Source organism: Bos taurus, chromosome 18 (genome assembly GCF_002263795.3).
Source record: "Bos taurus isolate L1 Dominette 01449 registration number 42190680 breed Hereford chromosome 18, ARS-UCD2.0, whole genome shotgun sequence".
NCBI classification, from domain to species: domain Eukaryota; kingdom Metazoa; phylum Chordata; class Mammalia; order Artiodactyla; family Bovidae; genus Bos; species Bos taurus.
Window position 1 is genome coordinate 14,872,355 of NC_037345.1, and position 107,792 is coordinate 14,980,146.

At 40.5% G+C, this 107,792-nt stretch overlaps 2 protein-coding genes and 1 pseudogene across 3 annotated transcripts; 1 reads left to right on the plus strand and 2 right to left on the minus strand.

Moving 5' to 3' along the window:
- Window positions 1–9,514: 9,514 nt before the first annotated feature.
- Window positions 9,515–46,785, minus strand: SHCBP1 (SHC binding and spindle associated 1). 2 transcript variants are annotated; one of them, XM_059876756.1, is made up of 14 exons: window positions 46,653–46,772; window positions 42,317–42,432; window positions 42,014–42,181; window positions 41,727–41,842; window positions 40,136–40,344; window positions 35,181–35,273; window positions 30,263–30,496; window positions 30,003–30,171; window positions 29,595–29,715; window positions 26,305–26,436; window positions 25,524–25,642; window positions 13,221–13,307; window positions 12,687–12,828; window positions 9,723–10,259 (listed from the first exon to the last, which is right to left on the minus strand). In XM_059876756.1, exons 3-14 carry the CDS (start codon window positions 42,075–42,077, stop codon window positions 9,934–9,936), a joined length of 1,812 nt encoding a protein of 603 aa, XP_059732739.1. In that variant the 5' UTR covers window positions 42,078–42,181; window positions 42,317–42,432; window positions 46,653–46,772; the 3' UTR covers window positions 9,723–9,933. The 2 variants fall into 2 exon arrangements, with proteins under 2 accessions (NP_001179508.1, XP_059732739.1); NM_001192579.1 differs by lacking the exon at window positions 42,317–42,432 and having other exon boundaries at window positions 9,515–10,259; window positions 46,653–46,785.
- Window positions 46,786–57,165: 10,380 nt separating this feature from the next.
- LOC101904595 (kxDL motif-containing protein 1-like) lies at window positions 57,166–58,504 on the plus strand. Its single transcript, XM_059877407.1, has one exon. It carries the CDS (start codon window positions 57,218–57,220, stop codon window positions 57,746–57,748), a length of 531 nt encoding a protein of 176 aa, XP_059733390.1. The 5' UTR covers window positions 57,166–57,217; the 3' UTR covers window positions 57,749–58,504.
- A 34,356-nt stretch (window positions 58,505–92,860) lies between these two features.
- LOC112442395 (small ribosomal subunit protein uS14-like) lies at window positions 92,861–93,028 on the minus strand (annotated as a pseudogene).
- Between the last annotated feature and the right edge of the window lie 14,764 nt (window positions 93,029–107,792).

Genomic DNA, 107,792 nt, shown 5'->3' on the forward strand with positions numbered 1-107,792 from the left:
GAGACTTGGCTCAACAAAACGATTACTTAAAAGAACAGAAAACTGAATTTAGAGGGAAACTCTGTGACCAAGACAATATGACTTTCTTAAAACAAGAAGTTTGAAATCTGTTAACCTTTCTAAATCCAGAAAATTGAAAGACCCCAGGGAACTGTAAACTAACCTAATATCAATACTATGTTGAAAAGTCAAAATGTTAATTTCCTCAAGCACTGGAGAGGATTTGTCTCACTAGCAAATTTTAGATATAAATACCAAGTCAAAAATAATTCTCCAATGACTCTGAGCATGTTACCAATGACAACAGATTTGAAATGCATTTTAGAAGCAATGAAAGGGAATTAAATAGATTTCCAGTGCTATAAAGCTTAATATTACTTTAGAAAGTGTTGAACTCTCTTTCTCATCTTCCTTGCAACTCATTTGGTGCCTTGTAAGCATTGAAGTCGGACACGACTAAGCGACTTCACTTTCACTTTTGACTTTCATGCATTGGAGAAGGAAATGGCAACCCACTCCAGTGTTCTTGCCTGGAGAATCCCAGGGACGGGGAGCCTGGTGGGCTGCCATCTATGGGGTCGCACAGAGTTGGACATGACTGAAGCGACTTAGCAGCAGCAGCAGCAGCAAGCATTGAAGAAAAGCTAAGTGCAGGAGCACTTTATTAATGCACCAAAAGCCACATCAATGTTAATATGCTAACACCTTCAGAAAGTTTTTGAGATCTAAAACAAAACAGTATGTGGATTCCTAAAAGCCTTGACGGAAAAACATCACTAGTTATCACCTAGGAGAGCTGCCTTTAGCGCAAGGACCAACTATAAGTTAGGGATACTTGATTTTGCAAGAATATTCACAAGTTAACTGCAATGCATTATGCTTCCCATGAAAATAATGCAAAGATGTGAATTAGTTTTTAGTTGCTTGCTAAATTGGTCCAATTTTACTCAAAACGGCCTTTAAAGGGCTATACACCAAGATTATTTCAGTGAGAAAGTTGTCAGCCAACCTGGCCTTCAGGCAATAAAAGCTGAACTCAGAAGCATGCATGCATGGTAAACTCCTACTTTTGGATGCGAGCAAACCAAATTAGAGTTGGTTAAGATTCTAGAATGTGATGTGCTCAATTCAGAGTTAATGCCCTGTGACACCACCCCACCAATACTTGCTTTTATTTAAATGCTCCAAAAATGTTTTTATAGTCAAATACCAACCATTCTAGTAAATATTTCAACAGAAATAAGCTACAGAGAAACTCAGGAACTTGACCTAGTTACTAATTGGCTATCACAGAGTATCCTAACATAGAGAGACTCCATAACATAGTCTCCTAACTTCTCTCTCTACTAACATAGAGTCACCCATTTCTTTTGGAAATGGTTCTGATCTCAGAAGGAGAGTGGTCCTGAAGAGAGCTCTCAGTTCCCTTCCCAGGAATGGAATCTGGGTAACCTGTTTGAAAACCAGGAATCCTAGCCACTAGACCATCAGAGGCTAGAGGCTAGAAGCGAAGTGGCCCTGGCTCTTTCCGTTTGAAAACAAAAATGTTTCAAGGAGGCAAAAACCGTAAGAACAGGCACAAAGTTTATTATTAGAGACAGTACAATGTGTGGGAGAGCACACAGGAAAACAGTCTAAAATCAGAAGCTAGGCAGAAATACACCCCAGAGAGAAAGGGTATGGGCATCCTCTTTGATGAGGGGCCCAGTAAGGTGATTTCAATCACTTATATAGGACAGTCCTTTCAGGTCTTTGCTTACATTTGACCAATTATCTTGTTTCTTTCTTCACATCTCGGACCTTCCCCAAGATGCATGTGCGGCTTTTTCCTAAGATGGATTCTACCACAGGCCTATGGGTGCATGTCCTCACTTGTTATGGAGTGGAGCGCTCTCCCTTTTCAACCCCCAAGAAGGCTTCCTGCACATTTGCACACAGGAAAGTCTTCCTTGACCTCAAGAACGGGCACCTTATTGCTTTACTTTGGCAGAGCTCAACTTTTGCCACTAGCTTTGCCCTTGGAGTGTCTGGGTGAGAACAAAGCTTGAATCTCACTCCACTCAAAAAACACTAGGTGGGCAGCCCAGAGGCCCACTGTCTTTTACCTCAGTTCCAACCTGGAGGATTAAAGACGACTTCCACTTTCAGTGAAGACTGAGTAACAAGTTTCAGATTTACCCTCCTGCCTTAAATAACTATACAACTGGACAAAACATATGAGACAATGGTTTTCCATACATCAGACAACAGATAACACAGGACTGTGATACCTGAGACGGGAAATAAAATTATACCAGCCTTCTGCCTGGAGGCAGTTTCCAGGCCTCAACACAGGGACAGGGAGCAGAGCACAGCTGATTCACTAAGGCTAGGAAACAGAAATCAAGAGTTTAGAGGCCAAGGCACCCAGAATTTGCAAGGCAAACTATTAGAGAAAGGAAATGTACAGGAGAGCTTCAGAAACCTGCAGTGGGTCCCCTTGAGTATGGGTTGAGTACCAACCGCATGTGTGTGAAGAAAGGTACCCAAGGCTGGGGAAAGGGTCACCAGAAAAGAATGAGCAGAAAAGACTTCACTTCTACCAGCCAAAGTGAAAAGATCTCATAATATATGGGGCACCAGATAGAGTTCTGGAAAAGCAAAGAAAGGTGTAAATTGACCAGACTATAAGCTGCTCTGAACCTACCCAAACAGAGCTTAAAAGCAAACATTGAAAGAATTCAACTGATTCCAAGTAACTGCATTCCAGGAAAAAAAACAAAGCCAACACTATAAAGGACTAAAACAAACTATACGTTAGCAGAAAATTCATGATGCCTAGCATCCAATCAGAAATAAGCAAGCAGCAAAGAAACAGGAAAATATGACCCATAACCAAGAGTGAAACCAATCAATAGAAACAGACCCAGAAGCAACAGAGATGATAAAGCTATCAAATAAGGATACTAATAGCTATAATAAATATGTCCTATATGATCAAGAAACTAGAAAATATAATCATGTTAAAGAGCAAAAGGAAAGATGTTATAGTCACCCTGAAAAACCATCTTGGGATTAAAAAATACATAATATCTGAAATGGGTGAGATTGATAGAAGTTTAAATTATTTGGAAGAAAATTTTAGTAAACTTGAAGACATACTAATAGAAACTATCCAGAGTGAAACACAAATGAATAATGTATCAGTGACCTTAGGAACAAAATAAAACAGAGAAACATGTATGTAATTAGAATTAAGGAAATAGAGATGAGAGAGAGAGCAGGACAGAAAAAATATCTGAAAAAAAACTCACACAATGAAGAAGTACAATGAACTCCATGCAGGATAAATAAAAATAAAACAAAATCAACACAAAGATATAGGATAATGAAACTGCTGACTGACAACTAGTGATTGAATAGTCTGCTTGCCAGAAACTATGAAAGTGAAATGATAGTGAAGGACATCTTTAAACACTGAGATACACTGTCAATTTAGAATTCTCTAAGCAGCAAAAAAGATGTCCTTTTCATTATAGGGGACTGGAATGCAAAAGTAGGAAGTCAAGAAACACCAGGAGTAACAGGAAAATTTGGCCTTGGAATACGGAATGAAGCAGGGCAAAGGCTAATAGAGTTTTGCCAAGAAAATGCACTGGTCATAACAAACACCGTCTTCCAACAACACAAGAGAAGACTCTATACATGGACACCACCAGATGGTCAACACAGAAATCAGATTGATTATATTCTTTGCAGCCAAAGATGGAGAAGCTCTATACAGTCAGCAAAAACAAGACCAGCAGCTGACTGTGGCTCAGATCATGAACTCCTTATTGCCAAATTCAGACTTAAATTGAAGAAAGTAGGGAAAACCACTAGACCATTCAGGTATGACCTAAATCAACTCCCTTATGATTATACAGTGGAAGTGAGAAATAGATTTAAGGGCCTAGATCTGATAGATAGAGTGCCTGATGAACTATGGACTGAGGTTCGTGACACTGTACAGGAGACAGGGATCAAGACCATCCCCATGGAAAAGAAATGCAAAAAAGCAAAATGGCTGTCTGGGGAGGCCTTACAAATAGCTGTGAAAAGAAGAGAAGCAAAAAGCAAAGGAGAAAAGGAAAGATATAAACATCTGAATGCAGAGTTCCAAAGAATAGCAAGAAGAGATAAGAAAGCCTTCTTCAGTGATCAATGCAAAGAAATAGAGGAAAACAACAGAATGGGAAAGACTAGGGATCTCTTCAAGAAAATCAGAGATACCAAGGGAACATTTCATGCAAAGATGGACTTGATAAAGGACAGAAATGGTATGGACCTAACAGAAGCAGAAGATATTAAGAAGAGATGGCAAGAATACACAGAAGAACTGTACAAAAAAGATCTTCACGACCCAGATAATCACGATGGTGTGATCACTCACCTAGAGCCAGACATCCTGGAATGTGAAGTCAAGTGGGCCTTAGAAAGCATCACTACGAACAAAGCTAGTGGAGGTGATGGAATTCCAGTTCAGCTATTCCAAAACCTGAAAGATGATGCTGTGAAAGTGCTGCACTCAATATGCCAGCAAATTCAGAAAACTCAGCAGTGGCCACAGGACTGGAAAATGTCAGTTTTCATTCCAATCCCAAAGAAAGGCAATGCCAAAGAATGCTCAAACGACTGCACAATTGCACTCATCTCACACGCTAGTAAAGTAATGCTCAAAATTCTCCAAGCCAGGCTTCAGCAATACATGAACCGTGAACTTCCTGATGTTCAAGCTGGTTTTAGAAAAGGCAGAGGAACCAGAGATCAAATTGCCAACATCCACTAGATCATAGAAAAAGCAAGAGAGTTCCAGAAAAACATCTATTTCTGCTTTATTGACTATGCCAAAGCCTTTGACTGTGTGGATCACAATAAACTGTGGAAACTTCTGAAAGAGATGGGAATACCAGACCACCTGATCTGCCTCTTGAGAAATTTGTATGCAGGTCAGAAAGCAACAGTTAGAACTGGACATGGAACAACAGACTGGTTCCAAATAGGAAAAGGAGTTCATCAAGGCTGTATATTGTCACCCTGTTTATTTAACTTATATGCAGAGTACATCATGAGAAACACTGGACTACAAGAAACACAAGCTGGAATCAAGATTGCCGGGAGAAATATCAATAACCTCAGATATGCAGTTGACACCACCCTTATGGCATAAAGTGAAGAGGAACTAAAAAGCCTCTTGATGAAAGTGAAAGTGGAGAATGAAAAAGTTGACTTAAAGCTCAACATTCAGAAAACGAACATCATGGCATCTGGTCCCATCACTTCATGGGAAATAGATGGGGAAACAGTGGAAACAGTGGCTGACTTTATTTTTTGGGGCTCCAAAATCACTGCAGATGGTGACTGCAGCCATGAAATTAAAAGACGCTTACTCCTTGGAAGGAAAGTTATGACCAACCTAGATAGCATATTCAAAAGCAGAGACATTACTTTGCCAACAAAGGTTCGTCTAGTCAAGGCTATGGTTTTTCCAGTGGTCATGTATGGCTGTGAGAGTTGGACTGTGAAGAAAGCTGAGCGCCGAAGAATTGATGCTTTCGAACTGTGGTGTTGGAAAAGACTCTTGAGAGTCCCTTGGACTGCAAGGAGATCCAACCAGTCCATTCTGAACATCAGCCCTGGGATTTCTTTGGAAGGAATGATGCTAAAGCTGAAACTCCAGTACTTTGGCCACATCATGGGAAGAGTTGACTCATTGAAAAAGACTCTGATGCTGGGAGGGATTGGAGGCAGGAGGAGAAGGGGACGAGAGAGGATGAGATGGCTGGATGGCATCACTGACTCGATGAACGTGAGTCTGGGTGAACTCTGGGAGTTGGTGATGGACAGGGAGTCCTGGCGTGCTGTGATTCATGGGGTTGCAAAGAGTCGGACACGACTGAGCAACTGATCTGATCTGATCTGAAGCAGCAAAAAGTCATCTTTCAAAATTAATGACAAAATAAAGGCATTTTCAGACAAATGAAATCTAGAAGAATTCAGTGTCAGCAGACCTATACCAAAAGAAATGATAAAGAATATTATTCAGGTAGAATATGATACCAAATAGAAAACTGGATCTATATAATGAAGAATGAAAAGTGCCAGAAATAGTCCATACATTAACAAATATAAAAGACACATTTTTCAATCTTCCTGACAGCTAATAGGTTAAAACAAAAATGATAGCAAAATATCGAGGGGCTTATAAACCTGTGTAAGGGTAAAGTGTTTGACAACAATAGCACGAGGCAAAGAAGGGAAAATGGACTTTACACATAAGGTGAGAAGACAGTTTCTGTCTATTGTAAACTGTAGAGCAAGGGTCAGCAAATTCAGGCCATAGGACAGATTCATCTTGCTACTTATTTTTGTTCCGAAGCTAAGAATGTTTTATACATTTTGGAAGCGGGTGGGTAGAAGGAGATATAAGACCATGTATTTACTATCTGGTTCTTTACAGAAAAAGTTGCTGAGGACTGCCTGGAGCAGGAGCTTTTCTTGGTACAACTGACATTTTTGGCCAAAATGTCATTCCACAGTGTGAGGGTACAGGTACACTGTTAGGTTCAGATGTTTACTGGCATCCCTGGCCTCTACCTATACACACCATGAGCACTCCACTCTAAGTTGTGACAACCAAAAACGTCTCCAGACTTTGGCACATGTCCTTTTGGGGTAGAGGTAAGGGGCCAAACTTGCCTCTGATTGAGAACTACTGCCCTGAAGCAAAACTATCAAATATATATTTAACGCGTGTATAATAAGCCAATGGTAGAGATAAAATGGATCCATTTTTTAAGTTAAAAAAAAACAACCCAAAAGAAGGTAAGTGAAAGTCACTCAGTCATGTCCGACTCTTTGTGACCCGGTGGACTATACAGTCCATGGAATTCTCCAGGCCAGAATACTGGAATGGGTAGCCTTTCCCTCTCCAGGGGATCTTCCCAACCCAGGGATTGAACCCAGGTCTCTCATATTGTAGGTGGATTCTTTACCACTGAGCCACAAGGGAAGCCCAAAAAGAAGGTAGGAAAAGAGAAAAAAAGGTTTCCAGAGAAGGCATAAACTGGTACTATTAAGAAAATTAAAGCCCACACCACAGGCAGAAAGGAAATATTTGCAAAACATATATTTGATTAAAAATTTGCATCCAGAATTAAAAAACACAAACCGTACAACTCAATAAGACAACCTGATTGGGGGGAATAAAATAAGCAAAAGACGTGAATAGACACTTCACCAAAGATATAGAAATGGCAAGTAAGCATATGAAAAGATGCTAAACACCATTAATCATAAAGTAAATGCAAATTAAAAACACAATGAGCTATCACTGGACATCCGTTAGAATACTTAAAATTTAAAAGAATGGCAATTACCAAGTGTTAGCAAAAATGTAGAGCAACTAGAACTCGCATAGACTGCTGGTAGGATATTCAACAGCTACACAATGGAAAACTATGCAGCCATAAAAACGAAATACAGACACATGAAACGATATAGATGTACTTTAAGAGCATTATGCTAAGCTTAAGAAGATGGACACAAAGACTATATGCTGAGTCTTTCTTTATTATACACAATTCTAGGAACAAGCAAAACTATGGTGACTGACAGCAGATAAGAGGTTGCCAGGACCCAACAGGAGGCAGAGGGGATTGACTGCAAAGAAAAATGAGGGAACTTTTATTAAAGATGATGGGGACTTTCAATATTATGGTTGTAGTAGTAGTTACATAACTACATATTTGTCAAGACTCAAAAGGAGTTGTAGATTTAAAATTGATGATTTTTTATTATATCAAAGAAAGAGATAAATGTTAATTTTCAAGAAGGTTTTGAAGGTTTTCAAAAGAGTAAGTGAGGCTATATTTTCCTCTGGTGACTAAGAGGAGAAATAACTTGCTACAATGCAGGATGGCTAGAAAATACTTCTATTCAAATTTGATTGAGTGCTAGTGATGTAGATTCTTGTAACAGAATATACACTTAACTAGAGATTATCAGACAGTAGTTTTTAAGCCAGAGGGTCAACTATAGGCAAACATGGGAATTTAGCATGATTCCAGTTAAGTGGGGAAGATGAACTAGTCAACAGGCACTATCAAGGGAACCTGCTAACCACTGAGAGAAAACCAGTTCTACATCATAACATCCACAAAACCAAATTACAGGTGGATTAGAAGTGTAAACTGAAATAAGCCTACTTGTACTAGAAGATAATATAAAATACTTTTATAAGCTTGTAATGGACAAGCCCTATGTAAACAAGTCACAAGACTCAGAAGAGTAGATTTGACTATATATTAATACTTAATCTCAAGTAAAAACTTTTTCCATGTCAGTATTTTTACTTCAACTGTCAAATCCCTCGAGGGCTCTCTCTATACTCCCTGAACTAAGTTATCTGAGATGCTCAATCCTCCCCAATAAGCAAAATGGACTCTATGTAACTTAAATAAGAATATACTTGTCTATTCACTAACTCATCATTTGAACAAAAATTAATATATAGTAAGGTTAGATTTAAACTGAGATAGAAATGAAATCTGAAAAACCATCATCCTATAATAAGGAACAAAGAAGGTATTAACTTTACTTACCTGGTCATTCTCCTGACACTCTATCTAGTAAGTTACAAGAGAAAATAAACAAAATCTAAACTCTAAGATAAAACAGAAATTTAATCCGAAAACCAATTTGATCTTTTTAAGTTGAATAAATGGTTTTCAAAAAAGAATTTAGCTCAAGTGACACAGAATTAATTAGTATTACTTTTGGAATAGGATTTAAAGAGTAAAAGAAAAATGCCTTGCAATGGTCAAACGAAAAGTCTAACACAAATCCTTCCACACTTTTTAGCATCTGAAAAATAAAATTACAACTTATTCAAATTTAAGAAACAATTTCTCTGAGAAAACATTTTAATAGTCTTTCTGAAACACTAAAATGATGTCAAAATACTGTATGTACTTCAAAGGATCACACGTGCACACGTGCACTATGGCCCATAATGCATTTGAAAAAATATCACAAGATTCAATTTCTTATTTTCATCATTGTAATTTTAATCAGTAGGAACATTAATGTCACATATACTTTCTTATAAATATTTTAAAAAGCTGTACTTTACAATAAGATATCAAGAACATAGAGCTGATATGTTTATAGGTAATCATTTTGCCTATGTAAGAAATCTGATCAGAGTACTTTTATGGTGAAAGAAAAGTACCTTCTTTTTAATCATTCATATTCAGCAACAGGGAAAATGCTCTATGTACACACTGGCTCTGAAGAACACGTCTCATTCCTGTTTCAAACCTGCTATGCCATTATTGCTTTGATGATTACATAGTTCAGCATAAAAAGGCATTTCTTCTCAAGATTCTCAATATGTCTGATAAGGCAGGTCACGTCCCAATCATAAAAGCTTTAATGCAAATATTACAAGCTTTATGCAAATATTACAAGTATTATGCAAATAAAGCATGGCTATCAGACTCACTGTAACTGGGATTAAAAAGACAACTATAAGAATACTGCATCTTGATACACTACGTTTTTGTGCACGCACCTGGCATTCTCTGCCTTTCTTCCTCATCTTTGAAGTGCTAAAGTATATTTATACTAGAAAGTTATTAATAGACTTAATGTGGGAACTATGTATTTGAGAAAGCAAGACTTTCTGGATACGAATCTCCAAATGTTTTCTATTTTGTTTTATGACTTTATTAAACAGAGAGAGAGTGTTTTACGTGCAACACTTGCCGAGAGAAATAAAGCTACATTTCACTCAAATCCAACTGAATATATCAGATACAAAATATAGACATGAAGCAAAGTATGATAGCAGCAGTGATTCTTGGGGGCAACGTGCAAAATTCAATATTTTGCTATCTATTTACATCACAGTGGTCAGAAAAGAAATGTGCCAAAACTCCCTTTCCCATTCCACTTGAACTGGTTCCCCACAATTGAAACAAACATCTCCTGTGACATTAAGTTGTCATCAGCTTGTGTGATCCCCAGTTCACTCAACCTTTTCTTCTTCATCTGGCCTTTTTGTGTGGAGGCAGCAACTAGTTCATTTACAATTTCACAATTGCCTTCAACTTGCTCAGAAAGCTCAGCTCTCGCATAAAGCTCCATTTTACCAGTTGCACATTGAATCAGCTCTTCCAGATCCACTCTTTCAGCTACATCTGCCTCTCCACTTGTCTGAACTTTAAGTGCTTTATTTTCTGGAAAAAAAAAATTATAAAAATTGAGTTAAATATACAAACCACCCCAACTAAAACATGTATTTCTACAGTCTATCACAGCTTTCAAGTTTTTTCTGTCAAGGGGTCCTGTGTCATTTGACTGGACTTTCCAAACTCTCTGCCATAGTGTCTCAACAAGCAGTTGTATTAATTGTCAAGCTTTCCTGACTCTCATACAGGATTACCAACTTCGAATTTTCTCTTTTTATCCTAGATCTCATTCATTCAACAGACCTCTCCTGGATATTTACAAGCACTGTATTAGAAGCTAGATACAAAGATAAACAGAACAGTACTAGTACTTTAGTTTCCCTAAAGGAACTCCCAATTTAGCAGCTTTATAAGTGATTGCCTGTGATAGGCAGAATTCTAGATGGCCCTGTGATGCCTGCCCCTTGTTACTTTTACGACTGTTAAATGGTAAAAGGACCTTGCAGATAAGGTTACTTATCAGACCTTAAGAAAAGGATATAACTCAGGTATTCCTAACCTAATCATATGAATCCTTTAACAGCAAGGCTTTCCCTGGCTAGATGATGAAGAAGAAAGCATAAAGAGATTTAAAGCGTGAGAAAGATTTGAAGCGTGAGAGATTTGCTCTGAGGGAGGTCCTCTGTTGCTGAAATGGAGGGGGTCATGGGGCAATAACCCAAGAGTGATCCCTAAGAGCTGAGAGCAACCCCTAGCCAACAGCTGGCAACAACAATTAAAAAAAAGAGATCTCTGTCCTACAACCTCAAGGAAATTGATTCTGCCAACACATAAGGAATTTGGAAGCAGATTCTCTCCCAGAGATTTCAGATAAGGGCCCTGTCCAGCTGATACTTCACTTTCACCCTTGTGAGACCCTAAGCAGATAACCCAGCCAAGCTCACCTTAACTTCTGACCTATAGAACTATGAGGAGAAAAACAACAGATAGAGTGGACCTTGAAGGATGAGAAGGACTACTCATCATCCTTTAAATGTTCCTCACCCATGCCAAGGCATAATCCTGCATGGCTGAGATTTCATAGTGATCTGGGTCATGGCTTGGAATTCAAGAATTTCCTGCAAATCAAAACCACAATGAGGTACCATCTCACGCTGGTCAGAATGGCTGCTATCAAAAAGTCTACAAACAATAAATGCTGGAGAGGGTGCAGAGAAAAGGGAACCCTCTTACACTGTTGATGGGAGTGCAAACTAGTACAGCCACTATGGAGAACAGTGTGGAGATTCCTTAAAAAACTGGAAACAGAACTGCCACACGACCCAGCAGACCCACTGCTGGGCATACAGACCGAGGAAACCAGAATTGAAACAGACATGTGTACCCCAATGTTCATCACAGCACTGTTTACAATAGCCAGGACATGGAAGCAACCTAGATGTCTATCGGCAGAGGAAAGGATAAGAAAGCTGTGGTACATATACACAATGGAATATTACTCAGCTATTAAAAAGAATGCATTTGAATAAGTTCTAATGAGGTGGATGAAACTGGAGCCTATTATACAGAGTGAAGTAAGTCAGAAAGAAAAACACCAATATAGTATATTAATGCATACATATGGAATTTAGAAAGATGGTAACGATGACCCTATATATGAGACAGCAAAAGAGATACAGATGTAAAGAACAGTCTTTTGGACTCTGGGAGAAGGCGAGGGTGGGATGATTTGAGAGAATAGCATTGAAACATGTATATTATATGTGAAATAGATCGCCAGTCCAGGTTTGATGCATGAGACAGGGTGCTCAGGGCTGGTGCACTGGGATGATGACCCTGAGGGATGGGATGGGGAGGGAGGTGGGAGGGGGGTTCAGGATGGGGAACACATGTACACCCATGGCTGATTCATGTGAATGTATGGCAAAAACCACCACAATAATGTAAAGTAATTAGCCTCCAATTAAAATAAATAAATAAATGAAAAAAAAAATTCAAGAATTTCCAACTGAGTTAGCTCAGCTTTGCTGCCAAGAAAGACAGCTGTCAGGGAGACATTTACTTTTACAAATAAAAAATAGAGGCAAACTCTATGATCCCCTCCAGTCAAATGCAGTTTTCAACCTGGAATGTTCATTTTCCTGCCTCCAACCTTAAATGCTAACAGGATTTGTTAGCAATAGCCTCCATTGCTAGTGTATGCCCATCCTTATTTTATAAATTTAGAGAAAACCGAACATGAGAAGGGAACTACAGGACTACAGAAACCACACATCAAGGCTTTGACCAGCTGACTTTGAAAGTTTCTTTCACACCTAGACTCCATATTATAGCTTTACCAAGTTCTCTATCTCTGTGCCTAAGTGTATGCTAGTTATCTTTTTTTAAGTAGAAGATTTCTATCTTTAATCAGAGCTTAATGCTGAAATAAACTAGGTCGAGATTTTATTTAGAAAATTACTAAATATACCATACCTTCAGTTTCATCTTGGGCATCTTCTTGCAGATCAGAGAAAATTGTAGGTTTCACCAAGACAACACCATAACCTTCATTATTATGTATGACATTATTCACCATGGATATTTTGGGAATGTCATAATGTTCATCTAAGAAGTCCTGTGACATTGAAAAAAATGTTTCAAGGAACCGTCACATTCAACACTGCCTGCTTTAAAAACCTCACTTTTTTCAGGCTATTCTAAAAGTAAAATAGAAAGCTATGCTTATTAAAATGTGGTAGCACAATCTGAGCTGTGAATGACACAGCATTCCTCTGCTCTTTTTGCAGAGCTATGGGGCAGCAAAGTATTCATAAGAGACTTTCAACCACCAACTATTGATATCATTAAAATTTATACACTGTTTATGCTTTTTAAAACAGAAAACAGAAATAACATGGGAATTTCATAAAACATAACTGTTTCTTAGGTAAAACCTAAATTCTAAATTTAAAATTCTAAAACCTAAATTCTACCCTTTCGAAAGAGGGTGTCTCAGCAGGGGCTCACCTTAATGAGGATCCCTTCCTTGCAGTGATGGATCCCGTTATCACTCAGAGTGCACTTACTCCCAGGATATATTTCTATACCAGCACCCTACAAATTACATTTTAATCACAGTCAGTTTTAAATAGGCAGGACTATAAAAGAAGGCTTATCACTTCTTAGACTTTTAATGTAGCACAAATATAAAGTGTATTATAGAAAGTTTTATTAAGTATTTTTAATCAACATTTCCATTTGCTTAATTTCCAGCAAGTTGTCTATCATTTATCATATTCAGATACCATACAGACACACACACATACACACACACACACACACAAGACAATGGCTAAGAGTTTCAACACTTGATTACTATTTCACTCTTTCCTTCTGGACAAATCAGTTTTCTGATTCTGCCCAAAAAATGTCAGTTAACAATTACACTGAAAGAAGCACATATTAAAAATAACCATTCTTTTATATATAATCAATTAGTTGGAGAACAGTGTTCAAATCTAGTAAAATATTGTTAAACTGTAGATAGAAATAAGGCTCTATATTTTGAAAAGCACACCAGTTCAAGAATATCCCAACATAACTTGAAAATCATTTCTGTGAATTAAAATAACTAATGCTCCCCACTACTACACATGTTAAATTAGTAGCTAATTCAAATGTCCTATTTATACCCTAACAGTAACCAGAATAATCCATGCACAGCCCAGTTCTCTCATATTGTCCCTTGGCACCAAATGGTACCAACAAAACAAAGTAACAGTAATGGAATAATTTATTTCTTGACACTATGCTAGGTATTCTAGTAAGTAAAAATGTTCACTCAAACCTCTATGATTATTTAAAAATTCACTTTTAGAATAATTTCATACACAATATCCTAGAAGAAGAGTTGCAATTAACCATTTATGGCACATCTATTGAGTGTATGTTGAGCTGTTTCCCTAGGAATGGTAGTGTACCATGAGAAAATAGTTATTATTACTTCCCCCTTTAGAGATTACGGATATGTAAGGGCATGGTCACTACACACCAATCTAACTCTCTGTAGAAATTGTAAGATCTGTGAAATGGGCCTTCAGCTAAGACTTTCAGTTTGTAGCTATATACAGAAATAGATTTATGGGCAATAACATTAAAAATACATACACAATAAAACAGTTTAAATATCAAATTATCAGGAATCATATAAAACCTGAAAAGAACAACTTAAGCCAGCAGTCACCTAGTAACTGGGACAATCATTTTCAAAATATATTATGAAACTGAACAGATATTTAATAACTATAAAGAAACTGAAAAGGCTGCCTCTTCTAAGATGATGGTACAAGTAAAAATCACGGACATTATATATAAAACAAACATAATACGATTGAAAAGTGGAATAAAGGAGCCAGACCACCTAGGCACTTCAACCCCTGAGAAATGACACCAACCTAGTTAGACTGGGTTTTCTTTTTGCCTCACATTTCCAGACATGAAACTAAAGAAGCTGGCAATCTATAAACATCAGACACAGACCAGAAAAGCCTCCCCCAAATCCCACTCTCTCTACCCAAAGGACTAGGCCAGCCTCAAAGGACAGAAAACTTCATCCATGCTGGCAAGTGCCAAGGGAGAGCCTAGACTTCTACCCTCTCAAGGCTGTGACTAGGTACCCCAATACTCACACAGAGGTAGTATCACTTAAAGCCAAAGATTTTCATCCCCACTAGCTGGTAACAAGTCCCTCACCCTCGTGGAGACTCCATATAGGGCCTGGACTCATGCCGTCAACTGATAACAAGATGTTGCACCCATTCCCTACTGGAGTGGGGTCAGAGCAGGCCCAGTGGGGGGGTCTAGATTTTCATCATTGCCAGTGGTAATAAGCCCACTGCCATGTGCCAGAGTGTCAGTGGAGACATGTAAGAAACTAGAATTCTTACACCCGCCCACCAGTAACAAGGAGCTTTCTCACTTAACTTGGATACCAATGGAGGCCAAATGGGGAACTTAGAGACCTGGTAGTAATAACGCAGTAGCCTTTACCCCATTCCCTCCTGTAGTAGTGTAAGAGAAGCCTACCTAAGACAGAAGATGTAGATTCTAATAATATAATACAAAACATCCAGGTTTCAGTTGAAAATCACTTGTCATATCAAGTGCCAAGAAGATGTCAGCTTAATAAAAGGTAATCAATACAAACTAAAACCAAGATGTCAGAGATGATGGAATTAGCTGATAAGGGTTTTAAAGTAGCCAATTATTTCAGTGAGCAATTAAATACTTAAATGAAAAACAGAAGACTGAATAAGAAAATAGAAAGTCTCGTCAAAGAAATAGAAGATATAAAGAACCAAATGGAAATTTCAGAACTGAGAAATACTATAACTGAAATAAAAAGCTCAGTGGATGGGCACAGGAAAAGAATAGAGGAATAGAGGAAATAGAGGGATAGAGGAAAGAATCAGTGAAATGGAAGACAGAACAATAGAAATCATCTAGTCTGATAGAGAGGAAACAATCTGAAAAAGGAAAAAAGAATGGAACCTTAGGGACCTATAGGACAATAACAAAGGATCTAAAATTTTTGTTATCAGTCATAGAAGAGAAGGAGGGTGAAGCTAAAAAAAGAAAAATCAAAGAATAAAATAGCTAAAACTTCCCAAATTTGGCAAGAGACATTAAATTTACAGATTTGAAAATCTGAGAAAACAGGATAAACTCAAAGAAATCCATTTCAAGGTACATCATAATTAAACTTACAAAAGCTTAAGGCCAAAAGGAAAGGGAAGAAAGGAAAAGTTATCCTGAAAGCAGTCAAAGAAAAATAATGTCTTATCAATTAGAGAAAAAATTCAAGTAAAGAGGATTTCTCATCAGGAACCATGGAGGCCAGAAGAGAGTGGCACAGTATTGTTCAAAAGAGCTAGCAGAAAAGAGTTGTCAATTGAGAATCCTATACCCAGTGAAAATATTCATTAGGAATAAAGAGAAATTAAGACATTCTAAGATGAAAGAAAGTGAATAGCATTTGACAAAAGCCAACACTTCAACATCAGTCCTTCCAATGAACACCCAGGACTGATCTCCTTTAGGATGGCCTGGTTGGAGCTCCTTGCAGTCCAAGGGACTCTCAAGAGTCTTCTCCAACACCACAATTCAAAAGCATCAATTCTTTGGTGCTCAGCTTTCTTTATAGTCCAATTCTCACATCCGTACATGACCACTGGAAAAACCATAGCCTTGACTAGACGAACCTTTGTTGGCAAAGTGATGTCTCTGCTTTTTAATATGCTGTCTAGGTTGGTCATAACTTTCCTTCCAAGGAGTAAGCGTCTTTTAATTTCATGGCTGCAGTCACCATCTGCAGTGATTTTGGAGTCCAGAAAAATAAAGTCAGCCACTGTTTCCACTGTTTCCCCATCTATTGGCCATGAAGTGATGGGACCAGATGCCATGATCTTAGTTTTCTGAATATTGAGCTTTAGGCCAACTTTTTCACTCTCCTTTTTCACTTTCATCAAGAGGCTCTTTAGTTCTTCACTTTCTGCCATAAGGGTGGTGTCATCTGCATATCTAAGGTTATTGATATTTCTCCCAGCAATCTTGATTCCAGCTTGTGCTTCCTCCAGCCCAGTGTTTCTCATGATGTACCCTGCATATAAGTTAAATAAGCAGAGTGACAATATACAGCCTTGACATACTCCTTTTCCTATTTGGAACCAGTCTGTTGTTCCATGTCCAGTTCTAACTGCTGCTTCCTGACCTGCATACAGATTTCTCAAGAGGCAGGTCAGGTGATCTGGTATTCCCATCTCTTTGCTATGGTTTTTCCAGTGGTCATGTATGAATGTGAGAGTTGGACTATAAAGAAAGCTGAGCACCGAAGAATTGATGCTTTTGAACTGTGGTGTTGGAGAAGACTCTTGAGAGTCCCTTGGACAGCAAGGAGATCCAATCAGCCCATCCTAAAGGAGATCAGCCCTGGGTATTCATTCGAAGGACTGATGAGAAGCTGAAACTCCAATACTTTGGCCACCTCATGTGAAGAGCTGACTCATTGGAAAAGACCCTGATGCTGGGAAAGATTGAGGGCAGGAGGAGAAGGGGACAACAGAGGACGAGATGGTTGGATGGCATCACCAACTCAATGGACATGGGTTTGGGTGGACTCCGAGAGTTGGTGATGGACAGGGAGGCCTGGCGTTCATGGGGTTGCAGAGTCAGACATGACTGAGCAACTGAACTGACTGAACACAAATTCACTATGAAAATTCTCAGAAAACAGAAATAGAGGACAACTTCTTTAATTTGATAAAGAATATTTACAAAAAAGCCCTATAGTTAGACTGGTGGCAAAGATGGTGAAGTGGGAAGACCCTGAGCGCCTCCCCCAAGAGGCACACCAAAAATAAACTATTTATCAAAGGGACTACCAATGAGAACAACTTGGTAACTAGCAGAAAATATTTCCCACTATTAAAGTTACAAAGAAGGAACCGCAAAGAGACAAATAGAAAGGGTGGAGACCCAGTACAGTCAAGGTCCACCAAGGTAGACAACCCACAAACAAGAATTAGGCAAAATGAGGTGCAGAGGAACATGTTCCAAAAAAAGAAACAAGACAAAAATCCCATAGGCAATCTACCTGATAAAGAGTTCAAGGTAGTGATCAAAATATGATCGAAGAACTCTGGAGAAAACTGGATGAATACAATGAATTTAACAAGGACTTAGAACTTATAAAAAAGAACCAATGGAGAAGGGAATGGCAACCCACTCCAGTATTCTTGCCTGGAAAATCCCATGGACATGGAGCCTAATGCGCTGTAGTGCATGGGGTCACAAAAGAGTTGGCCATGACTTAGCTGTCCCTACAACCCTCCTCCCAAATGGTCATCCCGCTGCTTGAGTTTGTTTGCTGGCAGAGTGCTCTCTCATGGGTGACTCTAACATTCTACTGATAGCGAAGGGCTTCCCTCCTAGCTCAGTTGGTAAAGAATCTGCCTGCAACGCAGGGGAGCAGGGTTCGATTCCTGGGTCAGGAAGGTCCTCTGGAGAAGGAAATGGCAATCCACTCCAGTATTCTTGCCTGGAGAATCCCATGGACAGAGGAGCCTGGCAGGCTACAGTGCACAGAGTTGCACGAGTCGAACTCGACTGAGCAACTAAACCACCATGAAGAATCAAATTTGCCTCCTTGTAAATTGCAACTGTTGATTTCAGCGCTGCCTCCTGGAGCTTCCCCCACTGCAAATTAAACTCCTCTTCTACACCAACAGCCCTTCAGACACTTGAAAATGGCTCTCATGCTCTTCTGAAGACCTCTGTTCTTCAGAATATGCTATACTAGGGACTTCCCTGGTGGTCCAACGGCTAAGACTCCATGCTCCCAACGCAGAAGGCCCGGGTTCCACCCTAGGTCAGGGAACTAGAGTCCACATGCCAAAACTAAGAGTTTGCAAGTCACGACTAAAGATCCCACATGTTGCAATAAAGATAGAAGATCCTACATGCCACAACCAAGAGCTGGCACAGCCAAATAAATAAATAAAAACAAATTAAAAAAAAAAAAAGAACCAAACAGAGATTAAATGCAATAACTGAAATGAAAAATACACTAGAAGAAATCAATAGTAGATTAAATGATGCAGAGAAACAAATCACAATATGGAAAAGAGATAGAAATCGCTGAGGCTGAACAGAAAAAAAGAATGAAAAGAAATGAAGACAGCTTAAGTGGCTTGTGGGAGAACATTCACATTGTTAAGGATCCAGGAGAACACCAAGAGAAAGGGGCAGAGAACACACTTAAGGACATAAAAGCTGAAAACTGCCCTAATCAAAGAAACAAAAATCTAGGTCCAGGAAACAGAGAGAGTCCCAAATAGGATCAAACCAAAGAGGACCATATCAACACATATTATAATTAAAATGGCAAAATTAAAGAAAGAATATTAAGAGTAGCAAGGGAGGACTCTCTGGTGGTTCAGTGGTTAGGAATCCGCCCGCCAATGAAGGAGACACAGGTTTGATCCCTGGTCCAGGAAGATCCCACGTGCTGTGGAGCAACTAAGCCCATGTACCACAACTACTGAGCCCGTCTGCTGCAACCACTGACGTCCAAGTGCTTAAGGCCTGTGCTCTGCAATAGAGAAGGCGCTGCAATGAGAAGCCCGCAGACCATAATGAAGAGCAGCCCTCACTCGCCATAACTAGAGAAAGTCTGTCAGCAGCAACAAAGATCCAGCACAACCAAAAAATAAATACAATTTTAAAACAGAAAAAAGCAGCAAGGGAAAAGCATCAAGTTATATATAACAGAACTCCCATAGGCTATCAGCTGACTTTCCAGCAGAAACTCTGAAAGCCAGAGGGCACAATATATTTAAAGTGATAAAAGGGAAAAAACTAAAATCAAGAATACTATCTGTGAAAATAATCTGAAAAATATATATATATACATATATATGTTGTAACAGAATCATTTTGCTGTATACCTGAGACTAACCCAATATTGTAATATATCAACTATGCTTGAATAAACAAACAAAAAAGAAATCCCCATATTGGACACCAGCTGATAAAAAGGCCAGCATACTTCATGGTCCGCCCAAAAGAGAAAGGCAACAGGGATGGCCAGGGACAGATCAAGACACTCCTGGCCTGAAATGTGGTGGGAAGGAAGATACCCTGCAGGGACAGTGAAGTTAAGAGGGGGTTAAGGAGAAAACTGGAGCCCAAAGGAGGCATCCCACCATCCTGGCTGCATCACTCCCTTTTTACTGAGATACAACTCACATACCATGCAATTTACCCAGTTAAGTTTAATGTACCATTCAATAGTTTTTAGTATATTCACAGAGTTGCTCAACCATTACCAGAATCAACGTTAAAACACTTTCATCATCTTAGTACAAGACCCTGTACCCTTCAGCTATTACTCTAATCCCCTCTTCCCCACTCTAAGCCCAGCCCTAGGCAACCACTACTTTACTTTTAATGCATATAGATGTGGCTATCCTGGACATTTCACATAGAATGAATTATATACTATGTTGAAAAAAGAGAGAATACTTTATCCAGCAAGGCTTTCATTCAGATTTGATGGAGAGATCAAAAGTAAAGCAAAAACTAAAAGCATTCAGTACCACAGAACCAGCTTTGCAAGAAATCTCAAATGGAATTCTCTAAGCAAACAAGAAAAGGTCACAACTAGAAACATGAAAATTATGAAAGGAAAAGCTCATTGATTGATAAAAGCAGCTATACAGTAAAAGTAGTAAATCAACCATGTACAAAGCTCACAGGAAGATTAAAAGATATAGTAAAATCATCTATATGTACAATAAGTAGTTAAGGGATATACAAAAGGATGTAAAATAAAATGTCAAAAAACAGTAACTGTAGGGGCAGGGGAGTAAAATTGCAGGGTTGTTAAAAAATATATTTGAAATTGAGATTCAGTTCAGTTCAGTCGCTCAGTCGTGTCCGACTCTTTGCGACCCCGTGAATCGCAGCATGCCAGGCCTTCCTGTCCATCACCAACTCCCAGAGTTCACTCAGACTCATGTCCATCAAGTCAGTGATGCCATCCAGCCATCTCATCCTCTGTCGTCCCCTTCTCCTCCTGCCCCCAATCCCTCCCAGCATCAGAGTCTTTTCCAATGAGTCAGCTCTTCGCATGAGGTGGCCAAAGTATTGGAGTTTCAGCTTTAGCATCATTCCTTCCAAAGAAATCCCAGGGCTGACTTAAAATAATCACATATACATAAAAGTTGATATATATATATAAATCTCACTGTAACAACGAATCAAAAATCTATAATAGACACACAAAAAGAGAAAGGAATCCAAACAGCAAAGACAGTCATCAAATCATAAGGGAAGAGAACAAAAGGAACGAAAGGAACAATAAAGAACTACAAAAACAACCCCCAAACGATGAACAAAATGATAATAAATATATCTGTATCAATACTTTCAGTGTAAATGGACTCAGTTCAGTTCAGTCGCTCAGTCGTGTCCGACTCTTTGTGACCCCGTGAATCGCAGCATGCCAGGCCTCCCTGTCCATCACCAACTCCCAGAGTTCACCCAGACTCACGTCCATTGAGTCAGTGATGCCATCCAGCCATCTCATCCTCTGTCGTCCCCTTCTCCTCCTGCCCCCAATCCCTCCCAGCATCAGAGTCTTTTCCAATGAGTCAACCCTTTGCATGAGGTGGCCAAAGTACTGGAGCTTCAGCTTCAGCATCAGTCCTTCCAATGAACTAAATACTCAATTAAGACACAGAGTAGCTGAATGGATATAAAATAAGACCCATGTATACATACTGTCTACAAGAAACTACTTCAGATCTAAAGACACACAAACTGAAAATGAACGACTGAAAAATGGTACTCCATGCAAATGAAAAGAAAACTGGGATAGCAATACTTATACCAAACAAAATAGACTTGAACACAGAAACTGTAACAAGAGATAACAAAGGAAATGACATAAATATAAAGGAGTAGACCCAACAAGAAGATATATCAATTGTAAATATGTATGCACTTACACAGGAGAATATAATGAAACTGACAGTAATACAATAATAGTAGACTACTTAACACCTCCTCAATGGATACAACATCTAGAGAGAAAATCAATAAGGAAACACTGGCCAGATGGACTTAATAAATACCATTCCATCAAAAGAAGACGACATCCTTTACAAGTGCTTATGGCAATTCTACAGCCAGAAAACAAATCTCAAAATTCTAGAAAACTGAAATCCTATCAAGCACCTTTTCTGATCACAACGGTATAAGACTAGAAATCAACTACAAGAAAAAAGACTGCAAAAAACACAAACATGTACAAGCTAAACAGCATGATACTAAACAAACAATGGGTCACTGAAGAAATAAAAATATACCTGGAGACAGAAGAAAACAGAAATGATCCAAAACACAATGATGAAAATAAAAACACAATGATCCAAAATCTATGGAATGCAGCAAAAGCAGTTCTAAGGGACAAGTTTACAGTGAAACAAGCCTACCTCAGAAAACAAGAAAGATCTCAAATAAACAACATAATGTTAAAGGAACTAGAAAAAGAACAAAGAAACTCCAAAGTCAGGATAAGGAGATAAATAACAAAGATCAGAGTATAAATAAATGAAGTAGAGACTGAAAAATAATAGAAAAGTTCAATGAACTCAAGAGCTGGTTCTTTGACAATATAAACAAAATTGATGAACCTTGAGCCAGACTCACAAAGAAAAAAGAGAGAGGGCCCAAATAAAACCAGAAATGAAAGAGGACAAGTTACAACTGATACCACAGAAATACAAAGGACCATTTAAGACTACAAGGAACAATTATATGCCAATAAAACGGACAACCAAGAAGTAATAGATAAATCTCTAGAAATGTACAATCTTTAAAGACCAAATCAGGAATAAATAGAAAATATGAACAGATCAATTACCAGTAATGAAATTGAATCAGTAATTTAAAAAGCTCTCAGCAAACAAATGTCCAGGACCAGACATCTTCACAGGCGAATTCTACCAAACATACAAAGAAGAGTTTACATCTATCCTTCTTAAATTATCCTCCAAAATTGAAGAGGTACATTCCCAAACTCATCCATGAGGCCACCATCACCCTGATATCAAAACCAGAAACAGACAACACACACACACAAATCACAGGCCAATATTCTTGAAAAAATCCTCAACAAAATATTAGCAGATAGAATCTAACAATACATTAAAAGGATCATATGCTATGATCAAGTGGGATTAACCTAGAGATACAGAGATAGTTCAATATCTGCAAATCAATCAACATGACACAACATATTAACAAATGAAAGAATAAAAAAACCATTTGATCATCTCAGTTCCTGCAAAGAAAATTTTGGACAGAATTCAATATCCATTTATGGATTCTCAACAAAGTGTCCATTAATGGAATATATATCAATATAATGAATGATTTACAGCCAATACCATACTCAATGGTGAGAAGCTGAAAGTATTTTCTCTAACATCAGGAAAACATGACAAGGATGCCCATTCTTGTCATTATTATTGAATGTGGTACTGAAAGTCTAACCACAGCAATCAGACAAAAGATAAAAGAAATTCAAATAGGAAAGAAGTAAAACCATCACTGTTTTCAGATGACATGAAACTATCCATCAAAAATCCTAAAGACATCACCAAAATCCTATTAGAACTCATCATGAATTTGGTAAAATTGCAGAATACAAAATTAACATACAGAAATCTGTTACCTTTCCATACACTAATTATCAGAAAGAGGAATTTAAAAAACTATCCAATTTACAATCACATCAAAAAGAATACCTAGGACTAAATCTAATTAAGGAGGTAAAAAGCCTGTATATTTAACAAGACTTCCTTGGTAGTCCAGTGGTGAAGACTCTGCACTCACTGTAGGGTGTGTGGGGTCAATCCCTGGACAGGGAACTAAGATCCCATATGATGTGTGGCATGGCCAAGAAAAAAAACAAAGCTGCACTCAGAAAATGTAAGAAACTGATGAAAGAAATCAAAGATGACACAAATAGATGGAAAGATATACTGTGCTAGTGGACTGGAAGAATACTGTTAAAATGACCATACCACTCCACACAATCTACATATTCAAAGCAATTCCTATCAAAACACCAATGGCATTTTCCACAGAACTAGAATAATTCTAAAATTTGTATGGAAACACAAAAGACCCCAAATAGCCAAAACAATCTTGAGAAAGAACAACAAAACAAGAGGTCCCAGGTTCCCTCTTCTCAAGCTATACTACAAAGGTACAATAATCAAAACAGTATGGTACTGGCACAAAAACAGGAGAGATCTTCGCACCCTAGGGCTAGACAAAGAGTTCTTAACACCTAAAAGGAAAAAGTGATAAACTGGGCTTCATCACATTTTAAAACTTTGCTCTGTCTGTAAAACCCTCATGAAAACAATGAAAAAACAAGCTACACACTAGCACATCTGTAAATGATGTACCCAACTGAGGATTCATATCTAGAATTTATAAAGAACTCTCAAAGCTCTATAGTAAAAAAAAAAAAGGACATAAGTCATGAATTTTTCACTGAAGGTAAGGATGGCAAAAAAGCATATGAAAAAATGTTCATCATCATCAACCACTAGGGAAATACAAATTAAAACACACCTATCAAAATAGCTAAAATTAAGAAGTAGTGAAAATACCAAATACGGATCATTGGATCCATAATACCAAACCAAAAATTGGATCCAATACAAAAAATTGCATCAAAAATACCAAACTGGATCATTCAGATTTTGTTAGTGGGAATGTAAAATGGTACAACTAATCTGGAAAACAGTTTGGCAGTTTCTTAAAAAAAGTAAGCACACAACTAACCACACGTCCTGCAACTATACTCCTAGGCATCTACCCCAGAGAAATGAGAATGATGTTCACACAAAAACCTGTACACCAATGTGTACAGTAGCTTTACTTACAAAATCCCCAAACTAGAGACAACAGATGTTCTTCAACAAGTGAACAGTTAAAAGTGTGGAACAATCATACATGGAATACCACTTAGCAATAAAAAAAGAACCTATTGGTAAATGCAACAACCTTATACAGATCCAGAGAACTGTGCTGAATGAAAAAAGCCAATTCCAAAAGGGTATATACTGTATGATTCTATTTATATAACATATTTGAAATGATGAAATACCAGAAATGGAGAACATATTAGCATTTGCCTGTGATTAAGGAGAAGGTCAGAAGGAGAGGCACATAGACAGCTTTAAAGAGCAACATGAAGGATCCCTGTAGTGATGGAAATATTCAACTTAACTGAATTTTATCCTGGTTGTGATGCTGTACTATAGTTTTGGAAGACGTTACAATTAGAGGAAACTGGTAAAAGGTACACGTATAGGCTATTTCTGTAGTATTTCTTACTACAGAATGTGAATCTACAATTATCTCAAAATAGAAATTTGATTTAAAAATAGCAAACAAGCCTCAATTACTACATCACTTACAAAGTTACAACTTAAAAAGTCTAACCTCTTTTTTAAAGGTATGACAGAGAAACTGTGAGATGCATTACTGTCTTCCTAATAATCTGTTTTGAAAATGCTAAATAAGAAGAACATTATATAGTTGAGTCTGGCCAACTTAATGCATGTAAGTATCTAAAGTTCTCTGAAGAAAGAGAACAGAAGTATGCATATACATCTTGTCCTACATTTTATTTATCTATTTAGAACTTAAACCTAAGCTACTCCCCAAAAGGCTAAGAGATGATCATACCTTAGCACCATATAAATCTGAGTTCTTCATTAAAAACTCTGCTGAAGTTCGTACTGTGACTCCTGTGGTTTCACACTGCAGTACACAGTTTTCCAATGTCGTCTTGCCACGGTGAATGACTGTGATGAAAACATGCGATCAAATGCTTTAAGAAGTAATGTATCTTTTACAGTAGTAGAAATGGCCTAGAGTTGATATTAGATACAGTCTAAATAATTCTCATTTAAACTTTGTTACTGAATTTATGAATTCTTATTTTATAAAAACAATGATTATTTTGAGCTATTTTCTAAACTCTAAAAGCGCTATTTTTAAAAAAGAATAACTTGACCTCAGAAATGCAAAATCATGTCAAAAATCACTTCTCATTACAAAAAAAAATTATGAAAGTAACTTTCATAACTGTCTTACAAGAGAGAAGAAAAGGAGGCCCAATTCAAAATAGGGGATACAAGTCCCAGGAAACAAATACTGTCACAATGTGAAGATAGCTGGTTTGAGTCCAGGACTAAATCAAATACAAAGAACACAGACCACATATTGGAATGTTCTAGTAGAAAAAAATGACCACTCAGAAACAAATATTAAACTAACAAATTTTCAAGAATACATTGAACTATTTTTCACTTTAGAATAAGCTTCCTAAATTGTCTAGCTACATAATTAACCAGCTTTTCATACTACTCAAAAGTAGTATTTCATTAAATTATATCTTCCAGGTGAAATAAAGCTTTTCTTCAAAGCCAGGAACAAATAATAAATGAAATATTCAGATATTTACTCAAGATTCCTTCTACGGCATCATGCTGAACAAATTTCATGCTTGAGATTTTAATATCCGCACCCGTACAATCCACAAAAGTGTCTCCTTTGCCTTTCTTTTCTATCACAATATCATCTGGTAGACCATATCCTAAGGAAGAGAGCAAGAACATTTAGGATGGGGGAGGGGAAATGTCTAAACACAAAATTTCTATGACACATTTCTTCATTTCAAATGACTCCAAATGATATTTGAGACCAGTCAACCCAGTTACCTGTAACTAAAATCGAGGGACTTTCCTGGGGGTTCCATGGTTAAGACTTTGCCTTAACTGAGCGACTGAACTGAACTGAACTCCAAAGCAGGGGGTGCAAGTCAGATCCCTGGTTGGGCAGCTAAGATCCCACGTGCCTCATGGTCAAACCAAAACATAAAACAAGCAATATTCCAACCAATTCAATAAAGACTTTTTTTTTTTAAAAAGGTCCACATCAAAAAAAGAAAAATCTTTTAAAAAAATTAATAAAATCTATTTCTCCACGTATCTAGCTTGAGTTTTACCAAGGTATACAATTTGTTAACAACTGCCTGCATATCAGGAAGACTACCCCCTATCAGTCATCTCATACCAGTTTCGGCAGTAAACTCACTTATAAAACTGCTACTAAAAAATAACAATAATCTTAAGTACTCACAGCTGGGTCAGCAGGCTTTCATGCATTTAGCCTTTATAAGTTTTTACTTCCCAACCCAAAGATTCTATTATTCTAATGCAATTAGGTTTGAAAAAGCATAAGCATTTCTCAAGATTTTCTCATTTTTATATTCTCTTAACCAGATAGACCTAAAATCTGACAAACTGGCTTAGAACAGTTTTAACTATTGGAAAAATAGGTCTACCTTGTTAACCAATAAAAAACATTGTTCTCTACAAATCTTAATCAAACTAATAATGCAGGTAGACCTCTGAGTGGGCTTATGAAAAACCGGGGTATCAAAAACTAGAAAACTTTGCCTGACTATCATAAACCAGAATTATACAGACAAAGCTTTAAGAATTAACTCTCATTTCCTAACGTCAAAGACTCGTTGAGTCTTTGCTTGAGGAAATGAAAGTAGTAAAACATTAAACAGGCAAAATCTCTGAAGTTTTCTATATTTGAAGAGGGTGGGGGCACTAGAGAATGCAAGAGGGCTCCACCCATGGGAATGCTACTAATGCTGTATTCTGGATGACTAGATTGTAGATTTTTTCCCCTGATTCTTTTTATGTGTCTATGTGTACTTTGCACATTTTTAAAAATAATAACTTTTTATCATCAGAAAATTAAAAATATAAAAAGAATGGCCATGTTACATTATATAAACAAGTTACATAATCCTAGCAGTTTAAAACACAAAGCCTTCACCTAAGTGAAAGGATTTTCTAAACAAGAAAAATCTTATTACAAGTACTATTAATATCATGCAAATAGTGGGTACTCAATATATATCACTTGTTATAAGTGTTAGCTATAGATCAGATAAGCTATCATATAAGCTTTAATCTACCTCATGAACAATTACTCCATATAGTCACACCAGAGATACCAGCTGATTCCCCAGATTCTCAGAAATGCCCTATGTTCACAGATTTATAGCCATTCTTACACTTAACTATCAGAATTCTATATGGTTATTCATGTGCTTAGTTGCTCAGTTGTGTCCGACTCTTTGTGACCCCATGGACTGTTGCCTGCCAGGCTCCTCTGCCCGTGGACTTTTCCAGGCAAGCGTACTGGAGTGGGGTGCCATTTCCTACACCAGAGGATCTTTCTGACCCAAGGATTGAACTCTCATCTCTTGCATCTCCTGCAACGGCAGGTGGATTCTTTACCACGAGCACCACCTGGGAAAGTGAAAGTCGCTCAGTCGTCTCCAACTCTTTGCGACCCCATGGACTATACAGTCCACGGAATTCTCCAGGCCAGAATACTGGAGTGGGTAGCCTTTCCCTTCTCCAGGGGATCTTCCCAACCCAGGGATCCAAACCCAGGTTTCCCGCATTGCAGGCAGATTCTTTACCAGCTGAGCCACAAGGGAAGTCCAAGAATACTGGAGTGGGTAGCCTATCCTTCTCCAGGGGATCTTTCTGACCCAGAAATCGATCCGGGGTCTCTTGCATTGCAGGTGGATTCTTTACCAACTGAGCTATCAGGGAAGCCTTGTTTATTTGTGGCACATTGGCACAATTACATTATAATTTCTTCACCAATCTAGGAAGAATGCTTATCCACCATATAATCTATAATATCAATGCTGTTTGCACTATGCCAAAAAAATTAAGTGCTTTTATTGCTGTGATTTATTCTGCAGATGTGTTATTTATAAAACACACATCTGTTATATACCAAATGTTGGAGAGGAAACAGAACAAAAATTACATACATAAAATAAAAACAGGGGTGAGGTGATGTATTGGTGAACAGCAGGATATTAAACTCCCAGCCTAGCTTCTATTAAGAAGTTTTGACAAGATAAAGAACAAAGCTTAAGCAGTTTGTGAACAGCTGCACCAATCCCAAAATGATATATGATTTTTTGCATTACAAGTTTTATTGCTGACTTGAAGTTGTTTTGATAAATAGTTGAACAGGTGCCTTTAAATTTGACAAGCTATGGAAATACAAAAGACCAAGGTGAACTACTGTAAAGCAACCTAAATTTAGGAATCACTCTAAATGTACAGTAAGATTATAACAGCTAAAAGCTATTTTTAATAGACTCTTTCAACACTAATATTCTCAAAAGTACACTGTAGAAGTTGTGATATTCAGAAGTTCTTAAAATAATTAAGATGAAGATTTTCAGTCTACTTTCAAGTTGGACCTATATCTCTCACAAAAATAAGCTAAATTTAAAACAAAAACCGTGCACCAATATATCTACAACATACATGAAGTAAGAGGAAACAACAAATTAAAAAATAGTAAACTTTAAAAAAAATATTGCTGGGAATTTTTTTTATTCTAGAAATTAATTCATTTTCATCAAGCACCTATAGTCTGGAATTATGTTTCTCCCTAGTGGTTGTTCCTCTATATTTTTGTCTTCCCAACATTTATAATGTCGTAAAGACTCATACTTCATGCTGTTCAAACACTGAGTCAATAACCTATACACTTCAAAAACCCTTAATGTTTCCAGACAACTCATTTGAAATTAATTGGGTTGAAATAAAATTCTTAGAGCTTCAACAAGATCAGTGATTTCCTGTTTCTTAAGTGTCTCATGCAGGAGAGTTTGGTTGTATCATCTTCCATACTCACCTTCCAGCTCAATGGAGTCAGCAATGGAGAAGGCACCGTGTACCACATAATGGCCAGGACAGACAATCACAGTGTCACCCTCATAGGAGGCATTTATAGCAGACAACGGGTCACTATGGAACTAGAAAACAACAGCATATTGCAAATACACACCCCTCAAATGCAACCTGAGTATTACTCCAGGTGCCTTCATGTTTCATTTTGAAAAGGGAGCCAAAACTGTATATTTATCTACCGAGCCCAGTACGTGACTGATGACTAATGCTGTGGAAAGGCAGTACTCTCACTACTTCCCACTCCACAGAAAATCAGCTCAGGGAAACACCTATAAACTTCCTGTAGAATTCAGGAAAGCCTAGGGTGAATCAGATGGGAAAAAGCAACTGGAAGAAGAAACTCTCCTTTTACCTGAATTTCTATTTCTTCCTTACAAGGCTCTGGGCAAAGCCTATCCCTGAGCAGGGACTGCAGCAGACCAGTCATCATGGTGGAGGAGACCACATGGGTGATCTTCCGGCCATTTGGACGGATGCCTTTTGCTTGTATATTAGAATTCTTCTGATAACCAAATACATATCTTAAAGAAACCAAACAGACCTGTCAGTTCTCAGTAAGACAGCTGGTTAGAAAAGATGCTGACTAGTTGAGAATAACAAAAATACACATACCTCAACAAAGGATTCTCAATGAGTTTTAGCTTTTGTTTCAACTGTTCAATCTCTGAATACAACTTTAACCCTTCCACCATGGAGATGTTTTCCTGCTCAGAATCAGAGTTACAATTTGACAAACTGCTTCTCAAATTTAAAAATTTCCTGTAACTCTCCTCACATTGAGTCAACAGATTTTGGTAGTCAACAATAAGTCCTGAAGGAACTCGGTCTTCAAGAATGTCATAATGCCTGAAAGTTTAAAAACAAATTGAAACCCATTGCCTTTCAGACACATTTCCCCATCACTGAGACAACCATTTAGTCCTCAAAGACCCCGTTAGAAAAGTGTCTCAGAGTATGCAACTCAGCAGCAACATGTTCAGTTCAGTTGCTCAGTCATGTCCGACTCTTTGCGACCCCATTAATCGCAGCACGCCAGGCCTCCCTGTCCATCACCAACTCCCGGAGTTCACTCAGACTCACGTCCATCAAGTCAGTGATGCCATCCAGCCATCTCATCCTCTGTTGTCCCCTTCTCCTCCTGCCCCCAATCCCTCCCAGCATCAGAGTCTTTTCCAATGAGTCAACTCTTCGCATGAGGTGGCCAAAGTACTGGAGCTTCAGCTGTAGCATCATTCCCTCCAAAGAACACCCAGGACTGATCTCCGTGAAGTCCAAGGGACTCTCAGGAGTCTTTTCCAACCCCACAGTTCAAAAGCATCAATTCTTTGGCGCTCAGCTTTCTTCACAGTCCAACTCTCACATCCATACATGACCACTGGAAAAACCACAGCCTTGACTAGACGGACCTTTGTTGACAAAGTAATGTCTCTGCTTTTCAATATGCTATCTAGTTAAGTCTCACTAAATAGGTGGATGTTATTGAAAGTTTTAAGGGCCACTTCATTAAGGCCACTAATTTTTCTTTTGAGGAGTTGCTATTTTTTTCCCCCTTAGATCCAAGCATTTGTGTTCTTGAAGCACTGAAAGCTTATGTTGCACAATTTGTAATTATCATTTAATAAGAAATTATTTTCTCATATATTAAATTCAAAATCTTAATAAGTGGGTGGCAGTGGACAATCTGGAGATGGGGTGGGGAGAAAAGCATCCCAAATAGTTCATAACAATGTTTAAGATTACCACATTTATAGGATTAAAAATTTTAAATAATTCAAATCATCTAGTCCTTTCCTGCATTTTAAGCACTATGGAGCAGAATATGCCGAATATTTCTTCAGGAAGATTACTAGAGTATTTAAAAAATACAAGCCTTTGAGATTCTGAGAAAAAAAATAAAGCTGTTATTACTAAACTGCTGCTGCTACTGCTAAGTCGCTTCAGTCATGTCCGACTCTGTGCGACCCCAGAGACGGCAGCCCACCAGGCTCCCCCGTCCCTGGGACTCTCCAGGCAAGAACACTGGAGTGGGTTGCCATTTCCTTCTCCAATGCATGAAAGTGAAAAGTGAAAGGGAAGTCGCTCAGTCGTGTCCGACTCTTAGCGACCCCATGGACTGCAGCCCACCAGCCTCCTCCGTCCATGGGATTTTCCAGGCAAGAGTACTGGAGTGGGGTGCCATTGCCTTCTCTGTATTACTAGAGAGTGATTAAAACAAAATAACCTTGTATTTTGTATTGGACAACACTGTTGGCACTTAAAGTTTATTATTAATTTATATACCTTCTCAAATATATAAACACAACAAAAAGTTCTTCTAGATGCAATAATTTATAAATGTGCAATTAAGTTAATGGATATGAAATGGATTTGAAAATAAATTATAATATTATTTCATTACCTATAGTTTTAAAATAATTGCTTTATTTCTCAAGTATATTGACTTAGGCCAGAGCTTATTTTTTTTTTAATTAATTTATTCATTTAAATTGGAGGGTAATTTCTTTATAATATTGTGGTGGTTTTTGCCACATTGACATGAATCAGCCACGGGTGTACACGTATCCCCCTCACCCCATCCCAAACCCCCTTCTACCTCCCTCCCTATCCCATCCCTCTGGGTTGTCCCAGTGCACCACAGGCTTTGAGTGCCCTGCTTCATGCATCAAACTTGGACTGGTCATCTGTTTCACATGTGGTAATATACATGTTTCAATGCTATTCTCTCAAATCATCCCACCCTCACCTTCTCCCAGAGTCCAAAAGTCTGTTCTTTACATCTGTGTCTCTTTTGCTGTCTTACATATAGGGTCGTCGTCACCATCTTTCTAAATTCCATATATATGTGTTAATACACTGTACTGGTGTTTTTCTTTCTGTCTTACTTCACTCTGTATAATAGGCTCCAGTTTTATCCACCTCTGAAGAACTGACTCAAATGTGTTCTTTTTTATAGCTGAGTAATATTCCATTGTGTATAAGTACCAGAACTTTCTTATCCATTCGTCTGCCGATAGACATCTAGGTTGCTTCCACATCCTAGCTATTGTAAACAGTGCTGTGATGAACATTGGGGTACACGTGTCTCTTTCAATTCTGGTTTCCTTGGTGTGTAGGCCCAGCAGTTGGTTTGCTGGGTTGTGTAGGCCAGAGCTTTTTAACCTTGGCTGCTTATTAGAATCACTGGGGAACTTTTAAAAATACAGATACTCAGGTCCCCATCCAGACCAATTAAATTAGTCTCTAGAAGCAGAGGAGTATTTTTTTTTTTTAATTCCCTGGAGATTCTAATGTGCAGCCAAGGTTGTGCACTATTGCCTTAATGTCTTAACTTTGTCATGCTCTAAATAAGATAGGAGGACAAAAAAAGAAAACCACATCCTAAACAAATTTACATCAAATTACAGCGAGCATTTAAATAGTATTTAAGATGAATAAAAAATACTTTTTCCACTTTTCAAGTAAATGAATTAGGTGAAGCCTGAAAAGCAAGGATTTTGTCTGCTTTGGTTAATCCATACTCATTTAAAAATATTCTAAAAATCCATTTTGCAAACAAGAAACTGGGGAACCCAACCACTGACTGCTTGATCAGGTCTATTAAGTTATGGAGATTAAGACTCAAATTTTAAAATAAATTTCTTAGCACTTCCAATATCCATGCCATTCAGCTTATTTCTTCTCATTATAATGATGCTTCATAGTCTGAAAGTAATGAACCAATACCTGTGTCTCAGACCCATAACCTTTGAAGCAGAATGTTTTGAATTAGATAGGAAAAATATTTACTTCACAATGCAAAATCAAGACAATATAGTTTGGTTCCCTTTAGCTCTTGCCTGTGAATAGCTCTACTCCTGTCTTAGCCCAGGGACTTTTTAAAGAGTCTGTCTATATTTGATAACATTCTGGTTTCCCCATCAAGTCCCATAGTTTCTTCTCCGTAACTGAAAACAATTCCTCCCTTATGCTTTTCCATCTGCCAGTGAAGTATAAGATATGTATGTAAATAATTGCTTATTGTTTGAACATGTAAAGCTGTCAAATCAGAATATAGTATTTTCCAAATAAAGATCAAATTTGCCAGATACATGATATTCATCCACCATTATATTTCCCTTCAATCAAAACCAATCACTGCTCTTTAAGAACAAGTGTATCAAAACTAGAAAGTATGCAAGATTATTGAAAGTCTGGATTTTATTGACTACATTATGGAAAACTGGGAAATGAACAATGGAAAAATTGGAAAGGCTAAACAAAAATCATAGCCAATTTATGAAAATCTGAAATTAGACATTCATAATTCTAAACCAAGTAGAACTAACCTTAACCAAACTTCTCAGATATTTTTTACTTATGACTTACTATTTAAACCAAGGGAAACTTACTAAATCAAATCAGTTCTGCAGAAATGTAAAGAGTACTGCCTTATCTTATGTAACCACATCATCTTTTACACAGAGAAAAAAATTACCTTCTGCAATTTATTTTTGTCATGCAAGGTCTAATTTTATTCTTATTGCAGCACTGCCTATTAAATTACAGTGCACAAATATTAAAAAATTATCTGGTCTTATAGCACCATCTAGTGGAAACAACATTTAACAAAGTCCGTGCAGGACAATTACTCCGGTCGCATGGTTAATTCGGGGTATTTTTATAATGGAAGGGTTTTTCCCTACCAAAACATGATATATCAGAAGAATGTGTTTAGGTATTTTGTTTACTTCAGTATGTGTTATGTTTGTTTAGCTATTTTGGAAACTTTTATTCACCATCAATATTAACTATGCAGTATTTTTATCTGTAAAATAAGATTTAAGGAAAAGAACTTGATAAAATATCCTGAGGTAAATCTGTTTAGCTTAGTATGTTTTACTTAGAGTAAACCCCTGTCTTTAATTTCACTGTTTTTCAAACAATTATCTTTGAATTTGGTTCTTTTTAATATATGCTCAACTGAATTTTACTTAAATTCAAAAACGAGTAAGCTGTTAACTTACATGTTCTTGAATTCTCTGCTTTTAGATTCTAAAAACACTACAGGTAGGTTTATAAACACAAAGTAGGTTTCTCTGCACTTACACAAATTTCATTTAATAACTTGTCAATGGGTTATTAGAGAAGGCAATGGCACCCCACTCCAGTACTCTTGCTTGGAAAATCCCATGGGTGGAGGAGCCTGGTGGGCTGAAGTCCATGGGGTCGCTAAGAGTCAGACACGACTGAGCAACTTCACTTTCACTTTTCACTTTCATGCATTGGAGAAGGAAATGGCAACCCACTCCAGTGTTCTTGCCTGGGAATCCCAGGGATGGGGGGGGGGCGCCTCGTGGGCTGCCGTCTATGGGGTCGCACAGAGTCGGACACGACTGAAGCGACTTAGCAGCAGGAGCAACAATGGGTTATACTATTTGTCTCTGTCTGTAGGCCCCTGGAGTATATATACAGTATACACAAAACACGGGTTAAATTAAACTATAAATAGCTATTTTTTCCAACATGTTCAAGGCCACTAATAAATACTTACAATCTCAATCGAGGTTCAACACATCTGACAAAATAATCATATTCATCCTCCTCTTCTTCATCCCAACTCCTCCAAATGTTCTGATAGAAAAACCTGAAAAGTAAATCAGTATCACTCAATCACTGGCTCAAAATGTTAGAGGCGTAAGAGTAAATCAAACAAGTTTACCAAGTATGGTAGAGAAGAATGCATATTTGCTAATTTGACAATTGTGAGTCCCACAAGAACTTCTTTGGATTGGCTAAAGAAGTTTTTCTACAATATTGGTTCTGTTACGACCTTCTTTTTATCAGAAGAACTATTTGTTGACCATCTGAAACTTGGTGGAAAGTAGTGCCATTTGTCGGAGAAGGCAATGGCACCCCACTCCAGTACTCTTGCCTGGAAAATCCCATGAACAGAGGAGCCTGGTAGGCTGCAGTCCATGGGGTCGCTGGGAGTCGGACACGACTGAGCGACTTCACTTTCACTTTTCAGTCTCATGCATTGGAGAAGGAAATGGCAACCCACTCCAGTGTTCTTGCCTGGAGAATCCCAGGGACGGCGGAGCCTGGTGGGCTGCCGTCTCTGGGGTCGCACAGAGTCGGACACGACTGAAGCGACTTAGCAGCAGCAACAGTGCCATTTGTTTAGAAAAGACTGGGAGAGAAACAAGTTTGGGGCTAAAAATAAAGAGTTCTGTTTTCACTATGTTCAGGTTGAGATGCCTATTTGAACTCCAAGTGGATGACATCAAGAGTGCAGATGAATATACAGGACCTGAGCTCAAGAAAAAGGTCAAGGCTAGAGACATAAATCTGGAAGTTGTCAGCATATAGATGGCATTAAAGCAATAGATGAGATCATCCAGAGAATAAAGCAGGAGCTCTCAACTCTGGCTGCACGTTGGAGTCCCCTGGGAAGCCTTTAAAAATTGATTTGCAGCCCTATCCCAGACCAATAAATCAGAATCTCTTGGGTGGGAGACAGGAGAGAGAGTGTGCAGGATCCACATTTTTTTAAAGTATGTATCCATGATCCAGCTCTGACAATGCCAACTCCTGGCAATCTCATTTTGCCTCTGCTCTACCCACTTACTTCTCTGCTCTCCTGCACCCACTATACTGACACTGGATTATTTTAAAGCAAAATTCTGACATATCACTCATAAGTGTTTACTTTGTGCCTCTGAGATAAATCTTTATACAAAAAAGTTTTAATTACTTAATAACCAAGTATCCCCAGTGTTTCCTTTTCCTTAATTATCTCTTTCTTTCATTGTTGCTGCTGCTGTTTTATTTGGCTAATTCAAATCAAGATCCGAACAAAGGTCAGCCATTAAATTTAATTAAGTCACTTTTACTCTATAGACTATCCATCCTTCTTTTTCACCTTGCAATTTATTTAATAGTTTCCCATACTCTGAATTTTACTGATTGCACCCCCATGGGGTCATTTAACATGTTCTGTTTCCTTTATTTCTAGTAAACTGATAGTAAGAACTAGAGACTTGATCATCTTTAGGAAAGACTTTTTGGCAAGAATGCTTCAAGGGATATAATGTACTTTCATCACAAAGCACATGATACCTGGCCATCTCTATTTTATTATGGGTTGCAAACACTGATACTCTCATCATTCTTTCTTCATGTGCCAGATGGAATACTCCTATGAAGAAAAGTCCCAGGAGATTCTAATGTGTTTCCAAAGCTGATTAGAGAGAGATAAGAGTAGACAGCCTAGCCCTAAGCCCTGGGCTCTAATTTGAGTATGAGAGGAAGGACCAGCCAGGCCAAGATTACTTAAAAAAAAAGCAAGCCTGTGACATACCATCATAAGGTGGTGTCCCAGAAGCTGGGAGGAGAGGATATTAAGAAGATGAGAATGATCAAATAATTAGAATGTGACCAAGAGGTCAAGGCAAGATGAGATCAGAGGAGTGATGACTAGACATGAGAATATAGGTGACCTTAAGCACAATTTCAATACTGTAGAAGTAGAGGCGTGAGTGGAAAGCCAGTAAGTACAGACTGTATAACTGTCAAAAAGTTGAAAAGGAGGGAGCAGTGAAAATGAAGCTATCTTTGGATTCATGTTGATGTTTGACAGAAAACAACAAAGTTCTAGAAAGCAATTATCTTTCAATTAGAAAATAAAAATTTTTTTTAAATGAAGCCATTCTTTGAATTCTTATAGATTGGACTGCTAGTCTCTTCACCCTCTGGAGTCTATCTCTTAAAAACAAACAAAAAAAAAAATAAAACAAACCTGAGCGTGCCTTTGTGTGTGTGCACGCTAAGTCGCTTCAGTTGTGTCCGAGATTCTCCAGGCGAGAATACTGGAGTAGGTTGCCATGCCCTCCTCCAGGAGATCTTCCCGACCCAGGAATCGAATCCACATCTATTACGTCTCCTGCATTGGCTGGCGGGTTCTTTACCACAAGCACCAGCTGGGAAACCTGAGCATGCCTTTACTCAACCAAAAAACTCTTCTGGCTCCTTGTTGTCCTCAAAACAAAGTCCAAATTCCTGAAATTGGTGATATTAGATGGACTTACAGTCCACTTCTAGAGCACCTGTCTTGCCTTGGAGCCCCTATATGCAAACTTCCAATTTCACAAGCTCTTTCAAACCCGCTGTGACATGCTGGTCAGGCTGCCTTCCACTTTTTCCACCTGGTGAGCTTATATTTGGGCTTCCCTGGTGGCTCAGACGGTAAAAGAATCTGCCTTCAAGGCAAGAGACCTGGTTTCAACCCCTGGGTCAGGAAGATTCCCTGGAGAACGGAATGGCAACCCACTCCAGTATTCTTGCCTGGAGAATTCTATGGGCAGAGGAGCCTGGCAAGCTACAGTCCATGGGGCTGCAAAGAGTCAGACACAACTGAGCGACTAACACACAAGCTTATATTTACCCTTCATGACCCAGCTCAAATATCATCCTCACCAGCTCAGAACTGGGCAGTCACCTTTCATTCACATCTGCACTTCCACCAGTGTTTATCCTCTCGAGACAGAAACTTGGGAGTCATCCTTGCTTTCTCCCATATCCATTCCACCATCAAGTCTTAGCCATCCTACTTTCTCAATAAGCCTAATCGGTATTTGCTGTATCTCCACTCTAGTCCACTCTGTCTCTTAACTGGTCTCTCTACCTGTTCCCCCTCCATTTACTTTCTACACAGCAGCCAGAACGAAACTTTTAAATAAAAAGCTGATCACATTCTCCCTTGATTGAAAACCCTTCACGGGTTTCCCACTGCACTTGAAGACAAAAATGATTCATTGGCTAACAAATCCCTGCATCTTCTGACCCCTGATAACCTCTAAGCTGGTTTCCTAAGTCTCATCTATCACTGTCTACGTTCCAACCAATCTGGCCTTTCGGCTCCTTAAATTCAGAGCTGCCCAACATGTTTCTTCCTCCACCCTGCCGCAACAACTTTCATCTAGCCAACCCTTCAGACCCAAGTTCCAATACCATTTCCTCAGGAAGTAACCATATTACAGAAACCTGAGCTAGACTTAGAACACTCTAATCCCTCACAGCACTCACTGCAGCTTCCAATCACACGCATATCTTTATGTGATTATTTCATCAAGGTTCATCTCCCACATCAGACTGCCAATTCCCTGGTGATGGTGATTGTGTCTGTTTTGTGCACCACTCAAATCTCATCCTCAACTTAAGATGCAGCACTGAAATACTTACTGAATAAAATGAGCAAATGAAAACTCTCATAATCTAACTTTTTCTTGACTGTGATCAGAATCTGAGCCCTCAAAATGAAAAATAATTTAGCCAGGTTCTCCTTCAAATAATACTAATTCCAGATACTTGTCTTTCTACCAACTTCTATACCCGTAAGAGATTAACTCCCTGATTTCTAATTTCCTAAATGTATCAATTATCCCTTTACTTTCAAATGCCTCGTTGACAGCTTTTTTAAGTGAGAGAAACATAAGGAGTTATTTTGGCTCTGGACATAAGCCAGTTCTTTAGATTTATCTTGTTTGGCCTAATATTGAATACCTATGGTTAAATGCCCTTGAATACAATTAGAAATCTTCCATGAAGTGTCAGAGATAGGGTGCAAGACACTCTGCTTCTTTGTAGAGTATCAAATTAAGTTCAACAAAACCAGGTTAACTCACGAATGGTATAGAAACTGGAAATTACTTTTTGAACTACATAACACCAAGCAGCATTATTAACATGACCTTTATATTATCCAGTCTTCCAGTTTATGGAGGAATATAAGTCTACTTTCAAATAGCCAAAAATAAGCCTTCCTTAGTAAATATACTTATAAAAAGATGATTCAAAAAAACTATCTGTATCAGGAACTATCTGACAAAAAAGTCATCTGAAACTAAAGAAAACATGAGGTATGAGTTTTCCTTCTCATTTAAGGGACAAGGCATGCACCTGTACAAAGGGAAACCAACTCAGCCAAAAAAGGTTGAAAGGCACGCACATCGCCCCTAAGGATCCCAGAAGTGGCCTGAGAAAACATCTTCTTTGGCCAGACCCATCCTTGAAAACACTGTATGCTAGTCTTCTCAGTGCACAGGTGATGGTATATCATCTTCTTTCCTTTCCTTATATTTAAGTGTATCAACTATAGCCTTAGCATCCAGAATTTTTAAGGCAGTTTCTAAACATATACAAACCAAATTAAGAATCCCCTGTCTTTTGTTAATATTTGCGGACACTGAGAAAAGGCTATACAGGAATCCCTAGTACTATTTTTCTCAACTTTTCTGTAAGTCTGAAATTAGCTCAAAATGAAAATTTTAAACACTGAAATCATTCTTTAATTTAAAAAAGATCCCTCTATCTTTGAATATTTTAAAATATTGCAGTGACCAGGTTTACAGTTTGAGCTTTAAATCTAGGTATAATACAGACCAGAATTACAGCATTTCATCCAAAGTTTTTGGCCACAAGGTTACTTTTATCAACCTCTATTCCTACCTGACATGCTCAATTGCAAGTGCTGTCTGGTCAAATAATCCAGAATCATCAAACACCACCCACAGCTCCTGCAGGGGCAACCGGTATTCCTTCAGATCAAGGAGCTCTTTCATACACTCCAAAGTAAAAGCGCTCACTTGCGATTCACAGAGGTACGGATCGGCAAGCCTCACCACTGCCTTCAAAGCTGCGAAGTCTACGTCTGTGACCTGAAATTTAAAATGTGACTTAACATACGCAAATCAAAATTAAGGTGCATCTAAAACACTACTTACAGCTTGATTTCTTTTTTAAAGCATGAAATGGGAGTGGCGAGCCTTCTTCCATAAGGACAAACAGAACAGACCTGGCTTGTACCCACATGTAGCTGACATTGTAATTGAAGTGACAAACAAATAAGGTGGCAACAAGTATGAGACAAAGAATAAGTAGCAGGGGTGGTGGTCTGGTTTTACTGGGAGGGTTGGGGAAGTCACTTTTGAGCTGGGATGAAAAGGAAGCAGCTGTTTCAAGAGCAGGAAAGATGAAAAGGCCCTGAGGCAGAGATGAGGTTGGCAGATGGAAGAGCAGAGAAGCAGTTTTTCTTGCTGGAACAAAAGGAAGGAAATGAGGTAGGGGCAGCAGGAAGGGACAGGAGAGGCAAGATGAGGACAGGAAGGGCACTGAAGGAACTTGGCTTTTACGTGTTATCTAACAATGAGAGGCCAGAAAGCCAAAACCAGACCTCTAGTATATTCGATGCATGAGAGGAATGCAGGGGAATGGCACATTTCTCTTTTAACATAATGATTTTGGCTGCTTTTAGAGAACTGAGGTATGTTGAGGGGAGGGCGTTACTATCATGATCAACTTAATGGCCTGAACTGCAACCAAAGGTATTACCATAATCCAAAATTTAAACATCCATGAGCAGCAGCTGCAGGCAAACCACTGCCTCATATAGAGCCACTGTAGGATGTGATGTCATTTTCTAAAGGGGCTGCAGGTTCAAGCTGTACTCACACTCCCTGCTTTACCATTTTAGTTTAATAGGTTTTTTTTGGTGGTTCAGTTAACAAACACTGAGAAAAATTCACAGCTGTAAGTAGAGTGCAAATTTAATGTAAAAGGCCCAGCCAGTTGAAAAATAAGACTGTTTTTACTTTCTGCAGTGGAAGATAATATCAATAGGTTAACTACATACTTACAAATCTGTTAGGCAAAAAATAGCCTAGTTTTAAAATGCCTACTTGTTTTGAGCTACTTTAATGGGCTATAACTAAGAAGAAAAAAAATTAATTCAAACCCCACTGATTTTATAATTAGGCATCTTATTTTTTAAATGATCTCAAGTACCTCCCCCACTACATAGGTTTCTAGTCCGTTTTCCTCTTTTAAAGGACGGTGAAACTTAAACCACCCCAATTCCCTCTTCAGTTGCCTTTAAAATTTGCAGAACACTTCTTACACCACAGCAATTAGATGTGAAAAAACATGCCATTTTTCAATCAGCTCATAAATCTTAATTAAAAATAAGCACTTTGGTTATAACAGTCTGAGGGAAAGTGTTTTTAGGTAGAGATAAATGTCTTAACAACAGAATTAAATTTACCTCAACTAGCACCTCAAACACATTAGTCTGCCAGACTGCCCGCCATCCAGATGGTTCAAGGACCTTCTCTAAGAACTCAGCTGTGAATTCTTTTACCTCAGAGGCCTTGCAGTCAGCTACAAACAAATTAAACACAGTAAGAATTGAGACAGCATAAAGCAGAGAGAAGTTAAATAAATCCTTGTAAGTCTACTTTCTCAGAACCAGCAATGGCAGTCTGAGGAACTGAGACAATCTACCTGTAGATTAAAAGATAAAAGAAGCAAAAAAAAAAAGGACCTACTCACCTAAAATGTAATCTTGATAAGCTCTGAATCGCTCATAGAACAAAAGTTGACTTGTCTGGAACATTTCTGGGAAATGAGTTTTTCCTTCCGGCACAAAGCTTTGTAAGCTACTACCTGGTTTAGCACGATCACTACAATCGCTGCATGAATCTTCATTTTCAAACAAACCTAAGAGAGCAACAAAAACAGTCAGGCGCAACTATCCCAGATACCTCAAATGCTTATCAACTGCTATTTTCATATATTTGCTTAGAAATTTCAAATAAAATATAAACAAGGATTTGGATATAATGCTTTACTTACCTCTATCACTATCAAAAAATTTTTTTTCTAAATTTAAAAATATCTCAAAACTCAAGTTTTACTTCAAAACAGTTAAGAACTTAAAATCTTCCATGGGTTAGGTTTTTGTTGCTGTTCTGTGAGGCAAAGAAAGAGGGTTGTTTTTTAATTCAGTGGAAATCACCCAGGTTCTCCTTCAGAAGATATAGCTATGATTATTACTAGAGCTAGAGAGGAAGAAAAACAATGACAAACCTAGGCAGTGGATTAAAAAGCGGATACATTACTTGCCTACAAAGGTCCATATAGTCAAATGGTTTTTTCAGTAGTCATGTATGGATGTGAGAGCTGGACAAGAAAAAAGGCTGAGTGCAGAAGAATTGATGTCTCTGAACTGTGGCGCTTGAGAAGACTCTTGAGAGTCCCTTGGACAGCAAGGAGACCAAACTAGCCAATTCCAAAGGAAATCAACCCTGAATATTCATTGAAGGACTGATGCTGAAGGTGAAGCTCCAATACTTTGGCCACATGATGGGAAGAGCCGACTCACTGGAAAACACCCTGATGCTGGGGAAGATTGAAGGCAGGAGAAGGGGATGATGGAGGATGAGATGGTTGGATGGCATCACTGGCTCAATGGACATGAGTTTGAGCAAACTCTGGGAGATGGTGAAGGATAGGAAAGCCTGGTGTGCTGCAGTCCATGAGGTCGCAAAGAGTCAGACACAACTGAGCGACTGAACAACAGCAAAGCAACTCATAATGGTCAAATATCTTACAGTCATTAAAAAAAAAAAATTCCATAAAGCTGTATTAAATGTAGAGGTGGTTTCCAATATGTCATCTCAAAACAAGTTGAAACTTCCCTTTAATTTCTACAATATCACCTGTCAATACCATTCAATAAACATGGATATGCATTCTTAATAATGCATATCTATCTCTTTTATACTTTAACAAAACTTTATTACACAAAGACTCTGAGCAATCAAGCCTTGTCACTGGCCCTGGATTGAATTCTCCTCCTCTGGAGGCCAAGAATCCAGGTGTCTTTTGTGGTTCAGCAGACACCTTTCATCTTGGGGGCCCGTCGGGGATTCTTTAGGACAGGGTAAGGATGCTTGGAGCTCTAGTTCTTTGTTCTCCTAGCGACCATGTTTTCTGCTATACTTTACTAACTCTACAGTGTGCTTGTGTGAATGAATGACACGCCCTGCACGAATCAAGTGAGGAGCCCTGTTCTGCGGTTCCCCGGTGACCTCATAGGGCTTATGGCAGGGGGTTTATACCGACTTGCCAATGGACTCCCCTGGTAGCTCAGATGGTAAAGCGTCTGCCTACAATGCAGGAGACCCAGGTTCAATCCCTGGGTCAGGAAGATCTCCTGGAGAAGGAAATCGCAACCCACTCCAGTATTCTTGCCTGCAAAATCCCATGGATGGAGGAGCCTGGTAGGCTACAGTCCATGGCTAAAGTCCATGGGGTCCATCGCAAAGAGTCAGACGTGACTGACTTCACTTTCACTTACTTCACCAAAGCTACTAGTTCTTCCTCATTAATTTCAGTGCCTATGTCTAACGAAAGGATTAGAAAATGCTAATCGAATTAGGTTTGGGCTGTATGTAATTATGTTTCACAAGGCATGATTGAGCCAGTGGCATATCTAATTCTGTGTAATATGATGTTTTTAACAGACAAAATTACCACTATAATAAATAAACATGCTGAGGATAGCATTTAGATCAGCTAAGTCCTTTCCAGTGGTTTCAGGAAGGTTATCTGAGACTTTTAGCAGGAGTCTCTTTCTCTTCCCCCATCCCTTATATTTCTCCCTTCCACTTCTTTGCCCAGTTTAGGGCACCAGAATTATGCGACCCCACAGACTGTAACAGGGAAGAACAAATCTGACTCCATATTGGATCTGTTTCTTGTACTTTAATCTTTGTATTCTATTACTTTTGATACAAGTTAAGAATGTTGCCTATAGCCTGAAATAGACAGGATAGCCCATTCTCAAGGCTCTGACCTTTAAAGGTAAAACAACTTTCCCCCATTCATATACAGATAAAATGTTGCAGAACAAAGAATAACATTTGCTTTGTTGAAGGTTTAAAGAAACATCATGACTTGACCTACCTTAACAGCTGCAAGAATAAAGGCTTCTGAAACAAAGTGTGCAACAACCAGCCACACCCTCTCCCCTTTCAGTATAAAGGAAAGCTGAATTCTAACTTTGGCAAGATGGTTCTTTGGGACACTAGTCCACATCCTCTCGGTCTGCTGGCTTTCCAAATAAAGTCACTATTCCTTGTGCCAACAACTCCTCTCTCAATTTATGGGCCTGTGGTGCAGAGAGCAGGGAGTGAGTTTGGACTTGGCAACAAGACAACCAAGATGTACTCTAGGGTTTCCTGCTCATAGACACCAATGCACCTGAGCTTCAGAGGACATACATACCTTATCAAATGCGTGAAAATCTCTCTGAACCTCGGGAAGATGAAACTAGAATGCCAGCTTCAATTACGAGAATAAACTATTTCACACCATCCATCACATACATAACATAGATATGTTTTTTAAAGAAATAATACATCATCTCACACCCATTAGGTGACTATTATTCAAAAAACAATGAGAAGCTACCAAGAAAACAAGTGTTGTCAAAGATGTGGAGAAATAGGAACCCTTGTGGACTGTTGGTAGGCATGTAAAATGGTATAGCCACTATGGAAAACTTATGGTGATTCTTCAAAAATAAAAATAGAATTACCATATGACCCAGCAATTTAAAGCAGGGTCTCCAAGAGATATTTGTACATGCATGTTCACAGCTAAAACTATTTAGCTTTAAAAAAGGAAGAAATTTATGATTATGCTGGATAAACATTAGGCTGAGTGAAATAAGCCAGTCAGTCACAGAAAGACAAATACTGTGTAATTCCACTGATATGAGGTTACTTAAAGTAGTCAAAACCATAAAGGCAGAAAGTTTAATGGTAGTTGCCAAGGGCTGGGGAGAGGGGCGAATGGGGAGTTGTTATTCAAAAGGTATAGAGTTTCAGTTTACAAGATGAAAAGAATCATAGTAACAGATGGTGGTGATGGCTACACAACAATGTGAATGTGTTTAATACCACTTAACTGTACACTTAAAACTGGTTAGGTACTCAGTGGTTAACCAACTCTGCCACCCCATGGTCTGTAGCTTGCCAGGCTGCTCTATCTATGTGATTTTTCAGACAAGAATACAAGAGTGGGTTGCCATTTCTTATTCCAGGTTATCTTCCCAACCCAGGGATTGAATCCACATCTAAAATGGTTAAGATGGTAAGTTTTATGTTATGTGTGTTCAGAGCCAATTTGAAATACTTTTCACACATTATTTCACTTAATCTTCACACTTAGCAGCACTACTACCTGTTTTGCAGATGAGAAAACTGAAGTCACCTGACTGTTGCCAGATCACAAAGAGGGGTGAGTAGTGGAATTAAGTCCCACTTAAGGTTTTCTCACTTCTCCAGGACTCTTTCCACTACACAATACAACTGAAAATGTTAAAGTAAAAGACTGAACCACCTTAAAATATCAGGGGGAAAAAACGGAGTCTCCATGAAGAGACAGAAAGAACTATAAATTAGAGCTGGGTTCATTGTAGACAGATGGAAAAGCGTCTGTCTACAATGCAGGAGACCTGGTTCGGTCCCTGGATCGGGAAGATTCCCTGAAGGAAATGGCAACCCACTCCAGTACTCTTGCCTAGAAAATCCCATGGATGGAGAAGCCTGGTGCAGGCTACTGCCCATGGGGTCACAAAGAGTCGGACACGACTGAGCGACTTCACTTTCACTTTCTATTTTTTTACACTGTGTCACAAATTGGCTCCCCTACCTTTGGGCACGTCACCTGCTCTCAATGCTCAGTACTGCTATCTAGGCCAAGCGTCCAAGCTTCTTTTCTTCCGGGAAAGGGGATAGTGGTACGTGGTCTCCTTTGAGACGCAAATAAAAAATATGCGTCCACTCTAAACACACAAACTCGCGCACAAAACCGGGGCGGTGGGGGTGAGGGCGGAGCGGCGCGGGGTGGGGAGACACCCAGACAGCAAGAGTAGGGATCTCCACCCAGCCCAAGTCCCTCCAGTCTCAGGGAAGCTGAGGCCAGATTGGGCGAGGAGGAGAGGTGTTCTGGGTGCCTCCCGATTCGACGTCCGGAGAGTGGGTCGGGGCCTCGCCCAGTCACAGCCGCCACCCAGGCCAACCGCCTGCGGCCCAGGCGCCCTCGGAGAGTCCCCACGCCCCCAGCGCTGCCGACACGGTCTGTCGCAGACGGCGGCTCCTCCCGCACGGCAGGTGCTCACCTTTCTCCAGGCGCTCCAGCTCCTCGTCGGTCGCCCAGCCAGGAAGCTCGGGCTCCGGCGCCATCGCTTCCGACCCCAGGCCACCACCAGCCAGCAATCCCTCAGCCATTTCAAATTTCCGCGGGCGGCCTCCCTGCCCAGTAATGTGATGACGCAGCCGCTTCTAATTGGATAGTGGGCCGAGGCCCTCGGACCAATTAAAGGAAGGCTGGCGTGGCCCGGGTAGCCGCACGAGCCCCGCCCCCTTCAGCCTCCACCCGCCCTGGAGGGGAGTGTCTGGGCTCTATCTACTGGCCCGGTGGACTGCTGTTCTCGTCCAAGATCTTGCTCTTTTTGTTTACTGGGGTGAACTTGTATGAAGTTAAATTAGAACATAATTTGGGATAATTTCCGAAAAACTAACAAGCCATACATGGAATGGGGTAGAGTGGAAAAGGCACTGGCTTGAGAGTCAAAAAACAGTATTTAGACTTGTTTTTTCCATTATTACCACTTCACCTCTCAGAAAAGCATCTTCAATTCTAATTATATATTGACCTAGATGGTTCCAAACCTTTCACCACCAAAAGTCTGTTGCTCTCTGGCTTTCTCTTTCCCCTTCTCTTTCTTTGACTATCTACACATAGAGGATATTTTCAAAAAATATAAAATTATATTTAGTATGTAAAAGTATGTTTTACCTACATTTATTAATCAACAACAGATATAACCTCCAAGGATAAGAGCTAACATTTATTGAGTACTGTGTGCAAGACACCTTTCTGCATATTTTACAGTGTCTTATTCAATCTTCAAAACTATCCTATGAGAAAAGAAATTTTACTATTCCCATTTCACAGATGAGGAAGTGGAGTCATCAAGAAAATAAGCAGTGCCCAAGTTAACCCAGCAAAGCCAGTATAGCAACCAGTCAAATTCCTGAATCCACCCTTTAATGGCTCTGCCAGATCATTACTAGTCAGAGTTGAGATGGCCAGCAAGAGCAGGGGTTACTAGAACACCAGGAAGGGTGAGACCCACAGAAGGACAAGGGCCTGGTCATGACAGTGTTATTACAGTGAAGACATTTCCACTCACTGCCTTTAAGGAAAACCTTGGGCTAAAGTCTCTCAGATTCCTCACAGCTGAAATGAAATGGAACCAGAAGAGGTGACTGTAAAAACCTGCACTTAATTCAGCTAGCTTTTCCAGAAAACAAGATTTCTTTGACTCTCATGTACAAAGTCTGACCTTCCATTTATTTGTTCACTGAACAGATACTTATTGAGCACCACAAGGGGAAAACACATAAAACAATAAAATCAAGACTAGCATCAGGCCTTGAAGACTAAGTTATCTTTCTCATAAGTCTCCTTTTAACCTACTGCCACAAACCCCACAAGTGGAGGGATTTCTACTCACCCACCCCTGTCTCTGCTGGAGACAACATAGTTCTCTCCTTGTCCAATTATAGAATATTTCACCAGCCCTCAAGATATTGCTTCTGGAAAAAATCTTGGAAATGAACATGTGGCCACAGGGTCAGATGAAACACCTGTGTTGCTGCAGACTCCATAAAGGACAAATCATTTATTAAACTGGATACATTTCCTGTGCAACCTATGCTTGCATGGATTATATGGAAGGTTTTTAGAGTTTTCCCCTAAATGGAGACCTTTCAGGAGCACACATGTCTTGGGGGTTTGCTTTCCCTGCCCCCTCCCCCTTATCCAGACGAAAGGGTTTTTTAATTCTTTTTTTCCAGTCTCTCTATCTGCAGCCCATCTCAGCCTTCCATCTGCCTTAGGTGGGGTGGAACCCATTATTCCCAGTCTTTTTTATATCTTCAGTCTCTTTCTTGGCACTAGGTCCTTAGACTCTGTCTACACAGGGGCTCAAAACTTACTGCTCTCTCCTAGAAACTTCCAAAGCCCAACTGAAGTCTTGAGATACTACCTCTATACTTTCTTTCTGGATAGCACTAAATCATTCCTGTTGCAGCAAAATAGAAATGAGTGAACAGCCTTTGGCACATACCAGCCAAACAGGCCTACAAGAGTTAAACAATCTTGGTTAGTCTTTAGCTGTTACTACCAACAAACGCTTGTAGCTGGACTTGTCCTTCACAAAGAAAACTACTCTCGGACTCCATATAGATTATATTTGCACCTGGCATTCGTGTCCCCCTACACTCTCTTGTAGCATTCTGCATTTCAAAAAGAAGGACATAAGCGGAAAACTTCAGGGTCACCAGACCTGGTTGTTGAGTTGCCTGATGCCAGCTGTGGCCATTTTGAAACCTTACAAAAGAAAGAAAGAAAAAAAAGAAATCACAGACTTCAGGAGGATATAAACCTCTCCTTATTCCTGAGAAGAGGGGCACAGTTCTTGAGGCGCTAGCCTGCTGTGTTTCCCTTTTGCCTGGCAAAAATAATAAAGCTACTCCTTCCTATTTCCTCCAAACTCTTGTCTCCATATTTCTATTTGGCATCAGTAGACAGGGAACCAAGATTTTGGCAACACCCCGGGTAGAGCATTTTCTCTCCTGCTTTCTTAATGGCCAGTAGCTTCCCCCAGAGGCCCACGGTCCCTCGCTCCCATCAGCCTCCGCCCGCAGCAGCACTCACCGTCCAGCACCCCCGCTCCATAGTCCTTCCTCCGGTGGCCTCGGGGCCCTTGCTCTCCTGGTCCTCCTTCCTGCCTCATTCCTCTTCCTCCGCCTCAGATTCCCTGAACACAGGGGGCTCCCAAGGGCACTATCCTGAGTCTGTCTTCCTCAGGGGGTAACTCAAGTGAGTGAAGAAGGCCATGTGTGGACTCTAGCACTCACTTCAAGCTCATAGGAAAGCGCATGTGCTAATTCACTTGACAAATAATAAATATAGAGACTATAGATTGTGTGCCAGACACTGATCTAGGCTCAAGGGGAGCAGGGGCAAACCAGACAGACAAGGTCCTGCCTGCGCGGAGTTCACAGCCTGGTGGAGATACACAACGAACAAATAAAAAAACTCAATTATGAGAGATACTACTAATAAAATTCAGTGATGTGATAGAGAATGATGAATGGAGAAGACAGATTCAGAATTTTATGTGAAAATGCCTGATTTTAAGCTGTTGCTGCTGCTGCTGCTGCTGTCACTTCAGTCGTGTCTGACTCTGTGGGACCCCATAGACGGCAGCCCACCAGGCTCCCCCGTCCCTGGGATTCTCCAGGCAAGAACACTGGAGTGGGTTAGCAACTTAAAAAAAAAAAAAAAAAATTAAGGTTTTTTTTTTTTAATGTGGACCATTTTTAAAGTCTTTTTTGAATTTGTTACAATATTGTTTCCATTTTATGATTTTTGGTTTTTCGGCTGTGAGGCATGTTCAATCTTAGCTCCCCGACCAGGGATTGAACCTGCACCCCCTGCTTTGGAAGGTGAAGTCTTAATCACTGGACCGCCAGGGAAGTCCCACAACTTTTTAAAATGTAGACACTATGCAACCCTGAAAAACCTTATTTCCTAGACAAAATTTGGCCCACAGCCCACTAGATTGCAATCTGTCTTCTAAGCCCCAAGTTCTCAAAGTATAGTCCAGGGACCAGGAGCTTGTTAGAAATGCAGAGTTTCTCCCCTATCCCCAGATCTGCTGGATTGAAATCTGTGTTTCAGCAAGATCCCCAGTCCTCGAGCAACACCATTCATATTGGCTACAAAGATCTTCGAACCTGAGTTCTCTACTGTGGCTATTTCAGTTTTCATTTCCTGCTGAAAAATTTGACTTGGAATTCTCGTTCACCGTCATGTTCATTATGCTCCAAAGCCAAGAGCAGCCCATCCCAGTGTATTAGGCTCTAATCCCATCACACTCTCCCTGCCACGGCCTCCTGTGACCATCACCATCTCCCATGCAGGCTGTCGAGATGGCATTTGGGAAGCCACCACATCTGAGAAGACTCATTCACCCTCTCACCTGCTTCAGAGTTAATTGCTCACCTCTCACTGCTCCTAGGGAAGCAGGGGGCCCCTAGGACCCTGCAGATGTCTCAACACAGTGCCAGGCTGGCCAGACAGGTGACAGAAAGGAGAGAACGGGGCACCGGTGCCAGTCCCATAGGATGTGATGGGTATGGACCCCATGTTGCTTGTCATCCAATTGAAGCCAGAAGTCTAGATTTTTATAAGAAATTTCCCATATTAAAAAGTTGGCAACTAATTTTTAAAAACTTAAAACACTGTGCCAGCCAAATAAAACATATCTGCAGACCACCAGTTTGCAACTTCTGAGGCTTCGTCTACTTGTGACATTTTGTCAGAGGCTGTGATTCTTTGAAGGCAAGTACCATGTCATATTCATTGTTGTATTGCTGGTGCCTACGACTAAACTTCACTTAGTAAAGGGACAAACTAAATTAACACTCCTCCTTTTATATATATTTCATGCATAGTGTAATATTACTATGGCATTAGCCAAAGGCTCAGATTTAGAGCCATTTCTGGGCCAATTCTGCTGCTTCTGCCCAGAGACTCCCTACCCAGAACCACAGATTCAACGTTACTACCATTACCTAAGTCAAGGTCAGCGAATGCTGCTTGTATCAGGGGCCCTCTGTCCCCAAACAGCTCCCCCAGGACAGAAACACTCTGAAGTGTGCAGCTCAGGGCTTTGATTCCTGGGGGACAGAAGCCCAGCAGAACCCCCCCACTGCCCCACTTTAGAATGTGTCCGCGCATCCATATGAATGGGTTTCCGAGTGCAGACAAGGACCAAGACACATAATGAAACAAAATTTTTTTTTGGCTGTGCCGGGTCTTCGTTGCTGTGTGGGCTTTTCTCTAGTTGTGGAGAACGGGGACAACTCTCTAGTTGTGGTTCGTGGGCTTCTCATTGTGGTGGCTTCACTTGTAGAGCATAGGCTCTAGACACGTGGGCTCAGCAGTTGCTGCTCCCAGGCTCTAGAGCAGAGGCTCAGTAGTTGTGGTGCTTGGGCTTAGTTGCTCAGTGACGTGGGGGATCTTCCTAGATCAGGGTGGAACCGGTGTCTCCTACATTGGCAAGTGGATTCTTTACCACTAAGCCACCAGGAAGGCCCCATGGTGCCAATCCTGAACATCATCAGAGAGGGGTGGGGAAAGCGCCCAGATCCTGGGAGGGGTGCTACAGGGGGAGGCCGGTCCCTCCACCTGGAGTTGTGGGGAGCTCCACGTGGGCCTGGGGTGGGCAGGTAGCCCATGATATCCAGAGAGAGGAGAGGTGCTAGGCCTCTACTATTCTGATCTGAGAGTCTGGGGCTCTCATTGACAAAAACAAAAACGAAGAACAAAACCAGGCCCCAATTTTGGCTTGTATTTTCCACTAGAGGGCAGCTTAAGCTTTCAAAAGAAAAGAAATCTTTAGCAACTTGGTAAAGCAGGGACGGAGGAGCCTGGTGGGCTGCCATCTATGGGATCGCACAGAGTCGGACATGACTGATGCGAGTTAGCAGCAGCAGCAGCAGAGCATTGAGAAGTCCTTTCAGCGTTTCTTCTGGAGCCTCTGGGCCTTGTGGAAGGCTGCAGCGATTAGAAGGGAACCAATAACTTCTTACCTCACAGAACCCACAGTCTGTTTAGGGGAGAGACATATTAAGCAAAAGAATACCTGGTGAATATAGTCAGACCTGGGATAAACGGCACGAAGGAGACAGAATCTTAGGCAGGGCCCTCTTTGAGGGGTACTGAGCTAAAACCTTCAGGATAAGACAGAAACAGCCATTGGTGGGAGGTGGAGGGGGACTCAGGAAGAAGTGCAAATTCAGGAAGGAAAGTGGGGTGACTCAGGAAGACAAGACCCCCAGTTCTAGAAGCCTTGAGACAGAAGAAAGTTTGGCATGTTCCAGAAACAGAAAAAGCATCTTAACTGTGATGTTGGATATATCAATCTACACAGGTGATAAAATTGTATAGAATTTAATACACACACACACACACATGATGAGCACAAGTAAAACTATGGAAATCTGATTAAGGTCAGTGAATTGTATCAGTGTCCCTGGTATTCTATATTCTATATTATATTATAGCTTTGAAACTGTTCAGTTCAGTTCAGTTCAGTCGCTCAGTCATGTGGACACTTTGCGACCCCATGAACTGCAGCACGCCAGGCCTCCATGTCCATCACCAACTCCTGGAAATGTTACTATTGGAGAAAACCCTGGTCTCCCACGTTGCGGGCAGACGCTTTAACCTCTGAGCCACCAGGGAAGCCCCAGTGAAGAAAACAGGGTAATGTATTTATTCAACCTGAGGAGAAACCAGAGTATTCATTTCTTTGTTCACACCAATATTATTGTTAAGAATAAATTACATAAATAAAAATATACCCTTTTAAAGTATACACTTCTAATGGGGTCGCACAGAGTCAGACACGACTGAAGCGACTTAGCAGCAGCAGCAGCAGCCTGTCTTTTTCTTGTTGGGTATTTTTGAGTGGTGGCAAATTGAATGACTTGTGTTTTTTTTAATTTCCCATTTGCTATTTTACGAACTACTTAAATTTTTTTTAAATAATAAAAACACATAGAGACTTGCAAAAAAATAAATAAAAAAAAATAAAGTATACACTTCTAGAAGTTCCCACTCCAGTACTCTTGCCTGGAAAATCCCACGGACAGAGGAGCCTGGTAGGCTGCAGTCCATGGGGTTGCAAGAGTTGGACACGACTGAGCGACTTCACTTTCATTTTTCACTTTCATGCATTGGAGAAGGAAATGGCAACCCACTACAGTGTTCTTGCCTGGAGAATCCCATGGACGGAGAAGCCTGGTGGCTGCAGTCCATGGGGTCGCACAGAGTCAGACACGACTTAAGGGACTTAGCAGCAGCAGCAGCATAGTTGTATAATCACCTCCACAGCAAAGATATAGAAGTTCTTCATTGCCCCAAAAGGTTTTCTTATGCTTCTTCCCAGTCAACTACCCCCAAAACTGCTGCTTCCAGCCCCTGGTAACGACTGATCTGCTGTCAGTATAGCTTTGTCTTTTCTAGGTTTCATATAAATAGAATTATACAGTGTGTACTTTTTTTGTGTTTGACTTCTTTCACTTAGAATAATGTTTTTTTTTTAATTCACTCATATTATTGCATGTAATAGTAGTTCATTATTTTTACTCCCAGTATGTAGTTTTCCCACACAATTTATTTAATCATTCACTATTGGTGGATATTTATGTTGGTTCAATTTTTGACCATTATGAATTAGATTTTTATGAGTATTTGAGTACAAATTATTTTGTGATCATATGTTTTCATCTTTCCAAAGTAAATGCCTGGGAACAGAATTTCTGAGTCATATAAGTATATACTTAACTTTTGAAGAAATGGCAAAATTGTTTCTGTAAGTAGTATGATGGTTGATTTTGTGTCAATTTTACTGGGCCATGGAGCATCCAGACGTTTGGTCAAACATTATTCTCAGTGTTTCTGTGAGAGTGTTTTTTTTTGTTGTTGTTCAGTCGCTAAGTGGTGCCCAGTTCTTTGTGACCCCATGGACTGTAGCATGTTAGGCTCCTCTCTTCTCCACTATTTCTCAGAGTTTGCTCCAATTCATGTTCATCATGTTGGTGATGCTACCTAACCCTCTCATCCTCAGCCACCCTCTTCTCCTTTGGCTTTCAATCTTTCCCAGCATCAGGGTCTTTTTCAAAGAGTCAGCATCCAGTGGCCGAAGTATTGGAGATTCAGCTTCAGCATCAGTCCTTCCAGTGAATATTCAGGGTTAATTTCCTTTAGGATGGACTGGTTGGATCTCCTTGTAGTCCAAGGGACTTTCTAAAGTCTTCTCCAGAACCACACTTGGAAAGCATCAGTTCTTCAGCACTCAGCCCTCTTTATGGTCCAACTCTCCCATCCATATATGACTACTAGAAAAACCATTGGTTTGACTGTACATATCTTTGTTGGCAAAATGATGTCTCTGCTTTTTAATACACTGCCTAGATTTGTCATAGTTTTCTTTTCAAGGAGCAAGCATCTTTTAATTTCATGGCTGCAGTCACCATCCACAGTGATTTTGGAGCCTAAGAAAATAAAATCTGCTTTCAATTTTCCTCCTTCTATTTGCCATGAAGTGATGGGACCAGATGCCATGATCTTAGTTTTTTGAATGTTGAGTTTCAAGTAAGCTTTGTCACTTTCCTCTTTCACCCTCATCAAGAGGCTTATTCATTCCTCTTTACTTTTTGCCTTTAGAGTGGTATCATCTGCATATCTGAGGTAGTTGATATTTAGGTTGAGATTAACATTTAAATTGGTGGACTAAGTAAAGTTAGTCTTGATGAAAGTGAAAGAGGAGAGTGAAAAAGTTGGCTTAAAGCTCAACATTCAGAAAACTAAGATCATGGCATCTGGTCCCATCACTTCATGGCAAATAGATGGGGAAACAGTGGAAACAGTGGCTGACTATTTTTGGGGGCTCCAAAACCACTGTAGATGGTGACTGCAGCCATGAGATTAAAAGACGCTTACTCCTTGGAAGGAAAGTTATGACCAACCTAGACAGCAAATTAAAAAGCAGAGACATTACTTTGTCAACAAAGGTCCATCTTAGTCAAGGCTACGTTTTTTTTTTTGGATGTGAGAGTTGGACTATAAAGAAAGCTGAGTGCAGAAGAATTGATGCTTTTGAACTGTGGTGTTGGAGAAGACTCTTGAGAGTCCCTTGGACTGCAAGGAGATCCAACCAGTCCATCCTAAAGGAAATCAGTCCTGAATATTCATTGGAAGGACTGATGCTGAAGCTGAAACTCTAATACTTTGGCTACCTGATGCGAAGAGATGACTCATTTGAAAAGACCCTGATGCTGGGAAAGATTGAGGGCAGGAGGAGAAGGGGACGACAGAGGATGAGATGGTTGGATGGCATCATTGACTCAGTGGACAAGAGTTTGGGTGAACTCCAGGAGTTGGTGGTGGACAGGGAGGCCTGGCATGCTGCGGTTCATGGGGTAGCAAAGAGTCGACATAACTGAGCAACTGAACTGAACTGAACTGAAGTAAAGTAAAGCAGATTGTCCTCTTTAATGTGGGAGAGCCTCATCTGATCGGTTGAAGGCTGGAGAACAAAAAGACTGACTCTACTCCCAGTAAGAGAAAAATTCCTTCTACCTGACCACCTTCAAATTGGGATAACAGCTTTTTCCTACCTGTATGTGTTCATGCTAAGTCACTTTAGTTGTGTCCAACTCTTTGTGACCCTATGAACCGTAACCCACCAGGCTCCTCTGTCCTTGGTATTCTCCAGGCAAGAATACTGGGGTGGATTGCCATGCCCTCTTCCAGGGGATCTTCCTGACTTACGGATTGAACCAGCATCTTTTGCATCTCCTGCATTGGCAGGCAGGTTCTTTACCACTAGATCCACCTGGGAAGCCTTTTATACTTGAACTTTATTCTCCTACCTTTATACTGGAACTGAAACATTGGCTCTTCCTGAGTTTCAAGCCTGCTGGTCTTTGGGCTGAAACTATACCATCGGCTCTCCTGGTATGCAGGCCTCTAGCGTCAGACTGTGAAACTACCATGAGCTCTTGGTCAGCAGCTTGCTGACTCACCCTGCAGATCTTAGGATCTGTTTGTATTTCAGTTTTTCTACAGAACTCTATTACAAGTAGCTATGCCATTTTCCATTACTTCTAAACAAGAGTTTTAGTTGTTCCACATCCTCACTAACACTTGTTTTCATTTAGTTAAATTTTGGACACTTTAGTAAGTATATAGTGCTATCTCATCATGCCTTAAATTTGTATCCCTTGATAATTAATTATGTTGAACATGATATCTTGTACTTTACTATTTGTATATCTTCTTTTGTGAGCTACTTGCTGAGGTCTTTTGCCAATTTTTTTTTTTTTGGCTGCACCGTGCAGCTTGCAGGATCTTAGTTCCCTGACCAGGGATTGAACCCATGCCCGCTGCAGTGGAAGTGCACAGTCCTACCCAGGAAAGTCCCCAGTCTTTGGTATTTTTAGCAACTTTATTGAGATATCACTCACATGTCACACAATTCACCCATTTAAAGTGTACAGTCTAGTGACTTCTAGTATATGAACAGTGTTATTCATCCATCACCACAGTCAAGTTTAGAAAAAAATCACTACTTCAAAAACGAGCTCTGCATCTGTTGACCATTACTCCCTAAACCCCAACCCATCTTCTACAGTCAGAAGAAACCACTAATCTACCTGCTGCCTCTACAGGTTTGCCTATTCTGGGCATTTCATATAAAATTAATCATACTGTCTGTGCTCCTTTGTGACTGGCTTTTTTCACTTAGCATGTTTTCAAGACTCATTCATGCTGTAGTATATAACAGTACTTCAGTGCTTTTTATGGCTGAGTAATACTCTCTTATAATGATATATCACATTTTGTTTATCTGTTCATCAATTGATAAACTTCTTATTTTCTACATTTTTTGCTATTATGAATAATGCTGCTATGAATATTTATGTACTACAAGCTTTATGGCACCCCCTCCAGTACTTTTGCCTAGAAAATCCCATGGACATCCTGGAAGCGCGAGCAAGGCCGCCAGATGTGCAGGCAGTGGAGGAGGAGGAAGAGATGGACCCCCCGGACTCGGCCTCGAGGGTCTTCTGTAGCCGCATCCTGAGCATGGTTAATGCGGACGATGTCAGTGCCATCATCCTGGCCCAGAAGAACATGCTGGACCGCTTTGAAAAGACCAACGAGATGCTGCTCAACTTCAACAACCTGTCAAGTGCCCGCCTGCAGCAGATGAACGAGCGCTTCCTGCACCACACAAGGACCCTGGTGAAGATGAAACGGAACTTGGACAGCATCTTCCGCAGGATCAGGACACTGAAAGGGAAGCTGGCCAGACAGCACCCGGAGGCCTTCAGCCACATCCCAGAGGCATCTCTCCTGGAGGACGAAGATGAAGACCCCATTCCGCCTAGCACCACCACCACCATCGCCACCTCAGAACAGAGCACAGGCTCATGTGACACCAGTCCCGACACTGTCTCGCCCTCCCTCAGCCCTGGCTTCGAGGACCTGTCCCACATCCGGCCTGGTTCCCCTGCCATCAATGGTCGCAGCCATACAGATGACGAGGAGATGCCGGGCGAGTAGCCCTGCTCCCAGGAGCTCCAAGGGGGTCTCAGGGCAGCAGCAGCGTCACTCCCCAGATGTCTGAAGTGGCAATGGAGAACCCTGCCTCGAGATACTCAGCTTTACCACCCTAGTCTGTCATTTAGGGCTTGCTGAGGGGACAAGGCTCCCTCCTTAGAATTTCTGGGGATCTTTCATTCCTGCTCCTTCCTCACTGAGAACATCTTTTCTGTAGATTCCTCTATCAAACTGGGGATGACCAGTCCATCTGGAGTTGGGCTGGGCACAGGGAGCTTTTCCAGAGTCAGGCCTTAGGTCTACTCTGAACAACACTTCAAGCTTCCCAGAGACCAGAGCCAGATGTCCCCTGCCCCAGCCCCCTGGTCAGAACCCCCTCAAGACAGTCAAGCACTGTCATCCGAGTCCACCCAGCCCACCCCTGCGCCTACTGATTCTGGTCTTCTTGCCCCTTCCTCCAATGAGAGTACTGAATCCTTTCTCCAATCATTATCTCAAGGAGGTTTCTGAAACAGTTGTAGAAGGCTCAAGACAGAGATTAGCCATCCACTCAGCCCCAAGCCTGTTTCTCTGACCAGAGGTGTAGACCTCTAGAGCCTAACAAGCCTCTCCTAGGGCCTTTGTGGAGCAAGCCGAGCAACGTTGGAGAACAGAGTTAAGTGGAATATTTTTGTACCCGATGTTTACAGATGCTGTTGGGAAGTTATCAATAAAGAGACTCTGTTACTAAAAAGGGAAAAAAAAAAAAAAGAAAGAAAATCCCATGGACGGAGGAGCCTGGTGGGCTGCAGTCCATGCGGTTGTGAAGAGTCAGACACGACTGAGCAACTTCACTTTCACTTTTTACTTTCATGCATTGGAGAAGGAAATGGCAACCCACTCCAGTGTTCTTGCCTGGAGAATCCCAGGGACGGGGGAGCCTGGTGGGCTTCCATCTATGGGGTCACACAGAGTCGGACACGACTGAAGCGACTTAGTATTAGCATATTTTCATTTCTCTTGAGTACATACTTAAGAGTGGAATTGCTTGATCATATTGTGATTGAGGAACTGGTAAACTGTTTTCAAGATGACTGCACTAGTTTCCATTCCTACCAGCAGTGTATTAGGGTTTCATTTTCTACCAGTCCCCATCAACCCATATTATCGTCCATCTTTTTTATTATAGCTGCTCTGGTGAGTGTAGAGTGGTATATCTCATTGTGGTTTTGATTGGCATTTCCCTGACGGCTCCTGCTGTTGAGGATCTTTCTGTGTGCTTAGGGCTATACGTATATCTTTCTTGTAGAAGTGGTTATTCAAATCCTTTATCAATTTTTAAAATTGAGTAGTCTTTTAATTATTGAGTTGTAATAGTTCTTTATATATCCTACTACAGATACCTAATCAGATATATAATTTGTAAGGATTTCCTCCCCTTCTATGGGTTGCCTTTTTATTTTAGTTTTAATTTAGATGATATCCAGATTTTATTTTTTCTTTTGTCAATTTTCCTTTTTGATGTCATAGCTAAGAAATCAAGGCTGAATCAAGGTCATGATGATTTACAAACTTGTTTTATTCTAAGAGTTATACATTTTTAACTCTTATGTTTGTATCTTTGATCCACTCTGAGTTAATTTTTGTATATGGTGGGAAGTAGTAGGGAAAATTCATTCTTTGGCAAGTGGATATTCAGACACCATTGAATTGTCTTGGTACCCTTGTCAAAAATCAATTGACCATAAATGTTGGTGTAAATGTATGGACTTCTAATTCTATTTCATTGATCTATATATCGATCTTTATGCCAGTACTATGCTGTCTTGATTATAGTAACTTGTCATAGGTTTTGAAATCGGGTGGTATAAATTTAACTTTGTTCTTCTTTTTAAGAATGTTATTGCTTATTCTGGGTCCCTTGCATTTCCATATGATTTTAAGATCAGTTTGTCAATTTCTGCAAAGAAGCAGATTTTGATAGGATTTTGATAGGGATTGCATTGAATCCACAGATCAGTTTGAAAAATATTGCCATCTTTAACAATATTAAGTTTTCTGATCTTCTGATATATGAACATGGGCTGGTTTTCCATTTATTTAGGTTACCTTTTTTTTGACAATGTTTTTTAGTTTTCAGAGTATAAGTTTTATACTTCTTTGGTTATATTCATCCTAAGTGTATCATTCTTTCTTATGCTGTTGTTGTTCAGTAGCTAAGTCATGGTCGACTCTTTGCAACCCCACGGGCTGCAGCATACCAGGCTTCCCTGTCCTTCACTATCTCCTGAAGTTTACTCAAACTCATGTCCATTGAGTCGATGATGCCATCCAACCATCTCATCCTTTGTTGCTCCCTTCTCCTCCTTTCCTTAATCTTTCCCAGCATCAAGGTCTTTTCCAGTGAGTCGGTTCTTCACATTAGGTGGCCAAATTATTGGAGCTTCAGCTTCAGTATCATTTCTTCCAATAAATATTCATGGTTGATTTCCTTTATGATTGACTTGTTTGATCTCCTTGCAGTCCAGGGAACTCTCAAGAGTCTTCTCCAGCACCACAATTTAAAAGCATCAATTCTTCAGCACTCAGCCCTCATTATGGTCCAACTCTCACACCCATACATGACTACTGAAAAAACATAGGTTTGACTATATTTCTTATGCTACTATAAATAAAATTGATTTCTTAATTTTATTTTCTGTTTTCTCTTTGCTACTGTATAAAAATACAATTGATTTTTTGTTTAGAGATCTTGTATCCTGCAATCTTGCTAAACTCCTTTACTCTAATTGCTTTTTAATAGAGTCATTAGAACTTCTTATGTACAAAGTCAGTGAAGTGAAATGAAATTCTCAGTTGAGTCCAGCTCTTTGCAACTCCATGGACTGTAGCCTGTCAAGCTCCTCTGTCAAGTCATCTGCAAATAGAAATAGTTTTGCTTCTTTTTCATTCTGAATGTGTTTTATTTGTTTTTCTTGCCCAATTGCCCTGGCTAGGAGAAATTGCCAAACAATGTTGAATTGACATGGCAAGTGAAGTGAAAGTGAAGTGAAAGTCCGACTCTTTGTGACCCCATGGACTATACCGTCCATGGAATTCTCCAGGCCAGAATACTGGAGTGGGTAGCCTTTCCCTTCTCCAGGGGCTCTTCCCAACCCAGGGATCAAACCCAGGTCTCCTGCATTGCAGGAGATTCTTTACCAACTGAGCCACAAAGGAAGTCCAAGAATGCTGGAGTGGGTAGCCTATCCCCACCCAGGAATCGAACCAGGGTCTCCTGCATTGAAGGCAGATTCTTTACCAACTGAGCTATAAGGGAAGCCCAGAAATGGCAAGAGCTAACATCTATGTTTTATTCCTAATCTTAGAGAGAAAGCATCCATTCTTACACCATGAGGTATAATCTTACCTGTGGATTTTTTATTGACTTTATCAGGCTGAGGAACTTCACTTCTATTCCTATGTTATTGAGTATTTATCATGAAGGGATATTGAACTTTATCAAATGCTTTTCCTCTGTCTCTTGAGATCGTGTAGCTGTTTTCCTTTATTCTATTGATGTGGAGTATTACATTAATGATTTTCAAGTATTAAACCAACCTTGCATTCCTGGGATAAATCTCACTTGGCCATGATGTTATATATTGCTGGATTCAATTTGCTTGTATTTTGTGGAGAATTTTTGCATCCATATTTAAAAAACATTTTCTGTAGTTTTCTTGTGATGCCTTTGTTTGGTTTTGATATCAAAGTAATACTGACTTTATAGTCTCCTGCATTTTTCCTATATAAGATTTATCACAATTTACACTTCTCTATTATTCCTGCCTCACTTTTAAACAGTGAGCTCCGTGAGGGGAAGAAACATGTTTGCTTTTTTATCACCAATTCCTAGTGTCTTTCTCAGTATCTGGCACACAATCAGTGCTCCATAAATGTTTGTAGCATTCATCAGTAAGTAAATCAGTACATGAGTATTGTGAATAAAATTCCATATTTTATAGCAAGACAAGAAAAATTTACACATGAAAAAATTTCCCTGCCCTTTGGCCTCCTATTTCCCTCCTACTGTGCATTGTGTATCTGAATTATGCATCGGCCAAACCTCCCCCATAGCAGAAATACCTGCTCAGCCATAAGGAGCGACATTCTCCCAGTATCAACAAAACAGCTCATTTAAAGATAACATTCCTTCTTGATCTTGTAAGGGACCACATGATGCTTAGATCTGGATTGTGTAAACTGTCAATAATACCTCATTTAATGTACAGCTCTGTCTCAAAAAACTTAGATAACTGTATTTTGACTTCTAACAGGTGGAATAGTTTTTAGAGCTTTCTGAGATGCTGCTTCTGGATTATAATGCTCAACTTGGCTCAAATAAAATTTTCCATTTCTTTCTAAGATTGAATAGTTAATTTTTCATTGACAGTATTCATACCACCTAGGGCTAGTCCCTTATCTCTGTCTTCACAGCAGCTTTCTTTCAACAGATAGGCTCTCCCTCATGCACTGCCGAGGTGTTTTGATTTACAAGTGTTTAATTTGTTAGCATCATTTTCTCAGAATCACACATATGCCTCCAAGTATAGCTATTTGGTCCCTGATTGATGTCTCAGAAGGGCTTTCCTGACTGCCTAATATAACTAGATCTCACCCCATAATTCTTTCACTATACACAGTTTATTTTTTCCAAGCATTTTGAAATTTTGTACTTATAAATTTCTTTCTTTTCTTGTCTGTTCTGTCTACCTCAGAGGGTGAGGACTATGTCCTGGTCGCTAACACCTCCTTATTACCTAGTAGAGTGTCTGGAACATGATCGAAGCAAATGAATACTTCTTGAGTCAATAAAAGGACACATGGATAGCAGGTCTATATTAAAATTCATCTCTTTCAGTCCTCTTGGCCTCATTAAAGGATGAGCTCCAAAGATTAGAAACTATAAGGTCTGCAGCCATTGAAGTTGGGATCCTAAGTGAAACTGTGAAACTTAGCAGAACCCTGGGGCCCTCCTGGACACTAGACCTTTTTTCCCGTCCCCCCTTTTTGTTTTCAGGAAAAAAGCTTTCAGTCTCCTAGATTTTACCTAAATCCCCAAGGGCAGATTGAAACAGTTATTAATTAAAGGAAGTGAGGGAGGTATGAAGATTCCTTAAAAAACTAGGAATAAAACCACCGTATGAACCAGCAATCCCACTCCTAGACATATACCCTGAGGAAATCAAAATTGAAAGAGACACATGTATCCCATTGTTCATTGCAGCACTATTTACAATAGTTAGAACATGGAAGCAACCTAGATGTCCATCAACAGATGAATGGATAAAGAAGCTGTAGTACATATACACAATGGAATATTCAGTTCAATTCAGTCACTCAGTCATGTCCAACTCTTCGCAACCCCATGGACCACAGCATGCCAGGCCTCCCTGTCCATCACCAACTCCCAGAGTCTACTCAAATTCATCTCCATTGAGTCGGTGATGCCATCCAACCATCTCATCTTCTGTCATCCCCTTCTCCTTCTGCCCTCAATCTTTCCCAGCATCAGGGTCTTTTCCAATGAGTCAGCTCTTCACATCAGGTGGCCAAAGTATTGCAGTTTCAGCTTCAGCATCAGTCCTACCAATGAATATTCAGGACTGATTTCCTTTAGGATGGACTGGTTGGATCTCCTTGCAGTCCAAGGGACTCTCAAGAGTCTTCTCCAACACCACAGTTCAAAAGCATCAATTCTTCTGTGCTCAGTTTTCTTTATACTCCAACTCTCACATCCATACATGACTACTGGAAAAACCATGGCCTTGATGAGATGGACCTTTGTTGGCAAAGTAATGTCTCTGCTTTTTAATATGCTGTCTAGGTTGGTCATAACTTTCCTTTCAAGGAGTAAACATCTTTTAATTTTACTCAGTCATAAAAAGGAATGCATTTAAGTCAGTTCTAATGAGATGGATGACCCTAGAACCCATTATACAGAGTGAAGTGAGTCAGAAAGAGAAAGATAAATACTGTATTCTAATGCATATATACAGAATCTAGAAAAGTGGTACTGAAGAATTTATTTACAGGGCAGCAATGGAGAAACAGACAGAGAATAGACTTATGGACATGGGGAGAGGGGAGGACAGGGTGAGATGTATGAAAAGAGTAACATGGAAACTTACATTACCATATGTAAAATAAATAGCCAACGGGAATCTGCTGTATGGCTCAGGAATATCAAACAGAGGCTCTGTATCAACCTAGAGGGGTGGGATGGGGAGGGAGATGGGAGGGAGGTTCAAAAGGGAGGGGATATACATATACCTATGGCTGATTCATGTTGAGGTTTGACAGAAAACAGCAAAATTCTGTAAAGCAATTATCCTTCAATCAAAAATAAATTAAAATAGAAAAAAGCAGTGAGGGAATGCAGAAGCAAAGGAAAAGCAGTCAATTAACAATAGAGCAGCAATAAAGCAGGGTCCTGATTCCTCTTGGTGAGGAGAGGGGGTAGACATAACAATCTGACACATATTTCTAAGTCCTTCTGTAGGAACTAAGGACCCCAACCAGGAGAAGGATGGTAACTTCAGGCAGAGAACCAGCACACGAACCCCAGATTGGCTGGAACCAGAAGGTCGATGATTGAGATTCTGGGAACACCACTCTGTTATCTTGCAACCGATCAATGAGAGGAGAGTTACACCCCCTGCAGGCCTCCCCCCAGATTTTGCCAATAAAAATGCTTCCCCAAATACCATCTGGAGCTTGAGCTTTTTAAGCATGAATTGCCCACTCTCCTTCCACAATCTTTACAATAAACCTTTCTCTGCTCCAGACTCCCATGTTTCAATTTTTTTGGCCTCACTGTGTGTGAGATACATGGATTTGGGTTCAACAGTAATGGGAGTAATTGGATCCAGGGAGTAGAAGCTAACAGGGGGCACTCAACAACAAAGGCAAGGTGGGAATGGTTGCCACTTATGAGCTGCAGAGTCAAAGCAGCAATCTGAATCGTCTGACTCACACAGACCTACGGTGTTGCCTATTTGATCATAACGTTCCTAGAACTGAAACAGATAGGCAGCCTGCTAAATTCTTACTTATTCTGTATAAACATAAAATTTCTTGGCCAAATGAACAAAAGTCTAAACTGAATAGTAAAGACAGAGTCATGGGCCCTCAAACAATTCCCCGACTTGAGCTAGTTTATAGGCCCGCAGCCCCTTGAATAAAGAGGAGGCTGGTTCCCCTTGAGGAAGGACCTCAGTATACTGTCAAAATTTTATGCCGTTAACCCTTCTCCCAGCCTTGGGTACTTGTGCATTGGGAAAAAGGAAATAAGCAGAACTTTAGAGGACTACTAGACGCAGGCTCTGAATGCTTTAAGCTGGCAAAACCAGCAATATACACATATTGTTCTCCTTCAGGGATACATCAGCACTCCAGCCTTACATCATGGTTTAGTCTGTAGCGTTCTTGCTCACCTTTCTCTTCCACAAGTTATCATGTTGGTTCATTATATAGATTACATTGTGCTGGTTAGACCTACTGAGCAAGAAGTAGCAACTACTCTAGACTTGTTGTTAAGATTTTTGCATGCCAGAGGGTAGAAAATAAATTTTGAAAAAAATTCAGGGAGAAATGCAGATGACCATCAAACACAGGATAAGATGTTCAACATTGCTAACCATCAGGGAAATGCAAATCAGAACCACAATGAGAAATCACCTCATATAAGTCAGAATGGTCAGGATCAAAAAGAGCACAAATTTTAAAAAGTTGGCGAGGATGTGGAGAAAACGGAGCCCTCCTACACTGTTGGTGGGAATGTAAATTGGTGCAGTCACTAAGGGAAACAGTATGGTTTCTCAAAAAATTAAAAATGGAGCCACCATATGACCCAGCAATCCCACTGGATATATATCAAAACAAAACAAAACAAAACACTAATAAAAAAAAAAATGGACATGGGTTTGTGTGGGCTCCGGGAGTTGGTGATGGACAGGGAGGCCTGGTGTGCTGAGGTTCATGGGGTCGCAAAGAGTCGGACACAACTGAGTGACTGAACTGAACTGATGTACCCCTATGTTCATAGCAGCATTATTTACAATTGCCAAGATATGGAAGCTACCTAAGTGTTCATCAACAGATGAAAGGATAAATAAAATGTGGTGTGTGTGTGTGTATATGTATGCAGTGGAATACCATCCAGCCATAAAAATAGAATGAAATTTGGCCATTTGAAGCAACATGAATGGACTTGGAGGATCTTATGCTAAGTGAAATGTCAGACAGAGGAAGACAAATACTATACGATATCACTTACATGTAAAATCTAAAAAAAATACAACAAACTAGTAAATATAACAAAAAACAAACAGACTTACTCATAGATACAGAGAACAAACTAGTGGTTACCATGGGGAGAAGGAAGGGGGAGGGGCAATATAAGGGTGGGAGGCTAGGAGAGTCAAACTTTTATGTTTAAAATAAACTACGAGGATATACTGTACAATGTAGAGAATGCAGACAATATTGTATAAAAACTGTAAATGGAATGTGGGCTTCCCTGGTGGCTCAGAGCTAAAGAATCCACCTGCCAATGCAGGAGACATGAGTTCAATCCCTGGGTTGCAAAAATCCCCTGGAGAAGGAAATGGCAACCCACTGCAGTATTCTAGTCTGGGAAATCCCATGGAGAGAGGAGGCTGACGAGCTACAATCATGGAGTCACAAAAGAGTTGGACACAACTTAGTGACTAAACAACAGCAATGACATAAATGAAGTGTAATCTTTTTTAAAAAAATATAAATTTATTTATTTTAATTGGAGGCTAATTACTTTACAATATTGTAGTGGTTTTGCCATACATCAACATGAATCTGCCACGAGTATACACGTGTTCCCCATCTTGAACCCCCCTCCCACCTCCCTCCCCATACCATCCCTCTGGGTCATCTCTGTGCACCAGCCCCGAGCATCCTGTATCATGCATCGAGCCTGGACTGGCGATTCATTTTGCATATGACATTATACATGTTTCAATGCCATTCTCCCAAATCATCCCACCCTCGCCCTCTCCCACAGAATCCAAAGGACTGTTCTATACTCTATTGGTGTTTTTCTTTCTGGCTTACTTCACGCTGTATAATAGGCTCCAGTTTCATCCACCTCATTAGAACTGATTCAAATGTATTCCTTTTAATGGCTGAGTAATACTCCATTGTGTATATGTACCACAGCTTTCTTATCCATTCGTCTGCTGATGGACATCTAGGTTGCTTCCATGTCCTGGCTATTGTAAACAGTGCTGCCATGAACATTGGGGTACACGTGTCTCTTTCAGTTCTGGTTTCCTCGGTGTGTATGCCCAGCAGTGGGATTGCTGGGTCGTGTGGCAGTTCTATTTCCAGTTTTTTAAGGAATCTCCACACTGTTCTTGATAATGGCTGTACTAGTTTGCATTCCCACAAACAGTGTAAGAGGGTTCACTTTTCTCCAAACCCTCTCCAGCATTTATTGCTTATAGACTTTTGGATCGCAGCCATTCTGACTGGCGTGAAATAGTACCTCATAGTGGTTTTGATTTGCATTTCTCTGATAATGAGTGATGTTGAACATCTTTTCATGTGTTTGTTAGCCATCTGTATGTCTTCTTTGGAGAAATGTCTGTTTAGTTCTTTGGCCCATTTTTTGATTGGGTCGTTTATTTGTCTGGAATTGAGCTGCAGGAGTTGCTTATATATTTTTGAGATTAATTCTTTGTCAGTTGCTTCATTTGCTATTATTTTCTCCCATTCTGAAGGCTGTCTTTTCACCTTGCTTATAGTTTCCTTTGTTGTGCAGAAGCTTTTAATTTTAATTAGGTCCCACTTGTTTATTTTTGCTTTTATTTCTAATATTCTGGGAGGTGGGTCATACAGGATCCTGCTGTGATTTATGTTGGAGAGTGTTTTGCCTATGTTCTCCTCTCGGAATTTTATAGTTTCTGGTCTTACATTTAGATCTTTAATCCATTTTGAGTTTATTTTTGTGTATGGTGTTAGAAAGTGTTCTAGTTTCATTCTTTTACAAGTGGTTGACCAGTTTTCCCAGCACCACTTGTTAAAGAGATTGTCTTTTCTCCATTGTATATTCTTGCCTCCTTTGCCAAAGATAAGGTGTCCATAGGTGCATGGATTTATCTCTGGGCTTTCTATTTTGTTCCATTGATCTATATTTCTGGCTTTGTGCCAGTACCATACTGTCGTGATGACTGTGGCTTTGTAGTAGAGCCTGAAGTCAGGCAGGTTGATTCCTCCAGTTCCATTCTTCTTTCTCAAGATTGTTTTGGCTGTTCGAGGTTTTTTGTATTTCCATACAAATTGTGAAATTATTCGTTCTAGCTCTGTGAAAAATATTGTTGGTAGCTTGATAGGGATTGCATTGAATCTATAGATTGCTTTACCTTTAAAAACTGTGAATCACTACATTGTGTTCTTATAGTTATATAATATTGTACATAAATCATATTACAATAAAACATTTTTAGGAAACTTCTACTTAGTGAAATCTCTAGGGGTCCAATAGTATAGGGCGTAGCAAGATATTCCTTCTAAGGTAAAGGATAGGTTGTTGTCTCTGGCCACTCCCACAGCCAAAAAGAAGGCACAGTGCCTAGTGGAACTCTCTGGATTTGGGAGGCAACATATTCCTCATTTTGAGTGGTTACTTGGGCCAATTTACCAAGGGACCAGAAAAGCGGTTAGTTTTGTATGGAGCCCAGAACGGGAGACGACTATGCAATAGATACTGAATGCTTAACCATGGACCCCCCAAGTTACTATGCAACCTGAGCTGCCCGTCGTGAACTGGCTTTTATCTGACCCATCAAGCTACAGAGTTTGGCATGGACAGCAGCTCTACATCATCAAGTGGAGACAAGATATATCAGATTGGCCTTGGCAGGCCCTGAAAGTACAAATAAGTTACATGAAGAAGTGGCCCAAATACCCACAGTCCCCCTTCTGTTATGCTGCCTCCTCTCTCCCAGCCTGTATTTATGGCTTCACGGGGAGCTCCCTACTCTCAATGGAAGGGAAGACTTGGGCCTGGTTTACAGATGGTTCTGCATGATATGCAGGCATCACACAACAGCCCCTCTCTTGGGCATTCCTGAAGGATAGTGGTAAAGGGAAACCCTCACAGCAGGCAGGACTTCAAACAATGCATCTCGTGATTACATACTGTTATTACATCTTGTGATTACATCATCACTTTGTGATTACATACTGATTCAGAGCCTATGGCCGTTTGGCTGGATAGTCAGGGGCTTGGAAGAAATATGATTGGAAAATTGGTGACAAGGAAATCTGGGGAAGAGGTATGTGGCTAGGCCTCTCTGAATGGGCAAAATATGTGAAGATATTTGTGTCTCATGTGAAGTTCACCAAAGGATGATCTCAGCAGAGGATTTTAATCATCAAGTGAATAGGGTAATCCATTCTGTGATACCAGTCCATGAACCCTCAACGAGCTCATGAACAAAATGGCCACGGTGGCAGGGATGGAGGTTATGCGTGGGCTTGGCAACACGAGCTTGCACTCACGAGGCTCGCCTGGCTACAGCCACTGCTGGGTGCCCACTCTGTCAGCAGCAGAGACAACACTGACCCCCTGATATAGCGCCATTTCCTGTGGTGAGCAGCCTGCTACCTAGTGGCAGGTTGATTACTCTGGCCTACTTACATCACGAAAGAGGCAGCATTTAGTTCTTACTGGAATAGACACTTACTTTGGATACAGATTTGCCTTCTCAGCATGCAACACTTCTGACAAAACCACTACCGATGGACTTACAGAATGCCTCATTCATCATCATGGCATTCCACATGACATTGCTATTTATTGAGGAACTCACTCCAAAAGAAATGCAGCAATAGGCCCATGCCATGCAATTCTTACCACATTCTCCACCACCTGCAAGCAGCTGGATTGATAGAAAATGGCCTTTTGGGGACTCAGCTACAATGCAAGATAGTGCAAGCACAATGCTTTGCAGTGCTGGGGCAGTTCTCAGAAGACTATGTATGCTCTGAATCAGCATCTGGTATATGGTCCTAGCTCTCCCATAGCCAGGATTCATGAGTCCAGGAATCAAAGTGTAAACGTGAATGTGGCATCACTCACTATTAGCACTAGCAATCTTTGAGCAAAATTTCTGCTTTTTCCTGTTCTCCTAGTGTTATGCTCTACTGACCTGTGCTGTGCTTAGTCGCTCAGTCGTGTTCAACTCTTTGCAACCCCATGAACTGTAGCCCACCAGGCTCCTCTGTCCATGGGGATTCTCCAGGCAGGAATATTGGAGTGGGTTGCATGCCCTCCTCCAGGGGATCTTATCAACCAAGGAATCAAACCGGAGTCTCCTGCATTGCAGGTGGATTCTCTACCAGCAGAGTCACCTGGGAAGCCCTCTACTGGCCTAGAGGTCTTAGTTCCAAAAGGAGAAATATTTCCAACAGGAGACACAAAGGTGATTCCATTGAACTGGAAGTTAAGGCTGCCACCTGGCCATTTTGGGCTCCTCAAGCTTCTGAATCAACAGGCAAAGAAGGAAATAGTGTATTGGCCAGAGTGATTGATCCTAATCACCAAAAAGTCTGGTGTTCCTCTACCATCAAAGTAAGAAAGAGTATATCTATATCAATATCTATGCTCAGTCACTCAGTCATGTCCAACTCTTTGTTACCCCATGGACTGTAGCCCACCAGGCTCCTCTGTTCATGGAATTTTCCAGGTAAGAATCTGGAGCAGGTTGCCATTTCCTATTCCAGGGGATCTTCCCCCACCCAGGGATCAAACATGTGTCTCTGTAGTCTCCTGCATTGGTAGGCGGATTCTTTATAACTGCACCACCTGAAGCCTACATCTATATCTATCTGGATCACTTTCCTGAATGCTGAAAGTTAATATTGTAAATCAACTATATTTCAATTAAAAAAAAAAAAAGTATGTCTGGAATACAGGAGATCCCTTAGAGTGTCTCTTAGATTTACCATGCCCTGTGATTAGGGACAATGGAAAACTACAACTCAATCTGGACAGGACTATTACTGATTCAGATCCTTCAGGAATGAAGGTTTGGGTCCTCCCAGCAGGTAAAGAACTACAACCAGTTGAAGTACTTAAGGCAAAGGGAATATGACATGAAGAATGAAAGAAGGTAGTTATAAATACTAGTGACGACCAGTTATTAGAGAAATGCAAATCAAAATTACAATGAAATTACCTCATACCAACCAGAGTGGCCATCATCAAAATATCCACAAACAATAAATGCTGAAGAGGGTATGGAGAGAAGAGAACCCTCCTATACTATTGATGGTAATGTAAATTGGTATGGCCACTATGGAGAACGGTATGGAGGTTCTTTAAAAAAACTAAAAAATAGAGCTACCATATGACCCTGAAATCTCACTTCTGGGCACATATTCAGAGAGAAACATGATCTGAAAGTATATATGCACCTCAATGTTCATTGCAGCACTATTTACAATAGCCAAGACAAAGAAGTAACCTAAATTGTCTACTAATAGAGGTATAGATCGGAGAAGGCAATGGCACCCCACTCCAGTACTCTTGCCTGGAAAATCCCATGGACGGAGGCCTGGTGGTCTGTAGTCCATGGGGTCGCTAAGAGTTGGACATGACTGAGTGACTTCACTTTCACTTTTCACTTTCATGCATTGGAGAAGGAAATGGCAACCCACTCCAGTGTTCTTGCCTGGAGAATCCCAGGGATGGGGGAGCCTCGTGGGCTGCCATCTATGGGGTCGCACAGAGTCAGACATGACTGAAGTGACTTAGCAGCAGCAGCAGCAGAGGTACAGATAAAGAAGATGTGGTACATATATACAATGGAATACTACTCAGCCATTAAAAAGAATGAAATAATGCCATTTGCCACAACATGGATGGACCTAGAAAGTGTCACACTGAGTGGAGGAAGTCAGACAGAGAAGGAGAAATATAGTATGACATCCCTTATAGGTGGAATTTAAAAAGAAATGATACAAATGAACTTACTTACAAAACAAAAAGAAACTCATAGACTTAGAAAATATATTTAAGGTTGCTGGGGGGAAGGATGTGGGGAGGGGATATCTAGGGAGCTTGAGATGGACATGTACACATTGCTATATTTAAAATAAATAACCAACCAGGACCTACTGTATAGCACATGAAACTTTGCTCAGTGTTATGTGGCAGCCTGGATGGGAGGGGAGTTTGGGGAGAATGAATACATGTATATGTTGGCTGAGCCCCTTCACTGTCCACCTGAATCTATCACAACATTGTTAACCAGCTATACTCCAATACAAAATAAAAAGTTTAAAATAAAAAATAAATATAAAAAATAAAATAAATACCTGCAATGACCAATGGACCAGTTACAGAAACAAGGACTGTAATTACCATGAGTACTTCCCTCTTATTTTGTTATGGCTTCTCCAGTGGCTCAGTGGTAAAGAATCCACCTGTAATGCAGGAGCCACAGGAGATGGGGGTTCGATCCCTGGGTCAGGAAGATCCCCTGGAGGAGGGCGTGGCAACCTACTCCAGTATTCTTGCCAGGAGAATCCCACAGATAGAGGAGCCTGGCAGGCTACAGTCCATAGGGTTGCAAAGAGTTGGACACGACTGAAGTGACTTAGCATGTTTGCATATAGTTACAAAGATAGATATATAGATAAAGAAATAGTTTTCTTTCCTCTCCCATTCCCTGCTGTGCAATGTAAGGTATATTGACTTTGCATCAAAGTATTTTAAATATTATTATTATCACATCACAGGATTTAAGTTATGGGATATCAAGAAGAGTAAGCATCACTCAGTGACTCTACTTCCTCTTCTGGGTAAGGTTTAGTGTGTTATCAATTGTATATAAGATCGTTGTATCCCATTAGATGAAATTATGAACTAGTTATTGCCTTTATTTGGAGATTAAATATGGCTTAAGAAGATGTGTATGGGTTTTCCATTGAAAAATGGTGGGCATGTGATATGGTTAATTTTATTGTCAGTTTTATATGCTCAGATGTGCAGTTAAACATTATTTCCGGATGTGTTTGTGAGGATGTTTCCAGAATTAGCATTTGAATCATAAGACAGAGTAAAGAGGATTGCCTTTCCCAAAGCAGGCACCATCATTCAACTCACTGAGGACCTGAACAGAACAAAAAGGAGCAGGAAAGGAGGATTTGGATGAAGGGAGATGGAGGAAGGGAAGAGAATGTGGCAGCACTTTCTGTCTGAGTGCTGGGCTGGGATAGTGACCTTCTCCTGCCCTCAGCACTCCTGGTTCTCAGAATCTCTGGCTCTCAGATACAAGACACTATTTCACCTTCCTTTAGCTCAGCACAAGAAATCCTACTGCTCTGTCCAAGTTTGGAGCAGCACCATGTGTCATACACAATCTGATGACCCCAAAGCAAGGCAGACTCTCATGAAGCAACTGATTTGGAGACAGAAGGATTTTTAATTACTTCTTAAATGATGAAATACCTTTTCATTATTTAAGGACCTTGTAACTGAGAGGTATTGATAGTAAAATAAAGCAATTAAAATATTAATTTAATGGCCCCAATTAAAGTGACTCACATACCCCAGGTTTCTGTGTCCTGTCCTGTCCTGATGAGCTCGGAGCCACCTCCTCTATGACACTGACCCTATCTCTTCCACTCAGTATTTATGAGCCATTCTCCTTGCCTTTTGCAAAGCTTACCCATCCTTTAAGGGCAAGTCCACATCCTCCAGGGAGCCTCCTTGCCTGTTCTCCTCTGAACTTTTTGTCGTCATTAATCCTACCTCTAGATCTTATTTGATGAGTTAAAAAAATAGCGCATCTATTACTATATCATACAATTTGATAACTGCATTTCATTATAATTGGCTTCCTTTGTAATTCTACGTATTTTACTTGTGCTCATAAAAATATTATTCTGTAAAGGGGTCTGGAAGCTGTACCCAGTGGGACCATGGCACAGAAGAGATCAAGAATCTCTGCTTCTACCATGTGTAAAATATAAAGCTATAAAATATATAACACAGGGAGCTCAGCTCGGGTCTGTGATGATCTAGAAGGGTAGGATGGTGGGGGGAGGGAGGCTCAAGAGGGAGGAGAAATATGTATACTTATAGCTGATTCACATTGTTGTACAGCAAAAGCTAATGTAACATTGTAAAGCAATTATCCTCCAATTAAAAAAATTTTTTAAATTTTTAAGTAAAAAAAAAAAAGAATCTCTGCTTATACTCTCCTACTTTTGACTCTCCTGTCAGCTCAACTGAGGAGCCTGAAGTGGCTGGAGCAGTGGCCATCAGGTGGCATGAGGGAAAGCATTTCCCCTTCCAGAAGCCACACCCTTCTGCCTACGCACGGGAGAACACTTACAAGAAGGGCTTGTGGTTAATCAGACCAGCAAAGAGCCCTCTTTACTGCAGATGGAAGGCTCCAGTTGCTCACCAGGCAACAACACTAGGAGAAGGAGTTGTCAGATGAAAAGGAAGTCTGGGGTTCAGCCAGGTTGGACCCCCAAACAGGTCCAAAGAGATGACACCAGGGCCACAAGGACCGTCACTGCTGCATGTTGGGTTGCAAGGAGGCTGAGATTATAGACTGAATCTGAATGTCCCCTCACAATTCACATGTTGAAACCTAACCCCCAATGTGATGATAATAGGTCATGAGAAGAGAAGCCTCCTGTTCTAGGATTAGTGCCCTTTTAAAAAAAGACAGGAGAGAGGCTCATCACCCCTTCTACCAGCTGGGTCCATGGCCAGAAGACAGCCATCCATGAATGGGGAAGTGGTCCTCACCAGACATGGAGTCTGCCAGCACCCTGATCTTGGACTTCCGGCCTGCAGACTGTGAGTGATACATTTCTGTTGTCTATAAGCCACCCAGTCTTGGCATTCTGCAATAGCAGCCCAAGTAGTCTAAGACAGAGGCAGAGGTTTCTTAAATTCTCCCCTGCATTCAGAGCATACCTGGATCCAAATTCCATGTCTGCCCCTTCTTAGTTATGCAGCCATGGCAGGAGCTGACCCATCTGTGTCCTGTTTCCTCACCTGTATTATCACAGGGATAATAAGAGTAGGGATGAGAGTACCTGCATCGTGGGGCTGTCAGGAGGGAGACATGAATTAAGAGGCTGGCATGTAGTAAGCAGGATCTAAGTGCCAGATTTTTTGTTGCTTCTCCTCATGTGATCAGCCACTCATTGAGTGACATGGAGCACATTGCGTCTGCTTCATGGAGGCCTGACACAGAGTGAGCATTCAGTAGTGGCCCACTGTTGTCATTTTGACCATGATTTCTAGCACCAGGCACAGTACTGACTTTAAATGAATTAGTCAAGCCCCAATTTGGGAGAAGATTCCAGTCACAGGGCCTTTGGCTCAACACTCTAGTGCAGGTGTCCTGGGATATCCATTGCCAAGAATGATGACTCTGGGTTCAGGAAACGTGGTTGGACCTGTGACACATTCAAGCTGGAAGAAGATGGAGATGAGTCTGACAAGAATAACCTGCTGATCACTCAACCTTTCCTGACTACCACTGCCTTGCCCATCCTTCCAGGCCCCGCACCACTCTCTCCAGGAAGTCCACTCTGGCTACTCCAGCCTCAGGGATCCCTCCCTGCCATGAAGTTCTCAGCCCTAGGAATATGCACCCCTCAGCACTAGGCCTTTTGCTGCCCCCTAAATCATTCCCTGAGCACCTCAAGGACAGAACAACAGCTCCCCTGCCCTCTTTGGCTCGTTGATATCTCCCGGCAGAGGGCATGCATAAGGCACTGATTAATAGAATCAGTTTTCTGCCACCTGCAAACAAAGACATCTGTCCTGATTCATACCATACTCTTTTTTTCTAAGCTTCTTTGCAGCCCTTGCAGTCCTCACACCATCACCATAGAGTGAATGAAACATGTTTTACCAAAAGAAAACTAAGGCTCAGAGAGAGGAAGCAATTTGTCCTAACACTACAACAGTGTCATTGCCAGGGTAGACATCAGCACAACCACACTGCCTTGGGCCCCTAATTATATTTCCCATCACTCCATCACTCTGCCGAGAGCCTTGTTGTTGTGGACTGATGAAAGCAGGCAGGAACCACACTCCAAGCTGAATTCACGATGGGCACAGCTTACTCCCATTAATTTCTCCAATGCAGAGACTCTAAGTTCACAGGTACAGTTAGCACAATTCCCTCTCCTGGAATTCAGTCTCTGCTGTTAATCTTTAGGTTACTAACCTTCACTCTGATAACACATTCTTGTTTAATTTAAACAGGTCTCCTCACATTGCAATCAGAACCTTCATCTCTTTCTGAGAATGGTTGAGTGTGGAAGTGGTGCAGGGACAGGAGAGATGTTCTGGACAGTTCTCTGGCTTCCATAAAATTTTGTTTTGGATTTTGTTTTTTATCTTTGACTGCACTGGGCGTTCATTGCTGCAAGCAGGCTACTTTTCTAGCTGTGGTAAACAGACTTCTCATTGCTTCTCTTGTTGCAGAGCAAGGGCTCTCCAGTGCATGGGTTTCAGTAGCTATGGTTCATGGACTCAGTTGCCCCACAGTATGTGGAGTCTTCCCCAACCAGGGGTCAAACCTGTGTCCCCTGGATTGGCAGGAGGATTCTTTACCACTGGACCACCAGGGATATCCCACTGAGTCTTGTCTGATCTCAAGAAAATAACCCTGCAAGCCTCAGACAAACTATTTTGATGAATTCCTTGGCTCAGTTTCCCCAAATGAAAAATAAAGAGTTTGGACTAAACTCTACCCCAAGATGTCAAAGAAAGTTCCAGGAGTGGGTATGGGGTACAGCACTCTGTTCCTCCTCAACCAGAACTGCTTTCTAAGTTTTGTTTTAATCTAATCAGAAACATATAAATACATTCCCATCATAAATATCTAACCAACAAGGTTAAAAAAACACCAAAATCACAACTAGCTTTTGAACAAAGATCAACAGGAGGACACTGAAACCCACCAAAAAAAGATACGCTATGTGCAAGGACAAAGGAGAAGCTGCAATGAAATAGTAGGAGGAGCACAATCATGATAAAATCAAATCCTGTATCTGCCAGATGGGCGACCCACAAGCTGGAAACAATAATACCAAAGAAGTTCTCCCACTGTTGGAAGGTTCTAGACTTCACATTCAGCAAATGGACGGGGAATCCTCAGGGAATATGATTTTGAAGGCCCGCAGGACTTAACTATAAGAATTCCAGGACTGGGGGAAACAGAGACTCCATTATAGAGGGCACAAACAAAGTCCTGTGTGCACCAGGCCCCAGGGGAAAGGAGAAGTGACCCCACAGGAGACTGAGCCAGACCTACCTGTGAGTGTTTGAGAGTCTCCTGCAGAGGCATGGGTTGGCAATGCCTTGTCTCAGGGACAGGGGCACTGGCAGCAGCAGTCCTGGGAGAGGTGTGTTGGCATAAGTCCTCTTGGAGGTTGCCATTAGCCCTACCATAAAGCCTGTAGACCAGGGGTGAGTTGCCTCAGGCCAAACAGCTAACAGGGAAGGAATGCAGCCCTACCCATCAGCAGACAAGTGGATTAAAACTTTACTGAGCATAGCACTGCCCACCAGAGCAAGATTCAGTTTTCCCCACAGCCAGCCCCTCCCATCAGGAAGCTTGCACAAGCTTCTTATCCTTATCCACTAGGGGCAGACAGAAGAAGCAAGAACTACAATCCCACAGCCTCCAGAATGTAAACCACAATCACAGAAAGCTAACCAAAAGGAAGAGAAAAAGGATTATGTCCCAAATGAAGGGACAAGATAAATCCTCAGAAAAACAACTAAACAAAGTAGAAATAGGCAACCTTACAGAAAAAGAATTAAGAATAACAATAATGAAGATCATCCAGGATCTTGGAAAAAGAATGGAGGCAAAGATTAAGAAGATGCAAGAAATATTTACCAAAGACCTAGAGGAGCTAAAGAATGAGCAGAGATGAATAATACACTAGAAGGAATCAATAGCAGAATGAATTCTGCTCAGGCAGAAGAATGGATAAGTGACCTGGAAGACAGAATGGTGAAAATCATTGCTGAAAAATAGAATATAGAAAAAAGAGTGAAAAAATTGAAGGTAGCCTAAGAGACTTCTGGGGCAACATTAAATGCACCAATATTTGCATTAAAGGGGTCCCAGAAGGAGAAGAGAGAGAGAAGGGACCCAAGAAAATATTTGAAGACATAATAGCTAAAAACTCCCCTAACATGGGAAAGGAAATATTCATCCAAGTCCGGGAAGCACTGATAAAAATTAAAAACAAGCATAAAATATTAAAAGCAACAAGGGAAAAAAAGACAAATAACATATAAGAAAACTCCCATAACATTATCAGTTGATTTCTCAACTGAAACTCTACAAGCCAGAAGGGAATGGCATGATATATTACAGGTAATGAAAAGGAAAAACCTACAACCAGGACTATCATACCCAGCAAGACTCTTGCTCAGATTTGATGGAGAAATCAAAACCTTTACAGACAAGGAAGAGTTAAGAGAATTTGGCACCACTAAGCCAGTTTTACAACAAATGGTAAAGGCAGGAAACACAAGAGAAGGAAAAGACCTACAAAAACTAAATCCAAAACAATTAAGGAAATAGTAATAAGATCATACCAGTAATTACCTTAAATGTAAATGGATTAAATGCACCAACCAAAGGACATAGACTGGCTGGGTGGATACAAAAACTAGACCCATATATATGTTGTCTACAAGAGACCCACCTCAGACCTAGGGACACTTACAGAGTGAAAGTAAGGGGGAGGAGAAGGTGTGCCACACAAATGGGATTCATAAGAAACCTGGAGTAGTGATACTCATATCAGACAAAATATACTTTATTTATTTTTATTTAATATAAATTAATTTATTTTAATTGGAGGTTAATTACTTTATAATATTGTATTGGTTTTGCCATACGTCAACATGTGGCGGATTCATGTTGATGTATGGCAAAATATACTTTAAAACAAAGACTGCTATAACAGATAAAGAAGGGCACTACATAATGATCAAGGGTTTAATCCAAGAAAAAGATATAAACAATTATTAATACATATGCACCCAACTAAACAATTATTAATACATATGCACCCAACATAGGAGCACTTCAATATGTAAGGCAAATACTAACAACTGTAAAGGGAGAAATCAACAGTAACCCAATAATAGTGGGGGACTTTAATACCCCACTTTCATCAAAAGATAGATCATCAGACAGAAAATTAATGAGAAACCCAGGCCTTAAACGACACTTTAGATAAGTTAGACTTAACTGATATTAGTAAAGCATTCCAACCAACAAGATTAAGTTCCCTTGACCACCTCTCCTAATTCTGGTTCCCCTCATCTCACACCCAGAGGTAACGTATTAGTTTGAGTTTCACAGTTTCCAGACTATTAATAGATATGTGTGTGCACGCTCTGTTGTGTCCGACTCTTTGTGACCCCATGGACTTTAGCCCACCAGGCTCCTCTGTCCATGGGATTTCCCAGGCAAGAATACTGGAGTGGGTTGCCATTTCCTACTCCAATTAGTGTGTATATATATATATACACACACACACACACACATTATTATATATAATGTCCTTAGAAAATGGACAGTATTTGTTTATATGCGTGAGTTCTTTTAGTTTTTTGAAGGAAAATAACTTTGACATCTTACTCTTTAACTTGCTATTAGAGGAAGTCTTGAATATAACCCATCTAGAATATAACCCAATCTAGAATTATCTCATTCTTTTTAATTGCTACCAAGTCACTTCATTATCAAAGCTCAGAAATAAATCAATAAAACATTTCCCACTTTCCTATAGTTGTTCTCTTTTCTTTTGTAGTTTCCAAACCAGAAAATCACAGACTCACATCAAAAGGTTTAACAGATAATAAGAGGAATCATTTGTGAAAGGAAAATGTCATTGTGACATGCATTATTTGAAATAAAAATTTCATCTGACATTACAAATTGCGATGGCAGAGTAGAAGAATGTGTGCTCATCTCCTCCTGCAAGAGCATCAAAATCGCAACTAGCTGTTGAAAAACCAACAGGAGGACACTGGAACTCACCAAAAAATGAAATCCTGCATCCAAAGATGAAAGTGAAAAAGTTTCTTGATGAAAGTGAAAGACGAGAGTGAAAAAGTTGGCTTAAAACTCAACATTCAGAAAACTAAGATCATGGCATCTGGTCCCATCACTTCATGGCAATTAGCTGGGGAAATAATGGAAACCGTGAGAGACTTTATTTGGGGGGGCTCCAAAATCACTGCAGATGGTGATGGCAGCCATGAAATTAAAAGACACTTGCTCCTTGGAAGAAAATCCATGACAAACCTATTAATATGCTAGAGAGCATATTAAAAAGGAGAGACATTACTTTGCCAACAAAGGTCCATATAGTCAAAGCTATGGTTTTTCCAGTAGTCATGTATGAATGTGAGAGTTGGATTATAGAGAAAGTTGAGCACTGAAGAACTGATGCTTTTGAATTGTGGTGTTGGAGAAGACTCTTGAGAGTCCCTTGGCCTGCAAGGAGATCAAACCAGTCAATCCTAAAGGAAATCCATCCTGAATATTCATTGGAAGGACTAATGCTGAAACTCCAATACTTTGGCCACCTGATGAGAAGATCAGACTCTTTGGAAAAGACCCTGATGCTGGGAAGGATTGAAGGCGGGAGGAGAAGGGGACGATGGAGGAGGAGATGGTTGGATGGCATCAGCGACTTGATGGACATGAGTTTGAGCAGGCTTCAGGAGTTGGTGATGGACAAGGAAGCCTGGCATGCTGCAGTCCATGGGGTCACAAAGAGACGGACACGACTGAGCAACTTAACTGAGCATCCAAAGAGCCACAAGATGGAAAGAGGGGTGCAATCATGATAAAATAAAATCCCATACTTGCTGGGTGGGTGACCCACAACCTGGAGAATGATAATAACAAAGAAGTTCTCCCACTGTTGGGAGACGTATTTTTGGGCTTCCCAGCCTGAGGATCCAGCAAAAGGGCTAGGAATCCCCAGGGAATATGGCTTTGAAGGCCAGCAGGATTTGATTACAGGACTTCCACAGGACTGGGGGAGACAGAGACTCCACTTTTGGAGTGCACAAACAAAATCTTGCACAAACCAGGACCCTGGGGAAAAGAGCAGTGACGCCACAAGAGACTGAACCAGACCTATCTGGTAGTGTTGGAGGGTCTCCTGTGGAGGCGTGGGTCAGCAGTGGTGCACCACAGGGGCAGAGGCACTGGCAGCAGCAGTCCTGGGAGGTGCCCATTGGCAAGTGAGACCTCTTGGAGGTACCATTAACCTACCATAGAGCCTGGAGACTCCAAGGCTGGATCATCTCAGGCCAAACAACAAACAGGGAGGGAGTGCAGCCCCACCCACCAGCAGATAATTGGATTAAAGTTTGACTGAGCCCAACCCTGCCCACAAGAACAAGACCCAGTTTTCCCCACAGACAGTCCCTCCCATCAGCCTCTACCACCAGAGGGCAGACAGAACAAGAACTACAATCCTGCAGCCTCCAGGAGGAAAACCACAACCACAGAAAGTTAACTGAAATGAAAAGGCAGAGGATTATCTCCCAGATGAAGAAAGTGAAAATCTCAGTCCCTCAGTCTTGTCTGACTCTGCAACCCTGTGGACTCTAGCCCACCAGTTTCCTCTGTCTATGGGGTTTTCCAGGCAAGAATTCTGGCATGGATAGCCATTCCCTTCTCCAGGGACCTTCCTGGCCTGGGGATTGAACCTGGGTTTCCTACATTGCAGGCATGTTCTTTACCATTGAGCCACCAGGGAAGCCCCAGATGACAAGATAAAACCCCAGAAATACAACTAAATGAAGTAAAGACAGTCAACCAAATCCAGGAAGCACAGAGAGTCCCAGGCAGGATAAACCCAAAGAGGAACACTGATACACATAGTAATCACACTGACAAAAATTAAAGATAAATATAAAACATTAAAAGCAACAAGGGGAAAAATGACAAATATTAATAACATACAGGGGAACTCCCATAAGGTTATCAGCTGATTTTTCAATTGAAACTCTACAAGCCAGAAGGGAATGGCACAATATATTTAAAGTGATGAAAGGGAAGAATCTAACAACCAAGAATATTCTACCCAGTAAGACTCTTGTTCAGATTTGATGGAGAAATCAAAAGCTTTCCAAACAAGCAAAAGTTAAGAGAATTCAGCACCACCAAGCCAGCTTTACAACAAATGCTAAAGGAACTTCTTCAGGCAGGAAACACAAGAGAAGGAAGAGAACTACAATGAATAAACCTCAAACAATCGAAAATGGTAGTAGGATCAAACATATGGATAATTCCCTAAAATGTAAGTGGATTAAATGCACCAACCAAAAGACAGACTGGCTGGGTGATTGAAGACATGTGCTTGTGTATATACTTCCACTTACCACATTACTTAACCCCCTAATTTGTAAGTAATTATTTTATGCTGTTAGGTTAATCATGTTTCCCTTATGGCTTGCAATTATAAATATTTTTTATTTTTGTCTGGCTATTAATTGTGAAACTGATTAACATCTTTTACTATTGTGATTGTGCTGTGCTGTGCTTAGTTGCTCAGTCATGTCCAACTCTTTGTAACCCCACGGACTGTAGCCCGCCAGACTCCTTGGTCCATGGGGATCCTTCAGGCAAGAATATTGGAGTGGGTTGCCATGCACTCCTCCAGGGGATATTCCCAACCCAGGGATCAAACCTAGGTCTCCTGCATTGCAGCCAGATTCTTCACCAATTGAACCACCAGGGAAGCCCACTATTGTGATTACAGAACTATTACTCATTTTGATATCATTGTATCATGATTGGTCAAAAGAAAATAATAGAATTCTGTATCACGAAAACCACCATTTAATAGGAAAATCTGTAACTACTTTTTCAAATCCAGATACACGTGAGAATTATCTGGAATTTTTTGAAAAATACAAATGCCCAGGTATTGTTTTTTCTCCAGAGCTCCAGACGTGATTCTAATGAGCAGCCAGGTTTAAAAACAACTGGACTATATGATGATCTTTAGCTTTTATCTAGTTTCACTTTTCCTATTTCATGTTCAACACTCCCATTTCTCTTAGTTCATGTTTTCCAATTTCTCCATCTCTTTTTCGTTGTTCTTTCTCAAGCCTTTATCAAGCACAGTAGAAAAGTTTATATGAATATAAATATATATATAATAAGCATAATACATATATTTTAGAAAACTTATGAACTTTTGCTTAGTTAAAAAAATTATGACATTTTGGTCCTACCTGTTTGACTAAGTATGAATAGAATGCTAGATTTCTAATTTATATTCACTCAATGTTTTGATATAGTTCCATTTATTCTGGCATCTAGTATTACTGGAAATAGTGACAGACTTTATTTTCTTGGGTTCCAAAATCACTCCAGATGGTGAGTGCAGCCATGGAATTAAAAGATGCTTGTTGCTTGGAAGAAAAGCTATGACAATGTATTAAAAAAAGTGGAGACATTATTCTGCTGACAAAGGTCCATATAGTCGAAGCTATGGTTTTTCCAATAGTCATGTATGGATGTGAGAGTTGGACCATAAAGGAAGCTGAGTGCCAAAGAACTGATGCTTTTGAACTGTGGTGTTGGAGAAGACTCTTGAGAGTCCCTTGGACTACAAGGACATCCAACCAGTCCATCCTAAAGGAGATCAGTCCTGGGTGTTCATTGGAAGGACTGATGCTGAAGCCGAAACTCCAATGCTTTGGCCACCTGATGTAAAGGACTGACTCATTGGAAAAGACCCTGATGCTGGGAAAGATTGAAGGCAGGAGAAGGGGACAACAGAGGATGAGATGGTTGGATGGCATCACCGACCCAATGGACATGAACTTGAGCAAGCTCCAGGAGACGATAAAGGACAGGGAGGCCTGGTGTGCTGCAGTTCATGGGGTCACAAAGAGTCGGACATGACTGAGCAACTGAACAACAAAGTATTACTACTAAAAATCTAGCAATCTTATTACTTTAGTGATTTAAAAAAAATCTTGAATGAGGCTTGAAACTTTTAATTCAATTCTGAAAATATAAAGAAATACTGTGTTTAAGTAAGCCAGAAAGAAAAACACCAATACAGTATACTGACACATATATATGGAATTTAGAAAGATGATAACGATAACCCTATATGTAAGACAGCAAAAGAGACACAGATGTATAGAACAGACTTTCGGACTCTGTGGGAGAAGGTGAGGGTGGGATGATTTGAGACAATAGCATTCAAACATGTATATTATCATATGTGAAACAGATCGCCAGTCCAGGTTCAATGCATGCAGGGCGCTCAGGGCTGGTGCACTGGGATGACCCAGAGGGATGGAATGGGGAGGGAGGTGGGAGGGGGGTTCAGGATGGGGAATACCTGTACACCCATGGCTGATTCATGTCAATGTATGGCAAAACCACTACAATATTGTAAAATAATTAGCCTCCAATTAAAATAAATAAATCAAAAAATAAATAAATAAAAAGTACTTTAAAAACCAAAGTAAATAAATAAATAAAAAATCTTGACTGAGGCTTGAAACTTTTAATCCAATTATGAAAATATAAAGAAATACTGTGTTTAAAAGACAACAAGAAATTAACATGTTATGTAATATTAACTAAAGTAGAGATTTTGTTCAAATTTCACAAAATTTTATGCTGATGTCCATTATTTGTTTTCATACCTTATTCAAGATTCCACATTGTATTTAGTTTCTTTGAGCAGCCTCAGCTGCATGCAGCAAATTCTGATAAATTATCTTTTCAAATTTGTTTTGTTACAAATATTTTCTAATTTTTCTTGTTATGGCTTCTTAGATACACCCATCATTTAAAAGTGGACACTTAATTTCCAAATACATTGCTTTTTTAAAGTATCCTTGAATTTCTCATTTTGGTATTAATTTCTCATTTAAGTGCGTTCTTCTCTGTATTTTTTCCAATCTTCTAACCTTCCTGATGTTCCAATCTTCTAACCTTTCAATGACTAAGTCAAAGATCTCTCTTGGCAAATGTCACATTGTGCTTGAAAATAAGTGGGTTACTTTCAAATATATTTTTATATTGATATCTAACATAATGCCACAGTGATAAGAGACTAGTCTCTGGATGATTTCAATCCTTTTAGGCCATGAAATTTTTGCACCTTGTTTTATGTCCCTGGGTATGCTCCAGTATCTCCTTGTTTATAGTCCATAGGAACTTAAATAGAATTTGTGCCCTGCTTTGTGTGAAAATTGTATAAATCTTAATTATGTTGAATTAAGGGCTTTTCAGGTCTAGTATATCTTTCTACTTTTCTGTCTATTCATTCTGTTAATTTTTGAGAGTTTTACATTAAAACTTCAACTAAAAAATCTTAATTTATCTACTTAAAAATAATTAATTGTAATATATAGTGGAACTACATGCAATTTTGTTCTGTATTTTCCAATCTACTATAAATCTGTTATTGTACTCTCACAATTAAAAAAAATTTTTTTTTTTAAACTTCATCTGACTTAAAAAAAAATGTGTGTGTCTCAAAAATACCAAAAAGAAAAAGTGGAGTGCTTTAATCATCCCTGGAGAGCAGTGTTGCCTTCAGTGGCTCAGACCCACTAGATTCCCAGCAGTTCCGTAGAGTTGCTCCTGGGGGACCTGAGCTCACTGGTTTCACATTTCTGAATGATGATGTAACTCCCCTACAGGTTTGCAGCTGCCTTGACAGCCTACACCTTAATCTGGCCTTGGTTCAAATTTTTCAAATTAAAAAAGTCAAGAGGAAAGAACACAGAACAAGATCACTCAGTGATTGAACAATAGGGAGCCAAAATCTCAACCTTTGCCTCAGTTTAGAAACAAGGCCCATTAAGTCCAAGCTACGAGATCTAGAATGAAGCGAGGAGATGATGTTCGATTCTCCTTTGCGTGTCTGAACCAAGTTGCTGAGACCCTGTATACACAGCCACAGAGTCGGCCTCTGTTGCTACATGGTGGTGAGCAACAGAAACAGACTGGCCAAAGGAAGCAAAACTCAGCAACAAGAGAAATAAAACTTGGAAGCTTCTGGGATAGCTTATGGAATGGAATAAAAAGCAAAAGGATGAGGCTTTAGAAGGATAGGTCCCAGGGAAGATCTGGGTTTCAAGGGAGTGGTCTCTTTGAAGTGCCTTCTCCGGGATGATCTGCTTCCCAGTATCCTATCTTTATGTCATCTGCTCAAGATTCAGATTCCTACTAGACTTCACCGAGCCAAGCTCAGTCACCTCCCATCCTCTGGCTAGGGGAGGGCCAACACCTTGACTGACAGCCTTACCAGCTCCTGCTAAGAAAATTCAGGGTCCCACAGTTACCAGAAAGAGGAAAGATCTACACTGAGGAAGGAAAAACTCAGATGCCCATTCTGTTAGATGACCATTTCACAATTATTGACTGACTTCAGTGCCTGATAGACGTTGGTTAGAGAAGGAGAAAGAAGTGAGTGGAAGAAGAAGAGGACAAAGAAGAAAAGAGGGGGAGGGGAAAGAGGAGGAGGAGGAGAGGGAATCAGGAAAGGTGCTGTGAGCGCCCTGGGGACCTGAGTTGCAGGGTTCAGCCCAGGCTGTAGAGCCTTCCCTTTCTGTTCCCCTAACTAATGACCATCATTCCATCTTAAAATAGTGCTGGTAGTTAGTCCAATCTCTGATCCACCACCTTCTGAAGATCTCATTTCTGGACATTTCTCTGGCTTTGTGTGGGTTTTGTCTGGTCTGAAGAAATTAACACTGCAATAAAATATTCTGATAATACCCATACCCACAGCCTCAGATCTGCACAGAGTTAATAAACTTAAAAAAAAAAAAAAAAAACACTTGACAGTATCGAATAATTTTCTTCATGTCTTTTTTGATTGCAAATTTATAAAAATAACATGGCTGAAATTATGTAATATATAAAGTTTATGACATGCTTTTCCTACTTATAAGAAACATTTTCTTATGTCCCTAAAATTCTTATAATTTCAGTGTCTATAGGATATTCTACCTTATAATGACAATATAATCCATTAATGCCAATGGTTAAGGGCACAGAGTCTCTACTAAGAAGGACCTGGGTTCAAATCCTACCATTTTCTTGTTATCACTAGCCATATTGCTTATTCCCCTCTGGTTTCAGTTTCCCCATCTGTACATGAAGATAACAATAATACCTTCCTCCTAGGTTGTCAGGAGGATTAAATAAGAGGACCCATGTAATGCTCTTGGCACAAGGATACCCATGTTACTGACCTCAGGTCTGGTTGATTGCTGCCTGAAAATCAACACTCGAAAAGCAAATGTTGGTAGAAAGAAATGTTGATTTAGTCAGAAAAGCCAGCAATCTGGGGAGAAGGTGGATTCATGTCCCCCAAACCAACTCTGAAGATTCTGCTTGGCCATTAAAGGGAAAGAAGGAAGTAATCTCTTTAATTATTGATCTCAGTTCAGTTCAGTTCAGTTCAATTGCTCAGTCGTGTCTGACTCTTTGCGACCCCATGAATCACAGCATGCCAGGCCTCCCTGTCCATCACCAACTCCTGGAGTTCACTCAGACTCACGTCCATTGAGTCAGTGATGCCATCCAGCCATCTCATCCTCTGGCGTTCCCTTCTCCTCCTGCCCCCAATCCCTCCCAGCATCACAGTCTTTTCCAATGAGTCAACTCTTCTCATGAGGTGGCCAAAGTACTGGAGTTTCAGCTTTAGCATCATTCCTTCCAAAGAAATCCCAGGGCTGATCTCCTTCAGAATGGACTGGTTGGATCTCCTTGCAGTCCAAGGGACTCTCAAGAGTCTTCTCCAACACCACACTTCAAAAGCATCAATTCTTTGGCGCTCAGCTTTCTTCACAGTCCAACTCTCACATCCACACATGACCACTGGAAAAACCATAGCCTTGAGTAGATGGACCTTTGTTGGCAAAATAATGTCTCTGCTTTTGAATATGCTGTCTAGGTTGGTCATAACTTTCCTTCCAAGGAGTAAGCGTCTTTTAATTTCATGGCTGCAGTCACCATCTGTAGTGATTTTGGAGCCCAGAAAAATAAAGTCTGACACTGTTTCCACTGTTTCCCCATCTATTTCCCATGAAGTGGTGGGACTGGATGCCATGATCTTAGTTTTCTGAATGTTGAGCTTTAAGCCAACTTTTTCACTCTCCACTTTCACTTTCATCAAGAGGCTTTTTAGTTCCTCTTCACTTTCTGCCATAAGGGTGGTGTCATCTGCATATCTGAGGTCATTGATATTTCTCTCAGCAATCTTGATTCCAGCTTGTGTTTCTTCCAGTCCAGCGTTTCTCATAATGTACTCTGTATAGACATTAAATAAACAGGGTGACAATATACAGCCTTGACGTACTCCTTTTCCTACTTGGAACCAGTCTGTTGTTCCATGTCCAGTTCTAACTGTTGCTTCCTGACCTGCATACAGATTTCTCAAGAGGCAGGTCAGGTGGTCTGGTATTCCCATCTCTTTCAGAATTTTCCACAGTTTATTGTGATCCACACAGTCAAAGGCTTTGGCATAGTCAATAAAGCAGAAATAGATGTTTTTCTGGAACTCTCTTGCTTTTTCGATGATCCAGCAGATGTCGGCAATTTGATCTCTGGTTCCTCTGCCTTTTCTAAAACCAGCTTGAACGTCTGGAAGTTCATGGTTCACATATTGCTGAAGCCTGGCTTGGAGAATTTTGAGCATTACTTTACTAGCATGTGAGATGAGTGCAATTGTGCGGTAGTTTGAGCATTCTTTGGCATTGCCTTTCTTTGGGATTGGAATGAAAACTGACCTTTTCCAGTCCTGTGGCCACTGCTGAATTTTCTAAATTTGCTGGCATATTGAGTGCAGCACTTTCACAGCATCATCTTTCAGGATTTGAAATAGCTCAACTGGAATTCCATCACCTCCACTAGCTTTGTTCGTAGTGATGCTTCCTAAGGCCCACTTGACTTCACATTCCAGGAGGTCTGGCTCTAGGTCAGTGATCACACCATTGTGATTATCCAGGTCATGAAGATCTTTTTTGTACAGTTCTTCTGTGTATTCTTGCCACTTCTTCTTTTTTTTTTTTTTTTAATTAATTTTATTTTATTTTTAAACTTTACATAATTGTATTAGTTTTGCCAAACATCAAAATGAATCCACCACAGGTATACATGTGTTCCCCATCCTGAACCCTCCTCCCTCCTCCCTCCCCATACCATCCCTCTGGGTCGTCCCAGTGCACTAGCCCCAAGCATCCAGTATCGTGCATCGAACCTGGACTGGTAACTCGTTTCTTACATGATATTTTACATGTTACAATGTCATTCTCCCAAATCTTCCCACCCTCTCCCTCTCCCACAGAGTCCATAAGACTGTTCTATACATCAGTGTCTCTTTTGCTGTCTCGTACACAGGGTTATTGTTACCATCTTTCTAAATTCCATATATATGCGTTAGAATACTGTATTTATGTTTTTCCTTCTGGCTTACTTCACTCTGTATAATAGGCTCCAGTTTCATCCACCTCATTAGAACTGATTCAAATGTATTCTTTTTAATGGCTGAGTAATACTCCATTGTGTATATGTACCACAGCTTTCTTATCCATTCATCTGCTGATGGACATCTAGGTTGCTTCCATGTCTTGGCTATTATAAACAATGCTGCGATGAACATTGGGGTACACGTGTCTCTTTCCCTTCTGGTTTCCTCAGTGTGTATGCCCAGCAGTGGGGTTGCTGGATCATAAGGCAGTTCTACTTCCAGTTTTTTAAGGAATCTCCACACTGTTCTCCATAGTGGCTGTACTAGTTTGCATTCCCACCAACAGTGTAAGAGGGTTCCCTTTTCTCCACACCCTCTCCAGCATTTATTATTTGTAGACTTTTGGATTGCAGCCATTCTGACTGGTGTGAAATGGTACCTCATAGTGGTTTTGATTTGCATTTCTCTGATAATGAGTGATGTTGAGCATCTTTTCATGTGTTTGTTAGCCATCTGTATGTCTTTTTTGGAGAAATGTCTATTTAGTTCTTTGGCCCATTTTTTGATTGGGTCGTTTATTTTTCTGGAGTTGAGCTGTAGGAGTTGCTTGTATATTTTTGAGATTAGTTGTTTGTCGGTTGCTTCATTTGCTATTATTTTCTCCCATTCTGAAGGCTGTCTGCCACTTCTTCTTAATACTGTCTGCTTCTGTTAGGTCCATACCATTTCTGTCCTTTATTGAGCCGATCTTTGCATAAAATGTCCCCTTGGTATCTCTAATTTTCTTGAAGACATCTCTAGTCTTTCCCATTCTGTTGTTTTCCTCTATTTCTTTGCATTGATCACTGAGGAAGGCTTTCTTATCTCTTCTTGCTATTCTTTGGAACTCTGCATTCAGATGCTTATATCTTTCCTTTTCTCCTTTGCTTTTTGCTTCTCTTCTTTTCACAGCTATTTGTAAGGCCTCCCCAGACAGCCATTTTGTTATTTTGCATTTCTTTTCCATGGGGATGGTCTTGATTCCTGTCTCCTGTACAATGTCACGAACCTCAGTCCATAGTTCATCAGGCACTCTATCTATCAGATCTAGGCCCTTAAATCTATTTCTCACTTCCACTGTATAATCATAAGGGATTTGATTTAGGTCATATCTGAATGGTCTAGTGGTTTTCCCTACTTTCTTCAATTTAAGTCTGAATTTCGTAACAAGGAGTTCATGATCTGAGCCACAGTCAGCTCCTGGTCTTGTTTTTGCTGACTGTATAGAGCTTCTCCATCTTTAGCTGCAAAGAATATAATCAATCTGATTTCGGTGTTGACCATCTGGTGATGTCCGTGTGTAGAGTCTTCTCTTGTGTTGTTGGAAGAGGGTGTTTGCTATGACCAGTGCATTTTCTTGGCAAAACTCTATTAGTCTTTGCCCTGCTTCATTCGAATAATCTGTTAATCATTGAGATGTGGTGGTGGTTTAGTCACTAAGTCGTGTCCAACTCTTGCAACCCAGTGGACTGTAGCCCACCAGGCTCCTCTGCCCATGGGATTTTCCAGGCAAGAATACTGGAATGTGTTGCCATTTCCTTCTCCAGGGGATCTTCCAGACCCAGGAATTGAACCAGGGTCTCCTGCATCACAGGCAGATTCCTGCTTTGCAGGCAGATTCTTTACCAACTGAGCTACAAGGGAAGCCCCTAATCATTGAGATAGGGAATCAGATTCATCACTGTGTCCTACTGTGTGCACATTTGTTGACACCTTCTGATCTTTACATGCTATCTTGTTCACTATTTGTTCACAAGATTAGTGAAGAGGAAGCTAAGGAAGAGATCTGATCATCTGTTAATTATTCCTCATTTTTATTTCTTTGGTCTATGGAAAGAACCAACATGTTAAGCTAAGCACTGTGTGATCGAAAGATTTGAAAGTTGTGTTTGGCTTGAGATGAGTAGAAGATAAGGGCACCTCGTTTAAGATTAATTACAATGTAGCTTTGCTAAAGTTATTGTAAGACAAAAAGGAGTCTCCTGCAGATAGCACTTTCCTGTTAAAGAGCTCTTTCCTGCCAAAAGCTGCGTGTACCCAGAGTAAGTATCTATAAATTTTCATTGGTATCATAAGAGGATTTTTTCCTTCAAGTTTTTGCAAATGTAAATGGCTCTGTATTGAAAATCCCAGTAGAGAGATCCCTGAAATTAGAATTTCTGGCTATGCACTTCTTCAAGGTTCTCACTACAGTTTGTCAGTTCTGCAGTATTATTTATGATAGAGAAAAAGTCTGCCTATATGTGGACCTGCACAATTTAAATCTATGTTGTTCAAGTTACTTACTGTATTGACAATAAGGTCTCAACTTGTCTCTGTCGCCCTCTTTCACTCCCTATCCCACGATGTCATCCAGACTCCTGTTTTGACTATCCCCTATCCCCAGCCCCCAGTATGGCTCACTCATCTACAATCCTACAGGAAACCAGCATCTGGGGCCTTGTCACAGAGAGAAGTCCAAGATTCAAATATTGATTTTGCTTTGCGATTTGGAGACTGCTTTGATCAGCCTGCATTGTGTCAACATTTTACACTACCTGTTACCTCTGTGCTTTCCTCATTTATCCACCCAGATAAAGTAATTTCAGGAGCACTCGTTGCCATTCTGTGCACCATTTAATTTAGCTTTTTTTTTTTGAAAGATGTGTGCCTGCCTGGTCCCATCAGTGTCGTTTTTCAGAGCAGTGGTTTTGTTTCTATGGCAACTGAAAAGTCTATTGTAATCAAATAATTGAGCCCCATTAAATTGCAATCTTCTCAGCCCCACTACAGTTTGCTCTGACTTTTATGCTGTATTATGCTGCTTTTACTGGAGAAGGCAATGGCACCCCACTCCAGTACTCTTGCCTGGAAAATCCCATGGACAGAGGAGCCTGGTAGGCTGCAGTCCATGGGGTCGCTAAGAGTCAGACACGACTGAGCAACTTCACTTTCACTTTTCACTTTCATGCATTGGAGAAGGAAATGGCAACCCACTCCAGTGTTCTTGCCTAGAGAGTCCCAGGGGCGACGGGGGCTGGTGGGCTGCTGTCTATGGGGTTGCACAGAGTCAGACACGACTGAAGCAGCTTAGGAGCAGCAGCAATAGCATGCTGCTTTTCTTCTGTATTCTCAATCAGGCAGTTGCCATTCATTCCACTGTGATGGGCAGAGGCCACTCAAAATAACACTCTAGACGTCTAGAATAGGCATTAAAAAAGATGATATGCCCCTCAAAAGCCAAAGTCAAAAATGTATATGTGCAATTGCCCTTTTAAAAGAGCAAAAATCAAATATTTGTCTTAACAACATTCTCGTGTCATAATTGACTTTAATTTACATATTTGACTCTAAGTTGGATTAGGCCTTTCTCATCCCACAATAATAATACTAATAAGCTACCATATATTGAATACATACTATGTGCCAGGCCACATGCTAAGTCTTCTTTAAAAGTTTTTAAATTTTCATTTTATATACAAAGAGCTAGCATTGTTTCTGCATAAGGCAGATGTCTTGAATGACCCATTTAAGGAAGTTCATTTAGCCCAACTTAATGAAGCTGGTGTCCTTCAAGGACTGCCGTGAACACTGGCTGCACATATCGAGGCTGTATTTCTGGATTAGACCGTGCTAATTTGAGACCCATCAAGAGCGAAAACCCTGGCCACATTTTCTCGCCCGGCTCTAGTAGAGCTGCTGGTGGCCCATGTTCTACTAGGCTTCAACAAGGCAAAAGTGCTAAGTGTTTTTTTAAATTTTTAGTTGTTATTCAATGAACTACAAGCTTTCAAATTTTAAGTGTGGTGCACTTTCAGGCAAGGAAGCAGAGAGGACATGAGGTCTCACAGAGAAATTGGACAGAGGGTTTTGGGCTTTCGAGGGCTATTGGTTACAGGCTATTTTCCAGGGGCAGATGCTGACACACACAGAGGGAGAGCAGGTAGTTTATTTAGGATAGATCTGGTGTTTCTTGGAAAACAGATCCTAAGAATGAAGAGACAGAGAGAAGTCTGTCCCTCTCCACTCATCTGCTCAATATCCTCTCTAAAGAAATCCCAGCTTCTTCCTTGGAAATGAGCTCTGACTGCCTGATTAAGGATGCCAAAGAAAGCAGCATAATATAGTAAAAAAAAAGTCAGAGCAAGAAAAGCAGTTAGTGAATTAATGTCCTGATTTCCTTTTGGGGAATGATCTTTCCTCCACTGTGTGGTGTCTTGGTGGGACAGTAAATCAAGGATCCTACCCCTCACTATAGAAAGCAAAGTGACCAAGACTGGCCCAGCTGGGAGAGGTTATGTGGCCTAAGTGTGGCTTGGTCAACAGGTCCAGAAGTCCCTCCACAAACGTCCTTTTGCTTAATTTAGCCAGAGTTGGTTTTTGTTGTTTGCAGCCAAAGAAACTAAGGTAAGGACCTTAGAGAAATAGAGGAGCACAGCTTAGAAGGACATAAGTCCATGAGAGAAGAGGGTTCAAAGGCAGATTTTAACCATTCGAGGTATGCCAAGGCCCACCCTGGGAATGAAGAAATAGATAGGACCACTAGCTTCTTGATTTAAATTTCTGTCTCCTAAATATTTATAAATAATTCATCTGACAAAAGACTTAAATCCAAAATATACAAGGAACAAACAACTAAATAAAAAGAATACAAAAGAGTCCAATTTTTAAATGGGCAGAAGATTTAAATATACAATTCAAGAAAGAAAATATGGCTATTAAACACATGACAAAATGCTCAATATCATTAATCCTTCAGTTCAGATCAGTTCAGTCTCTCAGTCGTGTCCGACTCTTTGTGACCCCATGAATCGCAGCATGCCAGGCCTCCCTGTCCATCACCAACTCCCGGAGTCCACCCAAACTCATATCCATCGACATGGTGATGCATCCAGCCATCTCATCCTCTGTCGTCCCCTCCTCCTCCTGCCCCCAATCCCTCCCAGCATCAGGGTCTTTTCCAATGAGTCAACTCTTCGCACGAGATGGCCAAAGTTTGGAGTTTCAGCTTCAGCATCAGTCCTTCCAATGAACACCCAGGACTGATCTCCTTTAGGATGGACTGGTTGGATCTCCTTGCAGTCCAAGGGACTCTCAAGAGTCTTCTCCAACACCACACTTCAAAAGCATCAATTATTTGGCGCTCAGCTTTCTTCACAGTCCAACTCTCACATCCATACATGACCACAGGAAAAACCATAGCCTTGAGTAGATGGACCTTTGTTGGCAAAGTAATGTCTCTGCTTTTGAATATGCTATCTAGGTTGGTCATAACTTTCCTTCCAAGGAGTAAGCGTCTTTTAATTTCATGACTGTAGTCACCATCTGCAGTGATTTTGGAGCCCCCAAAAATAAAGTCTGATACCGTTTCCACTGTTTCCCCATCTATTTCCCATGAAGTGATGGGACCAGATGCCATGATCTTAGTTTTCTGAATGTTGAGCTTTAAGCCAACTTTTTCACTCTCCTCTTTCACTTTCTTCAAGAGGCATTTTAGTTCCTCTTCACTTTCTGCCATAAGGGTAGTGTCATCTGCATATCTGAGGTTATTGATATTTCTCCTGGCAATCTTGATTCCAGCTTGTGTTTCTTCCAGCCCAGCATTTCTCATGATTTACTCTTCATAGACGTTAAATAAGCAGGGTGACAATATATAGCCTTGACGTACTTCTTTTCCTATTTGGAACCAGTCTGTTGTTCCATGTCCAGGTCTAACTATTGCTTCCTGACCTGCATACAAATTTCTCAAGAGGCAGGTCAGGTGGTCTGGTATTCCCATCTCTTGCAGAAGTTTCCACAGTTTATTGTGATCCACACAGTCAAAGGCTTTGGCATAGTCAATAAAACAGAAATAGATGTTTTTCTGGAACTCTCTTGCTTTTTCCATGATCCAGCAGATGTTGGCAATTTGATCTCTGGTTCCTCTGCCTTTTCTAAAACCAGCTTGAACATGAGGAAGTTCATGGTTCACATATTGCTGAAGCCTGGCTTGGAGAATTTTGAGCATGACTTTACTAGCATGTGAGATGAGTGCAATTGTGCGGTAGTTTGAGCATTCTTTGGCATTGCCTTTCTTTGGGATTGGAATGAAAACTGACCTTTTCCAGTCCTGTGGCCACTGCTGAGTTTTCTAAATTTGCTGGCATATTGAGTGCAGCACTTTCACAGCATCATCTTTCAGGATTTGAAAGAGCTCAACTGGAATGCCATCACCTCCACTAGCTTTGTTTGTAGTGATGCTTTCTAAGGCCCACTTGACTTCACATTCCAGGATGTCTGGCTCTAGGTCAGTGATCACACCATCGTGATTATCTGGGTCGTGAAGATCTTTTTTGTACAGTTCTTCTGTGTATTCTTGCCACCTCTTCTTAATATCTTCTGCTTCTGTTAGGTCCATACCATTTCTGTCCTTTATTGAGCTGATTTTTGCATGAAATGTTCCCTTGGTATCTCTAATTTTCTTGAAGACATCTCTAGTCTTTTCCATTCTGTTGTTTTCCTCTATTTCTTTGCATTGATCCTTAGAGATATGCAAATAAAAACCACAACTATGTACTAATACATACCCAATAGAATGTCTACAATCAAAAAGACAGATATAGTAAGTGCTGGTGAGGATGTGGAGAAAACAGAACCCTCATGCGTTAATGCTTTTGGTGCAGTCACTTTGGGAAACAGTTTGACCTTTTCTTAAAAAGTTAAACCTAAAACTTCCATATAAACCAACAATTCTACTTCTGGGTATCTACCCAAGAAAAGTAAAAACATATGCTCACACAAAGATCTGTATCCAGATGTTTACAGAAGCTTTATTTGTAATAGTCAAACAAATGAAAATACTCCACACATTGATTCTGGTGAATGCTCAGTGATAAGAAAAGAAGGAAGTTATGATACATACTACAAGTCAATGATCCTCAAAACCATGATGTTAAAACGAAGACAGACACAAAGACCACATATTGTGTGATTCAATTTACATGAAATACTCAGAAAAAACAAATCTATAGACAAATATCCAGAGAAGGAAACGGCAACCCATGAAATGGCAATTCACTCCTGAAGAATTTCATGGGCAGAGGAGCCTGGTGGGCTACAGTCCATGGGGTCACAAAGAGTTGGACATGGCTGAGCAACTAACACAGACAAATAGCAGATTAATGATTGCCTTTGGCTAGGGATAGGAATAGGGAATGATTGCCAATGAACATGAAAAATCTTTTGGGGATGACGAAAACATGTTCTAAAAGTGGATTTTACAATTCTGTAAATTTGCGAAAAATCACTGAATTTTATACTTAAAAATGAGTCACTTTTATAGTATGTAAACTGTATATCAAAGGCTATTTTTTAAAACCCCATCTCTCATTTCTGGGAAGAAGGCATAGAGAAGAAGTTGCTTTCTATCCATTGTCAGTTCAGTTCAGTTTAGTCACTCAGTCGTGTCCGACTCTTTGCGACCCCATGGACTGCAGCATGCCAGGCCTCCCTGTCCGTTATCAACTCCCAGTGTCTACCCAAACTCATGTCCTTTGAGTCGGTGATGCCATCCAACCATCTCATCCTCTGTCGTCCCCTTCTCCGCCTGCCCTCAATCTTTCCCAGCATCAGAGTCTTTTCAAATGAGTCAGTTCTTCTCATCAGGTGGCCAAAGTATTGGAATTTCAGCTTCAACATCAGTCCTTCCAATGAACACCCAGGACTGATCTCCTTTAGGATGGACTGGTTGGATCTAGTCCAAGGGACTCTCAAGAGTCTTCAGCATTGTACCCACTGTAGCTTCTACTCATTGTAGCTGACATTAAATGTTATGTCTCTGGTGTGAAGAACATGTAAATTCCTAAAACAATGAAACTAGACGGGCCCTTATAGCAGTTTTAGTTGAATTCTCTTTTTTTTAAAGTGACAAAAATCCAACTTAAAATGGTTTAGTCAAAATAACAAGTGTCAATTATCTTACATAAGTGAAAATTTCAAGGGCATGTTGGTTTCAGACACATCCGCATCCAAGGGCTCAAATGATGTCACCAGTTTTTCTCATCTTCTCTCTTTCTCACTGTCTCTCAATTCAGATTTCCTCCTGTATCAGCTCTTGTATCCATGAGATGGCCCCAGAAAGTTCTTTCAATACATCAATCCTGAAGAAAAGAGATCCTTTTCCTCAATAGCTTCCACAAACCCCCCAAGTTAACTCTTACTAACCCAACAAACCGCACTCTAATTTCTGATTCAATTGGCCAATCTGGTACACTGACGTAGTTTGAGAGAAGGAAAAAGTTGATTCCCAAAAGGAAAATCAAATTATAATAATCAGAAGAGGATTGGATGCTTGGCAGGCAAAAATTAGAGAAGTTCAATAGAGAAAGCATTTGGTTACACCCTGAGGCCAGTAGAAAGGTGGAGGCTTGCCTAAGGCAGCAGGGAAGCTCAGAGGAGTGTGGCCATCATGTGCTTCCCCAAGCCCACAGGACAAGCAAGTTTCGGTGTCTAGTGGGCGATGTGGGTCAGCATCATGGAGAGCACACAAGTCTTCCCTCACATCAGGATATTGCACGAGTTGTTCTCTGTGCCAGACTACTGTATCAGAGAGAATCCTGGCAGTAAACAAGTGTTACATTCAAAGAGGGTAACTATCTTAGTCCATTCAGGCTGCTATAATTGAATACCGCAAACCGTGGCTTATAGATGACAGAGATTGATTTCTCACAGTTCTAGAGGCTGCACAGTTCAAGATTAAGGTGCTAGCAGATTCCAGGTCTGGTGAGAGCCTGATTCATAGAAAGCTGCCTTTTTGCTGTGACTTCAAATGGTGGAGAGGCAAAGGATCATCTCTCCGGGATCTCCTTCCCATTCTTGGGGGCTCTGCCCTCATGACAAAATCACCTCCCAAAGGCCCCATCTCCAAATATCATCACATTGGAGATCAGTTTTTCTTTTCTTTTTAATTTATTTTTTTATTGAAGGATAATTTCTTTAAGAATTTTGTTGTTTTCTGTCAAACCTCAGAATGAATCAGCCATGGGTATACATATATCTCATCCCTTTTGATCCTCCCTCCCATCTCCCTCCCCATCTCACCTCTCTAGGTTGATACAGAGCCCCTGTTTGAGTTTCCTGAGCCATACAGCAAATTCCCGTTGGTTATCTATTTTACATATGGTAGTGTAAGTTTACACGTTACTCTTTCCATACATCTCACCCTCTCCTCCCCTCTCCCCATGTCCATAAGTCTATTCTCTATGTCTGTTGCAGATCAGGTTTTAACACACGAGTTTTGGGGAGATATAGCCAGACATCCTGGAATGTGAAGTCAAGTGGGCCTTAGAAAGCATCACTATGAACAAAGCTAGTGGAGGTGATGGCATTCCAGTTGAGCTCTTTCAAATCCTGAAAGATGATGCTGTGAAAGTGCTGCACTCAATATGCCAGCAAATTTGGAAAACTCAGCAGTGGCCACAGGACTGGAAAAGGTCAGTTTTCATTCCAATCCCAAAGAAAGGCAATGCCAAAGAATGCTCAAACTACCACACAATTGCACTCATCCCACACGCTAATAAAGTAATGCTCAAAATTCTCCAAGCCAGGCTTCAGCAATATGTGAACCGTGAACTTCCTGATGTTCAAGCTGGTTTTAGAAAAGGCAGAGGAACCAGAGATCAAATTGCCAACATCTGCTGGATCGTGGAAAAAGCAAGAGAGTTCCAGAAAAACATCTATTTCTGCTTTATTGACTATGCCAAAGCCTTTGACTGTGTGGATCACAATAAACTGTGGAAACTTCTGCAAGAGATGGGAATACCAGACCACCTGACCTGCCTCTTGAGAAATCAGTATGCGGGTCAGGAAGCAACAGTTAGACCTGGACATGGAACAACAGACTGGTTCCAAATAGGAAAAGGAGTTCGTCAAGGCTGTATATTGTCACCCTGCTTATTTAACATCTATGAAGAGTACATCATGAGAAATGCTGGGCTGGAAGAAGCACAAGCTGGAATCAAGATTGCCGGGAGAAATATCAATAACTTTAGATATGCAGATGACACCACCCTTATGGCATAAAGTGAAGAGGAACTAAAAAGCCTCTTGAAGAAAGTGAAAGAGGAGAGTGAAAAAGTTGGCTTAAAGCTCAACATTCAGAAAACAAAGATCATGGCATCTGGTCCCATCACTTCATAGGAAATATATGGGAAAACAGTGGAAACAGTGTCAGACTTTATATTTTTGGGCTCCAAAATCACTGCAGATGGTGACTGCAGCTATGAAATTAAAAGACACTTACTCCTTGTCAGGAAAGTTATGACCAACCTAGATAGCATATTCAAAAGCAGAGACATTACTTTGCCAACAAAGGTCCGTATAGTCAAGGCTATGGTTTTTCCAGTGGTCATGTATGGATGTGAGAGTTGGACTGTGAAGAAGGCTGAACGCCGAAGAATTGATGCTTTTGAAGTGTGGTGTTGGAGAAGACTCTTGAGAGTCCCTTGGACTGCAAGGAGATCCAACCAGTCCATTCTGAAGGAGATCAGCCCTGGGATTTCTTTGGAAGGAATGATGCTAAAGCTGAAACTCCAGTACTTTGGCCACCTCATGCGAAGAGTTGACTCATTGGAAAAGACCCTGATGCTGGGAGGGATTGGGGGCAGGAGGGGACGACAGAGGATGAAATGGCTGGATGGCATCACTGACTCGATGGACATGAGTCTGAGTGAACTCCGGGAGTTGGTGATGGACAGGGAGGCCTGGCGTGCTGCGATTCATGGGGTCGCAAAGCGTTGGACACGACTGAGCAACTGAGCTGAACTGAAACATTCAGTCTATAGCAGTAACTTTTCTGAGTTTAATGATGGGACTTCTTGAAAAGTTGCAAACAGGCCTAAGGGAAACACCACCCAGGGAGTAACAACAGCTGAGCTGGAATCACAGCCAGGCCTCAAAGAGGCGAGGAGGGAACAGTTTCTGGGGAAGGGTGAGCTGGCAGTTGAAAATGAAGGGCCTCTCAGCAAAGGCAGGTTCTCCAAGAAACAAATGCCAAGATGAGATTAAACATGCTAGGATCTTATTAGGGAGAACGTTTAAAAGAGAAAATGGGAGGGGACTCAGAAAGTTTGGGAGGAGCATCTGACATGATGATGTAATTCTGACTCCAAGTGAAGAATAGAGGAAGAAGGATGGATTGGACTAAGAACGTTTTGACAACATTGTCAGGAGCCAAAATTGACAGTTAGAGGAATCCCAGGTCTCTCAGGAATGCCTTAGTATCCCTGCTGCACAGGCTGAACATCTGGGAGCAGCCCATGCAAGACATGGCCTTGGAGCAATGCAGGGATGGACTTCAGAGCACAGCAGCCAGTGTCCTCAGTTAATTATGCTCCCTGCAGTCAGAGACAACTTGTGGTTGACACAGGCTGACACAGCTGTGGCCATCCGTAGAGGAATGCCACCTCAGACAAGGAGGGAGCAGAGGAATAAACACCACCATTCACCTGCTCCCTGCACTCACCTCTTGGGGGTGCCTCCCATTGGCCAAACCCACTCTAGAGCCTGGAGAGACAGTTCCTGGAGGCCATGCCTCTGGGGCACAGAGATGAAAAATGGAAAGTGAATCCTGAGGGGCAAACATGAGAACTCTTTCTCCCCCATTCTCTTCACCTAATCATCTACAAAACTCTTATATTACAGCTCAAATATCCTTTCTCCAGGAAATCTCACCCGGATCCACAGGGAGTGAGATCAGGGAGCACTTTTAAGCATTTTCGAAGCTTTCTGGGCCTTCTGTTGTTTATAGTTATTTATGTTTATAACTTTAATGGTCATAAAAATAAGTTTGAAAACTGGAAACTGATGCCCACAAAAACCTGGAGTAAGAGGCACTACGGAGAAAAGGAATTGTTGAGGGAACGTTCTGCCTGCTCCTCCAGCACTGGCCTGCCTAAGGCTCTCCACCCCTTATCTCCTCTTTACCCTTCCTCCCTCCCTCTCTCCTTCACCTCCTCTGTCCCCCCTTCTTTCTTCCTGTCATTCTCCTTTCTCCTTTTCCTCCTCCTTCTTCTTTCTTCTCTTCTTCTTTCTGTCTCTCCTTCCTCCCTCCCTAGGATTGTCTTTTCCACCAAATAGAAAAGCCAATGGCACCCCACTCCAGTACTCTTGCCTGGAAAATCCCATGGATGGAGGAGCCTGGTAGGCTGCAGTCCGTGGGGTCGCTAGGAGTCGGACACAACTAAGCGACTTCCCTTTCACTTTTCACTTTCAAGCATTGGAGAAGGAAATGGCAACCCACTCCAGTGTTCTTGCCTGGAGAATCCCAGGGACGGGAAAGCCTGGTGGGCTGCCATCTCTGGGGTCACACAGAGTCAGACATGACTGAAGTGACTTAGCAGCAGCAGAAAAGCCAAAAGTCTTTCATTTACAAATTAGGATTCACGAACACCACCAACCTGAATCAGTGAATGAAAAGGGGCATTCAGTCCAGTTCCATCTGTATTTCTAAGTATGGCCAAGCTTTATGTCTTCTATCCACCTCCCCAAATGAGGAGTTTGTCTTCAAGCACGCAACACCCTCATCTCTTGGTACAAAAAGAAAAGGAATTGGGTAAAAATTGGTGTTCAGGAAACGAGGCAGAGGTTGGGCTGACAGCCCCTTTCTTCCTGATTCTGAGACTAATTATAGGTCTTAAAGTTACAGGCCAAGGTCATGACAAGGGACATCAGTGAGCCAAGGCCTGACATAAGTCAACAATGAGTGGTGAAGACTATGGATCTTTCCCTCATTTTAGTGGGCATTTGTTATTTAGGTCCCCTCTTCTAATAAGAGTCAAGACAGAAAATCTGTTGGAAAATGGAGAAAAGCTGTTCTTAATGGTATTACTGGAGTCCATGGATCCAGCTCTGCTAGATATTTATGGCTATTTCAGTCATACAAATAGATACCCTCCTTTTCTGTTCCTGCTGTGCAGAAATGTAGGGGCCTGGACTGACAACCCCAGGTCCAGCACACAGTTTCACCCTCATTAATTTCTCTCACCACCAGAATGTCCCTGAAACTTCCCTATGACACCATCCTCATTTTTGGATAAACAGAACAAACTGGGGCTCAGCAACCCCCGAGGATCCAGTGCCTTCATACCAATGTCTGGATTTCTTATTTTTAATTTTTATTGGAATATAGCTACTTTACAGTGTTATGTTAGTTTCTGCCATGCAACAAAGTGAATCAGTTACATGTATACATATATCCACTTTTTTAAAAGATGTCCCTCTCATTTAGATCACCACAGAGCACTGAATAGAGTTCTCTGAGCTATACTGTAGGTTTTCATTAGTTATCTATTTTATACATACTAGTGTATATATCTCAATTTCCCAATTTATCCCACGCCCCCTTCCCCTACTTGGTAACCATAAGTTTGTTCTTTACATCTGAGATTCTCTCTTTTGCAAATAAACTTGTCTGTACCATTTTTCCATATTCCACATATAAGCAATATTACATGATATTTGTTTTTCTCTTTCTGACTTACTTCACTCTTTATGACAGTCTCTAGGACCATTCATGTCCCTGTAAATGGCACTATTTCATCCCTTTTTATGGCTGAGTAATATTCCATTGTATACACATACACCACACCTTCTTTATCCATTCCTCCACTGATAGACATTTAGGTTGCTTTCATGTTCTGGCTATTGTAAATAGTGAACGTCAAGGCGCATGCATCCTTTCAAATTGTGGTTTTCTCTGGATATATGCCTAGCACTGGGATTGCTGGATCATACGATAGCCCTATTCTTAGTTTTTAAAGAAACCTCCATACTGTTCTCCATAGTGGCTGCACCAATTTACATTCCCACCAACAGTGTAGGAGGTTCCCTTTTTTCCGTACCCACTCTAGCATTTATTGTTTGTAGATTTTTCTGAAGATGGCCATTCTGGCTAGTGTGAGGTGATACCTCATTGTAGTTTTGATTTGGACTTCTCTAATAATGAGTGATGTTGAGCATCTTGTCCTGTGTTTGGTGGCCATCGAATATCTTCTTTGGAGAAAGAAGTCTTTAGGTCTTCCACCCATTTTTTTTCGGGTTGTTCGTTTTTTTGATATTGAGGTGCATGTGCTGCTTGTACATTTCGGAGATTAATCCCTTGTCCGTAGCTTCATTTGCAAATGTTTTCTCCCATTCTGAGGGATGTCTTTAAATTTTGTTTATCATTTCTGTTGCTGTGCAAAAGCTTTTAAATTTAATTAGGTCTCATTTGTTTACTTTTGTTTTTATTTTCATTACTCTGTGTAGTGGGTTGAAATCTTGCTGCAATTTATCAATGTTTTGCATATATTTTCCTCTAAATGTTTTATACTATCTGGCCTTACATTTAATTCTTTAATCCATTTTGAGTTTTTTCTTTTGTGTGTTAAAGAGTGTTCTGTTTTTATTCTTTTACATGTATCTATCCAGTTTTTCCAGCACCACTTATTAAAGAGACTGCTTTTTCTCTGTGGTATATTCTTGCCTCCTTTAGATGGATCGTCTATCCTGTTCCTTTGATGTATATTTCTGTTTTTGTGCTAGTCCTGTTTTTGATCACTGTAGCTTTGTAGTATAGTCTGAGGCTGGGGAGTCTGATTCCTCCTGCTCCATTTTTCTTTCTCAAGATTACTTTTGCTGTTTGGAGTCTTTTGTGTTTCCATACAAAATGTAAAATTTTTTGTTTTAATTCTGTGAAAAATGCCCTTGGTAATTTGACAAAGATTCATTGAATACGTAGATTGCTTTGTATAGTATAGTCATTTTCACAATATTGATTCTTTCAATCCAAGAACATGATATAACTCTCCATTTGTTTGTGTCATCTTTGATTTCTTTCAGAGCCTGAATTTCCAGGACTTCTACCTCCAAGGCCAGTGCTGTGAGTCCTCTTCTCTCCAAGAGAGGATCACTTCTCTTCCAGGGCCCCAAGTACAATCCTTTCATCAAGATAGTTTAAGTAAGTCCAATTTTCTGAAATAGATCACTTTGACCTGAAATGCGCACATTGGACAAAGTAACAATTGTGTGTGTACATAAAGGCTAATGCTGATGGGGAAAGTCAGGGGAATGTTTTTTAAAGCAGAAACTATTTGCTACTTACTTTTATTATAATGGGTTTTGGGGAATGAATTTGACAAGAATAAGACACAGGACACAGCACAATACACAAATCAGAAAGCCTTCCAGCAAAGTGGCAGAGAAACACAGCAGAGTTCATAGAGCTAGTTATCCCAAGAATAAACAAGACAGCATTTCCCAAAGTGTACTGTATGAACCATTACTCTCTAGGGATGTTAAGGCAAGGTGGTGAATGGTGTCCAATTCGTGATCTCTGAAGAAGATTTAACTTCGGGACCAGGGACCAGTCTTGATCACTCGAGAGCTTTTGTATCAGTTCAGTTCAGTTGCTCAGTCATGTCCAACTCTTCACGACCCCATGAATCACAGCACACGAGGCCTCCCTGTCCATCACCAACTCCCGGAGTTCACTCAAACTCATGTCCATCGAGTCGGTGATGCCATCCAGCCATCTCATCCTCTGTCGTCCCCTTCTCCTCCTGCCCCCAATCCCTCCCAGCATCAGAGTCTTTTCCAATGAGTCAACTCTTCGCATGAGGTGGCCAAAGTACTAGAGTTTCAGCTTCAGCATCAGTCCTTCCAATGAACACCCAGGACTGATCTCCTTTAGAATGGACTGGTTGGATCTCCTTGCAGTCCAAGGGACTCTCAAGAGTCTTCTCCAACACCACACTTCAAAAGCATCAATTCTTCGGCGCTCAGCTTTCTTCACGGTCCAACTCTCACAACCGTACATGACCACTGGAAAAACCATAGCCTTGACTAGACGAACCTTTGTTGGCAAAGTAATATCTCTGCTTTTTAATATGTTGTCTAGGTTGGTCATAACTTTCCTTTCAAGGAGTAAGCATCTTTTAATTTCATGGCTGCAATCACCATCTGTGGTGATTTTGGAGGCCCCCAAAAATAAAGTCTGACACTGTTTCCATTGTTTCCCCATGTATTTGCCATGAAGTGATGGGACCAGATGCCATGATCTTCGTTTTCTGAATGTTGAACTTTAAGCAAACTTTTTCACTCTCCACTTTCACTTTTATCAAGAGGCTTTTTAGTTCCTCTTCATTTTCTGCCATAAGGGTGGTGTCATTTGCATATCTGAGGTTATTGATATTTCTCCCGGCAATCTTGATTCCAGCTTGTGCTTCTTCCAGCCCAGCCTTTCTCATGATGTACTCTGCATATAAGTTAAATGTCATGCAAGTGTACATTCCTCGGTTCTTTGTCTTGTTACAACAAAGATTTGGAGCTACGGACATTAAAGCCCTCAGCACATCACAGCTCTCGGGTCTTGGACAAACCGTGTTATAGCTTTTAGGCAAATCAGTTGTTACAGCTCTATTTTCTTTAGAAGATAGCAGGAGAATCCATCCTCGAAGCGTGAGGGCATGCCAACCCAAAGACTCGAAGAGAAGAGAGTGGAGGAGTGTGTGGGGGAGGGGGAGAGAGAGAGTGAGAGATGGAGAGAGAGAGAAAGAGCGTAGGCATGAGGGAGAGAAAGAGAGCAAGAAAGCGCTTTGGCTCCTTTTATGTTTTTTTCCGCCACCTGGGCTGCCGTGTGCAAATTGGGCTTAGCCAGGAGTGCTATTTGTTCTACCTGAAATCTTCACTCTGGTCCTTGGACCTTCCTTTGACCTTCCTTTGTTCTATTTTCGCGGGCTTTTCCCTTCCTTGTCTTTTAGCCACCACAATTTTGGACTTCTTTTCCCTATTCTACCTACCTAACATTAAACAAGCAGGGTGACAATATACAGCCTTGACGTACTCCTTTTCCTACTTGGAACCAGTCTGTTGTTCCATGTCCAGTTCTAACTGTTGCTTCCTGACCTGCATATAAGTTTCTCAAGAGGCAGGTCAGGTGGTCTGGTATTCCCATCTCTTTCAGAATTTTCCACAGTTTATTGTGATCCACGTAGTCAAAGGCTTTGGCATAGTCAATAAAGCAGAAATAGATGTTTTTCTGGAACTCTCTTGCTTTTTCGATGATCCAGCGGACGTTGAGGGACAGAGAAAGCTTCTGATATAGACATCGGAAGGGGGGGTGGAAAGTGTCCCCCTGGCTAGTGTTAGCAAGGGAGTTATATTTATTACAATAAATCAAAAGAATGTTTCAAGGTTGTAAAGATCTTACTAGACCCACTCCCATAATTTACATTTTAAGATAACAGGATTAGCCAGAAGGTTTTCAGGAAGGAGAGACTGTCCTCAAGCAGGATACATTGTTGTTTTATAATCCTTAGTAGAGAGTTTAAACTGAGTTGTTTGTTGTGTAATCATCAGTTCTGGGCTTAAAGAAAAAACATTTTATGTGACTAAGACTAAGGAATGTAGAGAAAAAAAAGATGTTTATCCTTTCCTCCTCCTTGAGAATTCCAGACCCCTATCTCCTCTGGGACTCCCGGACTTCTTATCAACCTGCCTAGGAATTGACTCTCTCAATGGGAAGCGGGTATTAATGTCAAATAACAATAGGGCAGCAGCATACACTACCCGTTCTGAAGGATTCACTGACAATCCTGAAATAAATCTGTTTAACATGGGCATTTCAAAACTTATTTTAACAAGGACATCAATGTATAGAGTTATCTGACTACAATAGAGATCAACAAAGGCTAGCATGCAGAAATGGGGGAAATTGTTAGAGGGCTATAGGTTAGCTTGTAGAATTACACACTTTGTAAATATTAATTTGTGTCAGCAAGCTTTCCATGCACATACCAATATGCATATGTTCCCTTCATTCTTTCAAATTGCTCCAAGATATTTCATTGAATGAATGGGTATCAGTATTTATTACTATGAAACAAACTATCCTAAAACTTAGTGACCTAAAGAGGTCAGCTGCACAGTTCTGGTCTGATTCAGTCTGATTCAGTCTGATCGATTGCTGATGAGCTTTCTCATGCATCTGTGGTCAGCAGGCAGGTCAGCTGGAGACAAGATGGTCTAGGATGGCCTAGGATTGTTGTTGTTGTTCAGTCACAAAGTCTTGTTCAGCCACAAAGTCTTGTCCAGTCACTAAATCCTGTCCAGTTGCTAAGTCCTCTTTGCAATCCCATGGATTGCAGCACACCTGTCCTTCATTATCTCCCAGAGACTGTTCATTCATATCCTTTGAGTCAGTAATGCTATCTAACCATCTCATCCTCTGCTGTCCCCTTCTCCTTTTGCCTTCAATCTTTGCCAGAATCAGGGTCTTTTCTAATGAGTCAGCTCTTCGCATCAGGTGACCAAAGTATTGGAGCTTCAGCTTCAGCATCAGTCCTTCCAATGAATATCCAGGGATGATTTCCTTCAGGATGGACTGGTTGGATCTCCTTGCTGTCCAAGGGACCCTCAAGAGTCTTCTCCAGCATCACAGTTGGCAAGTGTCAGTTCTTCG

Excerpts from the sequence above, each read along its gene's own strand:
- SHCBP1 (NM_001192579.1), bottom strand. The coding sequence starts at position 46,761 with ATGGCTGAGGGATTGCTGGCTGGTGGTGGCCTGGGGTCGGAAGCGATG. Across the intron at positions 29,716-30,002 it reads AGGAAGAAATAGAAATTCAG|TTCCATAGTGACCCGTTGTC; the intron begins GTAAAAGGAGAG and ends GTTGTTTTCTAG. Across the intron at positions 25,643-26,304 it reads TGCCGTAGAAGGAATCTTGA|TCATTCACCGTGGCAAGACG; the intron begins GTAAATATCTGA and ends TTTTCATCACAG.
- LOC101904595 (XM_059877407.1), top strand. The coding sequence starts at position 57,218 with ATGGACCCCCCGGACTCGGCCTCGAGGGTCTTCTGTAGCCGCATCCTG.